This window comes from Pristiophorus japonicus, chromosome 6 (assembly GCF_044704955.1).
Source record: "Pristiophorus japonicus isolate sPriJap1 chromosome 6, sPriJap1.hap1, whole genome shotgun sequence".
Taxonomy (NCBI): domain Eukaryota; kingdom Metazoa; phylum Chordata; class Chondrichthyes; family Pristiophoridae; genus Pristiophorus; species Pristiophorus japonicus.
This window is the reverse complement of record NC_091982.1, coordinates 253,822,199-253,926,954: the sequence shown is the minus strand read 5'-3', so window position 1 is coordinate 253,926,954 and position 104,756 is coordinate 253,822,199. Positions and strand designations below refer to the sequence as shown.

At 46.7% G+C, this 104,756-nt stretch overlaps 1 protein-coding gene across 1 annotated transcript; it reads left to right on the top strand.

Annotated features, from left to right (window-relative positions):
* The first annotated feature begins 3,811 nt into the window (after positions 1-3,811).
* On the top strand, positions 3,812-77,529 carry LOC139266044 (leucine-rich repeat-containing protein 31-like). The gene is made up of 11 exons (XM_070883846.1): positions 3,812-3,955; positions 11,410-11,475; positions 13,814-14,050; positions 17,944-18,090; positions 25,047-25,214; positions 27,424-27,591; positions 42,179-42,346; positions 51,371-51,535; positions 52,272-52,439; positions 69,232-69,399; positions 74,994-77,529. The coding sequence occupies exons 2-11, from the start codon at positions 11,463-11,465 to the stop codon at positions 75,311-75,313; spliced, it is 1,722 nt and encodes a 573-aa protein (XP_070739947.1). The 5' UTR covers positions 3,812-3,955; positions 11,410-11,462; the 3' UTR covers positions 75,314-77,529.
* The last annotated feature ends 27,227 nt before the right edge of the window (positions 77,530-104,756 follow it).

Below are 104,756 nucleotides of genomic sequence, written 5' to 3'. Positions count from 1 at the left end.
GGAGTTGGACCAGCGTCCCAGTGGAGATGCAGGAAGAGATCAAGCTGTTCCAGCGGCATAAAGACGAAATGTCCATACAGGCGGACTGTCTTTTGTGATGTAATCATGTGGTTTTGCCCAAGAAAGGCAGGGAAATGTTCATACGCAACCTGCACAGTACCCACCCAGGCATAGTAATGATGAAAGCTATCGCCAGATCCCATGTGTGGTGGCCCGGCATAGACTCAGATTTGGAGTCTTGCGTGCACCAATGCAACACTTGCTCACAACTGAGCAATACACCCAGGGAGGCACTGCTAAGTTTGTGGTCATGGCCCTCCAAACCGTAGTCTAGGATCCACGTTAACTTCGCTGGCCTGTTCCTAGGCAAAATGTTCTTGGTTGTTGTGGATGCTTATTCAAAATGGATTGAATGTGTAATAATGTCTGCAAGAACATCCACTGCCACCATCAAAAACCTACTAACCATGTTTGCCACGCACGGCCTGCCTGATGTCCTTGTCAGCGACAATGGGCCATGTTTCACCAGTGCTGAATTCAAGGAATTCATGACCCGCAGTGGGATCAAGCATGTCACATCTGCCCCGTTCAAGCCCACATCCAACAACCAGGCAGAACGGACAATCCAAACCATAAAACAAAGCTTGAAACGCGTGTTGGAAGGCTCCCTGCAGACCCGCCTGTCCCAAGTTCTGCTCAGCTACTGCACCAGACCCCACTCACTCACCGGGATTCCCCCAGCCAAGCTGCTCATGAAAAGGACGCTCTGAACAAGGTTCTCTCTAGTCCACTCTGATCTCCAGGATCATGTTGAGGGCAGGCGGCATCAACAAAGCATGTACCATGATCGCGCAAATTTTTCACGCGATATTGAAGTCAATGACCCTGTATTTGTACTCAACTATGGACATGGTCCCAAATGGCTTGCTGGCACTGTCACAGCCAAAGAAGGGAGTAGGGTGTTTCAGGTCAAACTCGCAAATGGACTAACTTGCAGAAAGCATTTGGACCAAACCAAATTGCGATTCACAGACAGCCACGAGCAACCTGAAGAGGACACCACCAACTTTGACCCTCCGACACACACACAAGTGGCAACCGACATCACGGTTGACCACGAAGCTGAACTCATCATCCCCAGCAGCCCAGCAAGGCCGGCTGCCCAGCAGCCCAGCGAAGGCCCAACCAACTCACCCGCACCTGTGTTTGTACCGAGACGACTGATTAGGGAGCGGAAAGCCCCAGATTTTCTCACCCTGTAAACAAGTGTACTATTGACTTTGGGAGAGAGTGATGTTATGTATGCAACCCTATGTAACCAGCATCCTACCGCCACCAGAGGGCATATCTGTTGGAGTCCCAAGGGACCCCAGCATCCCTTGGGAGCACTGTATATAAGCAGGCCTCCCATGCTGTACCAGCATTCTGGAGTTAAAATAAAGAGACTAAGGTTACACTTACTCACGTCTACATACTCGGTTACACTGCTTTATTTGAGACATAACAGCTGAGATTCGGGGGGAGATCGTGGTGGAGGTGTGGTGAATGAGGGTATGGGGCCCAGAAGAGTCGAGGGCCCAGGGGCAGCCCACACTGCGATATGCGCGCACACTAGGTCCGTGCAGCAGAGCAGGTCTCCAGTCGTCTTGGTTAACCGTTGCCACTGGTTAAAGGCCTTGCTCTGTCAAGCCCGTGATGTGCAACGGTCACCACATGTTAAAAAAATCCACGCACAGGCATCTTCCATCCCTGGAGTTCAGGACTGGAACATCGGGTCCTTCATTGAAACTCATCCCTTTTGGTGTGGAAGCAAGTCATCCTTGTTCAAGGGACCGCCTATGATGATGATGCTTTGGGGGTGGGGTTGGTGTTAGGGATCAGGGTTAGGCTTATCCTCGCCCTTACTGTAAGGAAGCGCTGCACATACAAAATATGCCAGAAAATATTATGGCTCCAATGTTTTTGACTCAAATATAACCAATACTCTTTTTTCAGTTGAATTCTTCTTAATCTCTAGAACACACGCAGTCCACGCTGTAAATAATATTTAGTTTCACACAGTTCCTTTTTCTCTTTGTGTGATTTGGCTGTTGAGCTGTGAAGTTAGATTTTGTCAGGTTGATGAGACTGGGGCCGATTGAGGAGCAGGAATGTGAAGCAGTGACTGGATCGGTCCAAGTCAGCATGGATTTATGAAAGGGAAATCATGCTTGACAAATCTTCTAGAATTTTTTGAGGATGTAACTAGTAGAGTGGACAAGGGGGAGCCAGTGGATGTGGTGTATTTAGACTTTCAAAAGGCTTTTGACAAGGTCCCACACAAGAGATTAGTGTGCAAAATTAAAGCACATGGTATTGGGGGTAATGTACTGATGTGGATAGGGAACTGATTGGCAGACAGGAAGCAATGAGTAGGAATAAATGGGTCCTTTTCAGAATGGTAGGCAGTGACTAGTGGGGTACTGCAAGGTTCAGTGCTGGGACCCCAGCTATTTACAATATACATTAATGATTTAGATAAAGGAATTGAATGTAATATCTCCAAGTTTGCAGATGACACTAAGCTGGGTGGCAATGTGAACTGTGAGGAGGATGCTAAGAGGCTGCAGGGTGACTTAAAGAGGTTAGGTGAGTGGGCAAATACATGGCAGATGCGGTATAATGAAGATAAATGTGAGGTTATCCACTTTGGTGGTAAAAACAGGAAGGAGGATTATTTTCTGAATGGTGACAGATTAGTAAAAGGGGAGGTGCAACGAGGCCTGGGTGTCATGGTACATCAGTCATTGAAAGTTGGCATACAGGTACAGCGGCGGTGAAGAAGGCAAATGGCATGTTGGCCTTCATACTGAGAGGATTTAACCAATAAGGGAATTTTTAACCAATAAGGGAAATTTTAACCAATAAGGGAATTAAGGGTTACGGGGAGCGGGCGGGTAAGTGGAGCTGAGTCCACGGCCAGATCAGCCATGATCTTGTTGAATGGCGGAGCAGACTCGAGGGGCTAGATGGCCTACTCCTGTTCCTAATTCTTATCTTCTTCTGTTCTTATGATAGGAGCAGGGAGATCTTACTGCAGTTGTACAGGGCCTTGGTGAGGCCACACCTTGAATATTGTGTACAGTTTTGGTCTCCAAATCTGAGGAAGGACATTCTTGCTATTGAGGGAGTGCAGTGAAGGTTCACCAGACTGATTCCCGGGATGACTGGACTGACATATGAAGAAAGACTGGATCGACTAGGCTTCTATTCAATGGAATTTAGAAGAATGAGAGGGGATCTCATGGAAACATATAAAATTCTGACGGGATTGTACAGGTTAGATGCAGGAAGTATGTTCCCGATGTTGGGGAAGTCCAGAACCAGGGGTCACAGTCTAAGGATAAGGGGTAAACCATTTAGGACCGAGATGAGGAGAAACGTATTCACTGAGAGAGTTATGAGCATGTGGAATTCTCTACCACAGAAAGTTGTTGAGGCCAGTTTATTTGATATATTCAAAAGCGAGTTAGATGTGACCCTTACAGCTAAAGGGATGAGGGGGTACGGAGAGAAAGCAGAAATGGGGTACTGAAGTACATGATCAGACATGATCATATTGAATGGTGGTGCAGGCTCGAAGGGCCGAATGGCCTACTCCACCTATTTTCTATGTTTCTATGGATGAAGCTGGCTCTGCGTGGCCCGCCGGCACCTCCCGGTGTCTGCAATCATTTCCCTGTCAGTGTTCTGTGCTCAGTGTCAGTGTAAGTGTGCTGTGCAGGTATCCTTAGTTCCAGGAGCTCGTTCCCCGCCCCAGCTCAGCTCCCAACTTTCAGCCTCACTTCCTGGCCAGTTGCACAGGCTTCAGGGGCGCCTCCGAGTCAGAAGCAGAAACAGAACAGAGTGTGAGCCCGAGCGGCCCCAATCCCAGCATCAGTCCGGGACACAGCCGCTCCCGGGGAGGAGGACCGCGGTGAGTTTGGCGATGTAACTGAGGGTTGGTTAGGTTATGGAGGCGGAAGCTGGCCGAGGGGCTGTCTCGCCCTCCCCACTCTGTGTTTGAGCAATGCGGGGAAGCGCTCTCCACATCAACTTTACATTCAAACAAAAGTTATTCTTGTTGCCTAGGAAACAGTTTTCTTGCATTAAATTTAATCTAAAGCACTTTTGGCGAAATTGTAATTGTGGATTAAATGGGAAGCTGTGTTTGTGGAGGAGGTTATGTGGGGTACCTGCCCCTGAAACCCCTCTCCCAGGGTGTGGGGTACCTGCCCCTGAAACCCCTCTCCCAGTGTGTGAGGAACCTGCCCCTGAAACCCCTCTCCCAGGGTGTGAGGAACCTGCCCCTGAAACCCCTCTCCCAGGGTGTGGGGTACCTGCCCCTGAAACCCCTCTCCCAGGGTGTGGGGTACCTGCCCCTGAAACCCCTCTCCCAGGGTGTGGGGTACCTGCCCCTGAAACCCCTCTCCCAGGGTGTGGGGTACCTGCCCCTGAAACCCCTCTCCCAGGGTGTGAGGTACCTGCCCCTGAAACCCCTCTCCCAGAGTGTGAAGAACATGCCCCTGAAACCCCTCTCCCAGGGTGTGGGGTACCTGCCCCTGAAACCTCTCTCCCAGGGTGTGAGGAACATGCCCCTGAAACCCCTCTCCAAGGGTGTGGGGTACCTGCCCCTGAAACCCCTCTCCCAGGGTGTGGGGTACCTGCCCCTGAAACCCCTCTCCCAGGGTGTGAGGTACCTGCCCCTGAAACCCCTCTCCCAGGGTGTGAGGTACCTGCCCCTGAAACCCCTCTCCCAGTGTGTGAGGTACCTGCCCCTGAAACCCCTCTCCCAGGGTGTGAGGAACCTGCCCCTGAAACCCCTCTCCCAGTGTGTGAGGAACCTGCCCCTGAAACCCCTCTCCCAGGTTGTGAGGAACCTGCCCCTGAAACCCCTCTCCCAGTGTGTGAGGTACCTGCCCCTGAAACCCTCTCCCAGTGTGTGAGGAACCTGCCCCTGAAACCCCTCTCCCAGGGTGTGAAGAACCTGCCCCTGAAACCCCTCTCCCAGTGTCGGGCCGGCAGCATTGCTGAAATGGAGAATAAAGAGAGACGATCTGATTACGGCAGAAAGCAGCTGTTTAACCTGAGATAAAGGGCTTTTCTTGTTCCTGAGGATATCAGTGACGAACTCGGGGCAATGAGCAATTGCACTCCCCGAGTCGCAGTGTAACTTTGGGCGGAGCCGGGCTGACCGCGCTGTTTGTAAACACAAGTTTGGACCTTGAGCGCCAGAATTTATTGCCGCACTTGGTCGGTGAATTTCTCTAACCTTTTGCAGTGGAAGTTGTTGCAAGTTCGAAAGCCAAAGATCGCAGCGGCCTGTACAGGCCTGTGTGGACCGAGAATGGGTCTCAATCAAATGGAAGAATTGTTAATGAGCAGAGTCTGAACCAGGAAGTCTGGGTTAGAATAGTGATTTCAATATCAAATCAGCTACAGAAAGGGAAAGAAAGATTGGAGACAGAAAGAAAATGTGGATATATTTATATATTTTAAACCCCAACAATGAAAAGCTGAAGGAATGAGGTGCCACATTTGTAGTAGTTAATTTTCAGTGTGCCAGTGTGGCGAGTTTAGACCTGGGGCTAGATTTTCCCTACAATCCACCAGTGCCAGATTGCTGCCCAACATACCACTGCCGAAAAATTCCATTTAAAAGAAAAGAAAAAAATACGACTCCCCGCGAAAAAAAGGACCTTGCATCCCGATTCTCAGGGGAAATGGAAGCTTGGGCCATTTGGGCGGTTCTTAAAAAGAAATGGGCGGTGAATTCTAAAATTTACACCGAGGCTGCGGGCTGGGCCTAGGAGGAGAAAAACACACACATATTTTCAAAAAACGTAAAATAAAAATTCAGAAAACATTCTCTGGACCCTTTTCACCTTAATCACTGAGAATTTAAAAGTAATTATTACAAACCCATTAACTTATCTTTATTTACAGAGCTACATCATCATCATAGGCAGTCCCTCGAAATCGAGGAAGACTTGCTTCCACTCCAAAAATGAGTTCTTAGGTGACTGTACAGTCCAATACAGGAATTACAGTCTCTGTCACAGGTGGGACAGACAGTGGTTGAGGGAAGGGGTGGGTGGGGAGTCTGGTTTGCCGCACACTCCTGCCGCTGCCTGCGCTTGATTTCTGCATGCTCTCGGTGACGAGACTCGAGGTGCTCAGCGCCCTCCCGGATGCTCTTCCTCCACTTAGGGCGGTCTTTGGCCAGGGATTCCCAGGTGTCGGTGGGCATTTTGCATTTTATCAAGGAGGCTTTGAGGGTGTCCTTGAAGCAGCTCCTCTGCCCACCTGGGGCTCGTGTAGGAGTTCCGAGAAGAGCACTTGCTTTGGGAGTTTTGTGTCAGGCATGCGAACAATGTGGCCGCCCAACGGAGCTGGTCAAGTGTGGTCAGTGCTTCGATGCTGGCGATGTTGGCCAGATCGAGGACGCTAACGTTGGTGTGTCTGTCCTCCCAGGGGATTTGCAGGATCTTGCGGAGACATCGTTGGTGGTATTTCTCCAGCGACTTGAGGTGTCTACTGTATATGGTCCATGTCTCTGAGCCACAAAGGAGGATGGGTATCACTACAGCCCTGTAGACCATGAGCTTGGTGACAGATTTGAGGGTCTGGTCTTTGAACACTCTTTTCCTCAGGCAATCGAAGGCTGCGCTGGCGCACTGGAGGCGATTTTGAACCTCGTCGTCTATGTCTGCCCTTGCTGATAATAGGCTCCCGAGGTATGGAAAGTGGTCCACGTTGTCCAGGGCTGCGCCGTGGATCTTGATGATTGGGGGGCAGTGCTGTGTGGTGGAGTCAGGTTGGTGGAGGACCTTTGTCTTACATAGAAACATAGAAAATAGGTGCAGGAGTAGGCCATTCGGCCCTTCTAGCCTGCACCGCCATTCAATGAGTTCATGGCTGAACATGCAACTTCAGTACCCCATTCCTGCTTTCTCGCCATACCCCTTGATCCCCCTAGTAGTAAGGACCTCATCTAACTCTTTTTTGAATATATTTACGGATGTTTAGTGTAAGGCTTATGCTTTCGTACGTCTCTGTGAAGATATTGACTATGACTTGGAGTTCAATCTCTGAATGTGCGCAGACGCAAGGGTCGTCCGTGTACTGTAGTTCGACGACAGAGGTTGGGACGGTCTTGGATCTGGCCTGGAGACGGCGTAGGTTGAACAGGTTCCCACTGGTTCTGTAGTTTAGTTCCACTCCAGCGGGGAGCTTGCTGTGTGAGATGGAGCATGGCAGCAAGGAAGATCGAGAAGAGGGTTGGAGCAATGACTCAGCCCTGCTTGACCCCGGTCCGGATGTGGATTGGGTCTGTGATGGATCCGTTGGTTAGGATCACGGCCTGCATGTCGTCGTGGAGCAGGCAGAGGATGGTGACAAACCTCTGGGGGCAGCTGAAACGGAGGAGGACGCTCCATAGACCCTCACGGTTGACAGTATCAAAGGCCTTTGTAAGGTCAAAGAAGGCCATGTATAAGGGCTGGCGCCGTTCCCTGAATTTTTCTTGCAGCTGTCACACCATAAAGATCATGTCCGTTGCACCCCGTAGAGGACGAAATCCACAGAGAGACTCCAGGAGGAGCTCCTCAGCCACAGGGAGAAGATAGTTGAGGAGGATTCTAGCGACGACTTTCCCAGTGGCTGATAACAGGGAGATTCCTCTGTAGTTGCCACAGTCGGACTTGTCCCCTTGCATTCGTGCCAGTAGTGCCTCCGCCATACTTTAGTGCCTCAGTGGGGATTCCATCCGCTCCCGTTGCCTTGTTGTTCTTGAGCTGGCGGATGGCCTTTTCTACCTCGTGCAGGGCTGGGGTTTTGCTGAGATGGTGGCGGGTAGCATGCTGTGGGATGGAGTCAAGGACACTTGAGTCAAAGACAGAGTCTTGGTTAAGGAGATCTTCGAATTGCTCCTTCCTGCGGGTCCTGACTGCCTCGGTGTCCTTGATGAGTGTCTCCCCATTCTTGGCCAGCAGTGGGGTGAGCCCTTGGGTGTTTGGGCCGTAGGTGGCCTTGACTGCGGTGAAGAATCCTCGCACATCATGGCTGTCGGCCAGCTGCTGAATCTCCTGTGCTTTCTCCATCTACCACCTGTTCTTTAGGTCCCGGGTTTTTTGTTGGACCTCGGCCTTCAGCCGTCTGTAAAACTGTTTTGCTGCTCCCGAGTTGGGTTGTTTTAGGTTCAGAAATGTCCTACACTTGCGATTTATTAGCTCTTGGATCTCCCCATTAACTTACCTTTTTTTGCATGGCAACTGACGCGCCGCCCAGCTTCCGTTGCTTCTCATGGGCATTTTTTTCCAACTTACCTACGGGTCACCACTGAGCCAAAACTCGGGTGATGGCGGTGTGTGGACGGTGCACGCCGGCGGTGTGTGGACGGTGCACGCCAGCGGGCTGCTCCTCGGTAGTCTGGACGGTGCGCGCCGGCGGCCTGTAGACGGTGCTCATTGGCGGGCCGCTCCCCGGCAGTCTGTGGACAGTGCACACCGGCAGGCCGCTCTCCAGCGGTGTGTGGACGGTGCACAACGGCGGGCTGCTCCTCGGTGATCTGGACGGTGCACGCAGACGGTATGTGGACGGTGCATGCCAGCGGGTTGCTCCTCGGTGATCTGGATGGTGCACGCCGACAGTATGTGGACGGTGCACACCGGCGGCCTGTGGACGGTGCATGCCAGCGGGCTGCTCCTCGGTGATCTGGATGGTGCGCGCCGACGGGCCGCTCCCCAGCGGTATTTTGAAACCATCGGCGGAACTCTGTGGACATTTCTGCCAACCTGGTTCTCGCCCAAAATGATCAATGCCGCCGAGAAACCGGGCGGTGATGCCGTGCAAATTCTAGTCTACAGTGCAATTACAGGAACTTCAGGGTGTTCCATACAATTGATGGCGAGGCAGACAGTGTGATGCTGTTTTTGTGCAGGCTGGATACCTCTTGGTCGGCGGTCGTGGACACGATGGGCCAAAATGGCCTCCTTCCGTGCCGTAAACTTCTAGGATTCTAGGAGCGGTGCATCTCGGACAGTAACTTTCAGATTGCCGCGTTTAAACTGCACATCTGAGCTCACCAGAAGTTACTGTCTGATTTGCACTGTGAGCAGCGTTGGACTCTTTGTTACTTTTATAGTAAATTCTGACCCATTGTGTCCCGGTCTTGGCATTCCATGGACTGACGAATGATCCCATGCACACATGGTATCAAAATGTTGGTTGACTATTGACAAAGTGAGAATACTTAGGTTAATCCTGTCAATGTGCACAGTGTCCGAGGCCCCCTGGGTAAATTTGTGGGCTGCCCGGAGTCGGGTGACACTTGCAAGGAAGATTCCCATTTTACTGCCAGACAGCCCAGCCACCAAGTTCTGCAATTGGCCTCAGTGCCCCTGGAACATGCACCGGGTGGAGGCAAATCCCAGGAGTTCTATATTCGCTCACTATCCGGAGACTCTTAGAAAGTGGGCCTGTATCGATGTTGATGAGACAGGATTGGCTGTTCGGCTGTGATGTCCTTCGCACTCCAGTATCCCGCTAGGATACTGAGTTCATGCAGGAAGAGGAGGTGTTTGAGTGATTGAAAGGAGAGGAGGGTATAAAGTAGCAAATACATAGAAGTTACAATGTGTAAACAGGCTCTTTAGCCCAACAAGTCCATTTCAGCCAACATCCTCCACATAAGGAAATAGTTCCAGTCACATTTACCCATCCTGTTCCATATCCCTTCATCCACCTCCCCAACCCAATCTTGAATATTGCCGTAGAATGAAAGAATGAATGCAGGGATGAAAGACTTCAGTTATGTGAAGAGACTGGAGAAGCTTAGAGCAGAGAAGATTAACGGGGATTCACTAAAGGTGTTCAACATCATGAAGAGTTTTGATGGAGTAAATAAGGAGAAACTGATTTCAGTGACAGACGGATCGGTAACCAGAGGAAACAGATTTTAGATAATTGGCAAAAGAACCAGAGGCGACATGAGAAAAATATTTACACAGCGAATTGTTGTGATCGGAAACGCGCTGCCTGAAAGGGCGGTGGGAGCAGATTCAATGGTAACTTTCAAAAGGGAATTGAATAAATACTTGAAGGGGGTTAAATTGCAGGACTATGGGGAACGAGCCTATCCAAAAGAGACTAATTAGATAGTTCTTAAGAGCCAGCACAGGCATGATGGGCTAAACAGCCTCCTTCTGTGTCGTATCATTTTATGATTCACATTACAACAGTGACTGCACTCCACAAGTACTTCATTGGCTGTAAAGTGCTTTGAGACACCCAGCGGTCGTGAAAGGCGCTATATAAATGCAAGTCTTTCTATTTGCATCCTATCCCAGACTAACCTCCACTGACCAATCATCGCCTACCTACACTGGCTTCCTTAACCCCCCCCCCCTCCCCAGTGCATTGTCCACTCAAGCTCTGCATTTTCTTCCAGCTTTACATTCTCTTCTCACATCCTCTGATCCTTCTGACTCTAGCCTTGTGTGCAACTCCTCTTCACTCCATCTCTGGGCCTTCAACTATCACAGTCTTGCACTTTGAAACTCTTCCCTCTTGTAAGGATAGGATACCGAATTATGTAATGGTGAGCTGAAGTTGTTGGGTTAAAACATTCTTTAACGAGACACGCAATTGTGCCAGACAGCCATTTATTTGCCCAGGAGGGGGAATGTAAAGGAGGAGTTTCGAGTGCCAGTACAGGTAAGAAACAATGTTTCTTTTGCGATTAAGACTGGAAGCGATAAGTCACACAGGCAGAGGCAGAGCAGTAACGATTGTTTTCAGATGATATAAAAGGGAATGCAAAGCAAAATTCAGTTAGGTTTAGCTCCCTTCGAGGAGACGTACCATGAATGGCCTGGACAAGCATCGCGGCGAGTTCTCTACATGTCAGTTTGTAGAGGTAGGGCTGCATATACTGCTCTGTATGTAGTCTTATGGTGAAAGTTATCAAACAGTAATAAATGAAGTTAATTGTCAGACATTGTTGTCTCAAGCTTTCACAGATTTGTTATTAAATGGATCAAGATTAGGTAACACCTTTCCCGTCCCCAATGGGTTGAATTTAAATTATTGGCACTTATCGACAGATCCCGCTACAACCTTGTCCCATCCTATCTCTGCAACACTCACCTGCTCTTTGGATTTCCCCGCAAACCTTCTGCCTCTCCATTGAATAAAATCTTTCTGAAAACGCATCTCTCCAACCAAGCTTCATTTACTCTTCATCACAGGCTCCAAACCGGCTGCATTTGTGTTGAGCCTTTGGGTTTTCATTATTGTAGAAAATGTAAACTGTTGTTATAAGATAGCTAATGGCACTTTTCTATAAAATTCTTGTGTTGTTGAAATAAATTAATATTTTTCTGGTTTAAGGTTGTGGACAAGGAGAAATAGCGTGGCCCAGAATCTCTGCATTTATCCTAAAAATGGAGAACACAGGTAATGTACGATTATTATTTCTGAAATGGAATGGGACTAATTGGATAGCTCTTTTGGCGTGCCACCACAGACATGATGGGCTGAATGGCTTCCTTCTGTGCTGTACCATTCGATGATTCTATGAAATCATAATTCAATGGAGCTGCTCTCTAAAAATTGATGGAAATTACCAACATTATAATAAGGGCTAGTGATTCAATAGTCAATAAACTAAATGTAAAAGTCTTGAATCATAAAATCATAGAATGATGCAGAACAAAAGGGGACCATTTAGCCCACTTTACTTGTGCTGACTCTTGGAGCTATTCCATTAGTCCCACACCTCTGTTCTTTCCCCATAACGGAGTAAAGGGTTATGGGGAGCGGGCAGGGAAGTGGAGCTGAGTCCACAATCTTATTAAATGGTGGAGCAGGCTCGAGGGGCCAAGTGGCCTACTCCTGCTCCTGTTTCTTATGTCCTTATAATCCTGCAATTTTTTCATCTTCAAGTATTTATCCAATTGCCTTTCAAAAGTTATTGTTAATTCTGCTTCCACCACCCTTTCAGGCAGTGCATTCCAGACCATCATAACTCGCTGTGCAAACGTTTATCATCGTGTCATCTCTGGTTCTTTTGCCAATTACCTTAAATCTATGTCCTCTGGTTACCGACTCATGTGCCATTGGAAACCGTTTCTCTCTATCTACTCTATCAAAACCCGTCATGAGTTTGAACACCTCTATCAAATCTACCCTTAACCTTCCCTGCACTAACGAGAACAACCCCAGTTTCTCCAGTCTCTCCACATAACTAGAATTCACCATCACTGGTACCATTCTCGTAAATCTCTTCTTAACCCCCTCCAAGGCTTTGACATCCTTCCTAATGTGGTGCCCAGAATTGACCACAATACTCCAGCTTGGGGCCTAACCAGTGTTTATAAAGGTTTAGTATAACTTCCTTGCTTTTGTACTCTGTGCCTCTATTTATAAAGTCAAGGATCCCATATACATTTTAGAAACATAGAAAAGAGGTGCAGGAGTAGGCCATTCGGCCCTTCGAGCCTGCACCGCCATTCAATGAGTTCATGGCTGAACATGCAACTTCATTACCCCATTCCTGCTTTCTCGCCATACACCTTGATCCCCCTAGTAGTAAGGACTACATCTAACTCCTTTTTGAATATATTTAGTGAATTGGCCTCAACAACTTTCTGTGGTAGAGAATTCCACAGGTTCACCACTCTCTGGGTGAAGAAGTTTCTCCTCATCTCGGTCCTAAATGGCTTACCCCTTATCCTTAGACTGTGACCCCTGGTTCTGGACTTCCCCAACATTGGGAACATTCTCCCTGCATCTAACCTGTCTGAACCCATCAGAATTTTAAACGTTTCTATGAGATCCCCTCTCATTTTTAACCGCCTTCTCAACTTGTCCGCCACCTTCAAAGATTTGTGTGCACAGCCCCCCCCCCCCGCCAGGTCTCTCTCTTCCTGCACACTCTCTAAAATTGTACCCTTTAGTTTATATTGCCTCTCCTCACTTTTCCTACGAAAATGTATCACTTCGCACTTCTCTGCATTAATTTAATTTGCCATGTGTCTGCCCATTTCACCAGTCTGTCTCTGTCCTCCTGAAGTGTGTCATTATCCTCCTCACTGTTTACCACATTTCCGAGTTTCGTGTCATCTGCTATCTTTGATATGATGCCCTGTGTACCCAAGTCCAGGTCATTAATATATATCAAAACGAGCAGCGGTCCCAACACCAATCCCCAGGAGACACCACTGCACACTGACTCAATTACTTTTGTTCAATGTGATTTCTTGGTGTTTTGTACAATCTTATAACTATCCCCAAGCCAAATGGCTTCTAATTTTGAGACTTTCAACCACAATATTAACTAGCTTCTCATTTGCATCAGGATGATCTGATGTTTAGCACATGACATAGGGAACAATGGTCTTAAAGTGGCAGAACAAGTGAGTAGCTGAACATCATAACTATGATTCATAACCCAGATTATCTGAGCGCAGAGCATCTCGCGATCAGCTAGTAAATCTTTAAATCTGTTAAGGCTTCCCCAACATTCTCCTCATCTCCCTCGTGCTCGGGTATTATGGTCTGGGGACTAATGCTGATTTCCCCCTGGCATACCTTGCTGAGTCACCATTCTCTGAGTGAACATAGACATTGACTGTTGGTAATATTACTCTGAGGGGGGCTTGATGGGCAAGCCTGCCCCAGTCCTTGCTTCCCCCAGCGTTGAGTGAATGCCCAGAAAACAAGCTCTGTCTGACAGCCTGGAGAATCTCTCATAAACAACTTGGCTAACGTAAGATCATTGTATTGTTCTTAGATTCCAAACAACATAAAGATGAAAGCAGTACAAAGCACTCGAGATCTCCCTTTGATCTGATTGTGAACCAGATCTGGCGGAATAAATCTTTTGCAGAGAGATGGCCACAATCTTCAGTGTCTCGCTTCTTCAAGTTATCTGAGAATTCTAATAAAACTGCCTGTGTCACAGAAAAGAAGGAACTGGGAAAAACACTACTGGATTCAGAAAATAAAGAGAATATTTCAAAGATATCAGGTAACCATAACTAGTTGTTCTGTAATCTGAGGAGTAAGTCTTTGTTAAAAGAAATGAAGAAAACCATTTGCCTCGGCCTGAAAAGTTCACTGTGGGCAAAGGCTGAGGGGCACTGGCTATTTTAATAAAAAGATTCTTGTGTTTTAAAGCAAAGAGATGCAGTGCCGATAATTAACAAACTGGAGCCCTGGACAAATCAGCCTTGTATTTAGATCAGACTCCAGCATCGCAGTATTTTGTTTTGTTTTACCCTGGCACTGATGTTGGGTAAAGTCCTGGAAACTATCCCAAGGAGGAATACCTGTGTAATCATTTCATCAACAATAGTCAGTATGGATTTGTGAGAAGAGGTGGTGTTTGAGACAATTTCTTGATTTTGAAGATGTTACAAATCAATAGGTGGTGGATGTCGTTTATTTGCATTTGCTGAAAGCCTTTGACAACTACATAAGGAATTAGATTAAACAATATGCAATTGAGTAACCGCAAGAGGCACGGAATTGAAATAAGTGGAACACGGCAGGGGTCTGTATTGGTGTTATGTATGCATGTCTGTAACACTGTTGTATGATGTCTGTAACACTGAATGTACTCTTACCTGTAAACCAGAGGGTGCTGCTGCTGGAGACCTAGTATAAAAGGAAGATCACACTGCAGGTAACCCAGTATAAAAGGAAGATCACAGCTTGTTGTCCTCACTCGAGCTGCAAATAAAGGACTACAGTCTACACAATTTAAGTACCATACCCTGCCTCATGGAGTAATTACCAAAGGTGCCTACAAATATTACAACTGGCGACGAGGATACAAGGTCACGAACTACACGCTCAGCATGTCGAATCTCAGCAACTTCCAGCAATTTATCGATGGGGAAGATTGGGGCGCTTTTGTAGAAAGATTGGAACATTTCTTCATAGCCAACGACCTGGATGAGGACACACCGGCTACACAACCGAACAAACGCAGGGCCATCCTGCTTAGCAGTTGTGGGCCCACCATCCATTGTCTCGTCAGGGACTTGCTAGCCCCGCAGATGACAACTACCAAGAGCTATGAGGAACTTGTAACACTTATACAGGAGCAACTAAAACCGAAGGAAAGCATCCTCGGAGCCAGGCACCGGTTCTACACTTACCAGCGACCCGAAGGCCAAGAAATTACTAAGTATGCTGCACATTCAAGAAGACTAGCTGCACCGTGTGATTTTGGAGACCACCTTAATGAAGCACCAAGGGACATATTTGTCATCGGAATCGGCCACAAGGGCCTCCTACACATCACAGTCACCCTGCAGAAAGCAATTCAAGTGAGCCAGGCCTACATGGTTTCGGCCGGCGACTCCAGGCGAATACTGACCCAGGACTCTAAACCGGCGAGCACAGTGCACTGCATGGATACTTCTAAAGGCAGAAATGCTGCTCCGAGTTGCACAACCCTGAGTCCACCACATGGGGCATACCGGATAGCCCCGTGCTGGCGCTGTGGAGCAAACCACAGGGCCCACCAATGCCGCTACAAAGACTGCACATGCAAAGGCTGCAAAGAGAATGGGCACCTTCAAAGAATGTGCAGAAAAAGCTCTACTCACCGCGTCTCTGCTGAGGTGGCTGATCACCGGGGCTCCGACACAGATGAAGGTGAAGCTGCTCAGCCCCTGGAAGAAGAGTATGGAGTTTATACCTGCTCCACCGAAAGATCTCCGTGGACGATGGAAGTAGACATCGACGGGGTCCCAGTTTCTATGGAGATCGAAACAGGGCGAGCCAGTCTCTGATGAGCCAAACAACCTTTGAAAAAATTTGGATAAATCCTGCCAATCGACCAAAACTGCATCCTGTCCAAGTGAAGCTGCTCACCTACACCAAAGGTAAAATTCCAGACGTTGGCAGCGTGGACGTCCAGGTCCCCCAGAGCGGCGTGTTGAACAAACCCCCCCTGTGAATCGTAGCCGGCGATGGTCCCACGCTGCTGGGCAGGAATTGGATGAAGTAGGTCGAAGTGGCTGCAGCCTCCGGGTTCCAGCAATCGACATCGAACATGGATCCATTGCTGCATCCAGAGATCCCACCGTCCAGCTCGACTGCGCGGCGACGACTCCACAACACCCCGGCGCAATCTCCAGGACCGAAAGCCCAAACTCCACCTTCCGGGCCGGGGCAGGACTCCAAGAGGTGAACATCATTGAAAGAAGTGGATTCCCGACGCCCAGGGCCGAACCTGAGGAAGAAAAGACCACCACAACCTACCTGGAGGAGAGCCAGAAGACGGCGGCCGCACCACGAGGAGAAGAACCTGTGAACAAAATGGCCGCGGCCAGACCACGAGGGGCAGCGTTGGAGGAGCGACACGTGGCACCGAGCGGCCAATCGGATTGGAAGGTCCCCTTAAAGGAGACCGGTAACCAAAAAAATTTAAAGGGACAGTTTCAACTCAATGATGACAAGGACTTTAAAGCTAAAGATGCAGTAAAAGGGTGCAAGTATGATAATGTAACCATGAATTGTGACGTTGGTGTAATTAATGTGACAAATGAGATGAATGCATGTGTCCGTAAGGTTCAGAACAAGCTTGGTATGCTTGATGATTATGACAGAGTTTGAAATGCCTAATGTAACCATGTCTGGTGAAACCATGACACCAAAAAGTGATACAAATGATGCAATTTATAATGCAAAGGCAGTCAATAATGTAGGCTCGACTATGTGTGGTCAGAGCCAAGGTGTCATGTATACAGGTAGGACACTGCTAAAAGACACTGGGTTCCACAGGGTCCATGCAAATGCTAGAGGAATCCCCTTGTGGGAGACCCCCAGGTCCAGCTGGCTACCAGACCATGTAGCCTGGACCTTTGGAACAAATGTGATGCCCCTGGAAGGGCCCACACACACCCAGTGGGAGCAGACCCACTACAGGGACAGTGGTCAATGGGCAGCACAGCCACCACCACTGGCAACCTGCCCCAGACCAGCCCTACACCCACTAGCCCCCAGGGCCAACACCAGGAGCGAGAGGCCAATACCCTCCAGCTTCCCTGGTAAACCTTGGGATGACCAGACTCTCATCTCAATTGGAGGACAAGGAGCCCACCCAGTCCTGTGCCGCTGCCCACCACCACACAACTACCCACATCACAGAGTATGCACCCTACCCACTGCTGCTATGGCTACCCCCCTGAGGGATCCCACAACAGTGACACCCACATGGTCTGTGTGTGAGGGGGGGGGGGGGAACGTATGAGGCCAGCCTCAAGCACAGGGGTCACACCTGGCAACCACACAACCCTCACCCCAACCTCCCATAGCCCACCACTGATCACCTCCCCTGGACATGACAATAAGGATATTAAAAATGCTTAGGGGGGAGTGTTGTTATATATGCATGCTTGTTTTGTTGTATGATGTCTGTAACACTGAATGTACCCTTACACTGTACACACCTTACCTGTACACCAGAGGGTGCTGCTGCTGGAGACCTAAGGGTTACCTGTACCCATGGGGCTGGAGTGCGTTGGCACATTAGCTGCTCGGGGCAAAAGTACTCTGCAAAGCTGAGTAAGAATCAGTAGAACCCAGTATAAAAGGAAGCTCACAGCTTGGTGTCCTCACTCGAGGAGCTGGAAATAAAGGACTACAGTCTACACAGTTTAAGTACCATACCCTGCCTCGTGGAGTCATTACCAAAGGTGCCTACATACATTACAGTTGGACCCTTGGCATTTCTTCTCTACATACAGGACCGAGATCCAGAAAGCGATTGTCACCTTTACCCACTTAGAAACAAAAAGGTTTGATAAATGGCAAAGTTGCAATCCCTGCCTGGATTTATCAACATTGAAATCTGTCTGCCATCCTTTGGCCCTTTCATTACAATGATTTGTCTTTTCTTGCGTTAAGATGAATTGAAGAATACCGAGCTCGAGCAGAGTGCAGCCAGCTGGGGTCAAGTGGTTGAGTTCATGGAGAGGCTGGGGAAGAAACCTGACCCCAAGTGCATGAATCTCAACAATAGTCTGCTCACTGCTAATGATGCAGTTCAGTTGGGTAAGTTTATCCATCATTACAAGCCACGGGGCTGGAGTGCGTTGGCACATTAGCTGCTCGGGGCAAAAGTACTCTGCAAAGCTGAGTAAGAATCAGTAGAACCAGAGACTATAAATGGGAATCTGCAAATTTAGATTCAGTGAGAGTGGACTGAGCCAGAGGGGAAACAGTGCTAGAGACAACAGCTAAAAGCGGGAGAAGCAGTGGCAGAAAGTCCGTGAGAATGATCAGTCAGAGCCAGAGCTGAATGCGGAGCACCGAAAGAAGTTCAATAGTGAGGTCGCTGCCGCAGAGCGAGCAGGTTGGTGGGTAACAGTCTCTCTCAGACTACTTTCTGAGAGTTTTATAGGTCAGTTTTATAGGAGAGTACGGAGCACTGTGAGAGAAGCCCCAAGTATTTCAGCAGCACAGAGGAGGAAACAAATGCTGAGTAAAGTTGCAAAAGAAAAACAATTAGGAAGGCAAAGAGGAACTATGAAATTACATTTTCAAGGAACATAAAACAAAATATTCTACTGAGCGTCTCCTGACGAACTTCGACCCCACTGAGCGTCTCCTGACGAACTTTGACCCCACTGAGCGTCCCCGCCGACCTTCGACCCACCACACGTCCCCTGCCGATCACACCAAGTCGACTCGTTGTTTACAGATATTGCTTATTTATAAATTTACAGAGTGTAGGAAGCCAAATGATTTCCCCTTTCCCACATTCCACTCCCACCATTTAATCCTATTCCTGTTCAGTTTAAAGACTGCCACATGCACACATACTCCCAGCAGAGCGAGTAACCCTCACTCCAAAAGATGACTGACGGGCAAAATGGAAATACTTGAAATTACTAACTGCTTCCATGGGGACAGTTTTGATTTAGGATATTAGAATATAAGACCATGAAAATTTGAGCAGGGTCAGTCATTTGCCCTTCAAGCCTTCTCCGCCATTCAACAAGATCTTGACTGATCAACTCCATTTTCCCGTACTATCGCCATATCCCTTTGTTCCCAAAAATCTATCGACCTCTGTCTTGAATATACTCAACGACTGAGCCTCCACAGCCCTCTGAGGTGGAGAATTCCAAAGATTCACCACCCTCTGAGTGAAGAAGTTTCTCCTCATCTCAGTACTAAATGGCCGACGTCTTATTCTGAGTCTGTGACCCCTGGTTCTCGACTCCCCAGCCAGGGGAAACATCCTCCCTGCATCTACCCTGTCAAGCCCTGTAAGAATTTTATATGTTTCAATTGGATCACCTCTCATTCTTCTAAACGCTAGGGAATATAGGCCTAGTCTACTCAATCTCTCCTCATAGGACAATCCCCCCATCCCAGGAACCAGTCTGGTGAACCTTTGTCGCACTCCCTCTAAGGTAAGTATATCTTTCCTTAGGTAAGGAGACCAGAGCTGTACACAGTAGTCCAGGTGCGGCCTCACCAAGGCCCTGCATAATTGTAGTAAGACTTCTTTACTCTTATACTCTAATCGTATTGTAACAAAAGCTAACATACCATTTGCTTTCCTAATTGCTGCTGAACCTGCATGTTCACTTTCTGTGATTGATGTACAAGGACACCCCGGTCACTCTGAATGCAAACATTTCCCAGTAACTCACCTTTTAAAAAATATTCTGCTTTTTTGTTTTTCCTACTAAAGTGGCTAACTTCAAACTTCCCCACATTGTATTCCATTTGCCATGTTCTTGCCCACTCAGTCAACCTGTTTATATCCCATTGAAGCCTCTTTGCGTCCTCCTCACAGCTTACTTTCCCACCTAACTTTGTAACATCAGCAAACTTGGATACATTGCACTCAGTCCCTTCATCTAAGTCATTGATATAGATTGTGAATAGCTGGGGCCCCAGCACTGATCCTAGTTATAGCCTGTCAACCCATTGTTTCTGTCCATTAACCAATCCTCAATCCGTGCTAATATATTATCCCCAATTCCACGAGTCCTAATTTTGTGTAATAATCTCGTGTGTGACACTATATCAAATGCTTTTTGAAAATACAAACACACCACATCCACTGGTTCCCCCTTGTTACATCTTCAAAAAAACTATTTGTCAAACACTCTTTCCCTTTCATAAAACCATGTTGACTCTGCCTAATCCTATTACGATTTTCCAAGTGCCCTGTTATCACATCCCTAATAATAGATGTCAGGCTAACTGGCCTATAGTTCCCTGTTTTTTCTCTTCCTTATTTCTGAAACAGTGGAGTTATGTTTGCTACTTTCCAATCCTGGGAGACTGTTCTAGAATCTCGGGAATTCTGGAAGATTAATACCAGTGCATCCACTATCTCTGCAGCTCCCTCTTTTAAAACCCGAGGATGCAGGTCGTCGGGTCCAGGGGATTTGTCGCCACATAATCCCAAACATTTCTCCCGGACTATGTCTTTACTTGTATTGATTTCTTTAAATTCCTCATTCTCTCCAGCCCCTTGGTTCCCCATTATTTCCAGAATGTTTTTTGTGTCTTCTACTGTGAACAGATGCAAAGTATTTATTTAATGTCTCTGCAATTTCCTTATTGCCCCGTGGAGGCCCCGACCTGCGTGAGAACACCAGCAGCAGGTCGGGCCATAACAGGAGCAGCGAGCGGCGGTCTGGAGGCAGCGTGGAGGCCTCTGGGAGCAGCGTGGAGGCCTCTGGGAGCAGCGTGGAGGCCTCTGGGAGCAGCGTGGAGGCATACCACTCCGGGGAGCAGCGCGAGCTGGTGTAGGAGGGCGACGGCAGCGAAGAGTGACGTCATCGAGGTCCAGGTCGGTGATTGGAGCGTGGGCAGATACAGCAGGAGCGGCGAGAGACTGTGGAGGGATGTGATCGGGGCCCAGGAGAGGCATGAGTTCGGGGCCTGGGGCCCAGGGGCAGCACGGGCCCAGCCCACACTGCAATATGTGTGCTCACTAGGTCCGTGCAGCAGAGCAGGTCTCCAGTCGTCTTGGTTAACCCTTGGCACTGCACCAAGACCTGGCTCTGTCAAGCCTGTGTGGTGGCTGGTGTGCAACGGTCACCACACGTTAAAAAAAATCCACGCGCAGGCATCTTCCACCCTTCAGGATGTGGTTCAGGACCTGGAATATTAGGTCCTTCATTGAAACACCTGTGAACTCATCTTTTTTTGGCGTGGAAGCAAGTCATCCTCGTTTCGAGGGACTGCCTGTGATGATGATATTGCCCATTATAATTTCTCCTGTCTCTGCCTCCACATTTACTTTCACTAATCTCTCCCTATTTATTTACCTATAGAAACATTTACAATCTGTTTTTATGTCTCTTGCTAATTTGCTCTCATTCTTTCTTTTCCTCTTTCCTCCTCAATTTCTTGGTCCTCCTTTGCTGAATTCTAAAATCCTCCCAATCCTCAGGCTCACTCCATCATCATCACCACTCCTTGGCAACATTATAAGCCTCTTCTTTTGATCTAACCTCCCGGAAATAGTGGAGTACCAAGGATCTAGCGAGAATGAAGAACTGAAAGAAATTAGTATTAGTAAAAAGATAGTACTGGAGAAATTAATGGGACTGAAAGCTGATAAATCCCCTGGACCTGATGGCCTACATCCTAGGGTTTTGAAAGAGGTGGCTATAGAGATAGTGGATGCATTGGTTGTCGTCTTCCAAAATTCCATAGATTCTAGAATGGTTTCCGCAGATTGGAAGATAGCAAATGTGACCGCATTATTTAAGACAGGAGGGAGAGAAAAAAATGGGTAACTATAGACCAGTTAGCTTGACATCAGTGGTAGGGAAAATACTAGAATCTATTATTAAAGATATGTTAACAGGGCACTTAGAAAATAATAATAGGATTGGGAAGAGTCAACATGGATTTATGAAAGGGAAATCATGTTTGACAATTCAGTTAAGAGTTTTTTGAGGTAACTAGCAGAATAGATAAGGGGGAACCAGTGGATGTGGTGTATTTGGATTTTCAGAAGGCATTTGATAAGGTGCCACAGGAGGATATTGGATTTAGGGTAATATACGAGCATGGATTGAGGATTGGTTAACGGACAGAAAACCGAGAGTAGGAATAAACGGGTCATTTTCGGGTTGGCAGGCTGTAACTAGTGGGGTACTGCAAGGATTGGTGCTTGGGCCCCAGCTATTCACAAGCTATATCAATGATTTGGACGAGGGGACCAAATGTAATATATCCAAGTTTGCTGATGATACAAAGCTAGGTGGGAATGTAAGTTGTGAGGAGGATGCAAAGAGACTTCAAGGGAATAGAGACAGGTTAAGCAAGTGGGCAAGAACATGGCACATGGAATATAATGTGGAGAAATGTGAAGTTCTCCACTTTGGTAGGAAAAATAGAAAAGCAGAGTAATTTTTAAATGGTGAGAGATTGGGAAATGTTGGTGTTCAGAGGGACCTGGGTGTCCTTGTACACGAATTACTGAAAGTTAACATGCAGGTACAGCAAGCAATTAAGAAAGCAAACGGCATGTTGGACTTTATTACAAGAGGATTTGAGGATAAGAGTAAAGATGTCTTACTGCAATTATACAGGGCCCTGGTGAGACCGCACCTTGTGTATTGTGTACAGTTTTGGTCTCCTTACCTAAGGAAGGATATATTTGCCATTGAGGGAATGCAACGAAGGTTCGCCAGACTGATTCCTGGGATAGGGGGATTGTCCTATGAGGGGAGATTGAGATCTAGGCCTATATTCTCTATAGACTTTAGAAGAATGAGAGGTGATCTCATTGAAACATACAGAATTCTTACAGGGCTTAACAGGGTATGTGCAGGGAGGGTGTTTCCCCTGGCTGGAGAGTCTATAATGGTCATAGTCTCAGAATAAGAGGTCGGTCATTTAGAACTGAGATGAGGAGAAAGTTCTTCACTCAGAGGGTGGTGAATCTTTGGAATTCTCTACCCCAGAGGGCTGTGGAGGCTCAGTCTTTGAGTATATTCAAGACAGAGATCGATAGATTTTTGGATATTAAGGGAATCAAGGAATATGGGGATAATGCAGGAAAGTGGAGTTGAAGTAGAAGATCAGCCATGATCTCATTGAATGGGGGAGCTGTATCAAGGGACCAAATGGCTGACTCCTGCTCCTAATTCTTATGTTATGTTTTTATGTTATTATTGAACCCTTTCTCATTGCACAATACTAGATCTAAAATAGCCTGTTCCCGAGACAGTTCCTCAACATCCTGATCTAGAAAACTATCTTGTATACATTCCATGAATTCGTCCTCCACACTATTGGTTTGTTCAATCTATATGTAGATTAACGTCCCCCATGATTACTGTATTACCCTTGTTACCTGCACCTCTAATTTCCTGATTTATACTCTGCCCTACATTACCATTACTGTTTGGGGGGCCTGTAAACAACTCCCACCAATGTTTCTTGCCACTTGTTGTTTCTTAGCTCCACCCAAACTGATTCTACGAGCTTAAGATCCTTTCTCTACTTTCTCTCTACTGTCTTTATCCCATCCTTTATTATCAGGGCTACCCCTCCTCCTTCTCCATTTTGCCTATCTCTTCTAAAAGTTAAGTATCCTGGAATAATTAGTTCCCAACCTTGGTCACTTTGTAACAAGTCTCCGTAATGGTTATTGATCAAACCTATTCATTTCTATCTGCGCTTTTAATTCACCAATTTTGTTGCGAATGCTTCGCGCATTCAGATATAGTGCCTTTAGCTTTGACTTTTTCTATATTTCCCTGATGTCACCTTAGTCACTGACGCCCTATTACCTTTGTTACTCTCTCTGTCCCTTCCTGACCCACTCTGCTTATTTTTACCCCAAACTCCTACTCTGCTCCAGAGCCTTACCATTTCCTTTCCTGCTTTTAAATGTAATCTTTCCTGAATGCTCCCACGCCTCTTCAGTAGTTGAAAGCCCTGTCTACAGCTCTAGTTATTTGATTTGCCAGGACACTGATCACAGCCTGGTTAGCGAGTCTAACCTCCACCCCATGGCATTCAATGGTATTCCCATCGCCGAATCTCCCACCATCAACACCCTGGGTGTCACCATTAACTGGAAACTCAACTGGACCAGCCACATAAATACTGTGGCTACAAGAGCAGGTCAGAGGCAGGGTATTCTGCGGCAAGTGTCTCACCTCCTGACTCCCCAAAGCCTTTCCACCATCTACAAGGCACAAGTCAGGAGTGTGATGGACACTCTCCATTTGCCTGGATGAGTGCAGCTCATGCCATGTTAGACTTAGTAATGAGTCTGATTTAGTTAACAGCTTAACTGTGTGAATATTTATCCAATAGTGATCATAACATGACTGAGTTCAGCATAGCGTTTGAAAGGGAGAAACACAAAACAGCTGCTAAGGTTCTAGACTTGGGTATGGCCGATGTCAAAGAGATGAGACAGAGATTGTCCACAGTAAACTAGACAAATCTGTTCATGAGTAAAATGACACAAGATCTGGGGGAGATGTTCAAAAAATAATTTAATGTGATACAGAACCAGTTTACACCCCTGAGGGGCAAGTTGATTTAAGGGGAGGGGTTAAAACTAAAATAAAAAGCATTCAAATTGTACAGATCCTGGTGAATGGGTCACAAAACAGAGAGTTAGAGCTACAAAAAGGAGTATGGAAAGAAACTTGCAAGGGGTAGCAAAATTAGCACAGCATTTTTTTACAATTATATTAGGAAAATGACAGTGGTCAAGAGCAATGTGGGCCCCTTAAAAATGGGAAGGAAATGGCAGACATGTTGAATAATTACTTTGGCGTCAGTATTTGCAGTAGAAGAGGGGGATAGGATGCTAGAATGTGGAGCTAAATGTCTTGACGGGGTAATTGTGTTATTCAGGATATTTTTACACAACTGCAAATTCGTGTGCTCCATCAGTGTGGCAATAATGAGCTGCTTGTAATGTTCAATATGTTCTGGTAAATTGGAAACACTGCATATTTATCTTGCAATAATTGGAAGCATCAATTGATTCCTATTCCCAGCCGCCTTGTTGCCAAACTTGCCAACCCTGGAGGAACTGAACTTGTCCTGGAATGAGTTAGTTGGAGGAACTCTGAAACTGCTGACTAATCACCTACAACACATGCCCCAGCTGAGGGTGCTTGGGCTGGGCAGCTGTAGGCTCTCCCCGTTGGACCTCTCCGCCCTGGGTAGGTGCATTTCGCTCACTGACCTCCTGCTTGGTCCTGCTAATTTGCATTGTGGTAATAGAATTCATGCTTGTATCTAATCAATTGACCTTTTTCTCTCAAATTTCTCCTGCTCCTGAAAATATTGACTCCACTGGGGTACAGTTCCTCAAGATGCTACCCCTCCCTGGGGTACCGTTCCTCAAGGTGCTGACTCTCCCTGGGGTACAGTTCCTGAAGGTGCTGACTCTCCCTGGGGTACAGTTCCTGAAGGTGCTGACTCTCCCTGGGGTACAGTTCCACAGACACTGACTCTCCCTGGGGTACAGTTCCTGAAGGTGCTGACTCTCCCTGGGGTACAGTTCCTGAAGGTGCTGACTCTCCCTGGGGTACAGTTCCACAGACACTGACTCTCCCTGGGGTACAGTTCCTGAAGGTGCTGACTCTCCCTGGGGTACAGTTCCTGAAGGTGCTGACTCTCCCTGGGGTACAGTTCCACAGACACTGACTCTCCCTGGGGTACAGTTCCTGAAGGTGCTGACTCTCCCTGGGGTAATAGAAACATAGAAACTAGGTGCAGGAGTAGGCCATTCAGCCCTTCTAGCCTGCACCGCCATTCAATGAGTTCATGGCTGAACATGAAACTTCAGTACCCCCTTCCTGCTTTCTCGCCATACCCCTTGATCCCCCGAGTAGTAAGGACTTCATCTAACTCTCTTTTGAATATATTTAGTGAATTGGCCTCAACTACTTTCTGTGGTAGAGAATTCCACAGGTTCACCACTCTCTGGGTGAAGAAGTTTCTCCTCATCTCGGTCCTAAATGGCTTACCCCTTATCCTTAGACTGTGACCCCTGGTTCTGGACTTCCCCAACATTGGGAACATTCTTCCTGCATCTAACCTGTCTAAACCCGTCAGAATTTTAAACGTTTCCATGAGGTCCCCTCTCATTCTTCTGAACTCCAGTGAATACAAGCCCAGTTGATCCAGTCTTTCTTGATAGGTCAGTCCCACCATCCCGGGAATCAGTCTGGTGAATCTTCGCTGCACTCCCTCAATAGCAAGAATGTCCTTCCTCAAGTTAGGAGACCAAAACTGTACACAATACTCCAGGTGTGGCCTCACCAAGGCCCTGTACAACTGTAGCAACACCTCCCTGCCCCTGTACTCAAATCCCCTCGCTATGAAGGCCAAATGCCATTTGCTTTCTTAACCGCCTGCTGTACCTGCATGCCAACCTTCAATGATTGATGTACCATGACACCCAGGTCTCGTTGCACCTTCCCTTTTCCTAATCTGTCACCATTCAGATAATAGTCTGTCTCTCTGTTTTTACCACCAAAGTGGATAACCTCACATTTATCCACATTATACTTCATCTGCCATGCATTTGCCCACTCACCTAACCTATCCAAGTCACTCTGCAGCCTCATAGCATCCTCCTCGCAGCTCTCACTGCCACCCAACTTAGTGTCATCCGCAAATTTGGAGATACTACATTTAATCCCCTCGTCTAAATCATTAATGTACAATGTAAACAGCTGGGGCCCCAGCACAGAACCTTGCGGTACCCCACTAGTCACTGCCTGCCATTCTGAAAAGTACCCATTTACTCCTACTCTTTGCTTCCTGTCTGACAACCAGTTCTCAATCCACGTCAGCACACTACCCCCAATCCCATGTGCTTTAACTTTGCACATTAATCTCTTGTGTGGGACCTTGTCGAAAGCCTTCTGAAAGTCCAAATATACCACATCAACTGGTTCTCCTTTGTCCACTTTACTGGAAACATCCTCAAAAAAATTCCAGAAGATTTGTCAAGCATGATTTCCCTTTCACAAATCCATGCTGACTTGGACCTATCATGTCACCATTTTCCAAATGCGCTGCTATGACATCCTTAATAATTGATTCCATCATTTTACCCACTACTGAGGTCAGGCTGACCGGTCTATAATTCCCTGTTTTCTCTCTCCCTCCTTTTTTAAAAAGTGGGGTTACATTGGCAACCCTGGGTACAGTTCCTGAAGGTGCTGACTCTCCCTGGGGTACAGTTCCTGAAGGTGCTGACTCTCCCTGGGGTACAGTTCCTGAAGGTACTGGCCCTCACTAGGGGACAGTTCCTGAAGCATAATTAAGGTATAGAATATAAGTTATTTCAAACATTTTTTTTGTATAAATATTCATCAGGAAGTTCAATGGAAAGCTAATAGTGGAATTGCTTTGCAGGTGACTGCGTCCAACATCTGCCCAACGTTGAAGAGATTGATTTATCCTGGAACAGTGATTTGGGAGGGAATCTCGCTCTCTTTCTGCAGAAACTCAAACTGGACTGTAAGCTGAAGACTCTAAAGCTGGTCGATTGTAACCTAACTGCAGACGATGGGATGGCCTTGGGTAATATTCGCTTACACAAACTTAAAGGAGTTGTTTTGTTTAGAATTTTATTCTTGTGAACTAGTGTCTCAGCAAGGTTGTGTTGTCAGTAAAAGCAAACAAAAATTCAAATTTTGAAAATGCAGAGTTTTACTTTGTTAATGTTTTTTCTAAAAGAAGCAAATCATTGAAATTTTAAAATGAAGTGGTTTTTATTTTTTAAGGTGAATTATTGTCGGTTCACTGGACTTGAAAAATGTTACAAAGTTACTTAGTGTTTACAGCACAAAAACAGGCCATTTGGTCCATCGGGTCTGTGCCGGTGTTTATGCTCCACACGAGCTGCCTCCCACCTTACATCATCTCAGCATAACCTTCTATTCCTTTATCTCGTGTGTTTATCCAGCTTCCCCTTAAATGCATCCCTGCTATTCGCCTCAACCACTCCCTGTGGCAGCGAGTTCCACATTCTCACCGCTCTCTGGATAATGAAGTTTCTCCTGAATTCTCCATTAGATTTATTAGTGACTATCTGATATTGATGGCCTCGAGTTCCCCTCAAGTGGAAACATCTTCTCTATGTCTGACCCATCAAGTCCTTTCATGATCTTAAAGACCTCTATCAGGTCACCACTCGGTCTTCTCTTTTCCGGAACAGGCTCGGCCTCTTTTCTCAATCTTTCCTGATGGGTATAGCCAGGATATATGTATCCTAGTGATTGCTACGTAACAGGCCTATGTAACGAGTTTTCCGTGTCCATTTGTGTGTGTGTGTTTTGGCTGCCGACCCGAGCCCATCACTTCTATTTTGACTTTTATCTTCCGCTTTATTACTTCTTTTCTCTTTACTCCTTCTCGGCCCCTCTCTCCTGTCATCATAACTCCTTTAATTTTCTCCCCTCTCGGGTACTCTGCCCTCCCAAATCCCTACCCCAACCCTTCAGCATTCCTCGACCTTCCTATCCTCCTGCCGCCATCCCAGGCTCGACTCTTGGATAAGCCTACAGCTTTCCCTCTGTGCCTCTCTTGGCATCCCCCAAAGGGCCCATCGAGGCACTCGTCACTGCCTCCTCACGAGCAACAGCCCTGACTGTCCCATCCTCCTCTTTCGCTGACCTTCCCGCCCAGTGCACCAGCTGCGGGCTAATCTTGCCAATCTCCTCTCCGTCCAACTCGCCCTTCCCAGTGCTGAACCTGTGGACACTGTCAACTGATCAGCTACCCTCACTGTGTGTGCTGCCCCTCAGCCTTTGCACCGAGTGACTTCTCCTCCTCGGTGATTTCAACCTCCATGTCACGTCATCGTGCCCTCTCTTCTGAGTTCACTGCGCTCCTATCTTCCCTTAATCTCTCCCTCCATGTGAACTCCCCAACCCCTATTCACGCCAGTCCCCCCAACGCCCCCCCCCCCCGGACCTTACCATCTCGTGTGGCCTCGCTACTCCCTTCATGCCAATTGTAGGTAAGGCCATCTCTGACCACTTCCTCGTATATCTCTCCACCCACATCCCCCTTCCCCCGCCAATCCTACTTCCTTCTGGTCCGCCCCTGGAAAATAACTCTCTCCCAATTCACTTTCAAAATCCCAACTTTTTAGCCATTTGCCCTCCAAGCACCATGACATTTCTGCTCAACTGCACCCTCACCTTCAGCTTTGATGCCCTCGTCCCCAACAAAAACATTACTCTCTCACCCGGGCCGTTTCCCTGGTGCAGCTCTCAACTTCACTCCATTAAGTCCAAGGAACACAGACTTGAATGGATATGACGAACAACTTGTTTAGCCGTTCACCGCCAGATTTAGCTGAACCACATAAAGCATTATCGGGTCCTATTCTCATCTGCCAAAATTGTTCACTATTCCAGAATCATTCTGAAATGCAAAGATTGGCCCCAGCTTCTATTGTCTCCTGCAAACCATCTTTTCACATCCCTCTCCCATATTTCCTCATTCCCTCACCTCCAACAACAAGTGAGAGGAGCTCATGAACTTTGTCAGCAAGATTGAGTCCATCCGATCTCTGCTTTCGACCCTTCTCCGAGCACACCGGGCCAAACTTCCTCTAGGATTCCCCTCTGCCCTAGCCCTGAACTCTCATCTTTCTCTAGTTTCTCTCCCATCTCCTGTCATGCCTTCTCCATGCGCATCCTGTTCATGAGAACCACCTCCTGGTCCCTCGACCCTATTCCCACTCAACCATTGACCACCCAACTTCCCTTCCTGGCTCCCCCGTTAGCTGATATTGTTAATGGTTCTCTCTCCTCGGGTTCTGCCCTCTCCCTCAAATCTGCCGTCATCACCGCGCTCCTCAAAAAACCAACCCTTGACCCTTCCGTCCTTGCTAGCTTACTACCCCATGTCCAAACCCCATTTCCTCTCGAGTGTTGTCCTCTCCCAAATCTGTGGCCATCTTTCCCGGAACTCCATTATTAAATCAGTTTCCCGCCCCTGCCACAGTACCGAAACAGCTCTTATCAAAGTCACAAATTACATCCTCTGGGACTGTGACAAAGGTAAACCATCTCTTCATGTCCTTCTCAATCTGTCTGCAGCCTTTGACACGGTTGACCACTCTAACCTCCTCTAACGCCTCTCCATCGTCATCCAGCTGGGTGGGACTGCACTCGCCTGGTTCCATTCTTATCTATCTAATCATAGCCAGAGAATCACCTGCATTGGCTTCTCTTCCCACTTCCGCATCGTTACCTCTGGTGTCCCCCAAGGATCTATCCTTGGCTCCCTCCTATTTCTCATCTACATACTGCCTCTCGGCGACATCATCCTAAAACACAGCGTCAGTTTCCACATGTATGCTGACGACACCCAGCTCTACCTCACCACCAGCTCTCTCGACCCCTCCCACTGTCTCTAGATTTCCAGACTGCTCGTCCGACATCCAATATGGGATGAGCAGAAATTTCCTCCAACTAAACATCCCGAAGACCAAATCCAATGTCTTCGGTCCCCGCCATAATCTCCATTCCCCAGCCATCGATTCCATCCCTCTCCCAGGCAACTGTCTGAGGCGGAACCACACAGTTCGCAACCTGGGTGTGATATCTGACCCCGAGATGATCTTCCGACCACATCTGCACCATCACTAAGACCGACTATTTCCACCTCCGTATTATCGCCCGACTCATCCGCTGCTGAAACCTCCATCCGTGCCTTTATTAGCTCTATAATTGACTATTCCAACTCATTCCTGGCTGGCCTCCCACATTCTACCCTCCGTAAACTTAAGGGTTATCCAAAACTCTGCTGCCCTGTGTCCCAACTTGCACCAAGTCCTGTTCACCCATCACCTCTGTACTCGCAGACCTACATTGGCTCCCGGTTAAGCAACGCCTTGATTTAAAAATTCTTATTATTCTTTTCAAATCCCTCCATGGCCTCGCCCCTCCCTATCTCTGTAATCTCCTCCAGCCCCACAAACCTCCGCGATATCTGCGTTCTTCTAATTCTGGCCTCTTGAGCATCCCTGATTATAACTGATCAACCATTGGTGGCCATGCATCAGCTGCCAAGGCCCCAAGTTCTGGAACTCCCTCCCTAAACCTCTCCGCCTCTCTACCTCTCTTTCCTCCTTCATCTGCTCTGATATCTCCTTATGTGGATTGCTGTCATATTTTGTTAGATAATGCTTTTGGTAGAAAAAATGAGGAGAGACAACATAAACTAAAGGATACAATCCTAAAGGGGGTACAGGAACAGAGAGAGACCTGGGGTTTTCTGTGCACAAATCGTTGAAGGTGGCAGGCAGGTTGAGAAAATGGTTAGAAGAAAGCTTATGAGATCCTGGGCTTCATGAATAGAGGCATAAAAGTACAAAAGCAAGGGAGTTATGATGAACCTGTATAAAACACTGGTTCGGTCTCAACTGGAGTATTGTGTCCAATTCTGGGCACCGCACTTTAGGAAGGATATGAAGGCCTTGGAGAGGGTGCAGAAACGGTTTCTGCAAATGTGCCGTGCCGTCTCTCTGCCAGAGCTCAGCTCGTCCCACTCCCCCCGCCCTTTCCCCGTGGCCCTGCAAATCTTCGGCCAAATCACCCCCAGCCAAATAATCTGGATCTGAAATGCACTGCCTGGAAGAGTGCTGGAGGCAGATTCAATCGGGGCTTTCAAAAGGGAGTTGGATAAGTAGCTGAAAGAAAAAAATTAGCAAGGCTATGGGGAAAGGGCACGGGAGTGGGACTGGCTAAAGTGCTCTTGCAGAGAGCCGGCACGGGCTCGACGGGTTGAATGGCCTCCTTCTGTGCTGTAATCATTCTATGATTCTATGAATGCTCCTGTTGAAGCACCTTGGGATGTTTTACTATGTTAAAGGCACTATATAAATACAAGTTTTTGTTGTTGTTATAACCTCTCAGTTCTGGTTTCATTCTAGGAAATCTTTTTTGCAAGTCCTCTAGTGCCTCTATATTCTTTTTATAATATGAAGACCAGTCCTCCAAGTGTGGTCTAACCAGGGTTTGATACAAGTAGAACACAACTGCTCTGTTTTTCAATTCTATCCCCCCAGAAATGCTCCCCAGTGCTGTGTTTGTTTTAATGGCCCCATTAACCTGCGTCGCTACTACTGTGTGTCTGTGACCCCGATCCCGCGGCTCCTCCGCCCCATTTGGACATATTTTCCAAGGAGTACGTGGCCTCCTGATTCTTTCGAACAAAATGCAGCACCTCAAACTTATCTGTTGCCAATTCCACGCCCATTCTGCAAGCTTATTAATGTCTTCCTGTATTTTGTTGCCGTCCTCCTCTGTATTACCTACACCCTGGAAAGAACATAAGAAGAACATAAGAAGAACATAAGAAGAACATAAGAAGAACATAAGAAGAACATAAGAAGAACATAAGAAGAACATAAGAAGAAACAGGAGTAGGCCATCTAGCCCCTCGAGCCTGCTCCGCCATTCAATAAGATCATGGCTGATCTGGCCGTGGACTCAGCTCCACTTACCCGCCCGCTCCCCATAACCCTTAATTCCCTTATTGGTTAAAAATCTATCTATCTGTGATTTGAATACATTCAATGAGCTAGCCTCAACTGCTTCCTTGGGCAGAGAATTCCACAGATTCACAACCCTCTGGGAGAAGAAATTCCTTCTCAACTCGGTTTTAAATTGCCCCCCCCCCCCCCCCCCGTATTTTGAGGCTGTGCCCCCTAGTTCTAGTCTCCCCGACCAGTGGAAACAACCTCTCTGCCTCTATCTTGTCGATCCCTTTCATTATTTTAAATGTTTCTATAAGATCACCCCTCATCCTTCTGAACTCCAACGAGTAAAGACCCAGTCTACTCAATCTATCATCATAAGGTAACCCCCTCATCTCCGGAATCAGCCTAGTGAATCGTCTCTGTACCCCCTCCAAGGCTAGTATATTCTTCCTTAAGTAAGGTGACCAAAACTGCATGCAGTACTCCAAGTGCAGCCTCACCAATACCCTATACAGTTGCAGCAGGACCACCCTGCTTTTGTACTCCATCCCTCTCGCAATGAAGGCCAACATTCCATTCGCCTTCCTGATTACCTGCTGCACCTGCAAACTAACTTTTTGGGATTCATGCACAAGGACCCCCAGGTCCCTCTGCACCGCAGCATGTTGTAATTTCTCTCCATTAAAATAATATTCCCTTTTACTGTTTTTTTTTTCCAAGGTGAATGACCTCACATTTTCCGACATTGTATTCCATCTGCCAAACCTTAGCCCATTTGCTTAACCTATCTAAATCTCTTTGCAGCCTCTCTGTGTCCTCTACACAACCCGCTTTCCCACTAATCTTTGTGTCATCTGCAAATTTTGTTACACTACACTCTGTCCCCTCTTCCAGGTCGTCTATGTATATTGTAAACAGTTGTGGTTCCAGCACCGATCCCTGTGGCACACCACTAACCACCGATTTCCAACCCAAAAAAGACCCATTTAACCCAACTCTCTGCTTTCTGTTAGCCAGCCAATTCTCTATCGATGCTAATACATTTCCTCTGACTCCGCGTACCTTTATCTTCTGCAGTAACCTTTTTTTGTGGCACCTTATCGAATGCCTTTTGGAAATCTAAATACACCACATCCATCGGTACACCTCTATCCACCATGCTCGTTATATCCTCTAAAAATTCCGGTAAATTAGTTAATTATGATTTCCCCTTCATGAATCCATGTTGCGTCTGCTTAATTGCACTGTTCTGATCTAGATGTCCCGCTATTTCTTCCTTAATGATAGCTTCAAGCATTTTCCCCACTACAGATGTTAAACTAACTGGCCTATAGTTACCTGCCTTTTGTCTGCCCCCTTTTTTAAACAGAGGCATTACATTAGCTGCTTTCCAATCCGATGGTACCTCCCCAGAGTCCAGAGAATTTTGGTAGATTATAATGAATGCATCTGCTATAACTTCCGCCATCTCTTTTAATACCCTGGAATGCATTTCATCAGGACTAGGGGACTTGTCTACCTTGAGTCCCATTAACCTGTCCAGCACTATCCCCCTAGTGATAGTGATTATCTCAAGGTCCTTCCTTCCCACATTCCCATGACCAGCAATTTTTGGCATGGTTTTTGTGTCTTCCACTGTGAAGACCGAAGCAAAATAATTGTTTAAGGTCTCAGCCATTTCCACATTTCTCATTATTAAATCCCCCTTCTCATCTTTAAGGGACCAACATTTACTTTAGTCACTCTTTTCCGTTTTATGTATCGGTAAAAGCTTTTACTGTCTGTTTTTATGTTTTGCGCAAGTTTACTTTCGTAATCTATCTTTCCTTTCTTTATTGCTTTCTTAGTCATTCTTTGCTGTCGTTTAGAATTTTCCCAATCTTCTAGTTTCCCACTAACCTTGACCACCTTATACGCATTGGTTTTTAATTTGATACTCTCCTTTATTTCCTTGGTTATCCATGGCTGGTTATCCCTTCTCTTACCGCCCTTCTTTTTCACTGGAATATATTTTTGTTGAGCACTATGAAAGAGCTCCTTAAAAGTCCTCCACTGTTCCTCAATTGTGCCACCGTTTAGTCTGTGTTCCCAGTCTACTTTAGCCAACTCTGCCCTCATCCCACGGTAGTCCCCTTTGTTTAAGCATAGTACGCTCGTTTGAGACACTACTTCCTCACCCTCAATCTGTATTACAAATTCAACCATATTGTGATCACTCATTCCGAGAGGATCTTTTACTAGCAGATTGTTTATTATTCCTGTCTCATTACACAGGACCAGATCTAAGATAGCTTGCTCCCTTGTAGGTTCTGTAACATACTGTTCTAAGAAACAATCCCGTATGCATTCTATGAATTCTTCCTCAAGGCTACCCCGTGCGATTTGATTTGACCAATCGATATGTAGGTTAAAATCCCCCATGATTACTGCCGTTTCTTTTTCACATGCCTCCATTATTTCCTTGATTATTGTCCGCCCCACCGTGAAGTTATTATTTGGCGGCCTATAAACTACGCCCACCAGTGACTTTTTCCCCTTACTATCTCTAATCTCCACCCACAATGATTCAACATTTTGTTCATTAGAGCCAATATCGTCTCTCACAACTGCCCTGATATCATCCTTTATTGACAGAGCTACCCCACCTCCTTTCCCTTCTTGTCTATCTTTCCGAATTGTCAGATACCCCTGTATGTTTAATTCCCAGTCTTGGCCACCCTGCAACCACATTTCTATAATGGCCACCAAATCATACCCATTTGTAATGATTGGTGCCGTCAACTCATTTACTTTATTTCGAATGCTGCGTGCATTTAGGTAGTGTTTTAATACTAGTTTTTAAACCATGATTTTTAGTTTTGACCCCTCCTGCAGCCTCTTTATATTCATACATATTGTCCCTTCCTATCACCTTGTGGTTTACACTTACCCCAGTGCTACTCTGCTCTGTTGCCTCCTGCCTTTTGCATTCTTTCTTGGGGTAATGTTCATCTGAGCTCTCACCCACTCTAACTAGCTCAGAGCCCTCTCCTGGGTTCCGAATACTCCTCGCATTGAGGCACCGAGCTTTCAGACTTGCCTTTTTATTACACTTTGACCCTTTAGAATTTTGCTGCACAGTTGCCCTTTTTGTTTATTGCCTTGGGTTTCTCTGCCCTCCACTTTTACTCATCTCCTTTCTGTCTTTTGCTTCTGTCTCCATTTTGTTTCCCTCTGTCTCCCTGCATTGGTTCCCATCCCCCTGCCATATTAGTTTAACTCCTCCCCAACAGCACTAGCAAACACTCCCCCTTGGACATTGGTTCCGGTCCTGCCCAGGTGCAGACCGTCCGGTTTGTACTGGTCCCACCTCCCCCAGAACCGGTTCCAATGCGCCAGGAATTTGAATCCTTCCCTGCTGCACCACTGCTCAAGCCACGTATTCATCTTAGCTATCCTGCGATTCCTATTCTGACTAGCAGAACTGCTGAGGAGGATGTGGGGACTGTCCTGGGAACTACTGTCCCTGAAGTTATTGTTTATCCCGCCCTTAGTGATGGGGCTGAGATTACAAACACTGACCAATGCAGTACTGCCCCAGAGTGGGAGGAGTGTTGGATTAATCAACCTATCTGAACCTGAGGGGTTATAAATAGAATGAAGTACTTTTGAAGTGGAGTTACTGTTGTAATGTGGGAAACGTGGAAGCCAATTTGCACACCCTTTTTAAAAACCCAACTGGTTTCCTTGGGGCAGGGAACCCAGTGTCCTTACCCAGCCTGGCCTACACAGACCCCCAGTTCACACTACATAGCCGTGGGGCAACTCCATGTGCAATAAATGCGGCTTTACCAGTATCGCCCTCGCATTTAAGAATAAATATAAAGAACTTGCATTTCTATCGCGCCTTTCACACCCCGGGATGCCCAAAAGCGCTTTACAGCTAATGAAGTACTTTTGAAGTGGAGTTACTGTTGTAATGTGGGAAACGCGGAAGCCAATTTGCACACAACAGGATCTCTCAAACAGATAATCTGTTTCCGTGATGTTGGTTATGGGTAACTGTTGATCCCAGGACACTGGGAGAACTCCCCTGCTCATCTTCCAAAAATGCCATGGGATCTTTTAGAAAAGTACAAAAACAAGGAAGTTATGTTCTACCTTTTATAAAACACTGGTTAGACCGCAGCTGGAGTATTGTGTCCAGTGCCAGCTGTGGCTCAGTGGGCAGCACACTCGCCTCTGAGTCAGAAGGTTGTGGGTTCAAGTCCCACTCCAGAGACTTGAGCACAAAAATCAAGGCTGACACTCCAGTGCAGTGCTGAGGGAGCGCTGCACTGTCGGAGGTGCCGTCTTTCAGATGAGATGTTAAACTGAGGCCCCGTCTGCTCGCTCAGGTGGACGTAAAAGATCCCATGGCGCTATTTTGAAGAAGAGCAGGAGAGTTATCCCCAATGTCCTGGCTGATATTTAACCCTCAATCAACATAACAAAAAAAGTTTATCTGTTCATATCAAATTGCTGTTTGTGGGAGTTTGCTGTGCGCAAATTGGCTGCCACGTTTCCCACATTACAACACTGACTGTACTCCAAAAGTACTTCATTGGCTGTAAAGCGCTTTGAGATGTCCGGTGGTCGTGAAAGGTGCAATATAAAATGCAAGTCTGTCTCGCGCTCGGTCCCTGTCTCGCGCTCGGTCCCTGTCTCGCGCTCGGTCCCTCTCTCGCGCTCGGTCCCTCTCTCGCGCTCTTGTCTGTCTCCCTCTCTCTCACTTGCACTCTGTCTGTCTTCCAGGGATGAGGAACTTCAGTTACAAGGAGAGACTGCAGAAGTTGGGGTTGTTCTTCGAGTAGAGAAGGTTAAGGGGAGATTTATTAGAGATGTTCAAAATCATGAAGGGTTTTGATAGAGTAAGTAAAGAGCAACTGTTTCCAGTGGCAGAAGCATCAGTAACCAGAGGACATAGGTTTAAGGTGATTGTGAAAAGAACCAGAGGCGACATGAGGAAAATTGTACGCAGCCAGCTGTGATCTGGAATGTGCTGCTTGAGATCAGTGGTGGACGCAGATTCATCGTAACTTTCAAAAGGAACACAAGAACATAAGAAATAGGAGCAGGAGTCGGCCATTTGGCCCCTCGAGCCTGCTCCGCCATTCAATAAGATCATGGCTGGATCTGATCTTGGACTCAGCTCCACTTCCCTGCCCGTTCCCCATAACCCTTTACTCCCTTATCGCTCAAAAATCTGTATCTCCGCCTTCAATATATTCAATGACCCAGCCTCCACATTTCTCTGGGGCAGAGAATTCCACAGATTTACAACCCTCTGAGAGAAAAAATTCCTCCTCATCTCAGTTTTAAATAGGCAGCCCCTTATTCTAAGACTATGTCCCCTAGTTTTAGTTTCCCCTGTGAGTGGAAATATCCTCTCTGCATCCACCTTGTCGAGCCTCCTCATTATCTTATATGTTTCGATTAGATCGCCTCTCATTCTTCAGAATTCCAATGAGTATAGGCCCAAACTACTCAACATATCTTCAGAAGTCATCTTCAGAGTCCCTCATCTGCGGAATCAACCTAGTGAACCTTCTCTGAACCGCCTCCAATGCAAGTATATCCTTCCTTAAATATGGAGACCTAAATTATGCAGTACTCTAGGTGCGGCCTCACCAATACCCTGCACAGTTGTAGCAGGACTTCTCTGCTTTTATACTCTATCCCCCTTGCAATAAAGGCCAACATTCCATTTGCCTTCCTGGTTACTTGCTGTACCTGCATACTAACTTTTTGTGTTTCACACACAAGGACCCCCAGGTCTCTCTGTACTGCAGCACTTTGTAATTTTTCTCCACTTAAATTATAATTTGTTCTATTAATTCTGCCAAAGTGGATAACCTCACATTTTCCAACATTATACTCCATCTGGCAATTTTTTGCCCACTCACTTAGCCTGTCCTCCGCGCAACTTGCTTTCCCACCCATCTTTGTATCATCAGCAAACTTGGCTACATTACACTCGGTCCCTTCATCCAAGTCATTAATATAGATTGTAAATAGTTGAGGCCCCAGCACCGATCCCTGCGGCACCCCATTGGTTACTGTTTTCCACCCGGAGTTCACTACCCTCCTATTCTCCCGTAATCTCTCCCTCCATGTGAACTCCCCAACTCATATTCACGGCCACCCCCTTGACCTTGCCATATCTCGTGGCCTCGCTATTCCTGCCGTGTCAATTGCAGATAAGCCCATCACTGACCATTTCCTCGTATCACTCCCACCACCCACATCCCGCTTCCCCCTCAATCCTACTTCCTTCTGCATCCGCCCCTGGAAAAAACTCTCTCCAAAATTTCTTACAGCTGCATTTATCGACTCTCAACTCTCCAGCCTTTGACCCTCCATTCACCGTGACATTTCTCCAACTACCGATCTGCTCAACCACACTCTCACCATCACCTCTGAGGTCCTAGTCCCTAATAAAACCATTCCTTTCTCTCACCCTGGCTGTTCCCCCTGGTACGGCCATGAGCTTCACTCCCTCCACCAAATAAAGCTGGAATAAAAAGCTAGTGTCAACAATGGTGAACGTGAACCTACCGGATTGTCGTAAAAACCCATCCAGTTCACTAATGTCCTTTAGGGAAGGAAATCTGCCGTCCTTACCCGGTCTGTGCCTATATGTGACTCCAGACCCACAGCAATGTGGTTGACTCTTAACTGCCCTCCGAAATGGCCCAGCGAGACTGAGTTGTAACAACCCACTACGAAAAACAGTAAGAATAAAACTGGACGGACGACCCGACATCGACCTTGACACCGGCTTCGGACACGGCAGCGACACACCCACCCCAGTCAACCCTGGGGCTTTTGAAAAAATTGGGAGAGCTATCCCACAGACTAGTCAAGCAACAGCCTGACATAGTCATACTCACAGAATCATACCTTTCAGCCAATGTCCCAGACTCCTCCTTCACCATCCCTGGGTCTGTCCTGTCCCACCGGCACGACAGACCCACCAAACATGATTTCCCTTCAGAAATCCGTGTTGACTCTGCCCAATCCTATTATTATTTTCTAAGTGCCCTGTTACCACGTCCTTCATAATAGATTCTAGCATTTTACTTACTACTGATGTCAGGCTAACTGGTCTGTAGTTCCCCTTTTCTCTCTCCCTCCTTTCTTAAATAGTGGGATTACATTGGCTGCCTTCCAATCTGCGGGAACCATTCTCGAATCTATGGAATTTTGGAAGAAGACAACCAATGCATCCACTATATCTATAGCCACCTCTTTCAGATGTGAGCCATCAGGTCCAGGGGATTTATTGGCTTTCAGTCCCATTAATTTCTCCAGTACTATTTTTTTACTAATACTAATTTCTTTCAGTTCCTCATTCTCGCGAGACCCTTGGTTCTCCACTATTTCCGAAAGGTTTTTCATTTCTTCTTCTGTGAGGACAGACACAAAGTATTTGTTTAATTTCTCTGCCATTTCCTTATTCACCATTATAATTTCTCCTGTCTCAGCCTGTAAGGGACCCACATTTACTTTTGCTAATCTTTTCCTTTTTACATACCTATAGAAGCTTTTACAGTCTGTTTTTATGTCTCTCGCTAGTTTACTCTCATATTCTATTTTCCTTTCTATATCAATTTCTTGGTCCTCCTTTGCTGAATTCTAAAATCCTCCCAATCTTCAGGCTTACCACCTTTTTAGGCAACATATTAAGCCTCTTCCTTTGATCTAACACTATCTTTAACTTCTCTTGTTAGCCACAGTTGGACCACTTTTCCTCTGCCGTTTTTGTGCCTTAAAGGGATGTATGTTTGTTGTAAATTATGTATTCTTTAAATGCTAGTCATTGCTTGTCTACTGTCATACCTTTTAATGTAATTTCCCAATCAACCTTAGCCAACTCTCCCCTCATACCTACATAGATTCCTTTGTTTAGATTTAAGACCCTAGTTTTGGATTTAACTAAATCACTTTCAAACTTAATGTAAAATTCTATCATGTTATGGTCACTCTTTCCTAAAGGCCCCTTTACTACAAGGTTATTAATTAACCCTTTCTCATTGCACAATACTAGATCTAAAATAGCCAGTTCACTAGTTGGTTCCTCAACATCCTGATCTAGAAACTATCTTGTATACAATCCATGAATTCGTCCTCTGCACTATTTCTGCAAGCTTGGTTTGCCCAGTATATGTGGATTAAAGTCCCCCATGTTACCTGCACTTCTAATTTCCTGATTTACACTTTGCCCTATATTACAACTACTGTTTGGGGGCCTATAAACAACTCCCACCAATGTTTCTAGCCACTTGTTGTTTCTTAGCTCCACCCAAACTGATTCTACGAGCTTAAGATCCTTTCTCTACTTTCTCTTTACTGTCTTTATCCCATCCTTTATTATCAGGGTTACACCTCCTTTTCCAATTCATCTAACTCTTCTAAAAAAAAATTAAGTATCCTGGAATATATTGTTCCCAACCTTAGCCACTTTGCAACTATGTCTCCGTAATGGCTATTAGATCAAATCCATTAACTTCTATCTGCGCTAACAATTAATCTATTTTGTTGCAAATACTTCACACAATCAGATATAATACCTTTAGCTCTGACCTTTGTCTATTTTTCCCTGATTTCACGTTAGTCACTGATGCCCTATTACCTTTGTTACTCTCTCTGTCCCTTCCTGACCCCTCTGCTTATTTTTACCCAAAACTCTGCTCTGCTCTAGAGCCTTGACATTTCTCTAGCTGTTAAATGTACTCTTTCCTGGATTCTCCCACCCCCCTACATTAGTTTAAAGCTCTGTCTACTGCCCGAGTTATTCGATTCGCCAGGACACTGGTTCCAGCCCAGTTCAAGTGGACCTCATCCCAATGGAACAGCTCCCTCTTATCCCAGTACTGGTGCCAGTGCCCCATGAAGCAAAGTCCCTGCCTCACACACTACTCTTTAGAAATTTACAGCATGCAGAGGGTGGTGAGGGTCTGGAACTCACTGCCTGAAAGGGAGGTAGAGGCAGAAACCCTCACCACATTTAAAAAATACTTGGATGTGCATTTAAAGTGCCATATTCTACAGAGCTACGGACCAAGAACTGGAAAGTGGGTTTAGGCTGGATAGATCTTGGTCGGCCGGCGCGGACACGATGGGCCGAAATGACCTCCTTCTGTGCTGTACATTTCTATGATTCTATGATTTCCAAATTCCCAAATAAACCACTCTTTAAATCCACTCTCTGCAGACCATCTGCAGAGAAACTGGGTAAATACTTGAAGGGGGAAAATTTGCAGGGCAATGGGGAAAGCGTGGGGGAGTGGGACTAATTGGATCGCTCTATCAAAGAGCCGGCACAGGCACGATGGGCCGAATGGCCTCCTTCGATATCTTTCTAGAATTACCAGCCGCTGGATTGGTGATTGGCTCCAATGATCACTGGCGCCTGGTATTATTAATCTCCGTCAGATTGATGGGCACATTGCAGCTGACATTCTGTACTGAAGATAGGTTCTTCATCTTCTGCATCCAGTGCAGAGACAGCAGTGTTCCTTTGAAACCTTCCATTCCACATGTCATCCACTGTTGTCGGTTAGTTAAATCAGCGGCAACAGATAGTCAGAATTGTACATTCTGTCATTTGTACCTTGAGCACTAACTTGTTTGTTTTCTATTCTAAAGGACTGGCTTTGTCTGTAACTTCAAGATTGGAAGTTCTGGATCTCTCCATGAATAAAAGAGTTGGAAGTGGTTTGGAAATCATATTTCAGGAGCTGAGGCATGTACCTGATCTGCAAGTGTTAAAGTTGCACATGTGTGGATTGACACGGGACAACATCCAGGCTTTAGGTAATTTCTCAAACGAGCGAATGAGGCAATATCAATTTTTCCTCTTCAATTTCTTAGTTGTCTTCACCTTCTCTTCCCTCTCCTCATCATCCCTTCCCTATTCCTCCTCCCCTTTCCATCTCCTCCCCTTCCTATATCTCCTCCTGCTGAACATAAAGAACATAAGAAATAGGAGCAGGAGTAGGCCATACGGCACCTCGAGCCTGCTCCGCCAGTCAATAAGATCATGGCTGATCCGATCATGGACTCAGCTCCACTTCCCTGCCCGCTCCCCGTAACTCTCTATTCCCTTATCGTTCAAAAATCTTTCCATCTTCACCTTAAATATATTCAATGACCCAGCCTCCACAGGGGACAGAGTGGGAGCGGGAGAGGGAAAGGGCAGTGAGATAGAGAGATGGTCGGGAAGGAGGCAGAGGGAAGAGTGGTAAATAGGGAGAGAGAGAATGACAAGTGAGAGAGAGAGAGAGGAGGGACAGAGGTACAAGAGGTGAGGTGGGATAGAATGTGTTGCTGGGTGGGAGTGTGAGAGAAAGGGAGAGTGAGAGAGAGGGACAGTGTGGGAGAGAGTGAGACTGGGGCAGAGAATTCCACAGATTTACAACCCTCAGAGAAGAAATTCCTCATTTACATTTTAAATGGGCGACCCCTTATTCTGAAACTATGCCCCCTAGTTCTAGATTGTCCCACGAGGGGAAACATCCTCTCTGCATCCACCCTGTCAAGCCCCCTCAGAATCTTATACATTTCAATAAGATCACCTCTCATTCTTCTAAACTCCAATGAGTATAGACCCAACCTGCTCAACCTTTTATACTCCATCCCCCTTACAATAAAGGCCAACATTTCATTTGCCTTCCTAATTACTTGCTGTACTTGCATACTAAGGTTTTGTGTTTCTTGCACAAGGTCCCTCTGTACTACAGCACTTTGTAATCTCTCCCCATTTAAATAATCATTTGCTTTTTTACTTTTCTGACCAAACTGGATAACCTCACACTTTCACACATTATACTCCATCTGCCAAATGTTTGCTCACTCCCTGAGCCTGTCCAGGTCCCTCTGCAGATATTTTGTCTCCTCCTCACACATTGCTTTTCCTACCATCAATGCAGCATCAGCAAACATGGCTACATTACACTCGGTCCCTTCATCCAAGTCATTAATATAGATTATAAATATTTGAGGCCCCAGCACCGATCCCTGCGGCACCCCACTAGTTACTGTTTGCCAACCCGAGAATGAACCATTTATCCCGACTCTCTGTTTTCTGTTAGTTAGCCAATCCACTATCCATGCTAATATGTTACCCCCAACCCCTTGAACTTTCATCTTGTGCAGTAGCCTTTTATGTGGCATCTTATCGAATACTTCTGGAAATCCAAATATATGACATCTATGGACCTAAAACTGACCCTTGGGGAACACCACTGCAAACCAGCTCTCAGTGTGAAGAACTATCACCCACCATCACCCTGTGTTTCCTGCCATGGAGCCCATTCCATATCCACACCACACTTTCCCCTTAACTCCACGGGCTTCCATCCTCATCATAAGCCTCCTGAGTGGCACTTCGTCGAGAGCCTTCCGAAAGTCCATATACACGACATCCGCCGCACTACCTTGATCAACCCTCTTCTGTATTCTGGGTCTGATGATCTGTTTCTCAAGAATAGTCTCAATTCCATTATCTAATTATTTTTAAAAGGATCCAGCATTTTTGGCTTCACTAATCTATCCAATTGTTTATTCCATGTTTTGATAATTAGAACCATAGAAATTTACAGTACAGAGGGAGGTCATTTCGGCCTATTGTGTCCGCACCGGCCAACAAAGAGCTATCTAGCCTAATCCCACTTTCCAGCTCTTGGTCCATAGCAGTGAGGGTTTCTGCCTCTACCACCCTTTCAGGCAGTGAGTTCCAGACCCCCTGTATGATGTTGATCATGGGTCACACACTGAGACCCAAAGGGTCTTGGGAGTTTTAAAGTATTTTATTAAAGAGCTACAGTTCAAAGCATGATCAGAAATTACATGTGGTTAAGGTAAGTATAATAGACATACGACCCGTGACAATAGAGGGCGACCTACGACCCTGACGGATCACCACGACCGGACGGACAGATGGTTAGATGGCCAATGAGACAGCGTGGAAGTCTCGAGTCAGCGGATCTGTGCGGTTTGCAGCAATGGTCGCTTCTCCTGCTTCGTCCCTCGAGCTGTTGGGTTATTTAACCAGCATCAATCTACCTCAGACTAAACTTGATCAAGGTGTTGGGCATAAATCAGAATTCATCCACCCCGAGGAAGCCTTCGCCCCTCTCTCTGTCGCACTATTTCGCTCTCGGCCTTCTATTTTTGTATTTTATTTCGGTGGGCTGGGGATTACCTGGTGTCAATCATTTGTTCCTCATCGATGATCGAATTGAGAAATTGTGATCCTCAAGGCCTTTTCTCTTATCTTTCTGGAAAATGTTGTGTTCTGTTTCTTTCAGGATATTTTCTGACGTTCTGTTTCCACATCGTCTAGTTATCAGATCTTCAGAGAGTGCCTTGTTTATTCCACCATCCAAAGCTGTCCTGCATTTTGCCACTTTCTGATCATTCTTGTGTTCTGGTCTCGGCCATTTGTCTTGGAGTTTGTTATCTGACCTCGCTGATATTCCTGCCGTTTGTTCCTGGCTGCATGTCTTCAGCATATTATCCTTATCAGTTCTTTAAGAATTAAAACCCAATTTTTTTCCTTACATAGCTATTTCTTACAATAGCTCAATTTTTGGGTCTAATAACTATTTCCTACACCCCACAACCCTCTGGGTGAAGAGCTTTCCCCTCAAATCCCCTCTAAACCTCCCACCAATTCCTTTAAATCTATGCCCCATGGTTGTTGACCCCTCTGCTAAGGGAAATAGGCCCTTTCTATCCACTATATCTAGTCACCTCAATTTTATACACCTCAATGAGGTCTTCCCTCAGCCTCCTCTGTTCCAAAGAAAACAAACCCAGCCTATCCAATCTTTCCTCATAGCTAAAATTCTCCAGTCTGTGCAACATCCTCGTAAATCTCCTCTGCACCGTCTCTAGTGCAATCACATCTTTCCTGTAATGTGGTGACCAGAATTGCACATAGTACTCTAGCTGTGGCCAAACTAGTGTTTTATACAGTTCACGCATAACCTCCTTGCTCTTGTATTCTATGCCTCGGCTAATAAAGGCAAGTATTCCATATGCCTTCTTAACCACCTTATCTACTTGGCCTGCTACTTTCAGGGACCTGTGGACATACACTCCAAGGTCCCTTTGTTCCTCTACTCTTTTCAGTGTCCTACATTCAGTGTGTATTCCCTTGCCTTGTTAGCCCTCCCCAAATGCATTCCCACACACTTGCATTCGAACATAAGAAATAGGAGCAGGAGTAGGCCCTATGGCCCCTCGAGCCAGCTCCGCCATTCAATATCATGGCTGATCTTCGACATCAACTCTACTTTCCTGCCCGATCTCCATATCCCTTGATTCCCCTCGACTCCAAAAATCTATCTCAGCCTTGAATATATTCAGAGAATCACCTTCCATAGCTCTCTGGGGCAGATAATTCCAAAGATTCACAACCTGCTCAGTGAAGAAATTTCTCCTCATCTCAGTCCTAAATGGCTGACCCCTTATCCTGAGACTGTGACCCCGGTTCTAGATTCTGCAGCCAGAGGAAACAACCTCTCAGCATCTATCCTGTCAATCCCCCTCAGAATCTTGTATATTTCAATGAGATCACCTCTCATTCTTCTAAGCTCCAGAGAGTATAGGCCCATTCTACACAATCGCTCATCATAAGACAGCCCTCTCATCCCAGGTATCAATCTAGTGAACCTCCTTTGTACCGCCTCCAAGGCAAGTATATCCTTCCTTAGATAAGGAGACCAAAACTGTGTACTCTAGGTGTGGTCTCACCAAGGCCCTGTACAATTGTAGCAAGACTTCCTTACTCTTGTACTCCAACCCCCTTGCAATAAAGTACAACAAGCCATTTGCCTTCCTTATTGCTTGCTGTACCTGCATGCTCGCTTTCTGTGTTTCTTGCACAAGGACACCCACATCTCTCCGAACACCAACACTTCTCCGGATTGAATTCCATCTGCCCCTGTTCTGTCCACCTGACCAGTTCATTGATATCTTCCTGCAGTCTACAGCTTTCTTCTTCATTATCAACCATGCAGCCGATTTTAATATCATCTGCAAACTTCTTAATCATAATCCCCAAGCCTAGATCATTGATATATACCACAAAAAGCAAAGGACCTAGTACTGAGCCCTGCAGAACCTCACTGGAATCAGCTTTCCAGTCACAAAAACACCCATCAACCATTACCCTTTGCTTCCTGACTCTGAGCCAATTTTGGATCCAACTAGCCACATTGCCCTGGATCCCATGGGCTTTTACTTTCGTGAACATTCTGCGTGTGGGACCTTCTCAAAAGTCTTGCTAAAATCCATATACACTACATCAAACCCATTACCCTCATCGACCCTCCTTGTTACCTCCTCAAAAAATTGAATCAAGTTAGTCAGACATGATCTTCCTTTAACAAATCCATGCTGACTGTCCTTGATTAATCAGTCTTTCTAAATGAAGATTTATCCTGTTGCAATAATTGTCCCACCACCGAGGTTAGGCTGACTGGTCTGTAATTACTCACACTATCTTTTTCTCCCTTTTAGCCAAAGATATAACATTAGCAATCCTCCAGTACGACACCTGTCGCCGGAGAGGATTGGAAAATGATGGTCAGAGCCTCTGCTATTTCCTCTTTTGCTTCTCTTAAAGCTTGGGATTCATTTCATCCGGGCCTGGGGATTTATCCACTTTCAAAGCTGCAAAACCCCTTAATACCTCCTCTCTCACTATGTTTATTCCATCTAATATTTCACACTCCTCCTCCCTGATTGCAATGTCTGTATCGCCCCTCTATTTTGTGAAAACCAACGCAAAGTATTCGTTAAGAACCATACCCACATCTCAAGTCTTGCTCTTAATGTATTTATAAAACATCTTTGGGTTTTCCTTGATTTTACTTGCCAATATGTTTCCATGCTCTCTCTTTGCTTTCCTAATTTCCTTTTTAATGTCACCCCTGCACTTTCTGTACTCCTCTCGAGTTTCTGCAGTATTGAGCCCTCGGTATCTGTCACATGCCTCCCTATTTTTCTTTATCCTACCCTTTATATCCCATGACATCCAGGGGGATCTAGAGTTGTTATTCCAACACTTTTTCTTTAAGGGCACATATTTGGCCTGAAGCCTCCGGATCTCTTCCTTAAATGTCTCCCACTGCCCTGGCACTGATTTACCTTCAAGTAGCTGTTTCCAGTCCACTTTGGCCAAATCCCATCTCAGCTTAATAAATATGGCTTTTCCTCAATTGAGAACTTTTATTCCTGGTCTATCCTTGTCCTTTTCCATAAGTGCCCTAAATCTATCTGAATTATGGTCACTAGCACCTAAATGCTCTCCTACTGATACCCCTACCCCTGCCCAGCATCATTCCCTAAAAATATTTCCAGAACTGTCCCCTCCCTTGTTGGGATTGCTACATACTGGCTAAAGAAGTTCTCCTGAATGCATTTTAGGAATTCTGCACCCTCTATACCTTTCACACTACTTGCCCTCAGACTGTCTGGGGGTCTGTAGTACACTCCCAGCAGCGTGATCGCCCCTTTTTTTTTTTTTATTTTGAGCCATTTGGCCTCATTTGATGACCCCTCTAACATATCATCCCTCCTCACAGCTGGAATTGTTTCTTTAATCAATACTGTGACCTCCCCCCCCTCCTTTTTTGCCCTCCTCTCTATCCCGTCTGAAAACCCTATAACCAGGAATGTTGAGCTGCCATACCTTTCTTTCTTTCAGCCATGTCTCAGTAATAGCTACAATATCGTACTCTCAGCTCATCTGCTTTATTCGCTATACTCCGTGCATTGAAGTATATACCAGTTAGTACAGGCAAACCTCCTTGTTGTCTATTTTATAGCCCTTGTTTCCTCTGTCTTCCAAATTCACTTTCTACTTTTCTGCTGCCTAATTCCAGCTTTGCTTCTCTCCCTACTGAATCTATTCTCCGGTTCCCATCCCCCTGCCAAGCTAGTTTAAACCTTCCCCAACAGCACCAGCAAACTCCCCCGGGAGGATATTGGTCCCAGTTCTGTTGAGGTGCAACCCGTCCGGCTTGTACAGGTCCCACCTCCCCCAGTAACAGTCCCAATGCCTCAGGAATCTAAAGCCCTCCCTCCTGCACCATTTCTCCAGCCACGCATTCATCTGCTCTATCCTCCTATTTCTGTACTCGCTAGCTCGTGGCACTCCGGCTGCACTCCCCAGAGGCACCATCGCCCCCACTCAGATCAGAATACCGATTGGAGAGCGAGATGGACTCATGGGACTCCTGTACTATCTGCCTCATCCTCCTCTTGTGTCTGGCGGTCACCCACTCCCTCTCTGCCTGTACACTCTTAAGCTGCGGGGTGGCCACCTCTAGAAACGTGCTATTCTCGTGGCTCCCAGTCTCACCGCAGTGACTCCAGCCGCGGCTCGAGTTCCGAAACGTGGAGCTCGAGTTGCTGTAGCTGGTGACTCCTGCACATGTGGTCGTCCCGACTGCGCAAAGCGTCCAGGACTTCCCACATGGATCAGGATGTGCACTCCAGGGGGACTGAACTCCCCTGCCATCCATCTAGTTATCTGACCATGAACTATTTGACTATGAAATAAACTTAAAACTAGACGACAAAAGCACTCACCGGCTACTCACCAATCTGCTGTTTCCCTCGAGTTGACGTCACTCTGACGTCACCCTTTCGATTCTTACCTGTGTTGCATTGCTCCTGCTCTCGGCGCTCTTTTATCCTGCCACTCTGCTCCCCCACCGCTCCTCCCTGCCTCTGCTCCTCCGCACCCCCACTCTGCTCCGTTCCCCTGCCCCTCCGTTCCTCCACCGCTCCTCCCTGCCTCTGCTCCTCCGCACCCCCACTCTGCTCCGTTCCCCTGCCCCTCCGTTCCTCCACCGCTCCTCCCTGCCTCTGCTCCTCCGTTCCCCCACTCTGCTCCGTTCCCCTGCCCCTCCGTTCCCCCACCGCTCCTCCCTGCCTCTGCTCCTCCGCTCCCCCACTCTGCTCCGTTCCCCTGCCCCTCCGTTCCCCTGCCTCCGCTTCCCTGCCGTTCCACTCCCCCACTCTGCTCCGCTCCCCCACTCTGCTCCGTTCCCCTGCCCCTCCGCTCCCCCGCCGCTCCTCCCTGCCTCTGCTCCTCCGCTCCCCCACTCTGCTCCGTTTCCCTGCCCCTCCGCTCCCCCACCACTGCGCTCCCCGGCTGCTCCCCCGCCCTGCTCCCCCACTCCCCTGTCACTCCGCTCTCCCCCTCCGCCCTGCTCCCCGGCCCTGTTCCCCCTCTGCCCCACTCTCCCGCCGCTCAGGTCTTGTATTGTATTTAACGAATTTGGTTTTTAAGTTTTGAAATATCACGGCTCTTAATTTATACCAATGCTCTAGCTTTAGAGAAAAAGAGCATTGGTGTAAATTGGTGTAATTCTTTGTGTTTGAAGAACAATTTCCTGATCTCTATCCTAAATTTGCTTTTTTCTTGTGCGAACATTGTTCTACTCTCAATTTAATTTGATCCATTTTTCCAGATTTACCTTTCCCAAACCATTTACATTTCCCGCCGCATTGCCCCCCTGTCCCCACTCCATGTGCTCACCGGCTGTTGTTGGAGAAGCCTCCGGCTCAGTGACCCCGCAGAGAGTCGCGATCACGTGGAGAAGGCTGCAGAGGGAGGAAGCGGGAGGCTTGTGAATTGCAGGGTTCACTATTTGAGTGTGGCGTGGTCTCTGAAATCAGGGGGTTCTCAACATATGGGGGGGGGTCAACGGTTTCCCGTCGTTACCTGCTTCTGGGCGGCCTCCTGCTTCTTGCAACTTGTCGCACACCAGCCGCTGGCACGAAACCACAATAGCAAAAATACTCCGTTACAGGGGACCTAACCTTTTATAAGGTAAATGCAATACATTGTAAAAGTCACGTGAATGAATGAAATAAACAGCATCCATTGAGTAACCCTAATCCACAAGGGGTTTTTATCTCAAAGAACTCCAAGAAGTTCGACACTCATGATCTCCCTCTCGAGTAGTCATGTTGGCTCTCTTCTATGAAACTTTATTTCTCCTGGTGATTCATTATTCTCTCCTTCCGGATCTACTGCTGTTCTTCCCTACAGTAGGTGTCAGACTGACTATCCTGTCAGTCTCTGGGTTACGTCTTTGCTCCTTTTTACAGATTGCCATCACATTCCCCTTTTCCACATCTCCCAGATCAGCCTATCTCCAAGGATTCTCTAAATATATACCCATTGGAACATCTCACTTGAAGAGTAAAATACTGCGGATGCTGGAAATCGTGAAATAAAAACAAAATGCTGGAAATACTCAGCGGGTCAGGCTGCGTCTGTGGAGAGAGAAACAGAGCTAACGTTTCAGGTCGACGACCTTTCGTGAAAGCCGTTAGAGACGTGACCGGTTTTAAGCAAGTGTAGGGGCAGGGAAGGTCTGTGATAGGGTGGAAGGCAGGAGAGATTAAATGACTGAAGGGATGATTTTACAAAGCAAAAGCAGATGGTAACGGGACAACTAAAGAAACAAAAGATGTGTTTAGTACAAAGATGGGTCTAAGTGCATGTACTTCCCTCTTTACTGAGTTTTCAGTCTTTGACCTGTGACCTATAATACCAAGCATTATTTTTCCCTTGATATGTAACTCAAACCAAATACTTTCACTTCATTAACACCCAATTCCAATGTGTCTGATTTACTTATCAATATCTTCCCCCACCACCGTTTATTCAATCTGTATCTGGCAGATTTCACCTGCAAAACAAACTTGTGTTTTTTTACAATACGCCCCCCCCCCCGCCCGACCCAAATTCCAAATCTGATCCAAGGGTGTCCTCAATCAATAAAACCGGGTTTGTTTCCACACCTGTAGGTAACTCGCTGCAATATATACCTGGTGTGAAGAAGATGGTTTTCTCCTGCAATGACATTGGAGGTGGCTTCGAGGACACAGCGGCCCATTTATCGCCATTCACACAGCTCCGAGTATTCGATGTCCATCGGTGCTCATTGACTGAAGATGATATTTCTGCTCTGAGTGAGTAACGTTCCAATCAGCCCTTGAGGGACCCAACACACGTCACTGCGTCCTTCAGAGTGAGAGCTGTGGGAGGTTTGGTCATTTATGAGCTCGTCAAGAAAATCACTTTTTCTATCCATGTCGGTATTTGGTTGCCCCGCGGGTGGGGTGGGGTGGGGGGTCTGTCGGGTGGGAGTTTGCTCTGTAAGGGAAAGAGGGAAACTCCGCATATCTGAACCAATCTTTGAAGAGTGCCCTGACTACATTTAGTGTGATATTTTTCCATTTTCGCCTATTTACCCACTGGGAGATTGCTGCTCACAGGAAGTGGATTGAAATGGAATGTGTGCCAGTCTCTTGTAGCTATCAGGTAGGAAAGCTCCCTCCCCCCCCCCCCAGTCTGGTCTGGCCCCACTAATGTTATATTCCAAGGTGTATTTCATTTGAAGGTAAATGATTAGTTTGGAAGGAATTAAGTTCTTATTCTGACCAGTGGAGTGAAGATTTGGTGACGGGCAGTCAAACGGCCTGAACAAGCACACCTTGAAACTGGCCCAAAGCCCCAAAGCTTAGAATGGATATTGTGTGACTCGGGCTAAATTCAGCTGTTGTTTGGGATTGAGCCCGCATCCATTGGGTTTCCACCTGGTTGATGATGAAAGGAGATTTTTGCTTGGGATTATGTTTCCATCCTTGTCCTGACAAAGAAGAAGGTGTAATTTAAATGGATGTGTTGCTGTTTTTATGCTTACAGCCCAGATAATCCCCTTACTGTCCAGTCTACAAGTACTGAATTTAGCGATGAATAAGAATATCGGAAATTCTGTGAGGCACCTGATTGGTCGGCTCCGCTTTTTACCAAGTTTAAAAAATCTTATTGTCAACAATTGTAACTTAACCAAGGAATCCATCGTGGAATTAGGTGAGAAAATTGCTTTATTGATTCAAGCGGTAACCGTTCCTCTTTCTTTTCGGACTTTGGGGTTAATGTTTGTAAGTGTTGCATAAAGATTATACAGTAAAATAATTTTTCTTAATGATGGGAAACAGATGAGGTAAGGTGAGAGTCAGCACCAGTGAGAAGCACCATTGACTGCGATGGTTTACATGAGCTGAGGTTTATGGAGGGTGGAAGATGGGAGGCTGGCCAGGAGAGCGTGATATAGTCGTCTAAAGGTGGCAAAAGCGTGGTTAAGGGTTTCAGCAGCAGTTGAGCTGAAGCAGGGGCGGAGACGGGCGATGTTACGGAGGTGGAAATAGGCAGCCTTTGTGCTGGAGAGGATATGGGGGTCAGAAGCTCAGCTCAGGGTCAAATAGGGCGCAACGGTTGTGAACTGTCTGGTGCAGCCTCAGTCAGTTGTCCGGGAGCGGGATGGCATCTGTGTCTAGGAAACGGAGTTTATGTCGGGGACTAAATGGCTTCAGTCTTCCCAATATTTAATTGGAGGAAATTTCTGCTTATCCAATACTGATGTCGAATAAGCAGCATGACCAATGGGAGGCCGTGGAGGGGTGGAGAGAGGTGGTGGTGAGGTGCAACTCTGTGTCATCAGCATACATGTGCAAGACTTCATGCCTTGGGATAATGCCGCGGAGGGGCAGTATGAAGATAAGGAAGAGGAGGGGCCGAATGGGAAGAGAAGCCATTGCAAGCGATTCTCGGGCTATGACTAGATAGATAAGAGTGGAACCATGCAAGGGCAATGCCATCCAGCTGGGCAATCTGGAAGAGATGTTGGAGGAGCTAGTGTGGGTGCCCACTTTAAAAAGTACTTGCAGCACAGAAACAGGCCATTCGGCCCATCAGCTCCGTGCCGGTGTTTATGCTCCACACCAGCCTCCTCCCACCCCTCTCCATCTCACCCCATCAACATATCCTTCTATTCCTTTCTCCCTCGTGTGCTTACCGAGCTTCCCCTTAAATGCATCTCTGCTATTCGCCTCAACCACTCCCTGTGGCACCAAGTTCCACATTCTCACCACCCTCTGCGTAAAAATGTTTCTCCTGAATTCCCGATTGGATTTATCAGTGACTGTCTTGTATTTATGGCCCCTAGCTCTGGTCTCACCCACAAGTGGAAACATCTTCTCCACGTTTACCCTATCAAGGTTGTAACTAGCCGGGGCAGATCAGGGGGAACCAGTGGATGTGGTGTATTTGGATTTTCAGAAAGCATTCGATAAGGTCCCACACAAGAGGTTATTACACAAAATGAGTGCTCATGGTATGAAGGGTAATATATTCGCAGTGTAACTATTTGTACTGAACTTTTTTTGACAGCGGGGGGGCCGAGGGCGGTGGTGAGCAGAGAAGTGGTGGGGGGAGGGGGGGTGCAGGTGGACCGAGAGACAGACAGACAGGGAGAGAGAGGCTGGGGGGAAAAGAGAGAGAGAGACTGGGGGGAGAAGTGAGACACAGGGGTGGGGGGAATCGGAGGGGAGAGAGTGAACTCAGGAAAGACGGATCATGTTCTTCCAACCCCCTACAAGTGAAACTTCAGGGTGTGGCTTATCCTCCAAGGGGACCAATCATAGACAAAGGGTGGAGCATGGTGACCATTTTGACAGTACAGATAAATGCATCCTATACTAGCATGGATTGAGGATTGGTTAACGGACAGAAAACAGAGAGCAGGAATATACCGGTTATTTTCGGGTTGGCAGGACGTAACTAGTGGGGCACCGCAAGGAGATGGCAAAGGCTTTAAACTAGTAAGATGGGGGGAGGGTCTACAAGTAACCAATCTAAATATAAACAAAACAGGAAAAGAGAGCATAGGGAAGAATAAAGTAAGGGAGGACATTGATATCAAGGGAATAAATAGAGTTAGAGAACCAGAATCTAAAAAGGTGGTTAAACATAGTGAGAGGAAATCCTGCACACAGTGTCTGTAATAAAACAAGGGAGCTAGAGGCAATCAAGTGTTGCGAGGAACCAGACATAGTGGGGATTACTGAGACATGACTACAGAAACATCAGGACTGGGAATTACACATTGCAGGGAATAACATATTTAGAAAAGATAGAGAGGAAAAAGGGGAGGTGGAGTAGCTGTACTTATTAGGGATAACATAATGGCAATGGAAAAAAGTGACGCAGTAATCAACAAGACTAAAATAGAATCCATATCATAGAATCATAGAAATTTACAACACGGAAGGAGGCCATTCGGCCCATCATGTCCGCGCCAGCCGACCAAGAGCACTCCAGCCTAATTCCACTTTCCAGCTCTTGGTCCATAACCCTGTAGGTTACGGCACTTTAAGCACACATCCAAGTATCTTTTAAATGCGGTGAGGGTTTCTGCCTCTACCACCCTTTCAGGCAGTGAGTTCCAGACCCCACCATCCTCTGGATGAAGAAATTTCCCCTCATATCTCCTTTAAACCTCCCCCCAATTACTTTGAATCTATGCTCTCTGGTTGTTGACCCCTCTGCCAAGGGAAACAGGTCCTTCCTATCCACTCAATCCCAGGCCCCTCATAATTTTATACACCTCAATCAGGTCTCCCCTTAGCCTCCTCTGTTCCAAAGAAAACAGACCCAGCATCTCCTCATAGCCAAAATTCTCCAGTCCAGGCAACATTCTTGTAAATCTCCTGTGCACCCTTTCCAGTGCAATCACATCTTTCCTGTAATGTGGTGACAAGAACTGCACACAGTACTCCAGCTGAGGCCTCACCAGTGTTTTATACAGTTCAAGCATAACCTCCTTGTATTTTACGCCTCGACTAATAAAGACAAATATTCCTTATGCCTTCTTACCCACCTTATCTACCTGACCTGCTACCTTCAGGGATCTGTGGACCTGCTCTCCAAGGTCCCTTGTTCCTCTACACTTTTCAGTGTCGTTACCATATGGATAGAGATAAAAGATAATAAAGGATCAATCACACTAATAGGTATAGTCTACCTAATAGTGGAAGGGAGGTGGAGGAATAAATATGCAGACAAACTAGGGAAATGAATAAAAAACATAGAATAATAATCATGGAGAATTTCAACTACCCCGATATTAATTGGACAGAAGAGGTAGGTAAAGGGGATAAGGGAATGGAGTTGCTACAAAGTGTACAGGACACCTTTCTAACCCAATATGTAAAAAGCCCAACAAGGGAGGATTTGCTATTGGATCTGGTAATGGGAAATAAACCAGAGCAGATAAGAGAAGTAAAAGTAGGGGAACATCCAGGCAATAGTGACCATAATATAATACGCTTTAAGATGATAATTGAGAAAGACATAAATATGACGAAGGCTAGGGTAATAGATTGGAGAAAATCTGATTTTGCGCAGCTGAGAATAGAACTTGGGGAAAATAAAATGGGCAACAATATTACCAAACCATGATGTAGAACAGCATTGGGAAACATTTTAAAATGGTGTTCAACAGAGTCCGGAAAAAATATATTGCGCTAAAAGGAAAGAACAAACTATACACTAATGAGACTTTGTGGATGAATAAAGCCATAAGGGAACAATTGAGGGTAAGGAAAGAGGCATACATTAAGTACAGAGACAGCAGGGGAGTGCATGATAAGGGAAAATATGAAAGGATTCAGAGAGATGTCTAAAAACAATTAGGAAGGCAAAGAGTAACTATGAAATTAAACTATGAAGGAACATAAAACAAAATAGTACAATATTTTACAGGCTCATCAATTTAAAAACAGAAACAAAATCAAAATACTGCAGATGCTGGAATCTTAAATAAAATCAGAAAATGCTGGAAATACTCAGCGGGTCAGGCAACGTCTGTGGAGAGAGAAACCGAGTTAACGTTTCAGGTCGATGACCCTTCGTCAGAACTTCTGAGATGCTGCCTGATCTGCTGAGTATTTCCAACATTTTCTGTTATTAATAATAAAAAAGGAAGGTTGGGATGGGAATAGGGTCATTAAGGGATAGACAGGTAACAATAGAGAGATGGCAGAAATATTAAATCATTATTTTGCTTCAGTATTTACCAGGGAGATAGAATAGGTAGACATGACATTGGATGATGAGATTAATAATGGGATAAACCGAGATGAGGAGAAATTTCTTCTCTCAGAGGGTTGTTAATCTGTGGAATTCGCTACCTCAGCGAGCTGTGGAAGGTGGGACATTGAATAAATTTGAGACAGAAATAGACAGTTTCTTAAACGATAAGGGGTTATGGGGAGCAGGCAGGGAAGTGGAGCTGAGTCCATGATCTTATTGAATGGCAGAGCAGGCTCGAGGGGCTGTATGGCCTACTGTTCCTATTTCTTATGTTCTTATGTAAGTTCATTTAAATAAAAAGAGGGGTATATTAAATAAACTAGTCAAACTCAAGAGGATAAAACCCCTGGTCCGGATGGATTGGATCCATGCATTTTAAAAGAATCCCAGGAAGAAATAGCAGAGGCATTACTACACAGTCAGCTTAACATCGGTGGTAGGAAAAATAATGGAATCCCTACTAAAGGAGAAAACAAAACAAGATCTAGAAACCAAAAATATAACAACAAATAGTCAGCATGGATTTCAAAAGGGAAAGTCTTGCTTAACAAACCTCAATGAATTTTTCAAGAGGTAACAGAGAGTAGACAATGGTAATGCAGTACATGTCATTTAGTCTAGAATTTCAAATGGCCACGTGTGCAGGAGATGTCTCCAGCTGCACTAACTCGAGCTCCGCGTTTTGGAGCTTGAACGGCGGCTGGAGTCACTGCAGTGCATCCGTGAGACTGAGAGCTACGTGGATAGCACGTTTCTCGAGGTGGTCACCCCGCAGCTTAAGAGTGTGCAGGCAGGGAGGGATTGGGTGACCACCAGACACAAGAGGAGGACTAGGCAGGTAGTGCAGGAGTCCCCTGAGTTCACCTTGCTCTCCAACCAGTACTCTGTTCTGAGTATCAGTGAGGGCGATGGTGGCTCTGGGGAGTGCAGCCAGAACCAAATCCATGGCACCATGGGTGGCTCAGCTGCACAGGAAGAAGAATGGAAGAGCTATAGTGGTAGGGGATTCAATCGTCAGGGGAGCAGACAGGTGTTTCTGCGGCCGCAGACGTGACTCCAGGATGGTATGTTGCCTCCCTGGTGCCAGGTCAAGGATGTCACTGAGCGGCTGCAGGGAATTCTGGGGGGAGAGGTTGAACAGCCAGAGGTCGTGGTCCATATCTGGACCAAAGACATGGGTAGAAAGAGGGAGGAGGTCCTGCGGGCAGGGAGCTAGGAGAGAGATTAAAAAGCAGGACCTTAAAGGTAGTAATCTCCGGATTACTCCCGCTGCCACGAGCTAGTGAGTACAGAAATAGGAGGATAGAGCAGATGAATACATGGCTGAAGAGATGGTGCAGGAGGGAGGGCTTTAGATTCCTGCGGCATTGGGACCGTTTCTGGGGGAGGTGAGACCTGTACAAGCCGGACGGGTTGTACCTCAACAGAGCCGGGACCAATATCCTCATGGGGGGGGGTTTGCTAGTGCTCTTGGGGAAGGTTTAAACTAGCTTGGCAGGGGGATGGGAATCTACGAATAGATTCAGTAGGGAGGGGAGTAAAGCTGGAATTAGAAAGCAAAAATAAAGTAAGTGAGTTTGAAGGAGAGAGGAAACAAGCAGGAAAAAAGAGTAAAAAACAAATTTAAAGGCACAGGCACATGTATATGATCTGATAGACATCAAAGGCACGTGGTTGCAAGGTGACGAGGACTGGGAATTAAATATTCAGGGGCATTGGATGATCCGGAAGGACAGACAGAAAAGAAAAGGAGGTTGGGTAGCTCTATTCATAAAAGATGGAATCACTGCAATAGTGAGAAACAATATGGCTCAAATGATCAGGATGTTTGGGTGGAGATTAGGAAACAGAGAAACATAGAAAATAGGTGCAGGAGTAGGCCATTCGGCCCTTCAAGCCTGCACCACCATTCAATAAGATCATGGCTGATCATTCACCTCAGTACTCCTTTCCTGCTTTCTCTCCATACCCCTTGATCCCTTTAGCCATAAGGGCCATATCTAACTCCCTCTTGAATATATCCAATGAACTGGCATCAACAACTCTCTGTGGTAGAGAATTCCACAGGTTAATAACTCACTGAGTAAAGAAGTTTCTCCTCATCTCGATCCTAAATGGCCTACCCCTTATCCTTAGACTGTGTCCCCTGGTTCTGGACTTCCCCAACATCGGGAAATTTCTTCCTGCATCTAACCTGTCCCGTCCCGTCAGAATTTTATATGTTTCTATGAGATCCTCTCTCATTCTTCTAAACTCCAGTGTATAAAGGCCCAGTCAATCCAGTCTCTTCTCATATGTCAGTCCTGCCATCTCGGGAATCAGTCTGGTGAACTTCACTGCACTCCCTCAATAGCAAGAACGTCCTTCCTCAGATTAGGAGACCAAAACTGAACACAATATTCCAGGTGAGGCCTCACCAAGGCCCTGTACAACTGCAGTAAGATCTCCCTGCTCCTATATTCAAATCCCCTAGCTATGAAGGCCAACATGCCATTTGCCGCCTTCAGCGCCTGCTGTACCTGCATGCCAACTTTCAATGACTGATGTACCATGACACCCAGGTCTCGTTGTACCTATTCTTTTCCTAATCTGCCACCATTCAGATAATAATCTGCCTTCATGTTTTTGCCACCAAAGTGGATAACCTCACATTTATTCACATTATACTGCATCTGCCATGCATTTGCCCACTCACCTAACCTATCCAAGTCACCCTGGAGCCTCTTAGCATCCTCCTCATAGTTCACAACGCCACCCAGCTTAGTGTCATCTGCAAACTTGGAGATATTACACTCAATTCCTTCATCTAAATCATTGATGTATATTGTAAATAGCTGTGGTCCCAGTACTGAGCCCTGGGCACCCCACTGGTCACTGCATGCCATTCTGAAAAGGACCCGTTTATCCCGACTCTCTGCTTCCTGTCTGCCAACCAGTTCTCTATCCACATCAATACATTACCCGCAATATCATGTGCTTTAATTTTGCACACCAATCTCTTGTGTGGGACCTTGTCAAAAGCCTTTTGAAAGTCCAAATACACCACATCCACTGGTTCTCCCTTGTCCACTCTGCTAGTTACATCCTCAAAAAATTCTAGAAGATTTGTCAAGCATGATTTCCCTTTCATAAATCCATGCTGACTTGGACTGATCATGTCACTGCTTTCCAAATGCGCTGCAATTTTATCTTTGATTCCAACATTTTTCCCACTACTGATGTCAGGCTAACCAGTCTATAATTCCACGTTTTCTCTCTCCCTCCTTTTTAAAAAAGTGGTATTACATTATCTACCCACCAGTCCATAGGAACTGATCCAGAGTCAATCGACTGTTGGAAAATGATCACCAATGCATCCACTATTTCTAGGGCTACTTCCTTAAGTACTCTGGGATGCAGACTATCAGGCCCTGGGGATTTATCGGCCTTCAATCCCATCATCCCGTCAGTTTCCCTAACACAATTTCCTGACTAATGAGGATTTCCTTCAGTTCCTCCTCCTCGCTAGACACTCGGTCCCCTTGTATTTCCGAAAGGTTATTTGTGTCTTCGTTCGTGAAGACAGAACCAAAGTATTTGTTCAATTGGTCTGCCATTTCTTTGTTCCCCATTATAAATTAACATGATTCTGACTGCAAGGGACCTACGTTTGTCTTCACTAATCTTTTTCTCTTCACATATATATAGAAGCTTTTGCAGTCAGTTTATATGTTCCCAGCAAGCTTCCCCTCATACTATTTTCCCCCTCCGAATTAAACCCTTTGTCCTCCTCTGCTGAATTCTAAATTTCTCCCAATCCTCAGGTTTGCTGCTTTTTCTGGCCAATTTATATGCTCTTCCTTGGATTTAACACTATCCCTAATTTCCCTTGTTAGGCACGGTTGAGCCACCAGGTGCAGACCGTCCGGTTTGTACTGGTCCCACCTCCCCCAGAACCGTTTCCAATCTTCCAGGGATTTGAATAAGGGGGGAAAGTCTATAGGCCACCTAACATTAGCAATTCTGTTGGTTGGAGTATAAGCCAGGAAATAGTGGGGGCTTGTAAAAAGGGAACAGCAATAATCATGGGTAATTCTAACCTCTATATTGATTGGACAAATCAAATTGGTCAGGGCAGCCTTGAGGAAGAGTTCATAGAGTGCATAAGGAACGGGTTCCTTGAGGCAGTATGTAACGGAACCAACCAGGGCGCATTGGAACTGGTTCTGGGGGAGGTGGGACTAGTACAAACCGGACGGTCTGCACCTGGGCAGGACCGGAACCAATGTCCTAGGGAGAGTGTTTGCTTGTGCTGTTGGGGAGGGGTTAAACTAATATGACAGGGGGATGGGAACCTATGCAGGGAGACAGAGGGAAGTAGAATGGGGGCAGAAGCAAAAGATAGAAAGAAGAAAAGTAAAAGCAGAGGGCAGAGAAACCCAAGGCAAAAATCAAAAAGAGCCACATTACGCAAAATTCTAAAGCGACAAAGTGTGTTAAAAAGACAAGCCTGAAGGCTCTGTGCTTCAATGCGAGGAGTATTCGTAATCTTGGATCTGGTCCTGTGTAATGAGACAGGATTAATAAACAATCTCCTACTAGAGGATCGCCTCGGAATGAGTGATCATAGCATGGTTGAATTTCAAATTCAGATGGAGGGTGAGAAAGTTGGATCTCAAACCAGCGTACTAAGCTTAAATAAAGGAGACTATGAAGGTATGAGGGCAGAGTTGGCTAAAGTGGACTGGGAAAATAAATTAAAGTGTACGATGGTTGATGAACAGTGGTATATATTTAAGAAAAATATATTCCAGTGAGGAGAAAAGGGTATAAAAGAAAAGACAGCCATTCGTGACTAATTAAAGAAATAAAGGACGGTATCCAATTTAAAAACAGGGGCATACAAAGTGGCCAAAACTAGTGGGAGGACAGAAGATTGGGAAGCTTTTAAAAGCCAGCAAAGAATTACTTAAAAAATGATTAAGAAAGTGAAGATAGACTATGAAAGTAAACTGCATGAAATATAAAAACAGATAGCAAGAGTTTCTATAGGTATATAAAAAGGAAAAGAGAGGCTAAAGTAAATGTTAGTCTCTTAGAGGACGAGACCGTGGAATTAGTAATGGGGAACATGCAGATGGCAGAAACTCTGAACAAATATTTTGTATCAGTCTTTACGGTAGAGGACACTGACAATATCCCAACAGTGGACAGTCAAGGGGCTTTCGGGGGGAGGAACTTAACACAATCACAATCACTAAGGAGGTGATACTCAGTAAGATAATGGGACTAAAGGCAGTAAATCCCCTGGATTTGATGGCTTGCATCCTAGGGTCTTAAGAGAAGTAGCGGCAGGGATTGTGGAAGCTTTGGTTGTAATTTACCAACATTCCCTGGATTCTGGGGAGGTCCCAGCAGATTGGAAAACTGCAAATGTAACACCTCTATTTATAAAAGGAGGCAGATAAAAAGCAGGAAACTATAGACCAGTTAGCCTAACATCTGTGGTTGGGAAAATGTTGGAGTCCATTATTAAAGTAGCAGGACATTTGGAAAAGCAAAATTCAGTCAGGCAGAGTCAGCATGGATTTATGAAGGGAAGTCATGTTTGACAAATTTGCTGGAATTCTTTGAGGATGTCACGAATAGGGTGGATAAAGGGGAACCAGTGGATGTGGTGTATTTGGACTTCCAGAAGGCATTTGCCAAGTGCCACATAAAAGGTTACTGCACAAGATAAAAGTTCAAATCATTAATCTATATCAAGAAAAGCAGTGGTCCCAGTACCCACCCCTGGGGAACGCCACTGTATACCTTCCTCCAGTCAGAAACACAACCATTCACCACTACTCTCTGTTTCCTGTCACTTGGCCAATCTCGTATCCATGCTGCCGCTGTCCCTTTTATTCCATGGGCTTCAACTTTGCTGCAAGCCTATTATGTGGCACTTTGTCGAGCGCCTTTTGGAAATCCATGTACAGCACATCGACCACATTGCCCTCATCAACCCTCTCTGTTAACTCATCGAAATCTCGATCAAGTTGGTTAAACATAAACAATCCGTGATGGCTTTCCTTAATTAATCCACACTTGTCCAAGTCACTGTTAATTTTGTCCCTGATTATCGTTTCTAAATTCTGCCCCACTACCGAGGTTAAAATGACTGGCCTGTAGTTGCTAGGTTTATCCTTACACCCTTTTTTGAACAAGGGTGATACATTTGCAATTCTCCAGTCCTCTGGCACCAGCCCTGTATCTAAGGAGGATTGGAAGATTATGGCTAGTACCTCCACAATTTCCACCTTCACTTCCCTCAGCATCCTAGGATGCATCCCATCTGGTCCTGGTGACTTATCTACTTTAAGTACAGCCAGACTTTATAGTACCTCCTCTTTATCAACTCTTATCCCATCCAGTGTCTCCTCCTTTACTATGTCTATGGCAGCATCCTCTTCCTTGGTGAAGACAGATGCAAAGTGCTAATTTATTACCTCAGCCATACCCTCTGCCTCCATGCATTAATCTCCTCTTTAACCAGCAGGGGATGGGAACCTATACAGGGAGACAGAGGGAGACAAAAAGGAGGCAAAAGCAAAAGACAGAAAGGAGATGAGGAAAAGTGGAGGGCAGAGAAACCCAAGGCAAAGAACAAAAAGGGCCACTGTACAGCAAAATTCTAAAAGGACAAAGGGTGTTAAAAAAGCAAGCCTGAAGGCTTTGTGTCTTAATGCAAGGAGTATCCGCAATAAGGTGGATGAATTAATTGTGCAAATAGATGTTAACAAATATGATGTGATTGGGATTACGGAGACGTGGCTCCAGGATGATCAAGGCTGGGAACTCAACATCCAGGGGTATTCAACATTCAGGAAGGATAGAATAAAAGGAAAAGGAGGTGGGGTAGCATTGCTGGTTAAAGAGGAGATTAATGCAATAGTTAGGAAAGACATTAGCTTGGATGATGTGGAATCTATATGGGTAGAGCTGCAGAACACTAAAGGGCAAAAATCGTTAGTGGGAGTTGTGTACAGACCTCCAAACAGTAGTAGTGATGTTGGGGAGGGCATCAAACAGGAAATTAGGAGTGCATGCAATAAAGGTGCAGCAGTTATAATGGGTGACTTTAATATGCACATAGATTGGGCTAGCCAAACTGGAAGCAATACGGTGGAGGAGGATTTCCTGGAATGCATAAGGGATGGTTTTCTAGACCAATATGTCGAGGAACCAACTAGGGGGGAGGCCATCTTAGACTGGGTGTTGTGTAATGAGAGAGGATTAATTAGCAATCTCATTGTGCGAGGCCCCTTGGGGAAGAGTGACCATAATATGGTGGAATTCTGCATTAGGATGGAGAATGAAACAGTTAATTCAGAGACCATGGTCCAGAACTTAAAGAAGGGTAACTTTGAAGGTATGAGGCATGAATTGGCTAAGATAGATTGGCTAATGATACTTAAGGGGTTGACTGTGGATGGGCAATGGCAGACATTTAGAGAACGCATGGATGAATTACAACAATTGTACATTCCTGTCTGGCGTAAAAATAAAAAAGGGAAGGTAGCTCAACCGTGGCTATCAAGGGAAATCAGGGATAGTATTAAAGCCAAGGAAGTGGCATACAAATTGGCCAGAAATAGCAGCGAACCTGGGGACTGGGAGAAATTTAGAACTCAGCAGAGGAGGACAAAGGGTTTGATTAGGGTAGGGAAAATGGAGTACGAGAAGAAGCTTGCAGGGAACATTAAGGCGGATTGCAAAAGTTTCTATAGGTATGTAAAGAGAAAGAGGTTAGTAAAGACAAACGTAGGTCCCCTGCAGTCAGAATCAGGGGAAGTCATAACGGGGAACAAAGAAATGGCGGAACAAAGAAATGGCAGACCAATTGAGCAAGTACTTTGGTTCAGTATTCACTAAGGAGGACACAAACAACCTTCCGGATATAAAAGTGGTCAGAGGGTCTATTAAGGAGGAGGAACTGAGGGAAATCTTTATTAGTCGGGAAATTGTGTTGGGGAAATTGATGGGATTGAGGGCCGATAAATCCCCAGGGCCTGATGGACTGCATCCCAGAGTACTTAAGGAGGTGGCCTTGGAAATAGCGGACGCATTGACAGTCATTTTCCAACATTCCATTGACTCTGGATCAGTTCCTATCGAGTGGAGGGTAGCCAATGTAACCCCACTTTTTAAAAAAGGAGGGAGAGAGAAAGCAGGGAATTATAGACCGGTCAGCCTGACCTCAGTAGTGGGTAAAATGATGGAATCAATTATTAAGGATGTCATAGCAGCGCATTTGGAAAATGGTGACATGATAGGTCCAAGTCAGCATGGATTTGTAAAAGGGAGATCATGCTTGACAAATCTTCTGGAATTTTTTGAGGATGTTTCCAATAAAGTGGACAAAGGAGTACCAGTTGATGTGGTATATTTGGACTTTCAGAAGGCTTTCGACAAGGTCCCACACAGGAGATTAATGTGCAAAGTTAAAGCACATGGGATTGGGGGTAGTGTGCTGATGTGGATTGAGAACTGGTTGTCAGACAGGAAGCAAAGAGTAGGAGTAAATGGGTACTTTTCGGAATGGCAGGCAGTGACTAGTGGGGTACCGCAGGGTTCTGTGCTGGGGCCCCAGCTGTTTACATTGTACATTAATGATTTAGACGAGGGGATTAAATGTAATATCTCCAAATTTGCGGATGACACTAAGTTGGGTGGCAGTGTGAGCTGCGAGGAGGATGCTATGAGGCTACAGAGTGACTTGGATAGGTTAGGTGAGTGGGCAAATGCGTGGCAGATGAAGTATAATGTGGATAAATGTGAGGTTATCCACTTTGGTGGTAAAAACAGAGAGACAGACTATTATCTGAATGGTGACAGATTAGGAAAAGGGAAGGTGCAACGAGACCTGGGTGTCATGGTACATCAGTCATTGAAGGTTGGCATGCAGGTACAGCAGGCGGTTAAGAAAGCAAATGGCATGTTGGCCTTCATAGCGAGGGGATTTGAGTACAGGGGCAGGGAGGTGTTGCTACAGTTGTACAGGGCCTTGGTGAGGCCACACCTGGAGTATTGTGTACAGTTTTGGTCTCCTAACTTGAGGAAGGACATACTTGCTGTTGAGGGAGTGCAGCGAAGATTCACCAGACTGATTCCCGGGATGGTGGGACTGACCTATCAAGAAAGACTGAATCAACTGGGCTTGTATTCACTGGAGTTCAGAAGAGTGAGAGGGGACCTCATAGAAACGTTTAAAATTCTGACGGGTTTGGACAGGTTGGATGCAGGAAGAATGTTCCCAATGTTGGGGAAGTCCAGAACCAGGGGTCACAGTCTAAGGATAAGGGGTAAGCCATTTAGGACCGAGATAAGGAGAAACTTCTTCACCCAGAGAGTGGTGAACCTGTGGAATTCTCTACCACAGGAAGTAGTTGAGGCCAATTCACTAAATATATTCAAAAGGGAGTTAGATGAAGTCCTTACTACTCGGGGGATCAAGGGGTATGGCGTGAAAGCAGGAAGTGGGTACTGAAGTTTCATGTTCAGCCATGAACTCGTTGAATGGCGGTGCAGGCTAGAAGGGCTGAATGGCCTGCTCCTGCACCTATTTTCTATGTTTCTATGTTTCTATGCGTAGGTCTCCATTTTGGTCCCTAATCAGTCCCACTCCTCCTCTTACTATTTATATACCTTTAGAAGACTTTTGGATTAACTTTTATTTTGGCTGCCATTCTATTCTCATCCCCTCTCTTTACCCCACTTACTTTCTTTTGCACTTCCCCTCTGACCTTTCTATATATAGCCTGATTCTCTCATGTATTCTCAACCTGACATCTGTCATACGCGCTCTTTTTCTGCTTCATCATATTCTCGATCTGTTTCATCATCCAGGAAGCTCTGACTTTAGTTGCCCTACCTTTCCCCCTAGTGGGAATGTACCTCGACTGTACCCAAACTATTTTCTCTTTAACGACAGCCCACTGTTCCACGACAGTGTTGCCTGCCAATCTTTGATTCCAATTTAACCGGGCCAGACCGTTTCCAACCCCCTGAAATTGGCCTTCCCCCAATTAAACATTTTTACTCTAGATTGCTCCCTGTCCTTTTCCATAGCTAATCTAAACCTTGTGATATTGTGATCACTGTTCCCTAAATTGGGAAATGTTGGTGTTCAGAGGGGCCTGGGTGTCCTTGTACACAAATCACTGAAAGCTAACATGCAGGTACAGCAAGCAATTAGGAAAGCAACTGGTATGTTAGCCTTTAATACAAAAGGATTAGCGTACAATATTAAAGAAATCTTACAACAATTATCTAGGGCCTTGGTGAGACCACACCTGGAGTACTGAGAACAGTTTTGGTCTCCTTACCTAAGGAAGGATATACTTGCCTTAGAGGGAGTGCAACAAAGTTAACTAGACTGATTTAAAAAAAAAAAGCAAAATTCTGCTGATGCTGGAAATCTGAAATGGAAACAGGAAATAAACACTTAGCATCTGAGAGTTCTGACGAAAGGCCCAGAAATTCCTCTTGCGGTCTTCCCGCGGACAATTGCCTCCCAATCGGAGAATTTTTACAAAAGTATCTGGTGGTCTCGGAGGCACCCTGGATTGCGGTGGGGGAGGCCTTCTCTTCCTGCGCTGTGAAGTGCGCTCCCGTCCGGAGGGTTCCCTGCAGAAGATGCAGTCACGTGTGACTGCTCAGCCAATCAGGTAAGTATTTCACAGGTTCCCATTAATAGCACTGAGACTCGCGTAACTACCTGTTCTCAGCTCTATTAATGGGAACAAAACCAAACACACAAAATAATAAAAAATAAAAAACAGACGTCACATATTTAAAATTAATTGAAATTAAAGTTATTATGTCTTATAAAAATAAAATATTTTCCCCGATTTAAAAAAAAAAAGAAAAGTTTTTTTAAATTATGGTTAAAAATAAACTTACTGTAGTGAGGAGTGTTTTTAACAATAAAATATGTGTTTATAATTTTATTTTAACATGTAGGCTATGCGCCTGCTTTTATCAGGCACAAGAATTTTGAGGACATTTGCTGGGCAAGTTATGCGTAAATACCGCAATCTGCCCAAGCAAATGTCCTCGCTCCCGATATGCGGATGATCTGTCGAGCTCCAGCTTGACAGATCGGAAAAGACGGTTTTCAGCGCATGCGCATTGCGCGCTGAAAACCGGCTTTTCCAGCTTCCCGGGTCTGTAGAAACTCCATACGGGCCCGGGACATCAGAATTTCTGAAACATTAACTCTGTTTCTCTCTCCACAGATGCTGCCTGACCTGCTGAATATTTCCAGCAGTTCCTGTTTTTATTTCACTGGACTGATTCCTAGGATGAGAGGATTGCCCTATGAGGAGAGATTGAGTAGACTAGGCCTATATTCCCTTGGGTTTAGAAGAATGAGAGGTGATCTCATTGAAACATAGAAAATTCTCAAGGACTTGATAGAGTAGATGCTGGAAGGACGTTGCCCCTGGCTGGGGAGCCAGCAATTAGGGGATATTGCAGGAAGGTGGAGTTGAGGTAGATATTAACAGCGATCTTATTGAATCGAAGGGCCAAATGGCAAACTCCTGCTCCTATTTCTTGTGTTCTTGTCCCAGTATTGGTGCCAGTGTCCCATAAAATGCAACCCCTCCTTCCCACCCCCGTCTTTAAGCCACACATTCACCTTCCTGATCTGCCTACCTATGCCAATTAGCACGTAGCTCGAGTATTAATCCCGTGATTACCACACGTGTGCTACTGTTTTTCTTTAATTTTGTTCCGAACTTCTGATATTCCCTTAGCAGGTCCTTCTCCCTTTTCCCTACATCCTTGGTCCCAACATGTACCCTGACAACTGGATCTTCTCCCTCCTTTTCCAAGTTCCTCTCCAGTTGCTCTGAGATACTGTTTAGCCTGGCACAAGGTAGGCAGCATATGATTGAGAGGACACTATCTATCCCACTTACTACCAAATCTCCCATGACTACAACCTTTCTATTCTGTTCTTTCCTGCCCCCCTCCCTACTGGACATCCTCTTGCTCCATGATGCCATGGTTAGCGTTCTGGCTGCCCATCCTGCAGCCTGTATCATTATCCTCACCGGAGCAAGTACGTTGTACCTGTTGGACTGAACCAGTGACTGAAGGACCTCCTCTATCTCCCCTTGGTTCCCCCTACCCTGCTGACTAACAGTCGCACTCTCCTCTTCCTGTGCTTTCCTCTGAGCTGTCACTAACCTCTGGAGAAACTGTCCACAGAAGAACACTACTTAGAGTCCCATTCCTTTTTCTGATTGAAGCTGTTCTGGTGGATATCCGAGGAGCTGTGAAATGAAGGGCAGTCTAGTGACCAGTAGGTGCAGGGTGGGGACTTCGCCAAGCTTGTGGCCAAGCAATGATTTATAGAGTGCATTTAATGTAGAAAAGGAGACGATGTGGAGGAAATTTCAGAGTGTGGGGTTTATTAAGGCTTGAAGGCACTCTCATCTCAACAATTCCAACTAATCAAGTTGTTTTCCAAAGTCCCAGCAACTTGTTCCATATCTTCTGTGGCATTTTCAATTGTGTTGGTACATAATTATAATCTTCAATCCCATTCCAAACCAGGCCAGTTTACTTTGAAGATTACACCTCAGTTCTTTAATAGTTGAGTTTTTCAGCTATTTTCTGTAGCTCAGTTCAACTTGTCTTTTAAGTTGCTGGGTAACTTTATGAAGCAGCAAATAAAATGTTGTGTTAAATCTTCCAGCTGACACCATCCCGAACCTGACTGAGCTGGAGACACTGGACCTGTCCTGGAATAAATGCCTTGGCGGGAATCTGGGGCTACTCGTCCGAACGTTGCAAAACAAAACCAATCTCCGTGTGCTGAAGCTGTGTAGCTGCAACCTGACTGGCCAGGATTTAGCATCTCTCGGTAATCACGCCTTTGTTCACCCTGGGTCAATCCAAATTTTCCAGACCGAGATCAAGCGAATTTTGTTCGGTATCGAGGAGCAAAGTCAGGTAAATGAAGTTGAGCTACAGATCACCTGGGAACCTGAGAGAAGTTTCAGAACGGAGAGAAGCAAAGCTGGAAATGGAAGACATAAAATTAGTAAGCGACTTTGGAAGACAGAGGAAGCAAAGGCTAGGAAATGGACAACAAGGGAGTTTGGCAGTGCTAAATGGTATATACTTCAATGCAAGGAGTGTAAGCAATAAGGCAGGTGAGCTGAGAGCACAGATAGACACTTGGGAGTATGATATAGCTATTAATGAGACATGGCTGGAAGAAGGGAAGGAATGGCAGCCCAACATTCCTGGTTACAGGGTTTTCAGACGAGAGGGGGTAAAAAGGAGAGGGGAGGGTCGCAGTATATATTAAAGAAACAATTACAGCTGTGAGGAGGGATGATGTGTTAGAAGGATCATTAAATGAGACCATATGCATTGAACTGAACAAAAAAGGGGCGATCACACTGCTGGGAGTGTACTATAGACCCACAGTCAGAGGGAGATAGAAGAGCAAATATGTAGGCAAATTTCTGAGAAGTGCAAAAACTATGGGGCAGTAATAGTGGGGGATTTCAACTACACTAATATTAACTGGGATAGAATTAATGTGAAAGGTATAGAGGGTACTGAATTCCTAAGATCTATTCAGGAAAACTATTTCAGCCAGTATGTAGCAAACCCAACAAGGGAGGGGGCGGTTTTGGACTTAGTTTTTGGGAATGAAGCCGAAGAGGTGGAAGGGGTATCAGTGGGAGAGCATTTTGGTGCTAGTGATCATAATTCCATTAGATTTAGGGTAGTCATGGAAAAGCGCAAAGTTAGGCCTGGAATAAAAGTTCTCAATTAGGGAAAAGCCATTTTTATTAAGCCGAAATGGGATTTAGCCAAAGTGGACTGGAAACAGATACTTGATGGTAAATCAGTGTCAGAGCAGTGGGAGACATTCAAGGAGGAGATCCGGAGGGTTCAGAGCAAGTATGTTCCCTAAAAGAAAAAGGGAGGGACTAACAAATCTAGAGTCCCCTCGATGTCAAGGGACATACAGGGGAGGATAAAGAAAAAAAGGGAAGCTTAAATACTGCAGAAATCCTAGAGGAGTATCGAAAGTGCAGGGGTGAAATTAAAAAGGAAATTAGGAAAGCAAAGAGAGAGCATGAAAACATATTGGCTAGGAAAACCCAAAGATGTTTTATAAATATGTTGTGGAAAAATATTTCCGAGACTGTATAGTATATAAAGAGAGGTTTATTAAATCGGAGACAAAGCTTTGGGAGAAGTGTTAAAGACCCCTGTCTTTGAACCATCTTCTCAAATTGGTATCTGCAGTGAAGTTCTTTTATCTTACAAATTACGTCACTTTACAACACATGCTTTAGCACTACAAAGCTTTGACTATCGAAGGCTAAGCTTTTGATATAACCCATCCTGCATTGTGACAGGACAGTATAAACAAATGCAGGCTTTTGACACCGGTATAAACAAACATACACAGCACTTAACTCTCCAGTGTTCATTATCTCACTTTCCTATCTTCATTAACTCAAGGCCAGCATACCTTATAGTCTAACTGTTTAAAGCATAATGCATCAGTGTTGTCCCTTACAAAATTAATTAAAGGGGAAAATAAAACAAATGTTTGATCCCGTATACTAGTCCAGTATATGTCCAAAAATCCGCTCCAACAAATACATTAAGAGCAAGAAGATAAATCAAGAAAGAGTAGGGCCTATTTGAGACCATGAAGGTAATCTGTGTGTGGAGCGGAAGAAGTGGGTATGGTTCTTAATGAATACTTTGCATCTGTTTTCACGAAAGAGAGGGGCGATGCAGACACTGCTATCAGGGAGGTGTTGTGTGAAATATTAGATGAAGCAAACATAGTGAGAGAGGAAGTATTAAGGGGTTTAGCATCTTTGAAAGTGGATAAATCCCCAGGCCCGGATGAAATGTACCCCAGGCTGTTAAGAGAAGCAAGAGAGGAAATAACAGAGGCTCTGACCATCATTTTCCAATCCTCTCTGGCTACAGGTGTGGTACTGGAGAACTGCTAATGGTGTACCTTTGTTTAAAAAGGGAGAAAGGGATAGGCCGAGTAATTACAGGCCAGTCAGCCTAACGTCGGTGGAGGGAAAATTATTGCAAAATTTTCATTTAGAAAGATATGGATTAATCAAGGACAGTCAGCGTGGATTTGTTAAGGGAAAGTCATGTCTGACTAACTTGAGTAAAAGTAAAAGCCCATGGAATCCAAGGCAAAGTGGCAAGTTGGATACAAAATTGGCTCGGAGGCAGGAAGGAAAGGGTAATGGGATGGGTGTTTTTGCGACTGGAAGGCTGTTTCCAGTGGGGTTCCGCAGAGTTTAGTACAAGGTCACTTGCGGTTTGTGGTATAGATCGGGAGGGCGCTGAGCACCTCGAATCTCATTTCTGAAAGCATGCAGAAATCAAATGCAGGCAGTGGAAAGAGCGTGCAGCAAACCAGTCCCACCCACCCTTTCCCTCAACAACTATCTGTCCCACCTGTGACAGGGACTGTGGTTCTCGTATTGGACTGTTCAGCCATCTAAGGACTCATTTTTAGAGTGGAAGCAAGTCTTCCTCGATTCCGAGGGACTGCCGATGATGATGATGATGAGACTTGAATGTAGGGGGTATGATTAAGAAGTTTGCAGATGATACGAAAATTGGCTGTGTGGTTGATAAGAAGAAAGCTATAGACTGCAGGAAGATATTAATGAACCGGTCAGGTGGGCAGAACAGTGGCAAATGGAATTCAATCCGGAGAAGTGTGAGGTAATGCATTTGGGGAGGGCTAACAAGGCAAGGGAATACACAATAAATCATAGAAGTTTACAGCACGGAAGGAGGCCATTTCGGCCCATTGTGCCCACGCCAGCCAACAAGGCTATCCAGCTTAATCCCACTTTCCAGCTCTAGGTCCGAAACCCTGTAGGTCACGACACTTCAAGTGTACATCCAAGTATTTTTTAAATGTGGTGAGAGTTTCTGCCTCTACCACCCTTTCAGGCAGTGAGTTCCAGACCCCCACAACCCTCTGCATGAAGAAATTTTCCCTCAAATCCCCTCTAAACCTTCCACCAATTACTTTAAATTTATGCCTCCTGGTTGTTGACCCCTCTGCTAAGGGAAATAGGCCCTTTCTATCCACTATATCTAGGCCCCTCGTAATCTTATACACTTCAATGAGGTCTCCCCTCAGCCTCCACTGTTCCAAGGAAAGCAAACCCAGCGTATCCAATCTGTCCTCATAGTTAAGATTCTCCACTCCTGGCAAAATCCTCTTAAATCTCCTCTGTACCCTCTCCAGTGCAATCACGTCCTTCCTGTAATACGGTGATCAGAACTGCACGCAGTACTCCAGCTGTGGTCTTAACCAGTGTTTTATACAGTTCAAGCGTAACTCACCTGCTCTAATATTCTATAAGATAGGACACTGAGAAGTGTAGAGGAACAAAGGGACCTTGGAGTGCAGGTCCACAAACCCTTGAAGGTAGCAGGCCAGATAGATAAGGCGGTTAAGAAGGCATACGAAATACTTGCCTTTATTAGTTGAGGCATGGAATACAAGAGCAAGGGGGTTATACTTGAACTGTATAAAACACTAGGTCACAGCGAGAGTACAGCGTGCAGTTTTGGTCACCACATCACGGGAAAGATGTGATTGCACTCGAGAGGGTACAGAGGAGATTTACGAGAATGTTGCTGGGAGTGGAGAATTTTAGCTATGAAGAAAGAACATAAGAAATAGGAACAGGAGTAGGCCACCTAGCCCCTCGAACCGGCTCTGCCATTCATTAAGACCATGGCTGATCTGATCATGGACTCCGCTGCACTTCCCTGTCCGCTCCCCATAATCTTTGGCTCCCTTATCATTCAAAAATCTGTCTATCTCCAGCTTAAATATATGCAATGACCCAGCCTCCACAGCTCTCTGGGGCAGAGAATTCCACAGATTCACGACCCTCTGACAGAAGAAATTCCTCCTCATTTATGTTTTAAATGGCCGACCCCTTATTCTGAAATTTTGTCCTCTAGTTTTAGATTCCCCCATGAGGAGAAACATCCTTTCTGTGTCTACCCTGTCGAGTCCCTTCAGAATCGTATATATTTCAGTAAGTTCCCCTATCATTCTTCTAAACTCCAGTGAGTACAGGCCCAACCTACTCAACCTTTTTTCATAAAACAACCCCTTCATCTCCAGAATCAACCTAGTGAACCTTCTCTGAACAGCATCCAATGCAAGTATATCCCTCCCTCAATAAGGAGACCAAAACTGTACGCAGTACTCCAGGTGTGGCCTCACCAGTACCCTGTACAGTTGTAGCAGGACTTCTCTGCTTTTATACTCCATCCCCCTTGCAATAAAGGCCAACATTCCATTTGCCTTCCTAATTACTTGCTGTAACTGCATATTAACTTTGTGTTTCATGTACAAGGCCCCCAGGTCCCTCTATACCTCAGCATTTTGTAATCTCTCCCTATTTAAATAATAATTTGCTTATTTATTTTTCCTACCAAAGTGGATAACCTCACATTTTCCTACATTATACTCCATTTGCCAGATTTTTGCCCAATTACTGAGCCTGTCTATATCCCTTTGCAGATTGGATAGGCTGGGGATGTTTCTTTGGAACAGAGGAGGCTGAGGGGAGACCTTATTGAGGTGCATAAAATTATGAGGGGCCTAGTTAGAGTGGGTAGGAAGGACCTGTTTCCCTTGGCAGAGGGGTCAACAACCAGAGTGCATAGATTTAATACAAAATAAAAATACTGCGGATGCTGGAATCTGAAATAAAGACAGAAAACGCTGATAATCTCAGCGGGTCAGGCAGCGTCTGTGGAGAGAAAAACAGATTTAACGTTTCAGGTCGACGACCCTTCGACACTGGGGCGATCGGGGCCCCACCCAGTATCCCGGCAACACCGGGGCACCACCCAGTATCCCGGCAACACCGGGGCACCACCCAGTATCCCGGCAAACTGGGCAATTGGGGCCCCACCCAGTATTCCGGCAACACCGGGGCCCCACCCAGTATCCCGGCAACACTGGGCAATTGGGGCCCCACCCAGTATCCCGGCAACACCGTGCGATCAGGGCCTCGCCCAGTATCCCGGCAACACCGTGCGATCGGGGCCTCAGCCAGTATCCCGGCAACACCGGGGCCCCACCCAGTATCCCGGCAACACTGGGCAATTGGGGCCCCACCCAGTATCCCGGCAACACCGTGCGATCAGGGCCTCGCCCAGTATCCCGGCAACACCGTGCGATCGGGGCCTCAGCCAGTATCCCGGCAACACTGGCCGATCGGGGACATTGCTCTACTTTGCTCACTTGCTGATCGAAGCTGCACTCATGTGGCAGAGCATCTCCTGAAAGGAGGGGAGGAGTGGGCAGAGTTGTTCTGTCCATCATCTGCTGGTGTGCAGGAAGAGTAATAAATGTGTAACTCTCACTGAGTTCCGAACTCATCGCAATCTGTGCTTTCTTCCCAGCGTCTCTGTCATGTGCTGGAGTCCTAGCCAACCTCGAGCAGCTGGATTTAACGTACAACCATACCGCCGATGACCACTCTTGGGCAATATTCTTCCAGGAAATAAATGGCCTGAAGGAGCTCTGTGAGCTGGACATTGGCCTGCGACCTTCGACCTATCGAGAATGCGGTCCATGGATCACTGGTCTTCTGGGCGGCCTGGCTCGACTTCCCTCGCTCACAGAATTAGGGATGCATCACTGGCTCTTCACTGCTTCACAGCGCGAGCTCCTGGACACATTCAACAAGGACAATAAGAGGAATATCCATTTTGCGTATTAGTTACTTTTCACGAGCTGAAATAGAGGTTCAGAGATAAGGGCCTTATCTCAGAATGTGCACACATTGCAGTTTCATTTTAATATCCTTTAAATTCGGCATAGTTATCATTCAAAGCATTCCAACTCCAGTCCACCTCCCACACCTGACCCAGCCCCAGATCCTGTACACTGACTGACTCCAGTCCACCTTTCACTCCGGTTCCTGTACACTGACTCTAGTCCACCTTTCACTCTGGTTCTTGTACACTGACTCCAGTCCACCTTTTACCTGTTCCTGTACACTGACTCCAGTCCACCTTTTATTGGTTCCTGTACACTGACTCCAGTCCACCTTTCACTGCGGTTCCTGTACACTGACTCCAGTCCACCTTTTACTGGTTCCTGTACACTGACTCCAGTCCACCTTTTACTGGTTCCTGTACACTGACTCCAGTCCATCTTTTACTGGTTCCTGTACACTGACTCCAGTCCACCTTATACTGGTTCCTGTACACTGACTCCAGTCAATCTTTTACTCCAGTTCCTGTACACTGTCTCCGGTTCCTATACACTGACTCCAGTCCACCTTTTACTCCAGTTCCTGTACACTGACTCCAGTCCACCTTTTACTCCGGTTCCTGTACACTGACTCCAGTCCACCTTTTACTTCAATTCCTGTACACTGACTCCAGTCCACCTTTCACTCCGGTTCCTGTACACTAACTCCAGTCCACCTTTCACTCCGGTTCCTGTACACTGACTGACTCCAGTCCACCTTTCACTGCGGTTCCTGTACACTGACTCCAGTCCACCTTTTACTGGTTCCTGTACACTGACTCCAGTCCACCTTTTACTGGTTCCTGTACACTGACTCCAGTCCACCTTTTACTGGTTCCTGTACACTGACTCCAGTCCACCTTTTACTGGTTCCTGTACACTGACTCCAGTCCATCTTTTACTCCAGTTCCTGTACACTGTCTCCGGTTCCTATACACTGACTCCAGTCCATCTTTTACTGGTTCCTGTACACTGACTCCAGTCCACCTTTTACTGGTTCCTGTACACTGACTCCAGTCCATCTTTTACTGGTTCCTGTACACTGACTCCAGTCCACCTTTTACTGGTTCCTGTACACTGACTCCAGTCCATCTTTTACTCCAGTTCCTGTACACTGTCTCCGGTTCCTATACACTGACTCCAGTCCACCTTTTACTCCAGTTCCTGTACACTGACTCCAGTCCACCTTTTACTCCAGTTCCTGTACACTGACTCCAGTCCACCTTTTACTCCGGTTCCTGTACACTGACTCCAGTTCACCTTTTACTCCAATTCCTGTACACTGACTCCAGTCCACCTTTCACTGCGGTTCCTGTACACTGACTCCAGTCCACCTTTTACTCCAATTCCTGTACACTGACTCCAGTCCACCTTTCACTCCGGTTCCTGTACACTGACTCCAGTCCACCTTTCACTCCGGTTCCTGTACACTTCTCCAGTCCACCTTTTACTGGTTCCTATACGCTGACTCCAGTCCATCTTTTACTGGTTCCTGTACACTGACTCCAGTCCATCTTTTACTCCAGTTCCTGTACACTGACTCCAGTCCACCTTTTACTCCAATTCCTGTACACTGACTCCAGTCCACCTTTTACTGGTTCCTGTACACTGACTCCAGTCATCTTTTACTCCAGTTCCTGTACACTGACTCCAGTCCACCTTTCACTTCGGTTCCTGTACACTGACTCCAGTCCATCTTTTACTCCAGTTCCTGTACACTGACTCCAGTCCACCTTTCACTCCGGTTCCTGTACACTGACTCCAGTCCATCTTTTACTCCAGTTCCTGTACACTAACTCCAGTCCACCTTTTACTCCAGTTCCTGTTGACTGACTCCAGTCCACCTTTCACTCCAGTTCCTGTACACTGACTGACTCCAGTCCACCTTTCACTCCGTTTCCTGTACACTGACTCCAGTCCACCTTTCACTCCGGTTCCTGTACACTGACTCCAGTCCACCTTTCCCTCCCACTCAGCTTCGGTCCTAGTGCAGTGACTAGTCTACATTTAACCAGTCTGTCCGTGACTGGCACTGAGATCAGGGATGACTACGGGATGAAAAGATTGGCTAAATGTGGTTTGAGTTGAGCTGAGAACACTTGAGCCCACGTTTTGAAACCAGGGACCTGAGTGCTGGAGGGAATCCTGGGGTTCCAAAAGATCATTTGATTTCTGTGTCTATTTGTTGAGACATTCGATAATTATATTATGTCTGTTACTGTCTAGCAATAAAAATGTTTTCTGGACTGATGATCCTGTATTTAAATGGGTCAATAGAAGTTGGGGCAAGAGTTCCCACACATCAGCTTGATTACCTCGTCTGGCCATCCGTCACAAATTAAAGAAGTTAAGGATAGCATTAGATTGAAAGAAGAGGAATGTTGCGAAGAATAGCAGTAAGCCTGAGGATTGGGAGAGTTTCAGAAACCAGCAAAGGGTAACCAAAAAATTAATAAAAAGGGAAAAAATAGAATGAGAGAAAACTAGCAAGAAATATAAAAACATTGTAAGAGCTTCGACAAGTATGTAAAAAGGAAGAGTAGCAAAAGTAAACATTGGTCCATTAGAGGCTGAAGCAGGAGAAATTATTATGGGGAGTAAGGAAATGCCAGAAACGTTAAACAAATATTTTGTATCAGTCTTCATAGTAGAAGACCACAAAAATCGTACCAAAAATAGTGGGGAACCAAGGGTCTAATGAGGGTGAGAAACTTGATGCAAATCCCCTGGACCTGATGGCCTACATCCTCTGGTTCGAAAAGAGGTGGTTGCAGAGATAGTGGATGCATTGGTTTTGATCTTTCAAAATTCCCGAGATTCTAGAACGGTCCCAGCGGATTGGAAGGTAGCAAATGTAACACCGCTATTCAAGAAAGGCGGGAGAGAGAAAACAGCGAACTATAGGCCAGTTAGTCTGACATCAGTCATCGGGAAAATGCTAGAATCCCTTGGTAAGGAAGTGGTAACAGGACACTTAGAAAATCATAACATGATTAAGCAAGAGTCAACATGGTTTAATGAAAGGGAAATCGTGTTTGACAAATTTAGACAAGTAGAATGGGGGCAGAAGCAAAAGATAGAAAGAAGAAAAGTAAAAGAGGAGGGCAGAGGAACCTAAGGCAAAAAGCAAAAAGGGCCACATTACAACAAAATTCTAAAGGGGCAAAGTGTGTTAAAAAGACAAGCCTGAAGGCTCTGTGCCTCAATGCGAGGAGTATTCGTAATAAGATGGACAAATTAACTGCGCAGGCAGCTGGCATCACAGAGACATGGCTCCAGAGTGACCAAGGCTGGGAACTCAACATCCAGGGGTATTCAACATTCAGGAAGGATAGACAGAAAGGAAAAGGAGGTGGGGTGGCATTGCTGGTTAAAGAGGAAATTAACGCAATAGTAAGGAAGGACATTACCTTGTGGAATCGATATGGGTGGAGCTACGGAATACCAAAGGGCAGAAAACGCTAGTGGAAGTTGTGTACAGACCACCAAACAGTAGTAGTGAGTTTGGGGACAGCATCAAACAAGGAATTAGGGATGCGTGCAATAAAGGTACAGCAGTTATCATGGATGACTTTAATCTACATATTGATTGGGCTAACCAAACTAGTAGCAATGTGGTGGAGGAGGATTTCCTGGAGTGTATTGGATGGTTTTCTAGACCAATATGTCGAGGAACGCACTAGAGGGTTGGCCATCTTAGACTGGGTGATGTGTAACGAGAAAGGACTAATAAGCAATCTTGTTGTGTGAGGCCCTTTGGGGAAGAGTGACCATAATATGGTAGAATTCTTTATTAAGATGGAGAGTGACACAATTAATTCAGAGACTAGGGTCCGGAACTTAAGTAAAAGTAACTTCGATGGTATGAGATGTGAATTGGCCAGAATAGACTGGCGAGTGATACTTAAAGGGTTGACGGTGGATAGGCAATGGCAAACATTTAAAGATCACATGGATCACAACAATTGAACATCTTTGTCTGGAGTAAAAATAAAACGGGGAAGGTGGCTCAACCGTGGCTAACAAGGGAAATTAGGGATAGTGTTAAATCCAAGGAAGAGGCATATAATTTGGCCAGAAAAAGCAGCAAACCTGAGGACTGGGAGAATTTTATAATTCAGCAGAGGAGGACAAAGGGTTTAATTAGGTGGGGGAAAATAGAGTACGAGAGGAAGCTTGCTGGGAACATAAAAACTGACTGCAAAAGCTTCTATAGATATGTGAAGAGCAAAAGATTAGTGAAGACAAACGTAGGTCCCTTGCAGTCAGAATCAGGTGAATTTATAATAGGGAACAAAGAAATGGTGGACCAGTTAAACAAATACTTTGGTTCTGTCTTCATGAAGGAAGCCACAAATAACCTTCCGGAAATACTAGGGGACCGAAGGTCTAGTGAGAAGGAGGAACTGAAGGAAATCCTTATTAGTCAGGAAATTGATGGGATTGACAGTCGATAAATCCACGGGGCCTGATAGTCTGCATCCCAGAGTACTTAAGGAAGTGGCCCTAGAAATAGTGGATGCATTGGTGATCATTTTCCAACAGTCTATCGACTCTGGATCAGTTCCTATGGACTGGAGGGTAGCTAATTTAACACCACTTTTTAAGAAAGGAGGGAGAGAGAAAATGGGTAATTATAGACCGGTTAGCCTGACATCAGTAGTGGAGAAAATATTGTAATCAATTATTAAAGATGAAATAACAGCGCATTTGGAAAGCAATGACAGGATCGGTCCAAGTCAGCATGGATTTATGAAGGGGAAATCATGCTTGACAAATCTTCTGGAATTTTTTGAGGATGTAACTAGTAGAGTGGACAAGGGAGAACCAGTGGATGTGGGGTATTTGAACTTTCAAAAGGCTTTTGACAAGGTCCCACACAAGAGATTGGTATGCAAAATTAAAGCAAATGGTATGTTGGCCTTCATAGCTTGGGGATTTGAGTATAGGAGCGGGGAGGTCTTACTGCAGTTGTACAGGGCCTTAGTGAGGCCTCACCTGGAATATTGTATTCAATTTTTGGTCTCCTAATCTGAGGAAGGACGTTCTTGCTATTGAGGGAGTGCAGCAAAGGTTCACCAGACTGATTCCAGGGATGGCAGGACTGACATATGAGGAGAGACTGGATCGAGTGTGCCTGTATTCACTGGAGTTTAGAAGGATGAGAGGGGATCTCATAGAAACATATAAAATTCTGATGGGACTGGACAGGTTAGATGCAGGAAGAATGTTGGGGAAGTCCAGAACCAGGGGACATAGTCTAAGGATAAGGGGTAAGCCATTTAGGACTAAGATGAGGAGAAACTTCTTCACTCAGAGAGTTGTTAACCTGTGAAATTCCCTACCGCAGAGAGTTGTTGATGCCAGTTCATTGGATATATTCAAGAGGGAGTTAGATATGGCCCTTATGGCTAAAAGGATCAAGGGGTATGGAGAGAAAGCAGGAAAGGGGTACTGAGATGAATGATCAGCCATGATCTTATTGAATGGTGGTGCAGGCTCGAAGGGCCAAATGGCCTACTCCTGCATCTATTTTCTATGTTTCTATTAGCGTTTTTTGAGGATGTAACTAACAAGGTAGAGAAAGGGGAACCAGTGGATGCAGTATATTTGAATTTCTGAAAGGCATTCGATAACGTGTCACATAAAAGGTTACTACACAAGATAGGGGCTCATGGGATTGGAGGTAAGGTATTAGCATGGATAGAGGATTGCTTAATGGACAGAAAGCAGAGAGTAGGGATAAACAGGTCATTTTCAGGTTGCAGGCTGTAACTAGTGGGATGCCGCAAGGATCAGTGCTGGGGCCTCAGCTATTTACAATCTATATTAATGACCTAGATGAAGGGACTGAGTGTAATGTATCCAAGTTTTCTGATGATACAAAGCTAGGTGGGACAGTAAGCTCTGAGGAGAACACAACGAGTCTGCAAAGGGATTATAGATAGACTAAGTGAGTGGGCAGTAAGGTGGCAGGTGGAGTATAATGTGGGGAAATATGAGGTTATTCACTTTGGTAGGAAGAATAAAAAAACAGAATATTTTTTAAATTGAGAAATTTTTGAATGTTAATGTTCAGGGAGATGTGGGTGTCCTTGTGCAAGAAACACCGAAAGTTAGCATGCAGGTACAGCAAGCAATAAGGAAGGCAAATGACATTTTGTCCTTTATTGTAAGGGGGTTGGAGTATAAAAGCAGAGAAGCCTGCTACAACTATGCAGGTATTGGTGAGGCCACACCTGGAGTACTGCATACAATTTTGGTCTCCGTATTTAAGGAAAGATATATTTGCCTTGGAGGCAGTGCAACGAAGGTTTACTAATTCATTTCTGGGATGAGAGGGCTGTCTTATGCTGAGAGATTGTGTCGATTGGGCCTATACTCTCTGGAGTTTAGAAGAATGAGAGGTGATCTCATTGAAACATATAAGATTCTATGGGGGATTGACAGGGTAGATGCTATGTAGATGCTTCCCTTCGCTGGAGAGTCTAGAACCAGGGGTCACAGAATAAGGGGTCGGCCATTTACGGCCAAGATGAGGAGGAATTTCTTCACTCAGGGTTGTGAATCGTTGGAATACATTTTTGGACTCTAGGTGGAATCAAGCAATATGGGGATAGTGCAGGAAACTGGATTTGAGGTAGAAGATCAGCCATGATCTTATTGAATGACAGAGCAGGCTCGAGGGGCCGAATGGCCGACTCCTGCTCCTAGTTCTTATGTTCTTCTGATGTGACTGTTCCGTTTTGCAGCTTTAGCCTTGCATAGGAACCCAGCCACGGAACGTGTGATTGGGAGGTGGGCTGCTCTAAAATTTATTTTAAAAGGAATTTAAATATTTCCTTTGAAAGGGTGGTATATTAAAGGGTACGGGGAGTGAGCAAGAGAGTGGGATTATCATATGATCATAGAATGGTCACAGCACAGAAGGAGGACATTCGGCCCGTCGAGCCTGTGCCGGCTCTCAGCAAGAGCACTGTTATGTATGTATGTAGACTGTACCCAAATGTAATACTTGCCACTCGAGTGCACACCTGTGGGAGACCTAAGGGTCACCTGTGCACTGTCGCTCTGAGGGCCTGAACATGGTGAGTTTTGTCGCCGGCCTAAGACGCCTTGCGGGGCAGTATGATTTTGCAGGATCCTTGGGGGAAATATTGTGGAACTTTTTCGTGCTTGGAATTGACCACGAGGTCATTCCTCGCAAACTGCTGTCTGCCGAATCCCTAGATCTGAGCAAGGCCATCACGATAGCCCAGGCCTTCATATCCACGAGCGACAACACAAACCAGATATCTTCACAGCATCGAAGCTCACCAGCAAGCACCGTGCACAAAATAATGTTTGCAGCAGGCAGAATGGCACAGGGCAGGGCCCACCCGATTGCAGATGCCAGACCTAGGCCTAGAGTGACTCAGAGTCCGCCGTGGGGCGTGAATGTGTATCCATTAGCACCATGTTGGCGCTGCGGGGACAGCCATAGAGCTCATCAATGTCGATTCAAGCCTATGTGTGCAAGGGCTGAGGAACAATGGGGCACCTCCAGCGGATGTGCAAACGATCCATGACTCACCACGTGGCAGTCAGGAGAGGACGACCGATCCAGCGAGGAAGCGAGGATCACGATGAACGAGCAGGAGAGGCAACTGAACCTGAGGATGAAAAGGAAGTATATGGGATACACACCTTCATCACCAAAAGTCCTCCGATAATGTTAAAAGTTGAACTTAACGGCACTCCAGTCTCTATGGAACTAGGCACGGGGGTGAGTCAGTCAGTCATGAGCCAGAAGGCTTTCGAGAGGCTGTGGGGCGACTAAGCACAGCGACCCAAGCTGATCCTGATTCAGGCAAAGCTGCGCACCTACACCAAGGAACTGATACCAGTTATTGGTAGTGTGGACATAAGAGTATCCCATGAAGGAGCAGTGCACGAATTACCACTGTGGGTTGTTTCAGGTGATGGGCCAATGCTGCTTGGCAGGAGGTGGATGGGGAAGATCCGATGGAACTGGGAAGACCTCTGCGTACCATCTCCGGCGAATGAGGCCTCTCTTTTCCAAAGGCCAAGCAAACCCCCACTTCCAGCTGAACCAGGCATCGAAGTGCAGATCCATTTGCAGATCCCCGAGGCACAGGCCGCTCATCACAACCATGAGGTGGTAAAGTTCAACCGAGCAGCGGTACAGGCGAGGTATCCACCACCCGAAGCCAACGACCCTTTCGCGACGATGGAAGAGACTCCAGGTCGACCATGCGGAGTGGGACTCCGGCCGAAACGATCCAAATGCATCTTCCCGACGCCAGAGGCAAAATACCTGGGGAGGAAGATCACGGCAGTCGGCATCAAGGACACGGACGAGAGGGCGTCCAGACCATGCGACGAAGGTGCGTCCAGATCACGGAAGGTCGCCGCAGTGGAACGGAGAAATGTGTCGCCCAAAAAGGAAGATGACTGGGTTTGGGGCAAAGGTAAAGGGGCGGCCGCGGTGAAGACCAGGAACCCACTACGCTCAAATAAATTGTGTGCACCATGTAACCCTTGCAAGCGGTCCTTCGTGGCTAATGATGTACCGTTGTATCGGGTTGTGGGTACCTTACAACAAGCGAACACCAACCGGTTGTATATGTATCTGACAAAGTATTTGTAACAAGTGATGTGTTATCACACGGGTTCGGGAGTGTTGTACAGCAAGCCAAAGTAGTGGGCGAGCCCCAAACGATTGAACATGTATCAAATAAGTTAAACAAAGCAGCAGCCTGTGTTCACGGGACTAAAGGGACGTAGCAAAGAGTGTCTCAGTGTGTGCTCGAGTCAGACAAGCTGCTCATCCCATGAGCTTGGGAGAGCAGAGGCACCATTATCGATGCGTTGTTTCGAGAATGTCCAACACTGTCTGTGCACTGTAACATGATCCGCCACGGGCCAGGCACAGAGAGCGGCACCTATGCTCTCAGTTAGCCACCGTTGCCCACCCCCGGGGTGGAAACGGCGCAGCCCGCAGACCCACTCGCGGTCGTGGAAATGCTAGAAAGCGAAGGGTCAACAGTAACGGTCCCCCAGCTTAGGACCTGGACCAGCCAGGATCCCATGTTACCGCCTGCCAAAGGTGAACTGCTAGACGGGATGTGGCAAACCTATCCATCGCAGAGACGAAAGGCCCATCCCAACATTGCAAAGTAAGGCATGGCAGCTACACACAGTCGGTGGTCCGGGGTCCCCATACTACGGCCCAAGATCCACAGGGACCACTACGCTTCCCGCCACTATCGACAGTCTCAAGGCCATTGCGGCCATCCTGGGCTTGCCAGACCTCAGGGTCAGCGCCCACATCACTAACCCTAGCACCACGAGTGCCACGGTCAACTCCCTACAGACCCGGCTATCCTGGGTGTTACGCAATCACCAGACAGAATCACTCAGAACCGAGCCTTCCGCAGGCCATCAGCAGAGAATGCACCATGATCACACGGCCCCTCCGCCCGACAGCAGAATAAGTGATGTAGACCATGTTCAGGGCCCCAGTTGGCCCGCTAGCATCGCATTGGCCAAGGGGGGGGGAATGGAGTGTATGTGATGAAAACGGAGCGTTTGATTGTGAAACCATGTACTGGGATAACGAGTAAAGCAGTTGGACAAGACCAAACTGCGAACGACAGATAACCAGGAACCACTGTGAAAGGACCTGGCCCCCAGCGACCCACTAACACGATCAACATCGCCGTCAACCACGAGGATGAACCCACCATGTCAGGACTCCAACCCAGGTGATCGACCCGGGGACACGGGACACCAGATCGCCTCAACTTGCAAATAAATTGCACAATAAGACTTTGGGGGGGGAGTGATGTTATGTATGTATGTAGACCTTACCCAAATGTAAAACTTGCCACTAGGGGGCACACCTGTGGGAGACTTAAGGGTCACCGGTGCACCCTGGGGCAAGCAGGTATAAAAGGTGATTCACCATGCTGCTTCCTCACTCTGGAGTCTGAATAAAAAGACCAAGGTCACAACAGTTTGAGCTTGCGATATAGTCCTGTGAATTTATTCTGAACATAACAAAAGCACCTCAGCCAGTCCCACTCCCCACCCTTTCCCCATAGCCCTGTAATCTTTTTCCTTCAGGTACTTATCCAATTTCCTTTTAAAGTAGTGATTGAGTCTGCCTCCACCACCCTCTCAGGCCGTGCATTCCAGATCCTAACCACTCGCTGCGTAAAAAGGTTTTTCCTCGTGTGGCCTTTGGTTCTGCCAATCATCTAAATCTGTGTCCTCTGGTTCCCGACCCTTCCGCCAATGGGAACAGTTTCTCTCTCTATCTACTCTGTCCAGACCACTCAGGATTTTGAGCCCCTCGATCAAATCTCCTCTCAACCTTCTCTGCTCCAAGGAGAACAACCCCAGCTTCTCCAGTCTCCCCACGTCACTGAAGTCCCACATCCCTGGAATCATTCTTATAAATATTTTCTGCACCCTCTCCAAGGCCTTCACATCCTTCCTAAATTGGACACAATACTCCAGTTGAGGCCGAACCAGTGTTTTATACAGATTCATCATAAATTCCTTGCTTTTGTACTCTATGCCTCTATTTATAAAGCCCAGGATCCTGTATGCTTTTTTAACCGCTTTCTCAATGTGCCCTGCCACCTTCAACAATTTGTGCACATATACCCCCAGGTCTCTCTGTTTGTGCACCCCCTTTAGGATTGTACCCTTTAGTTTATATTGCCTCTCCTCATTTGCATTTTTCTGTGTTAAATTTCCTTTGCCACGTGTCCACCTATTTCATCAGCCTGTCTTCTTGAAGTCCATCACTATCCTCCTCACTGTTCACTATACTTCCAAGTTTTGTTTCATCTGCAAATTTTGAAATTGTGCCCCGTACACCCACGTCCAAGTCATAAATATATATCAAGAAAAGCAGTGGTCCCTGTACCGACCCCTGGGGAACACCACCGTATACCTTCCTCCAGTCCGAAAAACAACCGTTCACCACCTCAGGTTGAGCGTCCGAAATCCGGAGTTCCAAAATTCGGAATGTTCTGGAATCCGGACACCGGGCCGATTCATGGTGGGGTCATCCGGAAACTGGGAAATGTTCCGAAATCCGGACTCCCCCCACCTCGGCGGCCCTATCTCGCTCTGGCCCGACTTCACCCTGGCCTTTGGCAGCCCGACCTCGCCCCAGCCCGACCTCGCTCCGGCCCTACCTCGCTCCAGCCCTGGGCGGCCCGACCTGGCCCAGTCCTACCTCGCTCTGGCCCTACCTCTCCCCGGCCTTTGACAGCCCGACCTTGCTCCGGCCCTTGGCGGCCCGACCTCCAGCCATACTTTGTCGCGGCTTTGCCCGCCCCAGCCCTCGGCAGCCCGATTTCGCCCCGGCCCTACCTCACTCCAGCCCTCGGCGGCCTGACCTCGCCCCGGCCCTACCTCGCTCCAGCCCTCGGTGGCCTGACCTCGCCCCGGCCCTACCTCACTCCAGCCCTCGGCGGCCTGACCTCGCCCCGGCCCTCGGCGGCCCTACCTCGCCCCGGCCCTACCTCGCTCCAGCCCTCGGCGGCCTGACCTCGCCCCGGCCCTACCTCACTCCAGCCCTCGGCGGCCTGACCTCGCCCCGGCCCTACCTCACTCCAGCCCTCGGCGGCCTGACCTCGCCCCAGCCCTACCTCGCTCCAGCCCTCGGCGGCCTGACCTCGCCCCGGCCCTACCTCGCTCCAGCCCTCGGTGGCCTGACCTCGCCCCGGCCCTACCTCGCTCCAGCCCTCGGCGGCCTGACCTCGCCCCGGCCCTACCTCACTCCAGCCCTCGGCGGCCTGACCTCGCCCCTGCCCTACCTCACTCCAGCCCTCGGCGGCCTGACCTCGCCCCGGCCCTACCTCGCTCCAGCCCTCGGTGGCCTGACCTCGCCCCGGCCCTACCTCACTCCAGCCCTCGGCGGCCCTACCTCGCCCCGGCCCTACCTCACTCCAGCCCTCGGCGGCCTGACCTCGCCCCGGCCCTACCTCACTCCAGCCCTCGGCGGCCTGACCTCGCCCCGGCCCTACCTCGCTCCAGCCCTCGGTGGCCTGACCTCGCCCCGGCCCTACCTCACTCCAGCCCTCGGCGGCCTGACCTCGCCCCAGCCCGCCCCGACTTCGCTCCGGCCCCGGCTCCCGCCCATCTCCCCCCGGCCCCCCCCCAACCCCCACCCTTCTCCCCTCTCTCCCCCTTACCTCGGTCCAGGCAAAGACATTCCAAAATACGGAAATACCCGGAATCTGAAACGGCCTCGGTCCCGAGGTTTCCGGATTTCGGACGCTCAACCTGTACTCTCTGTTTCCTGTCACTTAGCTAATTGTGTACCGTGCTGTCACTGTCCCTTTTATCCAATGGGCTTCAACTTTGCAAATGGATTGGGTGGGATGTTATTCTTTTTGTAATATGAAGACCAGAAATGTGCACAGTACTCCAATTGTGGTCTAACCAAGGTTCTATATAAGTTTAGCAAAACCTCTCTGCTTTTAAGAACATAAGAAATAGGAGCAGGAGTAGGCCATATGGCCCCTCGAGCCTGCTCTGCCATTCAATAAGATCATGGCTGATCTGTTCATGGACTCAGCTCCATTTCCCTGCCCACTCCCCATAACCCCTTATCCCCTTATCGTTTAAGAAATTGTATATTTCTGTCTTAAATTTATTCAATGTCCCAGCTTCCACAGCTCTCTGAGGCAGCAAATTCCACAGATTTACAAACCTCTGAGAGAAGAAATTTCTTCTTAAATGGGCGGCCCCTTATCCTAAGATCATGCCCCCTAATTCTAGTCTCCCCCATCAGTGGAAACATCCTCTCTACATCCACCTTGTCAAGCCCCCTCATAATCTTATACGTTTCGATAAGATCACCTGAATTCCAATGAGTAAAGGCCCAACCTACTCAACCTTTCCTCGTAAGTCAACCCCCTCCTCTCCGGAATCAACCTAGTGAACTTTCTCTGAACTGCCTCCAAAGCAAGTATATCCTTTCGTAAATATGGAAACCAAAACTGCACGCACTATTCCAGGTGCGGCCTCACCAATACACTGGATAGCTGTAGCAAGACTTTCCTGCTTTTATACTCCATCCCCTTTGCAATAAAGGTCAAGATTCCATTGGCCTTCCTGATCACTTGCTGTACCTGCATACTATCCTTTTGTGTTTCATGCACAAGTACCCCTAGGTCCCGCTGTACTGCAGCACTTTGCAATCTTTCTCCATTTAAATAATAATTTGCTCTTTGATTTTTTTCTGCCAAAGTGCATGACCTCACACTTTCCAACATTATACTCCATCTGCCAAATTTCTGCCCGCTCACTTCGCCTGTCTATGTCCTTTTGCAGATTTTTTTGTGTCCCCGTCACACATTGCGCGCACACTTCTCTCAGGTGGGACCAGTACAATCCGGACGGTCTGCACCTGGGCAGAATCGGAACCAATGTCCTCGGGGGAGTGTTTGCTAGTGCTGTTGGGGAGGAGTTAAACTAATATGGCAGGGGGATGGGAACCAATGCAGGGAGATAGAGGGAAACAAAAAGGACGCAAAAACAAAAGACAGAAAGGAGATGAGGAAAAGTGGAGGGCAGAGAAACCCAAGGCAAAGAACAAAAAGGGCCATTGTACAGCAAAATTCTAAAAGGACAGAGGGTGTTAAAAAAACAAGCCTAAAGGCTTTGTGTCTTAATGCAAGGAGTATCCGCAATAAGGTGGATGAATTAACTGTGCAAATAGATGTTAACAAATATGATGTGATTGGGATTACGGAGACGTGGCTCCAGGATGAGCAGGGCTGGGAACTCAACATCCAGGGGTATTCAACATTCAGGAAGGATAGAATAAAAGGAAAAGGAGGTGGGGTAGCATTGCTGGTTAAGGAGGAGATTAAGGCAATAGTTAGGAAGGACATTAGCTTGGATGATGTGGAATCTATATGGGTAGAGCTGCAGAACACCAAAGGGCAAAAAACGTTAGTGGGAGTTGTGTACAGACCTCCAAACAGTAGTAGTGATGTTGGGGAGGGCATCAAACAGGAAATTAGGGGTGCGTGCAATAAAGGTGCAGCAGTTATAATGGGTGACTTTAATATGCACATAGATTGGGCTAACCAAACTGGAAGCAATACGGTGGAGGAGGATTTTCTGGAGTGCATAAGGGATGGTTTTTTAGACCAATATGTCGAGGAACCAACTAGGGGGGAGGCCATCTTAGACTGGGTGTTATGTAATGAGAAAGGATTAATTAGCAATCTCGTTGTGCGAGGCCCCTTGGGGAAGAGTGACCATAATATGGTGGAATTCTGCATTAGGATGGAGAATGAAACAGTTAATTCAGAGACCATGGTCCAGAACTTAAAGAAGGCTAACTTTGAAGGTATGAGGCGTGAATTGGCTGAGATGGATTGGCGAATGATACTTAAGGGGTTGACTGTGGATGGGCAATGGCAGACATTTAGAGACCGCATGGATGAACTACAACAATTGTACATTCCTGTCTGGCATAGAAATAAAAAAGGGAAGGTGGCTCAACCGTGGCTATCAAGGGAAATCAGGGATAGTATTAAAGCCAAGGAAGTGGCATACAAATTGGCCAGAAATAGCAGCGAACCTGGGGACTGGGAGAAATTTAGAACTCAGTAGAGGAGGACAAAGGGTTTGATTAGGGCAGGGAAAATGGAGTATGAGAAGAAGCTTGCAGGGAACATTAAGACGGATTGCAAAAGTTTCTATAGATATGTAAAGAGAAAAAGGTTAGTAAAGACAAATGTAGGTCCCCTGCAGTCAGAATCAGGGGAAGTCATAACGGGGAACAAAGAAATGGCGGACCAATTGAACAAGTACTTTGGTTCGGTATTCACGAAGGAGGACACGAACAACCTTCCGGTTATAAAAGGGGTCGGGGGGTCTAGTAAGGAGGAGGAACTGATGGAAATCCTTATTAGCCGGGAAATTGTGTTGGGGAAATTGATGGGATTGAAGGCCGATAAATCCCCAGGGCCTGATGGACTGCATCCCAGAGTACTTAAGGAGGTGGCCTTGGAAATAGTGGATGCGTTGACAGTCATTTTCCAACATTCCATTGACTCTGGATCAGTTCCTATGGAGTGGAGGGTAGCCAATGTAACCCCACTTTTTAAAAAAGGAGGGAGAGAGAAAACAGGGAATTATAGACCGGTCAGCCTGACATCGGTAGTGGGTAAAATGATGGAATCAATTATTAAGGATGTCATAGCAGTGCATTTGGAAAGAGGTGACATGATAGGTCCAAGTCAGCATGGATTTGTGAAAGGGAAATCATGCTTGACAAATCTTCTGGAATTTTTTGAGGATGTTTCCAGTAGAGTGGATAAGGGAGAACCAGTTGATGTGGTATATTTGGACTTTCAGAAGGCGTTCGACAAGGTCCCACACAAGAGATTGATGTGCAAAGTTAGAGCACATGGGATTGGGGGTAGTGTACTGACATGGATTGAGAACTGGTTGTCAGACAGGAAGCAAAGAGTAGGAGTAAATGGGTACTTTTCAGAATGGCAGGCAGTGACTAGTGGGGTACCGCAAGGTTCTGTGCTAGGGCCCCAGCTGTTTACACTGTACATTAATGATTTAGATGAGGGGATTAAATGTAGTATCTCCAAATTTGCGGATGACACTAAGTTGGGTGGCAGTGTGAGCTGCGAGGAGGATGCTGTGAGGCTGCAGAGCGACTTGGATAGGTTAGGTGAGTGGGCAAATGCATGGCAGATGAAGTATAATGTGGATAAATGTGAGGTTATCCACTTTGGTGGTAAAAACAGAGAGACAGACTATTATCTGAATGGTGACAGATTAGGAAAAGGGGAGGTGCAAAGAGACCTGGGTGTCATGGTACATCAGTCATTGAAGGTTGGCATGCAGGTGCAGCAGGCGGTTAAGAAAGCAAATGGCATGTTGGCCTTCATAGCAAGGGGATTTGAGTACAGGGGCAGGGAGGTGTTGCTACAGTTGTACAGGGCATTGGTGAGGCCACACCTGGAGTATTGTGTACAGTTTTGGTCTCCTAACCTGAGGAAGGACATTCTTGCTATTGAGGGAGTGCAGCGAAGGTTCACCAGACTGATTCCCGGGATGGCGGGACTGACCTATCAAGAAAGACTGGATCAACTGGGCTTGTATTCACTGGAGTTCAGAAGAATGAGAGGGGACCTCATAGAAACATATAAAATTCTGACGGGGTTAGACAGGTTAGATGCAGGAAGAATGTTCCCAATGTTGGGGAAGTCCAGAACCAGGGGTCACAGTCTAAGGATAAGGGGTAAGCCATTTAGGACCGAGATGCGGAGGAACTTCTTCACCCAGAGAGTGGTGAACCTGTGGAATTCTCTACCACAGAAAGTTGTTGAGGCCAATTCACTAAATATATTCAAAAAGGAGTTAGATGAGGTCCTTACTGCTAGGGGGATCAAGGGGTATGGCGAGAAAGCAGGAATGGGGTACTGAAGCTGAATGTTCAGCCATGAACTCATTGAATGGCGGTGCAGGCTAGAAGGGCCGAATGGCCTACTCCTGCACCTATTTTCTATGTTTCTATGTTTCTATATTTCGAAATGCACACATGGCCAGAACTGTAGGAGCACTGAGTCCTTGGAGGGTTATAGCGCTGGAGGAGGCTACCGAGATAGGGAGGAGTGAAGCCATGGAGCAATTTAAACACATATCAAAGAAGTCAGATATTTCAGTCCTCAAAATACCAAGCCATCTGTGCAATACTTGTCATTTAAAAATGAAACATGAAATTTCACTCACATTTCCCCTGCCCGATCGTTAGCGGTATTCCGGTGGTTGTGTCTTTTTAACCGCGGGAATACCGCTGGTGCGCGCTCCCTCCCGTGGTTTTCGGGTCCTCGGTGAAGCGTTGCGAGAGCAGACTCGAGCGGGCGGCCAAGGCGGGAAAAAAGTCGCCGATCACCTTACCTTTCGAAAGGGAAGCAGAACCTCTGTAGGAAACGGCCGGAAAAGCTTCTTTGCGCATGCGCGGCCATTCTTCGGTGATTTTGGGGTCAAGGGTGACCCTGCGCATGCGCAGAGCAGGGAAGGACCGCACTCAACATTTTCAAGCTGCAGAGCTTAGTGCATGTCAATGGGAGAGGAGCTGTGAGGGTTTTTCAGGTTTTTGGGGGAGTACTTACTATCTTGGCAATTATATCATACTATAAAATAATATAACTAATAATAATTATAATAAATTTTAAAAATAATCATTAAGTTGAAATATATATATATATAAATCAATATCCAAAGAGTGGAGAATCGAGCCATGCAAGTGGAGAGGGAGTTAGGGGGGACAAAAGGGGCCACCCATTTCTCGGAGGAAGCCCAGGAGGCATTGTTGGGCGACGTGGAGGCCTGTTGGAATCAGTTAACATGGGGTGGGCGAGGGAGAACATCGCCATCTGTGTATCAGCGTTTATGGCGTGAGATCGCTGAGGCAGTGTCCTCCGGCGCCCGTGATATGGGGCCCGCACCAGTGCCGCAAACAATGGAATGACATCATTGGGTCTGCGAGAGTAAATACTAACTTTTATCATGCATTGACGATTTACTCTTGAATAGTGACACGTTTTATTGTGTTGTAAAGCTTGGTGTCATTTTTATTTCCCATCATCGATCTCATTGTGTTAGTGCTCTGTATTTTCCTGTGTTCATCATGCAACATTTGCATGCTAACAGAACTTAAATGGTGCACTCGTTGACAAAAAGACTGGGGGACAGTTAAATGGGGATGTGTCCCAATATATTGTGTGTTCGGTATTAGTCGCTGTCAAATTAGTTCAGTTTTTTGTCGCCTTTGCAGAAAAAACGAGCCGGCAATAAGGTGGGGCTCCGCAAAACGCGCGGTGGTCTGCCCAAAACTATTCCTCTCACGGACCCGGAGGAACGTGCTGCAGCCCTGACGGGAGCGTACGATCACACCGCCAAGTGTGTTGATGCTGAACCAGTTGTCCCGGAGGGTAAGTCTGCATAATCCCTGGACTGTACTGCGATCATGTCATTCAATGTTATGGCAATATAATGTAGAATGGAATGTAATCGTGGGAGCAAGATGTGTTGTTAGTTGTGACATGATTATTTGGTTGATCACGATGTGCCACTTGGAAAGCAAGCTGTTTGGGACTCAAGTTTTGTTTTGTCATCTAGTTTCTCTGTTTTTTGCTTATGATACTTTGATGTAATGATTCTCAGTATAAAATTGTTTGTTCTCCACATAAACCTGGGCAAAGTGAATTGCTCTGACCCCTCTGACCCCTCCCCTCCCCTGTCGCCAACCATTAATGTTATGTTTTTACAGTTGCACAGGTGGAGCCGCCTGCCACTCCCAGAGAGGAGTCATTGGAGGGAATGAGGAATGAAGAGATGGTGGTGGAAGAGATGGAAGAGATGGTGCTGGAAGAGACGGTTGAGGAGAAGGAGGAGAACACTCCTCAAAGCGTTGTAACGGTGGTGGTGGAGGAGGAGGGAGGGGTGGCGGGACTTCAAGGGTCCTTTCTACCTGCGGCCACAGGTTCCTCGTCAGAATCCAACTTTCCTGGATTCCGGTCCGAGGATGCAGGACCAAGCGGCATGCAACGGCACACACCGACCCCCGTGGGGAATCTACGGCAGCTGATCCGGCAAGGTGGGAATGCTGCGAGACAGGCAGATGCGAGCCTGGACATGGTGGGACTGTCTAGGATGAGTATCGACTTGAGTCGAGAGCTCCTCCAGGCCATCGCTGGGTTGTCCGCAAACATCGCGGCTTTAGCAGCCCGTCAATCAGAGGACATGGCGGAGCTGATTGCGACAGTGAGGGAGAACACCCAGACCGCCAATGCCAATGCTGTGCAGCAATCGACGGTCCTGGGATATGGCAGTGCACCCCAAGGTGCCATACCACCAATGGTGACAGCTTCTCCAAAACTCCCCACACTTGGCGCTGCCATTGTCGCCCCCTCCCCCTCCCCCCTCAGCAGTCACACTCGAGGTGCTCTGCTGCACGACGTACTGGTCCCGACATGGGCAGGGCCAGGGGTATTGATAGTGGGAGGAGGGCCAAGGGTCAGGACCAAGGGTCAGGACCAAGGGTCAGGGCCAAGGGTCGGGGGGGGGTGGGGATTGGGAGAAAAGGTGTTGGGAAAGATGGCCGCAGGTAGAATCGTGGGAGGATGCAGGGGTGGTTCGAGTGTTGTTTATACTGTTGTTGCTGCTGTTTGTTGTTCATAATGTTTTTTGTTGTCAAAATTTGTTTTAATAAAAATGTTTATTTTTTTACATTGTTAACATTTAATACAAATTACAAATTTTATATAAAATTTTATTCAACTAAACTATTATTGTACTGTGTCTCACTCACTTCTGGGAAGGGGAAAATATATCCCATTTGACAACTTTTAGGAAAGATGACTTTAAATGTGTGACTGAGGGTGTCGCTTGTAAGCTCATACCTTATCTTGGATGGCCGAGACCCAAATGACTGGGGTTTTCTTGAGTCTTGTGAACATCACATAACTGGGTAAGCCATTCACAATGCAACAGCTCTACCAACCTGTGAGCCTATTCAGCGGTGCATAAATTACAGTGTGACACCTGCTACAGTCGAATAACCCCACGACCACAATGTCAAGCCATGTGAAGAATGGTTACTTGGATGTACACCCAGTGACTGACTCCCTTCTCTCTTCCGCCCCCCCCTCCCCCCATCGAATCTCTCAGGTCTCCTTGTACACCCCCTGACTGACTCCCTCCCCTCAAGTCGTTATGTACACACTGTGACTTGGATGAGGCCCCATTGCGTGGAGATAACCCCCCCCCCCCCTCTGAGACAATGAGCCCCTCTCTCTCAAATCCTGTACTGGGAGTTAATTCAGTGCCTGGTCTGTGTGTGAGACAGTGAGCACGTTTTTAATACACAATCCAATAATTTGCAAGGCTTTTAGAGTTCACAATCCTTGATAGACTTCCTGATACAATGTTTGCACGTTGGTGAGGTGATGTTCCAGTCTACCACAGAGTCAATCAGCTAACACAGAATCAAATTATTGCAGAAACTCAGCATATGTCAGCCCATAGCTGACTGAACAAAAGGTTCTCCCAGTCACATTCAAAGATACAAAAGTTCATTTTCTGCATGGAATCAATTAACTACAGTAGTGGTGGCCATCTTGTCAAAACCTCACATATCTGTTAATATGTACACCACATATAATAACCTTTAAATTCTTGATGCAAATGTATTCTTCATTATCCACGATCTTCTGACCCACTGTGAAGCTGCAGCAAAATGGAGAGAGGCATAACACTGGGCCCAAGTCAGGTAAGTACTCCAGAAATGGGCAGTTTCCATCGCAGTGATAACGGGCCTTAAAAAAAACTTTTTAATGGAATTTCGCGCTGGGAGTGAACTTTCCACGATGGCTGGGGCGGGCGATATGCAGTAATGCTGGCAGTAATGGTTGGCCCAAATTACCGCTGGCGTAATCGGGAGCGGTAACGGGCGGTAACTGGGTGACGAGAGAGGAAATTCTAGCCCACAGACTTCAATATTGATCACTTTCCTGATTGGCCTCTAGAAAGCCAGTAGGCTTCTGTAAGGATTACGAATGACAGCAGAGTCTGCTTGCGCTGCGCGTCTCCATTGCTGGGAAATGTCGGTTTTATTGAAGAATCTCCTTCCGCCTCAGCAGGTTTGAGGAAGATGAACTCTCCCATCCCACTCACGTCATCGAACGGCCGACAGCTCGGGCGAGATGAGGTGGGGGAGGTCACAGAAGAGACAGAGTGTCTCCCTCGAATGTGATCTGTGTAACTCATTCCTTCTGCAGTTTATGATCTTTTACAGATAGAGCTCATAAATCCTTATTCATTTCCCTCACTTCCATGATGATTGACAGTGATATTCAATAACTTTGTCCCATTCAGTGCCTAAAAGAGACACAGAATTCAGGTACCGAGAGATTAATTCAAGGTTAATATTTACAGGCATTGCCTATGGCAGCAGGGCAGTGGAGCGGGTTGCTACCGGTTACCGCCTCCGCTAACTCCCGCGGGAGTCAGTATCGGTGCTGAGCCTGGGCGAAAAGCCATTTGTGCCCCCGGGGGTGTTAACGTGAGGTGCAAACACCCCGAATTTCTCCCCCATAGAACGATACAGCACAAAAGGAGGCCATTCAGCCCATCGTGGCGTTTCCTTGAAAGAGCTACCTAATTAGTCCCACTTCCCCGCTCGTTCCCCATGGCCCTGCAAGAGTTTCCTTTTCAAATATTTATCCAATTCCCTTTTGAAAGTGACTATCGTGTCTGTGCCCACCACCCTTTCAGGCAGTGCATTCTAGATCATCGTGACTCGCTGCGTTAAACAATGTTTTTAACGTTGTCTCTGGTTCTTTTTCCAGTCACCTTTGTTGGGGTAAAAAGACTTCTCTTCCTCAAGGTGGACTTCGATATAAGGAATTGACACCTGCCCGTCCGTATAGTGACCACGGAATCACTCAGACAAAACCTCGGTTAACCAGTTTATTCGAACATGCTTGGGAAGGTTCCGATGAACACATCCTCAATCAGAGGTTTTACAATTAGAATTATACAGTTTTCCGAGGTGTGTGACCCTCCTACAAAACCACCGATTGGCCTACTGTTATCATCGAAGTTACATTGATTTGTTGACCCTTATCAAATTAGCTCGGAGTGGTTCTCCCCGACTTGTCCATCTCTCATCACATGTCCCCCTTCTGGAATGTGTTCAACTTTGCCTCAGTTTCTGATGACGTGTGAAATAACCTTGCTTCCCAGGGTTTGCTGAGATTCAGATGCTGTTTACAATCTATGTTCCCAAACATTTGTGTCCTTGTTCTGTACTGAATATGTACGCTTCCATGTTCTAAGGTTAATCCAATGGATGGTTCATTACCCGTCAGGTTTCACTATTCCCCTCTTACTAGCCCAATGTAAGCGAGTGTATGAGCTTGCTTTATATACATAAGCAGGTTATACAAAAATCGGTCAATATTACAATCCATACCGTAAGACAGAAGAACTCCTGATTCCTCAGAATCTCCTAATACCTGATAAGCCCTCTTAATCTGGACCATTTTACATGTCAGATCAATTCACTACCTTCAGTATTTCCATTCTTGACCATCAGTCTGTCTCCACTCTAGTGATCATTTTTTATCCCCTTACACCTTAAATCTCTGACTTCTGGTTACCAAAACAGTTTCTCCTTATTTACTCTATCAAAACCACTCATGAATTTAACACCTCTTAACCTCTCTATTCTGAGGAGAACAACCCCAGCTTCTCTAGTCTCTCTACGTAACTGAAGTCCCTCATCCCTGGAATCATTCTAATAAATCTGCTCTGCTCCCTCTCCAAGACCTTCACACCCTTCCCAAAGTGCGGTGCCCACAATTGGACACACTACTCCTGCTGGGGCCGAACCAGTATGTTATACAGATTGAGCATAGCTGCTTTGCGTTTGTACTCTATGGGGGAGAAATTCATCCTTTGTGCATCACGTTTGCACCCCCGGGCATGGTGCCGCTAACAGCGTCATCGCTGTACGCAGTGCCCCATGTTTGCCCCGGAGTAAATATTGGCCCGTGCCCCCTAAGGTTGGACCGGCGATGACCACAACAGCTGCACGGTTCGTAAACAGGGCTGCAGGAGGCTTGTCGCGCTACTTAAAGGGGAGGAGTCGGCTATCTTGGAAATTAATGTCGTCATTTTCCAGAGCGATCAGAGAGTTTTGAATGCAGGGTCCAGTGCTCCACTCGAGTGCTGGGCTGGTGCACGGTCCCCCACTGCTCGGGGGTCCAGGTAGGACCCCCAGATTTGGCTACCTGCGCCCCTCCTACATGTCAGCGCTACGTGAGCCAGTGTGTAGCGCTGGGCCCTGCTCCTGCCTCATTAGCGGGGAGGTGGAGTACATTCTTTTGAGCTCCACTGCCTCTTGAAATTGGGATTACCGCCCTCCCCGAGAGCAGGGTGGGACAGCCACACCCGCCACAAAAATTCCCGCCTCGCGGATGTTCCGCCCCCAAACAGGGGGCAGCGGAATTTCCGCCCTATGTCTCTATTTATAAAGCCAAGGATCCGGTGTGCTTTTTAATGGCCTTCTCAACTTGTGTTCCTACACCCACTTGAAAATTGTAATGAATGCATTTATTTGTACTAACTGAAAGGCAGTCGTTTCTCTGATTGGCTCTCCATTATCACATGACCTATTGCTGATTTATCCTCCAAGGGGACCAATCACACCCGGAAGTTGACTTTCCAATTTGTAATTCGATCCATTTTGACTTCAGAATTACAGAGGATCAATCTCCCCAGAAGCCACCAAGTTCCAGCCGAAGTCCCAGCACAAGACCTTCCAACCCCCCCAATAGAGGAGCAAATAGTGCGGATTGTTAACCTGTTTATTGGGTATGAAGTGAATAGTGACAGTGACGTGACTTCTGGATTTCATCCACCCCAACGATGTCCCTTGCAACACTCGCACCGAGCTTGCACACACCAGGGGGTTGGAAAAACGTGATCCGTCTTCGCTGAGTTCCCTCTCCCCTCCGATCCCCTCCGATTTTTGTCTCTCTCCCCCTGCCCCACTCAGGCGCACTCTCTCTCTCTCTCTCTCTTCCAATCCCCCCTCCCCAGTGTCTCTTCTCTCTCCCCCCCCATTTCCAGATGCGGTATCTCGCTCCTCCCCTCCCCGGGTCTCTCTCTCTCTCTCTCCCCACGCAAACTGCCACTGAGACAGGAACTGGTCCTGACCAGCCACTGCCTGATCGGAGGCTTGGTGGAGGAAACCTGGTGTTTGGGTTCGATCGGTGGGGCCAGGGGGTGGGGTGGGGGACGGGGAAAAGAGGGGGAAGTCGGAGACCATTTGTCCTATCGCTCGCTTCTGCGCTTGCATACAAACAGATATTTACAGTGCAGAAGGAGGCCATTTTGGCCCATCGTGTCTGCGCCGGCCGACAAAGAGCCGCACGGCCCTCGGTCAGCAGCCCTGAATGTTACATATAAACCAATGAACAATGGTGGAAAGGTAAAGAGCATCCAGCCCAACCAGTCCGCCTCACACAACTGCGACACCCCTTACACTGAAACATTCTACACTCCACCTCAACTGGAGCCATGTGATCTCCTGGGAGAGGCAAAAACCAGATAAGACCCAGGCCAATTAGGGGAAAAAATCTGGGAAAATTCCTCTCCGACCCATCCAGGTGATCAAAACTAGTCCAGATCATCATCCTGGCCGTATTCGATTCCCTGCAGTACTTACCATCGTACCTGCACCAGCCAACAAGAGGCTATCCAGTCTAATCCCACTTACCAGCTCTAGGTCTGTAACCCTGCAGGTCACGGCACTTCAAGTGCCCATCCAAGCGTCTTTAAATGGGGTGAGGGTTTCTGCATCCACCACCCTTCCAGGCAGTGAGTTCCAGACCCCCACAACCCTCTGCGTGAAGAAGCCCCCCATCAAATCCCCTCTGAACCTTCCACCTTAAAACTATGCCCCTCATAATTGACCCCTCCACCAAGGGAAATAGGCCCTTACTATCCACTATGTCCAGGCCTCTCAAAATGTGGTACACCTCAATCAGGTCTCCTCTCAGCCTCCTCTATTCCAATGAGAACAAACCCAGCCTATCCAATCTGTCCTCATAGCTAAGATTCTCCATTCCAGGCAGCATCCTCGTAAAATCTCCTCTGCACCCTCTCTAGTGCAATCACGTCCTTCCTGTTGTGTATGCAATAACTCAATAGACTGAATACTGTAAATTCCGAACAGGTACAAACCTGGCTCTACTTTATTAGGGCCCAAAAGTGATCACATTACAGCCCAATGACCTCCGACAGTGGCGCCACCCGGTGGTTAGTAAATCCAAGCATACATACATGACACTTCCTATAATACGGCGACCAGAACTGCACGCCGTACTCCAGCTGTGGCCTAACCAGAGTATTATACAATTTGAGCAAAACCTCCAAGGGGATGCCTGCGCAGAAGCGAGAGTTCGGACAAATAATCACTCCATGAGTTTATATTGCCTGTCCTCGTTCTTCCTTCCAAAATCTATCACTTGCCACTTCTCTGCTTTAAATTCCTCTCCCGCCAACCACATCAGTGAGTGATCACCGTTTGTGTAAAGACATTTTTCCACATCTCTGTTTTAAATTTACTTGCACTAATTTAAATCCCAGTTTTTAATACTGGTTTTGCAGCCAGCCGATAATGCAGGGACTAATTTTTCCACACACAATCCCTGTCACTTTATATTGAAAATACTGCCCTGTGGGGTCGAACCAAGGTTCTATACAAGTTTACCACAACTTCTCTGCTTTTCAATTCTAATCCTCTAGAAATGAACCCCAATGCTGGTTTGCTTTTTTTAAATTGTCGCTAGGTGGCGAGTTGTGAATCTGTACCGTCAGATCCCTTTGCTCCACCATCCCATTTGGACTCTCACCAGGAAAAGTTGGGTCCCGCCCCGTGATCCTCGTCCCGCGAGAAACTGGGGTTACTACCCACCCCCCCCCCCCCCCCACAAAGGAAGTGCAAGGCAAACTAAAGCGCTCCACTTCCTGTGTGATGCGGTCGCGGGTGGGGGCATAGAAACATAGAAAATAGGTGCAGGAGCAGGCCATTCAGCCCTTCTAGCCTGCACCGCCATTCAATGAGTTCATGGCTGAACATGAAACTTCAGTACCCACTTCCTGCTTTCACGCCATACCCCTTGATCCCCCGAGTAGTAAGGACTTCATCTAACTCCCTTTTGAATATATTTAGTGAATTGGCCTCAACTACTTCCTGTGGTAGAGAATTCCACAGGTTCACCACTCTCTGGGTGAAGAAGTTTCTCCTTATCTCGGTCCTAAATGGCTTACCCCTTATCCTTAGACTGTGACCCCTGGTTCTGGACTTCCCCAACATTGGGAACATTCTTCCTGCATCCAACCTGTCCAAACCCGTCAGAATTTTAAACGTTTCTATGAGGTCCCCTCTCACTCTTCTGAACTCCAGTGAATACAAGCCCAGTTGATCCAGTCTTTCTTGATAGGTCAGTCCCACCATCCCGGGAATCAGTCTGGTGAATCTTCTCTGCACTCCCTCAATAGCAAGAATGTCCTTCCTCAAGTTAGGAGACCAAAACTGTACACAATACTCCAGGTGTGGCCTCACCAAGGCCCTGTACAACTGTAGCAACACCTCCCTGCCCCTGTACTCAAATCCCCTCGCTATGAAGGCCAACATGCCATTTGCTTTCTTAACCGCCTGCTGTACCTGCATGCCAACCTTCAATGACTGATGTACCATGACACCCAGGTCTCGTTGCACCTTCCCTTTTCCTAATCTGTCACCATTCAGATAATAGTCTGTCTCTCTGTTTTTACCACCAAAGTGGATAACCTCACATTTATCCACATTATACTTCATCTGCCACGCATTTGCCCACTCACCTAACCTATCCAAGTCACTCTGTAGCCTCATAGCATCCTCCTCGCAGCTCACACTGCCACCCAACTTAGTGTCATCCGCAAATTTGGAGATACTACATTTAATCCCCTCGTCTAAATCATTAATGTACAATGTAAACAGCTGGGGCCCCAGCACAGAACCCTGCGGTACCCCACTAGTCACTGCCTGCCATTCTGAAAAGTACCCATTTACTCCTACTCTTTGCTTCCTGTCTGCCAACCAGTTCTCAATCCACGTCAGCACACTACCCCCAATCCCATGTGCTTTAACTTTGCACATTAATCTCCTGTGTGGGACCTTGTCGAAAGCCTTCTGAAAGTCCAAATATACCACATCAACTGGTACTCCTTTGTCCACTTTATTGGAAACATCCTCAAAAAATTCCAGAAGATTTGTCAAGCATGATCTCCCTTTCACAAATCCATGCTGACTTGGACCTATCATGTCACCATTTTCCAAATGCACTGCTATGACATCCTTAATAATTGATTCCATCATTTTACCCACTACTGAGGTCAGGTTGACCGGTCTATAATTCCCTGCTTTCTCTCTCCCTCCTTTTTTAAAAAGTGGGGTTACATTGGCTACCCTCCACTCGATAGGAACTGATCCAGAGTCAATGGAATGTTGGAAAATGACTGTCAATGCATCCGCTATTTCCAAGGCCACCTCCTTAAGTACTCTGGGATGCAGTCCATCAGGCCCTGGGGATTTATTGGCCTTCAATCCCATCAATTTCCCAACACAATTTCCCGACTAATAAAGATTTCCCTCAGTTCCTCCTCCTTACTAGACCCTCTGACCACTTTTATATCCGGAAGGTTGTTTGTGTCCTCCTTAGTGAATACTGAACCAAAGTACTTGTTCAATTGGTCTGCCATTTCTTTGTTCCCCGTTATGACTTCCCCTGATTCTGACTGCAGGGGACCTACGTTTGTCTTTACTAACCTTTTTCTCTTTACATACCTATAGAAACTTTTGCAATCCGCCTTAATGTTCCCTGCAAGCTTCTTCTCGTACTCCATTTTCCCTGCCCTAATCAAACCCTTTGTCCTCCTCTGCTGAGTTCTAAATTTCTCCCAGTCCCCAGGTTTGCTGCTATTTCTGGCCAATTTGTATGCCATTTCCTTGGCTTTAATACTATCCCTGATTTCCCTTGATAGCCACGGTTGAGCCACCTTCCCTTTTTTATTTTTACGCCAGACAGGAATGTACAATTGTTGTAATTCATCCATGCGGTCTCTAAATGTCTGCCATTGCCCATCCACAGTCAACCCCTTAAGTATCATTAGCCAATCTATTTTAGCCAATTCATGCCTCATACCTTCAAAGTTACCCTTCTTTAAGTTCTGGACCATGGTCTCTGAATTAACTGTTTCATTCTCCATCCTAATGCAGAATTCCACCATATTATGGTCACTCTTCCCCAAGGGGCCTCGCACAATGAGATTGCTAATTAATCCTCTCTCATTACACAACACCCAGTCTAAGATGGCCTCCCCCCTAGTTGGTTCCTCGACATATTGGTCTAGAAAACCATCCCTTATGCATTCCAGGAAATCCTCCTCCACCGTATTGCTTCCAGTTTGGCTAGCCCAATCTATGTGCATATTAAAGTCACTCATTATAACTGCTGCACCTTTATTGCATGCACTCCTAATTTCCTGTTTGATGCCCTCCCCAACATCACTACTACTGTTTGGAGGTCTGTACACAACTCCCACTAACGATTTTTGCCCTTTAGTGTTCTGCAGCTCTACCCATATAGATTCCACATCATCCAAGCTAATGTCTTTCCTAACTATTGCATTAATCTCCTCTTTAACCAGCAATGCTACCCCACCTCCTTTTCCTTTTATTCTATCCTTCCTGAATGTTGAATACCCCTGGATGTTGAGTTCCCAGCCCTGATCATCCTGGAGCCACGTCTCCGTAATCCCAATCACATCATATTTGTTAACATCTATTTGCACAGTTAATTCATCCACCTTATTGTGGATACTCCTTGCATTAAGACACAAAGCCTTCAGGTTTGCTTTTTTAACACCCTTTGTCCTTTTAGAATTTTGCTGTACAGTGGCCCTTTTTGTTCTTTGCCTTGGGTTTCTCTGCCCTCCACTTTTCCTCATCTCCTTTCTGTCCTTTGCTTTTGCCTCATTTTTGTCTCCCTCTGTCTCCCTGCACAGGTTCCCATCCCCCTGCAATATTAGTTTAACTCCTCCCCAACAGCACTAGCAAACACTCCCCCTAGGACATTGGTTCCGGACCTGCCCAGGTGCAGACCGTCCGCTTTGTACTGGTCCCACCTCCCCCAGAACCGGTTCCAATGCCCCAAGAATTTGAATCCCTCCCTGCTGCACCACTGCTCAAGCCATATATTCATCTGCGCTATCCTGCGATTCCTACTCTGACTAGCACGTGGCACTGGTAGCAATCCCGAGATTACTACTTTTGAGGTCCTACTTTTTAATTTAGCTCCTAGCTCCTTCAATTCTTTTCGTAGGACCTCATCCCTTTTTTTACCTATGTCGTTGGTACCAATGTGCACCACGACAACTGGCTGTTCTCCCTCCCATTTCAGAATGTCCTGCACCCGCTCCGAGACATCCTTGACCCTTGCACCAGGGAGGCAACATACCATCCTGGAGTCTCGGTTGCGTCCGCAGAAACGCCTATCTATTCCCCTCACCATTGAATCCCCTATCACTATCGCGCTCCCACTCTTTTTCCTGCCCTCCTTTGCAGCAGAGCCACCTACGGTGCCATGAACTTGGCTGCTGCTGCCCTCCCCTGATGAGTCATCCTCCCCAACAGTACTCAAAGCAGTGTATCTGTTTTGCAGGGGGATGACCACAGGGGACTCCTGCACTACCTTTCTTGCACTGCTCTTCCTGCTGGTCTTCCATTC

Bases quoted from the DNA above. Each gene is read 5' to 3' on its own strand.
- LOC139266044 (XM_070883846.1), top strand. The intron at 14,051-17,943 runs GTAACCATAACT...TCTTGCGTTAAG, and splicing joins GAATATTTCAAAGATATCAG to ATGAATTGAAGAATACCGAG. The intron at 51,536-52,271 runs GTGAGTAACGTT...TTATGCTTACAG, and splicing joins AGATGATATTTCTGCTCTGA to CCCAGATAATCCCCTTACTG.